At 39.8% G+C, this 119,118-nt stretch overlaps 7 protein-coding genes and 1 long non-coding RNA gene across 8 annotated transcripts; 3 read left to right on the forward strand and 5 right to left on the reverse strand.

Moving 5' to 3' along the window:
- The first annotated feature begins 2,220 nt into the window (after nucleotides 1–2,220).
- si:dkey-28b4.8 (sarcoplasmic/endoplasmic reticulum calcium ATPase 2) lies at nucleotides 2,221–24,083 on the forward strand. Its single transcript, XM_027000460.2, has 23 exons — nucleotides 2,221–3,135; nucleotides 4,081–4,200; nucleotides 4,397–4,414; nucleotides 4,771–4,853; nucleotides 5,233–5,337; nucleotides 5,483–5,621; nucleotides 6,846–7,012; nucleotides 7,675–7,830; nucleotides 8,126–8,267; nucleotides 8,952–9,118; nucleotides 9,467–9,555; nucleotides 9,767–9,869; nucleotides 10,402–10,533; nucleotides 10,713–10,838; nucleotides 11,053–11,274; nucleotides 11,751–11,862; nucleotides 11,999–12,240; nucleotides 12,558–12,778; nucleotides 13,149–13,351; nucleotides 13,550–13,635; nucleotides 13,837–13,970; nucleotides 22,892–23,009; nucleotides 23,708–24,083. The coding sequence occupies exons 2-23, from the start codon at nucleotides 4,083–4,085 to the stop codon at nucleotides 24,020–24,022; spliced, it is 3,198 nt and encodes a 1,065-aa protein (XP_026856261.1). The 5' UTR covers nucleotides 2,221–3,135; nucleotides 4,081–4,082; the 3' UTR covers nucleotides 24,023–24,083.
- A 14,220-nt stretch (nucleotides 24,084–38,303) lies between these two features.
- slc43a1b (solute carrier family 43 member 1b) lies at nucleotides 38,304–50,745 on the forward strand. The gene is made up of 15 exons (XM_027000482.2): nucleotides 38,304–38,513; nucleotides 41,694–41,850; nucleotides 42,122–42,308; nucleotides 42,827–42,882; nucleotides 43,153–43,229; nucleotides 44,919–45,011; nucleotides 45,371–45,504; nucleotides 45,960–46,111; nucleotides 46,280–46,426; nucleotides 47,374–47,409; nucleotides 47,583–47,715; nucleotides 47,843–47,963; nucleotides 48,151–48,224; nucleotides 48,895–49,018; nucleotides 49,144–50,745. The coding sequence occupies exons 2-15, from the start codon at nucleotides 41,697–41,699 to the stop codon at nucleotides 49,351–49,353; spliced, it is 1,698 nt and encodes a 565-aa protein (XP_026856283.2). The 5' UTR covers nucleotides 38,304–38,513; nucleotides 41,694–41,696; the 3' UTR covers nucleotides 49,354–50,745.
- A 16-nt stretch (nucleotides 50,746–50,761) lies between these two features.
- med19b (mediator complex subunit 19b) lies at nucleotides 50,762–54,023 on the reverse strand. Its single transcript, XM_027000497.2, has 6 exons — nucleotides 53,703–54,023; nucleotides 53,349–53,471; nucleotides 53,018–53,151; nucleotides 51,824–51,920; nucleotides 51,344–51,438; nucleotides 50,762–51,207 (listed from the first exon to the last, which is right to left on the reverse strand). The coding sequence occupies exons 1-6, from the start codon at nucleotides 53,923–53,925 to the stop codon at nucleotides 51,142–51,144; spliced, it is 738 nt and encodes a 245-aa protein (XP_026856298.2). The 5' UTR covers nucleotides 53,926–54,023; the 3' UTR covers nucleotides 50,762–51,141.
- A 363-nt stretch (nucleotides 54,024–54,386) lies between these two features.
- On the forward strand, nucleotides 54,387–59,009 carry tmx2b (thioredoxin-related transmembrane protein 2b). The gene is made up of 8 exons (XM_027000494.2): nucleotides 54,387–54,691; nucleotides 55,144–55,204; nucleotides 55,556–55,669; nucleotides 56,683–56,759; nucleotides 56,915–57,021; nucleotides 57,182–57,247; nucleotides 57,329–57,458; nucleotides 57,715–59,009. The coding sequence occupies exons 1-8, from the start codon at nucleotides 54,503–54,505 to the stop codon at nucleotides 57,892–57,894; spliced, it is 924 nt and encodes a 307-aa protein (XP_026856295.1). The 5' UTR covers nucleotides 54,387–54,502; the 3' UTR covers nucleotides 57,895–59,009.
- Nucleotides 59,010–62,477: 3,468 nt separating this feature from the next.
- On the reverse strand, nucleotides 62,478–73,099 carry zdhhc5a (zinc finger DHHC-type palmitoyltransferase 5a). The gene is made up of 10 exons (XM_035531556.1): nucleotides 72,721–73,099; nucleotides 70,215–70,336; nucleotides 69,825–69,982; nucleotides 69,356–69,528; nucleotides 69,019–69,121; nucleotides 68,474–68,565; nucleotides 67,586–67,712; nucleotides 66,058–66,175; nucleotides 65,785–65,897; nucleotides 62,478–63,487 (listed from the first exon to the last, which is right to left on the reverse strand). Exons 1-10 carry the CDS (start codon nucleotides 72,873–72,875, stop codon nucleotides 62,663–62,665), a joined length of 1,986 nt encoding a protein of 661 aa, XP_035387449.1. The 5' UTR covers nucleotides 72,876–73,099; the 3' UTR covers nucleotides 62,478–62,662.
- Nucleotides 73,100–74,431: 1,332 nt separating this feature from the next.
- LOC113571528 lies at nucleotides 74,432–79,115 on the reverse strand. Its single transcript, XR_003410007.2, has 2 exons — nucleotides 78,729–79,115; nucleotides 74,432–74,699 (listed from the first exon to the last, which is right to left on the reverse strand). It is a non-coding gene; the product is annotated as an uncharacterized LOC113571528 (long non-coding RNA).
- Nucleotides 79,116–100,077: 20,962 nt separating this feature from the next.
- On the reverse strand, nucleotides 100,078–104,547 carry rtn4rl2a (reticulon 4 receptor-like 2 a). The gene is made up of 3 exons (XM_027000484.2): nucleotides 104,416–104,547; nucleotides 103,601–103,827; nucleotides 100,078–103,279 (listed from the first exon to the last, which is right to left on the reverse strand). The coding sequence occupies exons 1-3, from the start codon at nucleotides 104,471–104,473 to the stop codon at nucleotides 102,188–102,190; spliced, it is 1,377 nt and encodes a 458-aa protein (XP_026856285.1). The 5' UTR covers nucleotides 104,474–104,547; the 3' UTR covers nucleotides 100,078–102,187.
- Nucleotides 104,548–116,241: 11,694 nt separating this feature from the next.
- crybb1l2 (crystallin, beta B1, like 2) lies at nucleotides 116,242–118,133 on the reverse strand. Its single transcript, XM_027000438.2, has 4 exons — nucleotides 118,056–118,133; nucleotides 117,559–117,648; nucleotides 116,899–117,047; nucleotides 116,242–116,413 (listed from the first exon to the last, which is right to left on the reverse strand). Exons 1-4 carry the CDS (start codon nucleotides 118,131–118,133, stop codon nucleotides 116,242–116,244), a joined length of 489 nt encoding a protein of 162 aa, XP_026856239.2.
- Between the last annotated feature and the right edge of the window lie 985 nt (nucleotides 118,134–119,118).

Below are 119,118 nucleotides of genomic sequence, written 5' to 3' on the forward strand. Positions count from 1 at the left end.
TGTTAAATGAAAATTAGACCTCAATATTCAATGAACATAATGTTAGCAGTCTCTCCATCTCCCAAAATGGCATGAATATGAGCTGCAGAATAATTGAGAAGTAAATGCCAAAAAAGAGACTCAAACCTATTTTATTTAGTTATTTGCCAGTGAGGACTCCTCTGCTCATGAGGCCATAGGCTGCAACCTATATAGCCTATATGCTTAATCTGGCCATACCTGTCTCATCCCAATTAACCATCCAATGTAGTGTTTTACCCATTATGAGCCAATGACAACATGAGAGATTTACAGTGTGTGTTTTTAGGTTTGCTACTTTCAGTTCTTACATCTAAAGCTCTTTCTGCTCATTTGAAGGCAGCATATTTTGGCTAAATTTACATTTACATTTACATTTATGGCATTTAGCAGACGCTCTTATCTAGAGCAACTTACAAAAGTGCTTTGTCATTTTCTCATAGAATACTTCCTAGTACAGTACAGCAGGTTAGAGTCCAACATAGCAGTGAACTAGAATACTATAGAAATACAAGGATCAATGCTGATACCTAAATACAAAATACATAAGGTCTATCTTAAACAATGATAAGTGCAATAAACAATGCTAGAGTTTGTGCTAGAGTTTGTTAAACAACATCAGTGTAATAAACAATACCCTACAATAAGTACTAATTTAGTCAGTCAATATGGGAGCAGGGTCAGTTGTCCTTTAATTATTTCACAAATAGATGGATCTTCAGTCTGCGTTTAAAGACTGCAAGGGACTCTGCTGTCTGGACAGCAAGTGGGAGTTCATTTCACCATCTTCCACCGCCAGGACAGAAAATAGTCTTGATGCTGGTCTTCTATGAGACCTGAAGCAAGGCATTTCAAGTCGAGCTGTAGTTGAGGTTCAAAGTACTTGAGGTACGGGTCGGGCTTTGACCATTGACTTCATGTATGAAGGGGCTGGTTCATTTTTGGCTTTGTAGGCAAGCACCAAGGTTTAAATCTGATGTATCCAGCTACTGGAAGCCAATGAAGGGAGCGCAGCAGTGGAGTAATGTGTGAACTTCGTAAGATTGAAGGTCAGTCGTGCTGCTGAATTCTGGACAAGTTGTAGAGGTTTGATGGTTCTTAGAGGAAGACAAGAGACTGCACAAACACCTAGGTAGCTTCCTGCGAGAGAAAGGGCCAAATCCTTCATATGTTACAAGGAGAAATCTGCAAGACCGGGTTAGATTTGAAACATGAGTTGAGAACGACAACTGGTTGTCCAAAGTTATGCCCAGGCTATGGGTAGCTTTGGATGGTGATACCAGGGAGTTCTCGAAGGAAACTGTGAGGTCATGGTAAGGGTTGGGAGTACCTGGGATGTACAGAAGCTCAGTTTTACTGGGGTCGAGCTTCAAGTGTTGGGCTGTCATCCATTATGCAATATCAATCAAGCATGCTGAGATACGTCTTGAGACCTGCGTGTCAGAGGGTGGAAAAGAAAGAAATAATTGAGTGTCATAGGCATAGCAGTGGTAGGAGAAACCATGAGAAGATATTACATCACCAAGAGAACGAGTATACAAAGAGAAGAGAGGGGAGCCTAATACTGAGCCCTGTGGAACACCAGTGGAGAGTCTGCACGGTTTGGATGTGGATCCTCTCCATGTCATCTGATAGGATCATCCCTCCAGATAGGACTGAAATCATCTCCAAGCAGAGTCAGTCACACCAAGCCTGGAGAGAACAGAAATAAGAATGTTGTGGTTCACTGTGTCAAAGGCTGCTGAAAGGTCTAGAGGAATCAAAACAGATGACAGTTTGGTAGCTTTAGCTTTAGCAGCATAAATCCATACATAAAATAATTTCATAGTAACTACTTTATAATCAGGTGAAAAACCTCTCAAGTTTCTTGTTCCACAGAGTCATTATGGAATTAAACCAATAGCGAGCCATTATTCTTCAGCCATCTTCATCTATACGTCATGTTATTTTGTTCTGTGGGGGTGCAGAATTAGTCTTTACCAATTGTTTAAAAAATAAATACTAGTTATTTTAAAGGAAGAAAGGGAGGACGTCTGCTTCACAGTAAGACTGAGGGTTATGGTATAAATATAGGCGTACATCTATACAAGATTCAAATCTTTAGAGGGTAAGATAGTAATTAGCAAAATATAAGGACAGATAATTATGGTTGCTTAATTGGGTCAGGCTTTCCTTGAGGCATATATTTTTACCCATGCCTACATACAGACGTTGCTGACGGTGACGATTTTTTTTTTAGACTTTATGGCTTTATGGCTCATATTTACGAAACCTCATATATCGACCCGTTTAATAGGGGTTTTCAGAGCGACTTCAGATACATATGGCAATGTCCCAGGGCGTTTTTAGACGACACCAGTGCACCTTGATAGAAAAGCGGATCGCACTCCATATTCGAAGAATTGTTAATTGTTAATGATAATAATGAAACGAACATCGTCTCTTAGTGGTCCGTGCAAGAATGAAGCTAAAGTCGCACGGTATGGATGCTACTTCAACGGAGAACGCCATGAGGCAACCTAGGGTTCCGCCCTCCTGCAGCAAAGAACTGATAGGCGGGATCGTCGTGAAATCAGGAAGACGATTGGTCCGTTCAACATGTCAATCTGTTTTTCAGCTCATTCATTGGCTTCAAAACACCGCCATCGGCTTCTGCGACAAAATCTGACGTTTGTAATGTCATTGTGTGGCCTGCTGTTAAATTTATTGGTGGTTACACAGCTAGATAGAAGATTAACGTGTCCAGCACCGGGTGTTTCGGTTTAAAACAACAACAACAACAGTGTTGTATTTACCCAGCTTTAACTGCTCTAGCGCGGGAAGAAATGTCAATGAATTTATTCGCCCGTGGATTTCCTATAATTTCCCGGACCATGTAGAATTATTTTGGAAATACAGTAGCTTACGTTAGCAAGAATAAAGATTTGCCTTGAGCGCCGTTGCATCACGATCCATCTGGCTGTTCTTCAGGCGTCCTTATTTTGAGGCAATTCTGTCATAAATACTTAGGTTTGGTATAAAGCTAGGCATTTTAGCGAGCTAGATTTATCGTTGGTTTATTTAAAGGTATTTAACGATACTCATCGATTTACACGGGGCGGGATAATAACTGAACTGGTGAGTACACTTTTGCTAGCAGTACGTTAGCACTCAGTATACAGTAAAGGGTGGCAAGGTAGCGATTCTAGCTAATATAACAATATATTATAGTAATATTATATTACTATAGCAATAACAATATTTAATACAACAAGCTAGCTAAAATAACCGCGCAAGAAGAAAATCAATAACCCAGCATCTATAGCATGACGGCGGCAGGCGCAGTCGTTTAGCTGCAAAGCATCGCTAATGGTCCTTGCTTGCCAAACTTGTCTTGGAGATAAACAAGTCACGTCGGTTATATATTAGGTCAGTAATTTTTACATGTATAATGTCATCTGACTATGATGCGATGTATAATTATCCAGCTAGCTGTCTTAGCTACTGTGTAGTATAGCATTTGCGTGTAATGCTGGGATTAAGTTAATTCTCTGCTTTTATGTTGCTAGCTAGCTAACTAATTACTTATTGTAAAGATCATCACGTCTGCTCATTTGTCGCTTTGTTTATGTAGCTAGTTATACATTTGATCAAAATGTAAAATGTTAGGAAGGGATTTTCAAACCATTTCCATATTTAGTTTAAAGAAACCTTAAATTTGCTTTGTTGGTTGGCTAGATAAGATAGCTAAGATATATAAATCTGAGCTGAAAGGTAACAGGTGCATATCAGATATCGATAACTGCACACTGTGAGAAGGCTGTATGACTAGAAGGGCATTTCAGTGTGTAACTAGGATAGGTAGGTTAGCTATATGATGACAATATAAAATGCGTATCATGACGGTATTATTACACAAGACAGTCTTTGTAAGATGTACAAATGGGATAGAGTAGTAGCTACAGTGCTGCACACTACAAATCACTACAGAGTGCAAAATATTAAATCTAGTTAGCTAGTTATATAGGTAAATACTCTAGAGAAACGCATGGTGTGTGTGCTGTGCGGTATTTTGTCACTCAGGGATGGACAATGCCCATACAAAGACGGTCGAGGAGGTGCTGGGTTATTTTGGGGTGAACGAGTCAACAGGTCTGAGCAGTGAGCACCTGAGGAAGAACAGGGAACGATGGGGACCCAATGGTACAGTGTGTCATATAAATAACGCCTTTATACTGCCATGGTTATAACCAGTAACAATAATAATATCACTCTCTTTCTAAGCATTCTCTGACTCTGAGTGTGGAATATTGCTAATAAGTATAGGAATCAATGTCAATAACAGATATCTGTTTTGATTTTTCTCTCTTATTGTGTTTTGTCATGATTTGTCATACAGAATTACCGGCAGAGGAAGGTAAGAAAAACAGCCTTTTGCTCCAAGTCTTTGTAATAATTAGCAATGCTTTCATCATTTGCTGTCTGCTATAAGCCAGCCTACCTGGCTTATCTTTGTTGTATGAGGGATGAAACTTGCATGTCTAATTAAGGCTATTATTAGTTCCCCTTGAGGGGGTATGTGGGGGTTTTCAGTTGCTGTGTGACCTGGGTGAGTTTTGAATTAATGTAATTTAGAAACACTGTGTCTCTTAGACGATGATTTTGTTAGTGGTTTCTTTGTATTCCTGTTGGCAAGAGAGGTGAATTTTGTTAATATTCTCATAATTGAAGCTGTCTCTTTCTAGCATTCTCTCTTTGTTTTTGTATTTACAGGAAAATCACTGTGGGAACTGGTGCTGGAGCAGTTTGAGGATCTCCTTGTGCGGATTTTGCTTCTTGCAGCATGTATTTCCTTTGTAAGCAGTATTAATGAGTCAGTAGTCCACTTAAAACACATCAAAAAAGCAGGGCTGCATAGCAAATCTCCATATTAAAATAACACCTACGGTCTTGAAATAACACCTACACCAAACACAATGCTGGACACAAATGAACCCTGTAGCTATGGGTTAATTCAACACCGTGGATTCTGCTGCGAAAAACACTGCGGTCCTCTTTAGTCATCACACACTGACTGATCTAATGCACATTACTGCGAAGCATCTTTCTTACCTCAACAGTCTTTGTGTTATCAACCCACTGAAACACAGTGGCCATAGTGTGGTTCAGCTACCTCTGCTTTTTAACAGTGCTCTGAAGACCTGTAGATGACTGTAGTCTGTGACTCTGTCGTAGACTCTGGCTTGGTTTGAGGAGGGCGAGGGCACCATCACCGCCTTCGTGGAGCCTTTTGTCATCCTTCTCATACTTATCGCCAATGCTATTGTGGGAGTATGGCAGGTGAGTGTATGAATGTTTTACGAGTATAAGTATACAGACAGTCTTATGGACATTTTGCTTATGGAACTAAAAGGGTGATTATATCTATAGTTGAAGTTTTAATTCGTGTTCACTGATTTGTGTGTGCACGCGCGTGCGTTTTCAGGAGCGTAATGCAGAAAATGCCATTGAGGCGCTAAAAGAATATGAACCGGAAATGGGGAAAGTGTACAGACAGGACAAGAAGAGTGTACAGAGAGTGCGAGCCAGAGATATTGTGCCTGGAGACATTGTGGAGGTGGCAGGTAAAAACAAACAAACTCCATTTCCAGTCGTCCTTGCCTTGTTTGTGGTTTATATTAGGCTCTGATTGGTGCCTGATAGTTTGTAGCTTAAAGAGAGGAGTCCCCCAATCTCATTGGAATGTAATGCAACGATTCAGTGCATGGATGCATTATGGAAAAAGGTTTATGAAGTCATGAAAAGCAGTCTAAAAACAAACAAATAATATAATAACAAGTGATAAGCCATCAGTAGTTAAAATGAACGATCTGATTTACTATCATTTGTTATAACAAGCTATAGTAAATGGATAATAGAAGGTGAACATATATACCCCTATAAACCCTATAAACCCCCTTCCTAAGAAAGTGGAGTGAAGGCAGGCCTCTCATAGTGGATGTCAAGCACAGCTGTAAAGTATTTTTGCTTTGACGTGAACAGGCCTTTTGTTTGCTTGTTAAGGCCTATCAAAACTGCCTGCTTAACAGCCACTATAATCACAACTGCTCATTTTAGAAAAGCCATAAATACACTGCTGGAGAGAAAAAAATTCTCAAGGAAGTGGTCGAGTACTCCCACAGTTCGGCTGGCTTGTTTCTCTGGAATGAATTTACATCTGGAGATGTATCATTTAAAATAATTTTATGGAAAATGATTTGTTCTAATATAAAACATTAGTTTTGTTGTCATATTAATTTCAGTTTGTAAAGAAAGGGTTAAGTCCCAGTCTTGTAATTCTCCAGGCATAATGTTTGAACTTCTATTTTAAGAATCCCAAAGGCTATGTATAAAAATACGGTTGACATCAATTTTTGTGTATGTGTGATACAGTGCCCTAATACCTTTTATTCCACAGCGATGTCTGGAATCAGTGCAGTATCATGGCAGAATGACCTCTGGTTCCTCTGGTTATGATTTTCTACAACAGTGTCTACATATGTCTACATATGTATTCTATTATCGTAAAATAGTAATTACATGCTTCCATTAACCTTGAAGGATAGACAAACCAGTTGCTAGAAATTGAAAAGCACCTGACTTCTTAGTATTTTCTAGCAATGCAGTAAAACCTAATAATACTTTGGGTGCTACAAACTTCATAGCATAGTTTTCAAAACAAGGGTGAGTTTAACGAGCAGACTCACTATGTCCCAAATCAACATTGCAGTTTTAATAATATTTCTAGGACACAGAAAAGAAAAGACAGGGCTCATTTTCTTATCTATTTGCTCCCTTTCTCTCCTCAGTTGGTGATAAGGTTCCAGCGGACATCAGGCTGACCTCCATTCGTTCCACTACTCTGAGAGTGGACCAGTCCATTTTGACAGGAGAGTCTGTCTCTGTGCTCAAACACACGGACCCTGTACCCGATCCACGTGCTGTCAACCAGGACAAGAAAAACATGCTCTTTTCTGTAAGTGTGTAGATGAGTGCCTGAGATCCTTTACATCTACTGAGGTACCCCTCTAAATACCAGTACTAGTATTTGAGTGTGTGTGTATTTCACATTTTATGATGTGACTGACATGTTTTGTTCGGGTACCAATGACAAGTCCAAACAGTATGTGCTTGTGTGTGTGTGTGTGTGTGTGTGTCCTGCCTATGTGTGTGTTGAATAAAACATCAGACACATTATTTGCTCTCTCATGGACTTAGGTCTTACGTCACGAGCACTTTGAGCTCTTATATGGAAAATGACCAGGGTGCATCAGCCTCAAAGACCACACACATGCACATGCACACACACACACACACACACACACACACACACACACACACACACACACACACACACACACACAAACAAACACACACACAAAGCCTCCATTACCTCACACCAGCTGTGCAAGGCTAATGGATCTATTGGATCATAAAAGGACACCAGTTTAGTGTCCCAAGGCCTGCTGGCTATTTTGACTTCTAATATTACTGAGTTAATGCAACAAACCATTCAGGATTAGTCATTTGTGACACTTTCAGTGCACTTAATAAACTATCTCTGTTCTAAACATTAATAAATACATTTCTTGAAACCTTTCAAAGTTGTTTGACCCTGTGGTGTGTGTGTGTTTGTAGGGCACGAACATCGCAGCAGGCAGAGCAATAGGTGTTGTAGTGGCCACTGGTGTGCAGACAGAAATCGGAAAAATCAGGGATGAGATGGCATCCACGGACCCAGAAAGAACTCCTTTACAGCAGAAACTGGACCAGTTTGGGGAGCAGCTCTCCAAGGTCGTGGGCTCCCTCTCTTCTCCTCTTTCATGCCATTGTTCCTTTTTTTGTATCCAGCTTTGTAGACAGAGCTGAGCCTTTAGTGTTTCTTTTTAGCCATAGCACCCACATTCTTTTTCTCATACATACATCTCTTTTCCCATACATCACTTTACTGCTCTAGGTCTGTCTCTTCACAGTTTCAGCCAAATGTGTTATTTTAACTTTTGCTGTTCTATATAGGATATAGGCATACCTATACTGATATATAGAAATGTCTTTGAATGCCTAATCGCCTGTCTGTGTCTTTATCTAGGTGATCACGGTGATCTGTGTGGCAGTATGGGGCATTAACATTGGCCACTTCAGTGATCCTGTGCATGGGGGCAGCTGGCTGAGGGGGGCGGTGTACTACTTCAAGATCGCCGTGGCTTTGGCTGTAGCCGCCATTCCAGAGGGTACCAAATTTCGACTGCTTTTCTGTGCAAAGAATCTGTGCTGTATGCTATAAATGAATGTCTTATAGTCCTGACACAAATATATATGTGTTTGTGTGTATGTGTGTGTATCCATCAATTTCCTACAGACAAAAACTAAAGACATGCTTGTCAAGAATGACATGAATGACCGTTCATATAAAAACTGTCGTGCTGTAGCCTGCAACCGCTATAGATGTGGTGCATGTAAATTTATTTTCATGGTCACTAAAATAACTGGCATGAAAGGATCAATTATCATCAACCGTTCCTCCTCATGCATTATTGTGGGAGTTTTCTACTGTATTACTTTGCAAGAGATATAATCAGCTGGAGAAACCAAGAGAAGGCTTGCTGATAGGTTTTTTTTTGAATGAATCTTATGATTTTACTAATATAAACTGGTTCCTCCTAATAACTCAGAAGCGCTTTGCTTACAAAGTTGTTGAAGGACCTCTGTCTGAAACATCCTGTTTCTCTGGAAACACTTCACTCTTGTGCACGTCACTAAAATTTTGATATGCGTATATCTGTATGCATAAGCATAAAGTATGCATATGCAGCCTCTTGTCTTTGTCTGATCTCTCTCTCTCTCTCTCTCTCTCTCTCTCTCTCTCTCTCTCTCTCTCTCTCTTTCCCTCCCTCCCTGTTTAATGCGCACTGCAGGTCTTCCTGCGGTCATTACCACCTGCCTGGCGCTGGGCACACGGCGGATGGCGAGGAAGAACGCCATCGTGCGCTCTCTGCCCTCCGTGGAGACACTGGGCTGCACCTCTGTCATCTGCTCCGACAAAACGGGCACGCTCACCACCAACCAGATGTCCGTGTGCAGGGTGAGACGGAGATGTCCAGCATCTCATCACACTGCAGCTTTCATCAAAGAGTTGTTTTTCTTTTACAATGTACTGGTTCTTAGTGGGGTTTTTTTCTGACAAGTATAAGCATGTGTCTATGCATGAAGAGCCCGTAAATAATCCTTTTCTAAAACAATAAGATAATAGACAGATATAATAACATAGTTACTAAAAATTCACATCTTTCAGCATAACTGATGAATCTTACTAACTTTGTGTGTGTGTGTGTGTGTGTGTGTGTGTGTGCGCGTGTGTGTGTGTGCGTATGCATATGTATGTGTATGTGTGTCTGGATTGTGCATGTGTGTTGGGCATGTGTGTGTTTAGATGTTTGTGGTGGATGTTGTTACGGGTGAGAGGTGTGCTCTGAATGAATTCACAGTGACTGGATCTACCTATGCACCCGAAGGGGAAGTGTGAGTGGTTTTAACATCTGCTTAACACACACACATACACATGCACACGCATTCATTGCAGTTAATCTGACATTGCCTTTGACCCTGTGTGATTGGACTCCTTGTGACATAACATTTCTAATCATGAACTCACACCTTTCCTTTTCTAACTTCCTCTTTAAATGCCACTTTCCCCTCTATGCATGCAATCTCACTCTCTCTCTTCTCTCAGATATAAGGAAGGAGTATTGGTGCGCTGTAGTCAGTATGAAGCCCTGGTGGAAATGGCCACCATCTGTGCCCTCTGCAATGATTCTTCTCTAGACTACAATGAGGTGTGTACATACATGCATACACATGCACACACATATACGCACACACGTAATCATGCATACACAGACACAAACATACACTGATGCAACATTTGCAGTTTTGCAGTCCAAGAGGGACCACAACAACTCCAGTGAGGACTGCCTTTGGGAACAGAGCCACTAACACAAGCATTTGGAACAGATAAACAGTACTGAGCCAAATGTTTCAACATTAGTGATGTAAAACAGCATTTTCTACATCAAACAGATCTCTTAGAGATTCATTATTATTCTAGAAAAATATTGGGTTCTTTGTTTCTTTGTTTCTTTTTTTAATAAAACAGCTCAAGATGGCATACTTTGGTTTGTTGTGTATGGCACAATTATATGTTTATAACTAAAAGGTTAAATTGATATCAAAAATGTATAAAAGGTTTACAATTTAGAGACATATTTTTCTATGTACAAATAAATGACCCTCTGCATAAATCCCCCCCCCAACCCCCTCTCTCCCTCTCTCACACTCACACACACACACACACACACACACACACAGAGTAAATGTGTGTATGAGAAGGTGGGCGAGGCAACAGAGACCGCTCTGTGCTGTTTAGTGGAGAAGATGAATGTGTTTGACACAGACTTGAGGAGTCTCACACCTGCAGAGAGAGCTACTGCCTGCTGTGTGGTAAGTGTGTAAGAGTGTGTGTGTGTGTGTGTGTGTGTGTGTATGTATTCAAGATGAGAATGTCCACTGATGGCTGTGTGTGTGAGTATCATTAAATGTTGTTTGTATTGCATGTCTAGATTATGTGAGATGGGACATGTTTTCAACCACCTCCTCTTCATCCTTCTTTTCTTTCTCAGGTGATAAAGCAGTTACTGCGGAAGGAGTTGACTCTGGAGTTCTCCCGAGATCGGAAGTCCATGTCGGTCTTCTGCTCTCCTAACAAGTTGACCCGCTCTACCTCTGGAGCCAAGATGTTCATTAAGGTCCATTGGCCCTCTCTCTCCACATCTGTCTAGAGGTTTCTACATTAGTGGTTATGCAAATTGGTTCGAAGTAACTTCAGTGGTTGTAATAGGATATTATAAACACTTTTCTGCAGCTTCATTTTAATGTTCGAGTACTGTTTAAGGTATGTGGTAAATCGACTTACCTTTTCACCTCTTCAATTTAACTCCTTTCTCTTCTGTTTTTCTTCAGGGGGCACCAGAGAGTGTGTTGGAGCGTTGCAACTGGATTCGGGTCGGGGGAGGTGCACGAGTGCCTTTGACCTCTGGCCTTAGGGAGCAGCTATTAGGCACAGTGAGAGAGTGGGGTTCAGGGCGCGACACCCTGCGCTGTCTTGCTATGGCAACCAGAGACTTCCCTCCTGACCCTCGAACACTGAACCTGGAGAACACCTCTGCCTTCTCAGAGTATGAGGTGAGCATATTCTGGCCTTCAGGTGATTTATCTTCTCAGAGTATGAGGTGAGCATATTCTGGCCTTCACGTGATTTATCTTCTCAGAGTATGAGGTGAGCATCTTCTGGCTTTTGTGATGAAAGCATTTGACCCTAGCACTGAGGCTGCTTGAGGAAAGGGAGTATAGAGTGCTTGTCAGTTGTGCAACCTCTGGATGATGACCTGATACCTCCCTTCTCTGTTTCAATGTGAAGGCCAGTGTCTGGTTGCTGAGGTGTTACTGGTGACTAGAGTAGTAGGGTCATGTGTAGCTTTTGTTCATCCGAAATAAAGGAGTGACGTGGAGAAGGAGACGTGCCAGAGCGTAATTTACAAAAGACAGTCCTGATCTCAGAATTTAGGCCTGATCAGCAGCTTTCATGTTGCATTTGATTTTTCATCCTTGCCTTAAAAAGGCCTAAGAGCAAGAGTTGTGCTCTCTTTCTCCCTGTGCAGTCGGACCTGACGTTCGTCGGGTGTGTGGGGATGTTGGACCCTCCCAGGAAAGAGGTACTGAATGCAGTGCGCATGTGCAGGCAGGCTGGGATACGTGTCATCATGATTACTGGTAGGTCCAAAAATGCACATCAAAGTCAATAATAACAACACAACAATGAAAACTATTTGTATTTGTACCATACCTGAAAGTACATTTAAAAGGTAATTAGATGTTTTTTATTTCTGTGTTTGTGCTTGGCACACAGGTGACAATAAAGGCACGGCGCTGTCGATCTGCCGCCGAGTTGGCATCATCACAGAGCAGGAGGAAGAGGAGGCCGAGGGCGCGCCCTTTGGTGGTGGTTTGACCGGACGCGAGTTTGACGAGTTGCCCCCCCACCTGCAGCGGCAAGCGTGCCGAACAGCCCGCTGTTTCGCCCGCGTCGAGCCCACCCACAAGAGTCGCATCGTAGAATATCTACAGAGCCTCAGTGATATCACGGCTATGGTGAGTGTGTGTGTGTGTGTGTGTGTGTGCGCGTGCATATGTGTGTTTGTTTATGTCTAGGTCAAATACAATAGATAATCTACCTTCTTTTGACAGTACTGTAATAGTAAATTTATAGGTGCAGTCCACTTAAAAGATTTGATTCACATAATAGCTCTCAGCAGGATCAGTGACATTTTAGTTATGCTCGTTGGCATCAGAGTTGCTGTACTGGTTTTGGAGTTGTATCTTCATGGACATTCATTCCATTGTGTGTCCACATTCCTTATCTGTTTCTCTAGCTTCTCCTGTTTCTCTTCTCTCCCTTTTTCTTGCAGACGGGTGATGGGGTGAACGATGCCCCTGCTCTTAAGAAGGCTGAGATTGGGATCGCCATGGGGTCAGGCACGGCAGTGGCTAAGTCGGCCTCAGAGATGATTCTGGCAGATGACAACTTCTCCACCATAGTGGCGGCAGTGGAGGAGGGTCGAGCCATCTACAACAACATGAAGCAGTTCATTCGCTATCTCATCTCCTCTAACATTGGAGAGGTGGTCTGGTGAGTAACACCGAGACAGGCAAAGAGAAATGAGAGAGAGAGAGAGAGAGAGAGAGAGAGAGAGAGAGAGAGAGAGAGAGAGAGAGAGAGAGAGAGAGAGAGAGAGAGAGAGAGAGAGAGAGAGAGAGAGAGAGAGAGAGAGAGAGAGAGAGAGAGAGAGACATATAAAGGTAATTCAAATACCTGGCCCTGTGCCACTGTGAAGTTAACTGCTTCTCTATCAGTCTCACCATAATTCTGTTTTAAACTGCAGTATTAAATTAAACATAGTACAAAATGTTTGTACTAGAGTTATTAATGAGGTTAATCCTGTATAATTTCCCCTAAATCCATGTTCTCCTCCCTTTCACCTCGCCTTGCCTTCTCACAGTATTTTTCTGACTGCCGCTCTGGGCATGCCTGAGGCTCTCATCCCTGTCCAGCTGCTGTGGGTGAACCTGGTGACAGATGGCTTCCCAGCCACTGCCCTGGGCTTCAACCCCCCTGACCTGGACATCATGTCCCGCCCCCCGCGCTCCCCCAGGGAGCCCCTCATCTCTGGCTGGCTCTTCTGCAGATACCTCATCATTGGCTGTGAGTGGATGCTGCTCATGCCAGTTTTTCCCTCTGTCTAGTGATCCTATTGATAATCCAATATAATGGGAGTTAACACGTTTCTTCCGTGTTGTTAATTTTGCAGAAACAAGCTATGTGGGATTGTTACGTTTTATAGTGAAAAAAACATCGCCTTTGCTGAGTCATGCTGTCTCTCTCTCTCTCGCTCTCTCTAAGGTTATGTGGGGGTTGCTACTGTGGGTGCTGCAGCGTGGTGGTTCATGGCAGCACATGATGGACCCAAACTCTCTTTCTATCAGCTGGTCAGTTAAGCACCTCACCCGTTGTGTAACAGTAGTTACCACATGAACATTAGATGTATATGTTTACTAAGAATGGAAATATGTTTTGTTTCTCTTCCATATAATGACACAGTTAAAAGTGGTTTATGCCAGAGATTGATTCTCATGTTTCTCTGTCTCTCTCTCTCTCTCTCTCTCTCTCTCTCTCTCTCTCTCTCTCAGTCTCATTATCTGCAGTGCAGTGAGGGACACGCTGACTTCGCAGGTGTTCAGTGTTCGGTATTTGAGTCACCCTACCCAATGACTATGGCGCTGTCAGTGCTGGTCACCATAGAGATGTGCAATGCTCTTAACAGGTGAGCGTGAAAATTCTAACATTCAAAATGATGTTGGTCTGTAAAGCCCCAGTCAGGAACTGCAAAACCATTGGTGTTGGCACTGCAGTGTAGACCTTATTGTATATTTTTGTAGTGTTGTTTGAAAGCTTGTGTGGCTACAGTATTCGAAACTAGCCTGCCAGATGTAAACAATAAATAATTTTTAAATTTAATTTAAACATAAAATCAATTCAGTTGATTCACTGCAACATACATTCATAGGTTTCCGCATTGGTGACAAAAACGATCTTTGTTGGTAAACACAATACAGTTATTGGCTCCACCCAATCAGAGCCTGTGCATCTTATTGGCTCTACCCAAGTGTGGTTTGGAATAGTCATATATGCGAACTGGCCAGTGTTTGAGTGCTTCGTTTTGTAGGTAGGTTGTGCTGTTGTCTTACACACAGCATGTCTAGAGAAAAAAAATCAACCAACCTGTTCTGGGAGAGTTGAGAACATTTTTAAATATTATTTGAAACATTGGAATTTTTATTAATTCTAGAATTAATATTGTTAATAATTAAAAAATGATAATTAGTCTCAGAATAAGGTGAAGTTAATGATTGACATCAACAAAAAAAGGAAACAAGAACAATACAAGAAAAGTCAAAATTTGCTTAATATCTAAAGGAAATATTTTCTTATAAGGGGTTTCAAACTATAGCTAATACATATCTTACCAGAAAGGTAAGCAGGAGGACAGGTACTATTCAGGTGATAAACTATTAAAACCTAGAATGATAAGAGGGGCAGTTATGAGTTCACATGCATTGATATTTGTACGATGCCCAGTCCTAGGGACAGTAGCAGTGGTACTGGATTTGTGTCTGCCTGAGTGTGAACTAATAGAGGCCCAGGTCTTTAAAAATGCTTTTGTGAACTTATTTTTACTTTTTATCACCTTTGTTCTCCTAAAATTTCCTTTAATGGGGCTATATTGTGTATTTTGACCAAAATTGTTTTTTATTACTGTATTTAGTAGGGATAGTTATACAAATTTGACCTTTGATTAAAATGGATTGTAATACCTCAATACAACTGACTTACTTATTTCCTTTTATTTTCTAACTAGTAAATTCAGTTGGTCAGTGGTGCAAAAGGATGTGCAAACAGAACACTAGTGGCGGTCCTACACCATTTGAACAGGGCGGCAGGTGGGCAGGCTTGGCCCAGTGGTGCCATTAAAGGGGCCTGTTAATTTATACCCTTTAACTTATTGTTCTCCAATTAATTTATATTAATCAATGCATTGCAATACAAGGTCAGTGTTCAATATCATTCATCATTATTTATTTATTTGTTTGTTTGTTTGTTTAATATTGACCTCCATGACTGTTAGAATAAAAGCCGACTGACACAAAGTATGTTTTTCTTTCAAAGTAATGAAATGTGCACATTGAGTTCGATGCATTTAAAAAAAATTTATTGAATTTCTTTTTTATATGTTTGGCGAAGATCTTGCCATGTTTTATTTTTTACATTTATCAACCAAACAAACAGATATTCAAAGAAAAATGTAAACACTCAGGTTTTTCATTAAGTGAGCTAGATTCTTCCCAGGTGCGAACAGATTCACTTGGATTCACTTGGATAAACCAAAAATGACTATAAACAGAGGTTCTGTGTTACAAAGGCAGGCTACTCACTGCTGCAGTGGTTATGAATATATTCACTGCTATGAGCCTCGATCTTCTTTGATACATTTTTATAGTCAGTGTGCTGCTTTTTCTAGCCTATCTGCTTTATATAGTACTGAATGCAGATGGCGGGAAGGTGGAGCTTGGCATTGTGAGCTAAAAAAAAAGCTCAAATGCATATCTAATCAAGGGGCCAGTTCACTGTGTGTAATGCATCTAGCCATCAGCCCGTTTTAGCCAAATCGATTTTTTCATATGACCTTTAGGTGGTGCTTTTGTTCTTAGAAATTCAAAATAATCTGCTTTAAGGCATTCCTTAACTGCACATCCAACGATGTGGATGGCAAAAATATGACTGATTATTCTGATGTCTTTATTAGTTAAAAGTCAGGGAGGGCTTAGCCCACTAATACCAGCCCCTGCATGACACTGAGTACAGAGAATGAGTACAATTACTAAACTGATCATTGTTTTACCTCAATACAATTACCCTTTTTAAAGTGGCTTTTTAAAGTGGCTTTCACATAATTTATCTATCAATGGCCATGATTGTTTAAACCATCTTCAACAGAGATATGACACTGTAAATGGTCTGTTTGTGTGTCTCTGTGTGTGGGTGTGTGTGTGTGTTGTTTGTTAACATATAATAAGTCCTTATTTGTTAATATGACTTAAAGGAAGCTCAGATCATATCAGATCATAGGAGCCTTTCATGGGGAAATCCGAGCCCCTCAAAGGGGTTCACAAACATCTTTCTTGTTTTCTGAACATACACATAAACGTAATGAAACTGGGGAACAGGTGTAGTTGATGAGAGGGGTTAGTTGCCTGAGAGGAGGTGAAGGAGCAAATGATTTAAACCTCAGCAGCAAAAAAAGATGAAAAGAAATCGACACTACTATTTACTGATAGTCTCAGACCTGGCAAGGATGAAGCTTCTCAATATCCCTCTCTTCAGCTATTTTTAAGGCATTGTCTTGATCAGATTCAAGGTTCATGGGCTTAAAATCTAACTAGCCGAATAGCAAAATTGAGAGCCACACTATAGTTTCTTTAAATAAAATCAGGTCGTATATCAAGAAGCATTGACAATAGCACTTCATCTGTTATGTAAAATAGTAAATACAGTCATGAGTTCAGTTTGTCTAAACATTGTTTGAAAGCGTTACTGGGCAATATGACTATGAAGTGCTGCTTCAAAGCACAATGATGGTACTAGTGAGGTTCCTACTGTAGCAGGTCAAAACGACAGGCTGCGATTACAGCATTATTGGCAGGTTGTTACTATTGCATCATTTCCAGGTTTTGATTGCTGCGTTATATCAGGGGGTCAAACACATGCACAGACGTGCCAAAGCTAAGCAACTCATGGAGGTGACATCATGCAGCAGGATTTGACTGCTCCTCACATCAGTGTATCATGCTTTATGGACTTTACAGGAAAAGGATCCACCAGTTAATTTTTTTTCTGAAGATTTTTATAAGCTTAATTTTATGAGATATGTTCTTGTACATCGCCTGATTTACCAGTCTGATTTACCATCCTTCTGTGAAGGATGAGTGATGGGAACTACTCTGTGAAAATGATTTTTCTCAGAAATCGGATTGTTACCTGATTTATATTTACTGGAGTTCTAGAAACATTTACTGAAGTTATAGAAACTTGAATCTCGTAGCATCTGGAAAAGCTCTTCACCAAGAATCTGTATCTTAAGTATTCTGCTCTGGCAACAGAATAGCCAGACATACACATCAAGCTCGATTAGTGAAGGATTCTGCTATATTCTGCTACATGTCAAGTCACTCATTCCAAACTTGACTAACAGACATAACATGTTTTGTTTTTTGTGCATATACTTTGCATTAGGACTGTTGTACTCAAAATGGCCAGTATAGCAAAATTGCAATATGGACAGGCTGGTACTAGAATGAGGGTAGAACTACTTCACAGTGTAAGCATCTGGTGGTTTTTTCTTTTATGTTAGTACCAAGGCAAGCTAAATTGTGTCCTAAAAGTTTTAGCATGCAACGTATTCTAATGTAATGTATTCTGAATATTTCCTCTCTGGCGTGGTACTAGACAAAGCTGCCTCGGTCACATCAGCTTTTTGCCATTGCCATTGAGCCACTTTCCATAGCTTTGTTTTAATCCTAGGACATCTGGTGTTGTTAAAGATGGTATTTAACAGAAAGTGTCACTATGTGGATGATCTTTTGCTCTTTATTTCAAACCTAAAGACTACCATTGGTTTTGTGTATTATATTAGACACTTTTGGATCGATTTTAGGGTACAAATTAAATTTGGACAAAAGGAGTTATTCCCTTTGAACCCAGCTCCCCACAATTGTCCTCTGCATACTCTACCATTTAGAATAGTCAATAAAACATTTACATATCTGGGTATCCAGGTTATAGACAGGATTGAAGGCCTGTTCATTGCCAATTTTGAGTGACTTCTGGATAAAACTTGAAACGTTGGTCTTTACGTCCCTTATCTTTAGCTGGATGCATTAACTCAATCAAAATGAATGTCCTTGTTAAATTCTTATACCCCTTCCAGTGCATACCAATCTTCCTAACTAAATTGTTCTTCTGCAAACTAGACAGGATTATGTCAGAATTCCTTTGGAGGAGAAAGCCTCCAAGACTTGGAAAATATATTTAGAAAGACCCAAAAGCTCAGGAGGGTTTACACTACCCAATTTTTGATTTTACTACTGGGCCTCCAATCCTTGTGTGATGCACTATTGGCTACAGTTTGACAAAGCAAAGCCAGACATATCTCGGTTAAAGATGGAGTCATTTTCCTGTAGACTGTTCTCTTTGTCAGCACTTATATATTCAGTACATCGTTCCACTGCACCGTATACTACTAATATAATAGTGAGCTCCACGCTCAATATTTGGGCACAGATTAAACACATTTTGCCTCAGAACCAGAAAGCCACCCCCCATTGAAATCTTCCTGAAACCGACCTTAAGCGTGAAAGGTATGATTTCAAACAAGTATGCCAGAATTTTCAGTGTACAACCACCCTCTTTCTACTATTAAAAGCCAATGGAAGAAGGACCTGGGTGAGGAGTTGGGAAATATTACACCATATTCACTCTTCCTCTTTCTGTGTCAGACATTGCTTGAAACAATTCAAAATGTTACATTGCATTCATTGGAATAAAGTTAAACTTTCAAAAATTCTTTCACATATAAGTCCCCTATATGATAGATTTCATCAAGCCCCATCTTCTCTAATCTATATGTTTTTATTTTGCTCTTCTCTTCATAAATATTGGCCTGACATATTCCAAGTTCCTTCCAAGATTCTGGAAGTGATCAGGTTTTGCCACCTTTTTTGCTAGAAGACTCATTCTACTCAAGTGGGAGTCAGTTGCCCCTCCATCTATTTCTCACTGGCTGAAAGATCTCTTAAATTTTGCCAAATTAGAAAAAAACCAAGCCACGTTACAAGTCAAATTCTTGACCAGGAACTACATTGAGCCTAGCAATGTTTTGGAGCAGGAGGACAGGCTGCATCATCTTCATGACTACAGGGAGAGTAGGGGATATGAAGGCTTGATCGGAAAGCTACGTTGTTCTCTGAAGGGCGTGTCCTGGGCATTCATGTTAATCTCTGCTGCCCTGTTGGTCTGGATCTACAGTCTGGATTCAGACATTTCCAGGTTTTGATTGCTGCATTATATCAGGGGGTCAAACACATGCACAGACGTGCCAAAGCTAAGCAACTCATGGAGGTGACATCATGCAGCAGGATTTGACTGCTCCTCACATCAGTGTATCATGCTTTATGGACTTTACAGGAAAGGATCCACCAGTTAATTTTTTTTCTGAAGATTTTATAAGCTTAATTTTATGAGATATGTTCTTGTACATCGCCTGATTTACCAGTCTGATTTACCATCCTTCTGTGAAGGATGAGTGATGGGAACTACTCTGTGAAAATGATTTTTCTCAGAAATCGGATTGTTACCTGATTTATATTTACTGGAGTTCTAGAAACATTTACTGAAGTTATAGAAACTTGAATCTCGTAGCATCTGGAAAAGCTCTTCACCAAGAATCTGTATCTTAAGTATTCTGCTCTGGCAACAGAATAGCCAGACATACACATCAAGCTCGATTAGTGAAGGATTCTGCTATATTCTGCTACATGTCAAGTCACTCATTCCAAACTTGACTAACAGACATAACATGTTTTGTTTTTTGTGCATATACTTTGCATTAGGACTGTTGTACTCAAAATGGCCAGTATAGCAAAATTGCAATATGGACAGGCTGGTACTAGAATGAGGGTAGAACTACTTCACAGTGTAAGCATCTGGTGGCTTTTTCTTTTATGTTAGTACCAAGGCAAGATAAATTGTGTCCTAAAACTTTAGCATGCAACGTATTCTAATGTAATGTATTCTGAATATTTCCTCTCTGGCGTGGTACTAGACAAAGCTGCCTCGGTCACATCAGCTTTTTGCCATTGCCATTGAGCCACTTTCCATAGCTTTGTTTTAATCCTAGGACATCTGGTGTTGTTAAAGATGGTATTTAACAGAAAGTGTCACTATGTGGATGATCTTTTGCTCTTTATTTCAAACCTAAAGACTACCATTGGTTTTGTGTATTATATTAGACACTTTTGGATCGATTTTAGGGTACAAATTAAATTTGGACAAAAGGAGTTATTCCCTTTGAACCCAGCTCCCCACAATTGTCCTCTGCATACTCTACCATTTAGAATAGTCAATAAAACATTTACATATCTGGGTATCCAGGTTATAGACAGGATTGAAGGCCTGTTCATTGCCAATTTTGAGTGACTTCTGGATAAAACTTGAAACGTTGGTCTTTACGTCCCTTATCTTTAGCTGGATGCATTAACTCAATCAAAATGAATGTCCTTGTTAAATTCTTATACCCCTTCCAGTGCATACCAATCTTCCTAACTAAATTGTTCTTCTGCAAACTAGACAGGATTATGTCAGAATTCCTTTGGAGGAGAAAGCCTCCAAGACTTGGAAAATATATTTAGAAAGACCCAAAAGCTCAGGAGGGTTTACACTACCCAATTTTTGATTTTACTACTGGGCCTCCAATCCTTGTGTGATGCACTATTGGCTACAGTTTGACAAAGCAAAGCCAGACATATCTCGGTTAAAGATAGAGTCATTTTCCTGTAGACTGTTCTCTTTATCAGTACTTATATATTCAGTACATCGTTCCACTGCACCGTATACTACTAATGTAATGGTGAGCTCCACGCTCAATATTTGGGCACAGATTAAACGCATTTTGCCTCAGAACCAGAAAGCCACCCCCCATTGAAGTCTTCCTGAAACTGACCTTAAGCGTCAAAGGTATGATTTCAAACAAGTATGCCAGAATTTTCAGTGTACAACCACCCTCTTTCTACTATTAAAAGCCAGTGGGAGAAGGACCTGGGTGAGGAGTTGGGAAATATTACACCATATTCACTCTTCCTCTTTCTGTGTCAGACATAGCTTGAAACAATTCAAAATGTTACATTGCATTCATTGGAATAAAGTTAAACTCTCAAAAATTCTTTCACATATAAGTCCCCTATATGATAGATTTCATCAAGCCCCAGCTTCTCTAATCTATATGTTTTTATTTTGCTCTTCTATTCATAAATATTGGTCTGACATAGTCCAAGTTCCTTCCAAGATTCTGGAAGTGATCAGGTTTTGCCACCTTTTTTGCTAGAAGACTCATTCTACTCAAGTGGGAGTCAGTTGCCCCTCCATCTATTTTTCACTGGCTGAAAGATCTCTTAAATTTTCTCAAATTAGAAAAACACCAAGCCACATTACGAGTTTTCACCCATAAATTCTTTAAGATATGGGATTCTTTTCTTGAATACCTAAAGTTCATCTGGTTCCCCTCTGCCACTAATGCATGTTACTTCTGACTTATCTGTTGCATTATATCAGTTGTCTGGATCATGACTATGTAGAAGATTTAAGATTTCAACAGGCCCTTCCCCACTGTTTCTTTTTCCCTGAATTTTTTTTCTTTTTTAACTTTTATGTCTTCCTCCCTTTACTAGGCATGTTTGTTCAGTGTGCTTTTTACTTTACTTGTTCTTACAGTGGCTACTTATGCGTAATTTATATGCAGTACATATGCACTTGCATCTTAGTTTGTACAAATGTTTCCCCGTTCTTTTTACATTTATGCTTGATATGTTAGCAAGTGCAGTGTGCACTACTGCCATTGTATTAAAGAATCTTCAAACCAATTTAAAAATATTTCAAATTAAGCAATCCATTTAGACATTAGTTCAATGGACAAAATAATCCCAGAATGAGGCAAGACTGATGATTAACATTAACGATAAAAAAGTAATAATTTGTTTAATATCCAGAGATAATTTGATTATCCAGATAGTGTATTCTTCTGTAGTCCTCTAGAACTGCTTCAGGTCCAAGTAAAAGATGTACAGTTACAAAAAAAAGTAAATAGTAAAATTGACATAATACAGAATGTGTAAGTACCAAGTCTATACAAAATCAGAGTAAGTAGAAAATGAAATGGCAGTACAGTGAAACTGAATGGTAACAAATGTATTGAAAGGTGCATTATTACAGGCTGAAAGAAAACATAGTGCAGTTCTATAAGTTCAGCAAACATTCAGAATTATGTTCAGATGGTTTATACTTGGGCAATAACTGACATCTATTTTCATTGTTACTAAACCTTAAGCCTAGTGTCACAAGTCTGTTCTGAGTTCAGCATATGTGTCCACAATATCAGCACAATGGTGCAAGTGCTAGGCTCCTAACTAACACCCAGGATGCACACAGACTTAGAGTAAAATTACTGTCCTGTTTTAAATAATCTATTAAATTTGCATCTCATTTACATTTCAAATGCAAACAAAAATATCCATGTCTTTAACCATGTCATGTGTTATTTAAAATATTTAATGCACTTAAACCAGGAAACTTAATACAGGAATATTGCTAATAAGGTTTGTGGTAACTTTATCTGTTATTTAAAATGATGTTTTGTTTTGTATATATTAAATGCTATAAAATAGCCATATAAAAATGTTGGATAATTTTGAGAATAACTTCACCCTATAGGTTATTAGAAAATATGACTTTGATTTTAAATGTCTGCATGTGTGTGTGTCTCTCTGTGTTGTGTGTGTGTGTGTGTGTGTGTGTGTGTGTGTGTGTGTGTGTGTGTGTGTGTGTGTGTGTGTGTGTGTGTTTGTGTGTGTGTTTCAGCCTGTCTGAGAACCAATCGTTGCTGAAGATGCCTCCTTGGGCAAATCCATGGCTAGTGGGAGCTATCTGTCTTTCCATGGCCCTGCATTTCCTTATCCTCTATGTTGACCCACTGCCTGTAAGTGTATGATGTGTGTTCTTCTGAACAGTATAATAATGTAAGTATAATAATAAGAGAAATGTATGTATTTAACAAACACAGATGCAAGACTTCTGAAAATCTACCACTGGGACATTAGTATGAACAACTAAATTATGATCAGTATGAATAACAACTGCATTTTGTATGAGTAAATGCAAAATGGTTTTTTATAAAATCCTGAAAAAAAGTGAACTTCAGGTGCATGCCAAAGGTAATGTGTCTGTGTGTGATATCACTATACGTTTTTTTGATGATTCATCTAACTTAGTGTGGCTGTACTGTAATCTGATGACCATATATTTATTAAATACTATGTCAATGTCAAATTACATAACCACAGATGAGTAAAAAAAAGACTACATCTTCAAATCTTGTGGTTACTTCTAAAGAACACCAGCACTTTGGTGAAACTGGAATTAAGATTGACTTGAAAATATAAAAAGTATGAAACAAAACTTATGTCTTAATGCTAAATGCACATCTTTTGTTATTAGTAAATGCACTAAAGGCAATGTAAGACTGTGCTGCACTAAAAACAGTTTTAATAAATTGTGAAAGTTGTTATGTACAAACAAAAGAGGTCTTTAGAATTTGTGTTGTAGTGGGTGATCAGGTTGAGGGGGTTAGTGAAACTCTTACATAGTGTAGCTGAATTTATCTCTTTTTATATACAGATGATTTTCCAGATCAGACCATTGTCGTGGCCACAATGGGTGACCGTCCTGAAGATGTCCCTGCCTGTGATCCTGATGGATGAAGCACTCAAATTCTTGGCCAGGAACTACATTGAGCCTAGCAATGTTTTGGAGCAGGAGGACAGACTGCATCATCTCCATGACTACAGGGAGAGTAGGGAATATGGAGGCTTGATCGGAAAGCTACGTCGATCTCTGAAGGGCGTGTCCTGGGCATTCGTGTTAATCTCTGCTCCCCTGTTGGTCTGGATCTACAGTCTGGACTCTGACATCACCAATATCTTCTGGGAGTAAAAAGAGGGAGGGTAAGTAAGAGTGAGGGAAAGCTTGAACAAGAGATAGAAGCAAGTGTGATTTCAACAGGAAGAGTGGAGAGTTACTGGAGTTAAGGAAAGAAAAGGCTAAGGTGCTAAAGTAAGGAGAAGTTGGTTGCAAAGGAAGGAAGGTAGGCAAATAAAAAATGCAAAAAAATACCTAAAAGAACTACACAAAGAAAATAGAAACAAGGGAAAAGGAAGGGCTCTTGGAAGAACTGAGCCTGGACAATCAGAATTCAACGAGTGATGAATATAGGCATTGAATGAGGACAGGAAGGCCATTGTCAGATTCATTCCAACCTCAGTTTTCTAGGATGTTTGCTTGTGTCCTTTACTTTTAGATCCATTTTCTTTTCAGAGCTGTCAGAAGTTCAAAAATATTCTTATGATGTGGTTTTGGACGTCTGCTGAGGGTCAACACATGAAATTTAATTGTTTTTTCATCACTTTAAATCAATAGGCTAACATAAAATGCATACAGTCCTGCATACAGTAAAACCCATGCACTAAGATCTAAAAAGACACTAGAATGATTGATCTGAAAATATTAAAGGTACGGTATGTGTACTTTTGTTTCTCTTTTTCATTTTTTAAATAGCCACATATATTTATTTTTGTTCACCTGCACTTTAAGGGATGTAACTTGTTCATAATTTCTTATAGAGATATAAATATGGTATGCAATATCTTTCATACCCAGAGGAAGCAGGAGAGTGGTAAAAATCTACTTATTGATCAGTGGATCAAGGGAAAATGTCACCTGATTCTGTTGTAGGCATTTATCATTTATATGATTTGAGCAAGATGCGCATTTATTTTAAAGGGACTTTCTAAAGCTGGATGTGATTTTTATTTTATCATCACCAGTCTTCAGTACATGCCTGGGTTACATCTCTAAAGATTTTTTTATTATTTGCAATGGACCATTTCAGCAGCTCAGAAAAATACCATTTGTAGTATTTAAATTGGTTCGTTTGGCAGTTCAACTCATTACTTATTTTTGAGACATTCTTCATAACCTGCCTTTCATGAAAAAATTCTTCATTCCTTTCATGGCGTTCCATACACACTATGACATAATACGACTCACACTACGCTAACAGAGACTTTACCCCTGCAGGAAAAGGCAAATTTCCCCAAATGCTCAGCATATAGTAATGTATATTCAAATGCAAAGGGCATTATCATTTTTGGTTGTCATAGGTAGCATTTATTGTGGTGTAACGGAAGTGTTAGGGTAATCCATATCAAAACTCCCTCAGACATGTTCCTGCTTGAGATTTCTTTGAGCCCCACCCATCAAATAAAAGAATCGCTGTGCATTCCTTTCACCTGCTCGGGTTTTATTTATCTGTTTATTTTTTAAAATGTCTGCAAAGCAGTTTACTGACAACTTGTACACATTTTCAGTCATTACCTTTGTTGATATTGCAGCACATTACTGTTAATGTTCTTTGTGTCCTTGTTGTTGTGTCATGGCAACTGTTCTACAGCTGTGTCTGTTCAGTAAAGGAGGTGCTGCCTCTTTCTTTGTAGGAAACTAAACAGGGTTAGTTCTGAAACAAGGTGTTGGAACAGATGTAAGGTGGTAGGAGAGAAGGAAAGGCAAAAGCTTTTCAGAAGATGAGTCATCCTTCTCCTTTGTTCCAGAAGTTTAATTTAAATTTATTTACTTTTAAATGGAAACCAGTGTGCAAAAAAAGTAAAAAAAAAAAGAAGTTTATTTAAGAAAGTGATCATTTTAAGAGTTTCACATTTTTTATTTTGAGATTTTTTTAGTTTTGAAAAAGAAGGGATTGACTTTTGTAGTACTGTGTTATTGATGTAACTGACAACATTGTCATTTAACAATTTGATTGATGGAAAAAAATTAAAACTGCTTCATGGAATGGAAATAACCAGTTACAGTTCATTTAAAATGACTGCTTTTAAAACTGGTAAAGAGGAATGCCTTCCCTTACTCTTCCTTAAATTGTCAGCATTGTTGTTGCAATAAACAAATCCACAAATTCTTACAATAAAAGGTGTCTCGTTTTACAGATGTATCATGGCATTAAAACAAATAGCTAATGAAGGCACTTTCAGTGATCTAAAGTTAGTTTAAAAAACAACAAATTTTGTCACTTAAAATATTTCTTAGGTACTTATGTGCTTAAAGCCCTAAATCCAAAGTCACTTAATGTGTTTTAATATGGGGAAAACACTGGAACTAGAGTGCAGGAAGCCTTTAAGGCATCTGAGGACAGATCATCTGAAGTGTATTTGAATATGATGTCACATCCTGGGACCAGGATTCCAGTAGGAATGTAACCCTATTCCATAGAGAAAGCTCTGGATTGGGACACATGGGCGTGGGAAGGACACATTCCACCGTCTTGGAGTTCATCTGCAAATACACGAAATCTGTTTTATGAAAAAAAAGTATTTTAAAACTTTTTTAAAAACTGAACCTTTTTAGTGCTTAAACTCCTTACCTGCATGTTATCCAACAAGCCTTTCGTTTCTATTTTAATGTGGTTAAATGTCTTCTGGATTTCTGTAGATAGGTTGAGGTCACATACCTGGAAGTTAGCTAGTCTTTGTTCAAGTTCACACTTTGATAGAGGGAGAAAGGAGAATGACGCCAAGTCAATGAGACTAGCTAACCACTAAAAACTAAATGCATAAGGACAGAAAAAAAATCAAGTTCAAAAGCTGGATGTGCTAGGTGTTGTTTAACTCGGACTGATCTAAGTCCAGAGTTGAATGCATTGTCTTTTCCAGAATCAGGGCTGTGGCACCCAGGAGTACTACTTGGCCAGAAGCTTGTTGGGCTGCTGGTAGAGCAAAAAAGATGTGCTACATTGGAAATATCCTAATACTAAACTAAGCAAAACTATTTTAAAACAATACCTTATGTCCTGAATGTATTTACATATGAAATTCTAAGTTTTTAAATGGATTGCTTTTTGCTGTGTATTGAGTGTGTATTTGCTGTGTATTGTGAGGTATTGTGAGTTGATCCTACCATTTCATTTGCGTTTAAACTGAGCTTGCTCTCTTCTGGATTTCTCTTTATGGACTACACATGTGGAAGAGATGATAGCATTAAATATAAATAACAATAATCTAAACTGACAAATGTTCTTTGATGAAAGGTATACTCACTGTCCCATCAACACCACTTCTTAAAGTCTTCAGTGAGTTGCGAATGCTCTCAATCTGTCTCCATATGTTTTGACATGACATGGTGGGCATAGATGAGACTGGCCATAGCAAGGGCAACAGCAGAAAACTAGAGATGGTAAAATGCACTGGAAAAAACAACAGCGTATTACATATCACTATGTTATACACAGAAATGTATTAAGATGAATGATAATTATCAAACACTGGTTTGATAATGCAAAATCATTAGACAGTATTACCTTGTGCACATATAATGATTATACACACACGCACACACACACACACACACACACACACACACACACACACACACACACACACATATATATATATATATATATATATATATATATATATATATATATATATATATATATATGTATATATATGTATATATACTCAAAATTGGAGTAAAGTACACAAGGTTTCCAGTTAAACAGGATGTTTCAAACAGAGGTCCTACATCAGCTGTACAAGCAAAGTGAATTTGTAGCAAATTATTAAGAAGCACTTTGCTTGCACAGGACCTCTGATGAAGGACCTCTGTCCGAAACATCCTGTTTAACTGGAAACCTTGTGTACTTCACCACACACACACACACACACACACACATACACTTACTTATGTCTTCTTTGTGGTGACTCAATGGATCTCAGAGGCTCTGTGGTGCCCCAGTGATGTGTTCTAGACACAGGTTCTTGTGTTGCTCCTGACTCCCCATCCTTCTGACTTTATATATATACATATGAGACCAGGACATCAGTCCACACAGATGCCTCAGAGGCTGAATTTCCAAGGAACTATTGCATAACCTTGCCCTGTTTCTGTGAGTTAATGAGCTTCTTTTCTGAAATACAGAACAGGCATGCACATTAGTAGTGGTGGTTTTGCGTTTCTGAGCTTGTAAATGACTCATTTAAATCCCTCTTCCTCCAGGTGTATGGATGAGAAAGGCAGGTTACAGGTGCCACTGTGCATGTCCTTACATGGAAGTAACAAATCAAAACTTCATAGGGCAAAAAGATTTTAAAGTGCTCACCCATGAAATAGATGTAAATGTGTCAGTGAAGCCATGTATAAGTGTATTATTCTTGGCTGAGGAACAATTAAAACAAATGGGTAAGATGAACTCAGAGTTCTGGTGGGAATAGACAAAGGACTTCTGCTTTGTAAGTAGGCACCAGTCGACTTTAATACAGTTCTCCTTCTTTACACCCATGGGCGAAAATTTGCTTTGAAATGTGCTGTGGACAAGAATGCAGACTTCAGGTGCCCTTCAAATTCCTGAAAAAAAGTCCTCAAGCACTGAAAATAAGCACAGAGATTCAAAGGAATTGGCTAATGAAAGGTTTTAAGGCTGTTTGTTAAGCCCACTGGCATTGAATAATACTCTATGTATCAGCACTATGGTTTAAAACATATTTTTAGTACAAATGTATTGCTTTAGATTTTTTTTAATTAAAAAATTATTCAAGAAATGTTGGTTATTCCACATTGGTGTGTCCTAAAATATAACATGAACATTTTCTGATTCTTTTGTTAGGATCACACGTTTCAATTTAATGCTTAAAACAGCACATTTCTTTAAATATTACTGAATAAATTAACCAAAAGATAGCTTGTAGAGGAAACATTATTTTCAGTTCCCCTTTAAAAAGTGGTGGAGACGATATCAGCCATTTCAGAAAGTGCTGGGGACACGATCCCAGAGTCCCTAGCTATGTTTACAACATTAGAGAAGAAAGAGTTTTATTTAATACAACTGCATTCATGATAAGGATGTCTGGTGGACTGTAAGGTATGCTGAATTATAGTTGTCCAACTGAGATAAAAGCATGAACTACTGTTCAGACCAAAAATGTAAAGATCAAAGTTGTTTAATCTTTAATAATAATTTCTGAGGTGAAAAGAGTTGCTTTTGACAAATCAACCTTGAGTTCTAAAGCAGAGCTCACCTCTAGGTTATGTCAAGAGTTTTAACGAAGATTTCTGTGTGGTCAAACTTCTTATAGGTAATCACTAGTCAGTTTACACAGGGCAAATACTGACTAGACAAATGATCTTTAATAACCGAGAGCTTATAATTATGTCTTCTTAGTGTCAATATACTGTATCAAGGAAACAACTGAATAATAAAAAAGAAGCATATATTTGGAGAATAGAATAGGGCCATAGAGGGACCATTATTAACTCAAACATCAATCAAAATAGCCCAACAGCTAACAACTTGATTAGAAGAAAAAGTATCAGATTAAAAACTAATCAACCAATGATTTAATTAGAAACAGAATTACCACTGAACTTTTTTCCAAACATAGGTTTTTACATTTGTTAGGTGCTCATTTCTTTTAGTGATACTTTTGGTATAAAAATCTAAAAGTGAGAGGTGAAATACGCCAGGTACGCTCTCCTGGAACAAAATACAATTAAATATAGAAAGAGGTTAATTTAACTGGATTATTGGATTATTAAAATGTATCTGAATAAACAGTAGATTCCTCACAACTACACAGTAACCGGTCAAAACAGGCCCAGATTAAGACCACACAAGGGTTTAGATGTAACCATTAGATGGTAATCTTTAATGACGTCATTAAAATGTATGGCATCCATGGACATGTATGATAAGTGTCTTTTCTCTTGTACCATAATACACCACAAGTGATTTTTGTTTATTTATTTATTTTAAATCAAACATGGTTTAGAAAAGGGACATTCTCCTTGCATTAGTAACAGGCAATGCAACAATTGGTGAACAAGACTGGTCAAACAACAGCATCTCAGTAAAGTCAGCTGCTCATCTAATTTTACTGAGATGCTGTTTAAAGCTGAATAGAAGTAGCACTGTCTATTTTTAAACAAATTACCATTTTATCAATCTGTATTTCTTTTAATCTCCAACTGTGTTGCAATGAGATGGCGGTTTACATCACTACACAATTTTGAAAAGCAATATTTCCAGTGAATATTGATAATAAGCAAGACCTCTAAATGTTACCTAGCTGGTTTGTATCAGCACATTGGTTTAAAATATATTTATAGGACAAATTTATTATTTTAAATTTATTTTGATTAAAAGTAATTCAACTAATGTTTTTTTATTCTTTTGATAGGATCATATGTTTCGATTTACTGACTAAAAGGCATATTGCTTTAATTATTTTGGAATAAATGAAGCAAACTCAACTTTTGTTCATAAGCCACCTATGATGCTTGAAGAAATTCTCACATATGCTGGGCACGTTTCTAAGGTGATGGACTAAATATTTTTAATGAAAACGCTTTGCTGAGGGAGCATTTAAAATTGGAATTAAAAAAATGTAACACTTTTAATATAATTTTCCTTCAAGATTGGAAAAGTGACTTATCAATACAACACGTTATCAATACAAGATGAGTTTATATTTGTGAGTAATAAGCAAGACCGCTAAGAGCTAGCTGGTTTGCTGATAAGATGCCATGCGGTCAAACAGGTTGTGATTTTTGTTTGTACTGGCAGCAGGTGGTGTTGTTTTGCCCAGTTCTGCACTTTTATATTTCTTGTATTATTTGAATCATTGTTAAGGTTCAATGTTCTTTTTAAAATAGATGATTGTGTGATGTACTCTCCAGCTGTGTCTATGAATCAGATATTGATTGTTTAGTTGTATTAATTGTATCTACTGTGCAATCGGGCATTTTATCACAGATTGCAAAGGGCTATGAAACTACTTTTGGGTTTCTCACTCTAACAGGATGTTTAACTCTGAGCCAAACATATTGTACTGCTGCGAATGCTGTATGCTTACCATGCTACAAGTTAATTTGATATTTTGTGGTTGCTGTACTCATTACAGATTATACCCTGCTGGCACTTGGAAGTGCATTTCATGCAAGGGCAAGTGAGTACTCCTGTGCATTTGAGTGCTGGTAGAGGTAAAGGTTTGGGAAGGATCCCCGCTGTATTACGATTTGACAGTCCTGTTCAGGAGGGTTGAACACATGTTGTGAGGGATAGATGGGATCCAGTAGGAACTCCTTTCCTCTGTGGGAAATGGAATCCTTCTCAGGCCCTTCATGTTACTGATGCACCTAGCTCTCAGGTTAATATTACATCAATTCTGAACCCTATTCTCGGTCTTCTGATATATTTAGTCAAATGGGTCTTTTAATTAATCATATCAGACAGGAACTGGCAGACAGCATTATTATTCACCTTAGCTCATTACAAACTGTAACCTGATCTAGCACCACTATTACACATGGCACGTCTACTGACATTCCTGCACTGTGTCTCAATCTATCACAAGTCCAGTTAGTATCCTGCAGGATCCATCTACCTTCAGAGAGGATTGCTCAGATTGGAACGGTGAGTGAAAGGACCTGATGAGGAATTACTTTAAGAAAGGGGATATTAAGGCAAAGCCACAAGCTGAAGAGATGCTCACACGTCTCAGAGGTATGGCAAGAGATGTTGTAAAGATTTGGGCACATAACATTGGTATTATTGTAGTTATAAGGCACTTTGTAGTGTAGAGGCACTTTGACTCCTTACCATGCTCACATCTCCCTATGACAAACTTTTATGCTACATTGCCTAAGCATGACAACTACTGGCTCTAATTCAGCTAGACTGCAGACATTGTTATTGACTGACTGAAAGGACAGGGTAAGACATTTGATTACCCAAGTGTGGAGGTGACGCATATATTCATTAGAAACTGTCCTTCTGAAGAACTTGCTGTGACTTTCAGATCAAAGACAGTTGAGTAATGGGCTACTGAAGATGTTGAGATGAGATTAAGTACTCCGAGTAATTATTGCTACCTTTACCGTCGAGTAAATACTACTCCCTGTAATGATTAATGAGTATGTGTTTGACCAGGCTGAGCAGTTTCGTTTTATTCTATAAACTACTGGCAACATTCCTTCCAAATTTCAGATAAAATATTATATTTTAGAGAATGTTTTTTTTTTTATATGAAGATGACTAATGGTCAAAATAACAAAACAATTACATTTCAGAACACAAATAATGCAAAGGAAACAAGCTCATATTTATTTATAAAGAACACAGTACTAATATTTCAACTTAGGATGAGTCAGGAAAATAATATTTGGTGGAATAACCCTGATTTTTAATCACAGCTTTCATGCGACTTGGCATGCTTTCCACCAGTCTTTCACATTGCTGTTGGGTAACTTTATGCCACTCCTGGCACAGAAATTCTGGGAGCTTGGCTTTGTTTGATGGCTTGTGACCATCCATCTTCCTCTGGATCACATTCCAGAGGTTTTCAGTGGGGTTCAGGTCTGGAAATTGGGCTGGTCACGACAGAGTCTTGATCACTTTGACTGACCTGGCTGTGTGACATGGAGCATTGTCCTGTCGAAAAAAACAATCATCAGAGTTGGGGAAACATTGTCAGAGCAGAAGGAAGCAAGTTTTCTTCCATCACAGTTTTGTAAGTGGCTTGATTTGTGTGTCCTTCACAAAGACAAATCTGCCCGATTCCAGCCTTGCTGAAACACCCCCAGATCACCACTAATCCTGCACCAAATTTCATAGTGGGTGCGAGACACTCTGGCTTGTAGGCCGCTCCAGGTCTTTGTCTAACCATTACATGACCAGGTGTTGGACAAAACTGAAAATAGCACTCATCAGAGAAGATGACCACACTCCAGTTCTCTACAGTCTAAAACTTATGGTCTTTTGCAAAATTCAGTCTGGCTCTTCTTTGCTTCTCATTGATGAATGGCTTTTTTCTAGCTTTGCATGACTTCAGCCCTGCCTCCAGAAGCCTGTTTTGTAGAAAGTCGTTTTTGACCTCTGTAGTCTGTAGCTATTGTTGTCCCATGTGTTTTCTGCTTGACCTTGTTCTTATAAACCACAGCTTTTGAAATTTTCAAGATAGAAGCAACCTGATGCTCACTGTATCCTCTGCCAGTAAGCTACAATTGAACCCTTCTTTTCCTCATTAAGAACCTTTCTTTTCAACTCTTTTGGCGTGGTCTGTAGCTGTATTTTGACTACACTTACCTTTTGGGTAGTCCTAGCACTGCTTTTCCCATCCAAGAGAATAGTGATGACAGCAGCAGTGGCAATACTGTTGCTCATTAGAACAGGATTTTGTTAATGTGAGTACCTTAATATTCTATTAAGTAGAATGAGGTGTGTCTGTGAAGGAATTCAACAAACACATGAATGGAATGGCTGCTGTACATGTGGAGATGCTGATTTAAGAAAAAATTGGAGTGGTTTCTTTCTTTCTTTATTTTTTTCCCAGTTCACCCTCCTCCAGGTGGTCTATTACCAGAGGCCTGAGAGCTTACCCTAACCCTGCATAGTATCTTAGCTATTCACAAGACTGCACTCTTCTGGACGGGGTTCTCGGCTGTTAGTCCTGGGATGTGCTGGAGCCATTCTCCCCTAGTGCTTTGATTACTACAGGAACTACTGTTGCTTTCACCTCCACATCTTTTCTTTTTATCCATCACAACTATATCCAGTTGGTTACCCATTACCATTTTGTTAATATGTATCTGGAAGTCCCATAGGATTTTAGCCCAGTCATTCTTCATCACACTCAGGGGTGATTCCACTTTGACCTTGGTACTTTCAACCCATACTCAGCACAGATGTTTCTGTATACTATGCCAGCCACTTGGTTATAGCGTTCCATGTATGCTTTGCCTGCTAGCATCTTGCATCCAGCTGTTATGTGCTGGATTGTCTCAGGGACATTTTTGCACAGCCTGCATGGGGTCCTGCCTAGTGTGATATATCCCAGCCTCTGCTGATCTTGTATTCAGAGCTTGTTCTTGTGATTCCATGATTAGTGCCTCCATGCTCTTTCAATCCATCTTTTTCACGCCATTGGTAGGATCTCTCCATATCAGCCACTTCCATTATTTGCCAGAGGTATATCAAATCAAATAAAAATGTATTTATATAACACTTTTTACAACAGATGTTGTCACAAAGCAGCTTTACAAATGTCCAAGTCCAAGCCCACTGGGAGCAAGCCAATGGCGACAGTGGCAAGGAAAACCTCCCTAGAGCATGAGGAAGAAACCCTGAGAGGAACCAAGACTCAAAGGGGGGGGGGGGGTATCCTCCTCTGGCCATGCAGGAGTTTATCCTCCCATGATAGTTCCAGCTCCTCCTCGTTTCTGCTGTCTAAGGTACTTACTAAGCATTTCATCACTTCAGGCCATCATCCTGGATCTTGGTTATTTCATCTTGGATAGTGGCTCTGACAATCAATAGTCCCTGGCCCCCCTCCTTCCACTTAGTGTACAGTCTGGATTTGGAATGAAAGCCTCCATGCATTGTGAGGACTTTCCTTTTCTTGGTGCCAGTGGCTTGAGTGCCATCTCTTCCTTTGACCAGCTTATTATGTCAGTGGAGTGCTAGAGCATAGTTGTTGATAGCCCTGATCTTTTTCTTCCCATTCAGCTGACTTTTCAAAACTCTCACTCTCTGTATGTACTTGGCTGTAGTTGCTTTCCTTGTGGCCTCTTCATGATTCCAATTTGCCTGTGGGATTCCAAAGTACTTGAAGCTGCCCTTAACATCTGTTACTTACTGTTACTTACTGGTGGTACTGCCCTCTCAGTTCTAGCTACATTCCCGCTGACTGTAAACATCTGATCACAATTATCTTGTCTGAATGACATTCCGATGTCGTTGCTGTATATCCTTGTGAGATGTATTAGTGAGTTGATGTCTCATTCACTTCTGGCTTACAGCTTGATGTCTTCTATGTAGAGGAGGTGGCCTTTTTTTTTTTTTTGTAGCTGGCATCTGTAGCCACTCTTGGTTGATTGATTTAACTGAGGGGGTTCAGGATTCAGAACAGCAACAGGGACAGGGCATCTCCTTGGTAAATCCCACACTTTATCGTAACTTATGCTATTGGTCTGAAGGATGGATGATTGAGGATACTGTTCTTTGTAACCAAGCATCTCAAAGATCACTGTTGCTGTGGTGTATATCAGCTGGTTGATCTCAGTGATACACTTACACTTATATCTTCCATTCTGTCCATTTTAACCATGATCTGACAGAGCTGCTGACTTGAGATTAAAAATATATGTACATATATGAAGTTATGTTTCTGAACGAACATTCCTTCAGTGTATTTTACAACCGAAACTTTTCAGTGTTAGTTTTCACTAATATCAGCGTGTTTCATGTGGACAGATGCTATATGCTAACTAGACAATGAGTTAATATTATATTTAGAAAAGTACTAATTCTATCAAAGTAACTGTAAGTGTAACAGAGGCAATACAAGTACCATAATGCCAACCTCTGGTTATGCATATAGAATTAAGATGAGAAATTAAGTTTGAGGTAATGGGGAGAGTCTTAACTATAGAATTAGTCATAAGGTAAGGCAGCAGCTGAGGTTTGTACCAGTGGAGTATGTTTCATTTCAATTTTGGGTGGGAGGGGTTGTCACCTACACCTCTGGTTTGTGAACTGTGATTCGCCTATGATGGACTCTGCTGCTCCCTGCTGACAGTAAGGTTTTCTTCCTGACTATAATAATGTTTTAAAGCTATCGAAACCACTTTCACTGTGTGATGTGTGATGTGTAAAAATGGAGGTAATGAAAATATTCATAATGACCTATTCGTGACAGCTGTTTCATAATAATGACTTTAGTAGTGCTTCTTACTATCAGACCTTTTAGAGTATATTGAGGCTTTAAGGTGAAAACAAGCACATGTTGGTGTAAATGAATAGTTCTTCAGTAGAGATATACAGATATAGGATCTTAATTGTTAATCTATTTACTTTTAAAAGAAGAATGATAATACATTCTAGTGGTACACACATAAAGAAGAGCCCATCTCACTTGTAATCCTGTGTCAAACTGTGGCTCAGTGGTTAGCTAAGTGCATAAAGCCTGGAATCATCAAAGGATGAGAGGATCAAAGACATGACAGAATGTATATTATTGCATGTTATAGGCTACGGTTATCAAACTTGAAAAGTCCTTTATCCTATGCCCTTCTGAGCTTATCTGTGTGATAGAACTACATTGCATTTTACTGGCATTCCTAAATTTCTCTATATGCTGACAATTTCTATTTCATTCAAGAATAAAAATGCAGACTTGAGAACACAGTTTTCAGGAATGCTTATGTAATCGCACCACCTTCTTTTACATGCTAATTTTTGAAATCCATATCCATTATATCCAAACCATATATTATTCATGTCACGGCGCGAGTACCACGGGACGTTGAGCAGGACGCACACACTCCCTTGACGAACTGAAGCATTTAATAACAAAACATAAAGGACACTCGTGGCACTCACACACAAATAACATAAACAGTGACAACGACAACATAAAATGATACAAACGTGAGGGTATATTAACAGTGGCTACACACTCACTGACACTAACATTACACTAACACGAACGATGAAACTCACACTGACTGGTGTTTAAATAAACAGACATACAATCAAAGATAACCCCGTGCAGGTGCGTGCCATCATGGAGGGCGTGGCAACAAACGTAAAGTCCACCTGCACGCGGCGGGCCATACCATGTGACTCGTGAGGGGCGGGAGCATTCCGTGACAATTCAAAATATGCAAATTGATATTCAATACCTGTACTAGCTGGAGCTTGGCACCATTATATTTCAGCAGAAGACTTCTCTCTTTTTTCCCTCTTTAAAAAAAATTTTTACTTCATCTTTCATGAGGTTGTTTTTCTGTACCTGGTGGGGAGATGATGTGCTTTACACAGAGGTCTGCATTGGATTACCCAGAGTTCTTTTCAGAAGCCTGCACAGGCCCTTGCTCTGTACACAGATCATCTTATAAGGATGCAGAATCTCTATGGTCCTTTATGTTTTAGGTTATTAATTAAATTCAATTTGAATTCAATTTTTAAACATCTTTTTCTGTAAACACTCTCTTTATTACGTCAGTACAATGTGCAGAGACACTGGCTGCTAGCTCCCTTTCTTCATAGACCTGCACTTCTGTGATGTAAAATCCATGGCCAACCTCTCCCAGCTTTACAGTTTCTTTTCCGTGACCAGTCCTTGTAAACAAAAACCATTCTAACAGCTCTCCTCTGGAACTAGTTGTATGCTTGCATTTTAACTGTCATGAGTAGTTATCATTTGTAAATCTATATAGCAATCACTGTGCTTATTGTTTAAGTGTATATATATATATATATATATATATATATATATATATATATATATATATATATTCCTATCACTGATATTCATATGCAATTATAGATAAAATTCATTGCACATATCTAAATAAATTTCATTGCACAATAATAAATAAAATAAAAAGAAATAAAATAAATAAATAAATAAAATAAATAAATAAAATTAATTGCACATATCTTTACTTTTATTTTTTTATTGCTATTTAATAGTTTTAATGCATGGCCACTGCACACAGATGTAATTACACAGGTTGGCCAGATAGGGGCACTCTATGGCTTATCAAAAGTTATGGCTCGGGTGCTTGAGTAGACGCGACACCAGTCAGATTCTGGGCTTAAATTATGATACCGATCTCTTTCTACGAAGCACAAGCAGCGCGAGTGGGCATAGGATGATTTTGGACAGACGACTGTAGACAGCGCGCGTTGAGTTTTTGTTTGTTTGTTTTTTTTTTGAATACCTTCGGTCTAAATGACTAAACACATGAAGGCAGAAGTTAAAAATAAAATCTCTATGGTCTATGGAGCACCAAATTTAAAAACTAAATGAATAAACAATACTATCTATTAGTGATAGGTATTATAATGTATGTATTGTATGTTTTTTATTATAAAAATGTCGGTATTTAGTCATTTAACAAGTAATCATGGCTTTGGTTTGATGGGCAAATGGCACATGAGCTGCGAATCTCTTGTCCCATAATCGTCTGTTTAGTAGGACTAGTCCTGTTTATTTTCAGCAATACCGTTTATTTGCCTTTGAATGTTTTTTGGGACGTCAGCGCGGTCTGAAGGGGCGTAGCCTCCCAGCAGTCAGACAAGCCCCCTGACCAGCAGAAATCGCCATAAATTGCGCTCAGTGTAAATCGGCAGGGAGGGGGGAGCCATTTATAGACCGTGCAAGCAGACAGACGAGGGGGAGAGTCTCCTACGTTTCACCGACTGTCACGTGTAGTTGTGCAGAGCGGTGAATCGTTTCAATTTTAAGAACAAACAGCAAATAACATATAGATCAGACCAGACGCCCTGACCGGAAAAATATATCATCTCGTAGGAATAATTCATATTTCACTGCTTTAAATAACTATCTTTAGGAGAGTGGTAAGTTGCTTTTCATATCTCTATGAAAAGTGTGTGTGTGTGTGTGTGTGTAAAAACTGAAGAGAAACTTCACGGGATTATGGACATGGCACTTGCAGAGGTTGTAGACTAAGTTATACTAAGTGCGCAAGTTGACCTCTAACCTCTGCATATAAGGTATGTTTCTTTATGAGTATATTAAGTAGTACACAACACCTTCATTTGAATTTTTGTAATTATTTAATACATTTGTCTGTAATTACTCAAACATACCGTTCATGTCTATACTGGTGCTTACACAATGCCTGGGCATTTGATTTATAATCAGACTAATGCTTTAGAAAAAATATAATGCGAAGAATATTTCAGAAATACTAAAATTAAAGTGGAGGTAGTCTCATAAAAAATAAAAGATGTCAGGGAAGAGGAAAAGTGTGCTTCATGAAGTTTAAGGAACTTCTCACTTACACACACACGCACGCATGTACGCACACACACAAACACACACACACACACACACACACACACACACACACACACACACACACACACACACATATATATATACAGAGAGAGAGAGAATGAATGAATGAAAATGATAATTGTGTGCATATGAGTTGAATGGCTTCAGAACCTTCTCAGGTTACATCATGCAGGAAACTGAAGTGTGCACACTATAGTGCCAGCGGGGTGCTGACTATGCATTTGCAGTTGGTTTGAAGGAAACAGCTGGTTGTGTGTGTGGCATATCTGGTGTTGAGTGTCATCACTTACTTTGGGAAGTGGCTTTTGACCTGTTGACCTGCTGTCCAATCTCAGTCACAGTGTCTTCAGCATTTATCGCTCGACATCTGATGCCATTTTGTGTTCTTTATTGCTGTTGACAATAGTACTTTTGTCGTCATTACATATTTCATGTAATTGATGTTTGATGACTTAACACATATTTAATATGAACAATTTTCAGTTTTATGGCTAATGTGTCTGTCAATCCACTAAATTACAGATAAACAGTAAGATGTAGATGAAATGTATTATAAACACATGTTCATGCTGTAGTTCTTTAATAGTATGCAAACTCAAAAGCAGTCAGATTGAAGATGGTTGAAGTAAGTTAAGGTAAAGAGGAATATACATGTATTTAGAATATGTCTATACATATATTTAGAAATCCCTCGGAGATCTTGCAGAAACTCTGAAGCAGATAACAGAGGAACAGTCTTTGAATTACTTTCATTCCAATTAATTAAAATGACCTGTAAAAAGCTTTAATCATGGTATCATGTTCTAAAAACACTCAAAGAGAAACTGATTTAATATGTCACTTCTAATCAGTGCTTCTTCTCGTGATTTTCTTCCCTCAATTATAGCTACTTCATTTAATTTCATTTTCATTTCATTTACAGTATTTAGCTGACACTTTTATCCAAAGCAACTTACAATTACAACTGAGCACACAACCATTCTCCCCATTTATTTCCATTTCTTTATCCTTGGGCATTTCGTCCCATATCAGGTGCTAGCCAAACTGTAACAATAAATGAATTAGTCTGTTCTCATCATCACAATAACCATGACTGTCGGCAATCAATGGTAATAACCATTTAGTGTAATAGCCATCCTCTTTGCTGATTTCCTAGATGAGTGTGGGATTATCAGATTATCAATTACTTGGACAGCATAACATCTGTGTGTGGGTGTGTGTCAGTGTGTGTGAGAAATACGTGAGAGAATAAATTAAGAGTGTTGAATAAAGGACTGACTCTAGGCAGTCCACTTTGGTTCGTGTGACTGTTTTATAGCCCATAGATCAGAAAGGGCTACAGATTTGCTTGGTTTAGGTCAACTCTTACCAGTGTAAATGTAAATGATTAATGTTATGAATATAGAATTGTAGAAACAATATGGTGTAGCTTTGGACATGTCTCTTAAAAATCTTGATTTGGAATGGCCATTTTACATACACGAGTATCCCATGAGGATTGTAAAATACATTTATAGGTAGGTTCCTTTCTCCCAGAATGTTCTTGGGCATTTCTAAGCTTATTGCATTATTGAATGTTGGAGTTTTATTTATAATGCATTACTGCATATGCATATGTTAAACTACATTTTACACTCTGCTTGTTAAACATCTCTGAATGTGTGGATTAGTCATTCACTTCAATACTGAAACACATCATTAGTTTATTTTGAACCAATGTACAGATACATTACTCATGAAATGCAGTAGAATATTCAGGTTTATAGTAAAATCTGCTTCATGTTATCATTGTTATCAATCATTATTTACATAACAGAGTGTAAGATGGCTAGAGTGTTACAGTGCAGCCAGTGGTTAGCGCTGCTCTTTACTTAGCCAGAGGTTTGTGTCGCTGCCCTTGCAGTGACACAGTGTTTCTGTACACTAAAGCCTGTTTCAGGTATCAGCAGTGCAGGGTGACATGTACTCTTCAGTTCTCTACAATCCACAACAATAACAATACTGCAACTTGGTTCAGCAGTTGGCTTGGAACAGCCATGTTATGTATATTTTTCATATTCTCAGTTACAGAGTGAAGGAGCCAATTAATGAATAATTTACTCTGTTTTATATCTGCCTGAGAGAGTCAGATTCATCTGCTTACAGTACACTTACTTCATCAGAACCATCTTATAAGGGCACATTTAGAGTATGTATCCCATCTGTTAGAATACACAGTTTTTAATTGATGGTCAGTCTTTGATCACAGAACCTCAGTTCAGTGGCTTCTTGAGCATGAGCCCACTCTCAACGCAGTGACACTGTCATGTGTAAAGGTTCAGGAAACACTTTGTTTTTCGGTTGTGCATTTCTGTTGTGCTTCTTTGCTTGTTTTGTTATTTCTCTTATTGTTTTGCTGTCCAGTAATCACCAAAGGAGGATGCCCCCCCCCCCCCCCTTTGAGTCTTGGTTCCTCTCGAGGTTTCTTCTTCATGCTCTTAGGGAGTTTTTCCTCACCACTGTTACCACTGGTGTGCTTACTGGGTGCTTGGACCTTGACATTTGTAAAGCTGCTTTGTGACAACGACTGTTGTAAAAAGTGCTATATGAATCATTTTTGATTTATTATTATTATTTTTTGATAAATGAGTATATAAGACAGCTGTACCTAATAAAGTGGTGACTGAGTACAAATAACTCTCTCTCTCTCTCTCTCTCTCTCTCATTCTGTCTCCCAGGCCATGGCGCCATCTCTGTCAGTGGCGTATAGGAGGCGCTGGTGGATGGCTGTGACAGCGGTAATAGAGAACCTGCTCTTCTCTGCTGTGTTGCTGGGCTGGGGGTCACTGTTAATCATGCTCAAGAATGAGGGCTTCTATTCTCACCTGTGCACAGGTACCCTGACATTCCTAGTGTATGGCTTAACCGGTGTGGCCAACTGGAACTTAAAATCATACTTTTAAATATGTTAACTCATATGTCCAGGTGGGCTAGGTGTTATAAAATCTGCAGTGTTGTACTGACTCTTATAATGATTGACTGAGTGCCATCTCCACAATGTATAGTTCAGTTCATTAGTTTCAATAAAGGCAGTGTTGGGGACTTTACACCTGACAGCCAGCAGATACTGAGAATATTTGGTTAGACCTGCCTCCCTCTTTGACAGAAAACACAACAGATGCTCATGTTAATGGAAGCTCAGAGGAGACCTTGGTGTGGCTCAGCTGTGTGGAGCAGGAGGAGATTCTAAATCTCGGCTTTACAATTGGCTCATTCATCATCAGTGCAGCCACTCTGCCATTAGGAATCTTGATGGACAAATATGGGCCACGTCCACTTCGGCTTCTAGGCAGGTACAAGATGTATTACATTCTCATTCTTCATAAGATTCATATTAAACTTATAGCTATAATAGAAAGCTATATAAACATATAGCTATCACATTTATCTTTCAGTGTCATTCTGTTTATGATTCACACAAAAGGTTACAGGCAGATTTCCTTGTTACTATCTCATTATCAGACATATATAGGTATTTGTTTCTGAATTTCATTTTCTAAGTTTGCAGTTGTACTTAACCTTTACCTCCAACAACATACATTTTCTAATCAGTAGTAGGCCTAGTATCACTTTCTTTCAAAGCTGTACATTCATTGCCAGATATAGATTAGATGTTTGAATGAGTCTCTCTGCTAAATATATATATATATATATATATATATATATATATATATATATATATATATATATATATATATATATATATAATCACCATATATATGGAATGGATTGGCACCATTTTAACCAGCCTTTATTGCTACACAAGTGTTAGACATGAATTGGGCCATTTGTACCACTCAATCTGTTCCAGTACCTGTTTTGCCTTCTCCATGGTCTTGATTGCTGTGGCAGCATATGATCCTTCAGGTCAGTGTACATGAATGTGTGTGTGTATGTGTGTGTGCGTGTGTATACTGTATACTGAATATGTCACAGAAGATAATGTCCTGCTTACATCCTCCAAAGTATATATAAACATTAATGGAAATGCTGCTTATTGCATTACATATGAGCAATGATCTAAGAAGCCAAGCTTATAGTCATTTATATACAGTATCTAGATGTATATTTTTCAATATAGTAAAAGGTAGATCTTGAAACATTATACAAAAGCCTGTTTACCTTTCTCTCCCTCAGTATTATCTGCCCTCATCTTCATTGCTGTCTCATTCAATGGCTTTGGAGGAATCTGTTTGACCTTTACTTCACTGACAGTAAGATAAACACACACACACACACACACACACACACACACATTCACATACACACACACACAATGCTAACAATCATAAGTGAAAGTCATATTGTTCTTATTCATATACACAACCTGTGAAAATGACATATACTTCAGTCTTTATTAATAGCAGAACATCAGTAGTATGAATTTGCTGTAGTTTGTTATTTTAAGATGTATCAGTCCAGCATGCCTGCAAGAATTGTGGTAATTTGTAAAGCCGTATTGGGTGAGTAAGGTGTTACCACTGAGACCTTTGGTGTGTGTGTATGTGTGTGTATGTGTGTGTGTGTGTGTCTATGAGTCTGGGTGTATTTTGGTAGAACACCTTGCTGAGGCACATGCTCTGCTTCCAGGCTTATAATTTTGGCATAATGCTTTTAGCCAATCAGAGAGCAGGGCTGATCTCACGCCCTCATCTCAGCCATGCCCACTGTTCCTGAGTCCACAAGGACACATGGTCCTCTCCCCCCATTTCCAAGTTTTCATTTGCTCTTCTTCCTGAGGCATATCTTTCCATTTCCAACATTCTGCATTTTTTACTTTCAGTCTTTTTTCTGTCCCTCCTCCTGGAATCCTGCATCTGGTTCTTCTTAGTTTATTGAAAACACTAACACGGAATAATGTTAACAGTTAAAAACAAACAGAGATATACACCTAAAATATAAGTAGGTTGACAAAACTTCTGAGATTATAAACCCCAGTCACCCCATATGCCCTTGTGCCCTAATTTATGATTCTGCACTCTCATATTCCTTTTTTGGCAGTCTCTATGCCAGACTATGCAGTTTAGAGAGTATGTGTGTGTATGTGTGTGTGTGTGTGTGTGTGTGTGTGTTGGACAACAGTAGTGAGGGAAACAGTGGTAGTATAAACACAGAGACATATAAGGGGAAAGAATTACAAGCTGAGTAGGTGACCTGAATGTGTACACATGCTTGTCCGTATTGAGATTTGTCTGGATGTCTCAGACATACGTGAAATTAAATATATAATAAATAAATAAACATGAAAGAATGAAAGAAAGAAGACTACAACACATTACAATACAAACATTCATGTACATGCACTGAAACAACAACAACAACAACAACAACAACAACAACAACAACAACAACAACAACAACAACTCCCAGGTTGCCCAAATTTGCTGCATTGCAGATGCATTTCTCTCTTTTACATCTTTTGATTTCCCTTTCTGGGAAGTAGATAAATTTTATGTAGATTCTGAAGTTGCACAGTGAAATTCTCAATCAGGAGTGTCATTAGGGGTTCTCTATTTTAAATAGTTATAAACTCAAGGGCAGGATTGACATCACTCATGTACGTAACAGTTACTATCACAAGGAATATCTTTTTCTGTGTATTACAGGGTATTTTTTCAATCTGATTATAGGGAGGGAGAGAAAGTAACAGAATTATTTTATGGGAAGAGGTGGGAAACATACCTTAGACACAGCTGTGGTCTCAAGAGTCACTACTGCAAGCTGGCTCCCCATTTCACCACTGGGAGGATTTGAGTGCCTTCTACTGGCCACTAACTCATAGTGCATGTCTAAATACAGAAATACATGCATAAAAATCATGGCAGCAGGGTATTTTTGGTGTTATTTTAGAGTCATTCTCTGCTTTCAGCTCAATAATGTATCCTATTTACTTGTCATCTCAGCTCGCCAACATGTTTGGGAATGCACGTTCTACCATTCTTTCGGTCATGATTGGCTCCTATGCTTCCTCTGCAGTTACATTCCCAGGAGTAAAGGTAGGACACAAAGCACTAACCTCACAACACTGGACCCATTAAAGCACAGGGCACAACAACAGACTCCTTTAAGCATTAACACTGCACAATATTAGAGCCCTTAAAGCATTAACCCTGTACATCAGAACCCTTAAATCCCCAAACCTGCACAACACCAGACCCTTTAAAATACCAAACCTGCACAACATCAGACCCCTTAAAGCCCTAACCCTGCACAACATCAGACCCCTTAAAGCGCTAACACTGCACATCATTAGACCCCTTAAGCACTAAGCTCTAGCCCAACATCAAAAAGACAGACTAACCTACACAGTAATTTTTAAATTACTTTTGGTAATACATTCTGTTTTCTTTTTTAGCTAATCTATGACATGGGTGTGTCCTTCCATGTGATCTTCTGGGTGTGGGCGGGCTTAGCTTGTCTGGTCTTCCTCAACTGCTTTGTTAATTGGCCAGTGGAGCCTTTCCCTGCCCCTGAAGACATCAACTACAAGTCAGTATTATATCCAACACAGTTATCTCAGTAATATTATCAACTACACATCAGTATTATATCCAACACAGTTATCTCAGTAATATCAACTACAACTACACGTCAGCATTATATCCAACACAATTATCACAGTAATATCAACTACACATCAGTATTATATCCAACACAGTTATCTCAGTAATATCAACTACAACTACACCTACATGTCAGCATTATATCCAACACAATTATCGCAGTAATATCAACTACACGTCAGTAATATATCCAACACAGTTATCTCAGTAATATCATCAACCACATGTCAGTATTACATCCAACAAAAAGAAAAAGAAAAAAAAATACTTTAAACAACATATTTCATAACAGGGCCATCTGAATCATATCAAATGTAAACTCTCCCAGTTTATACTCACTCACTCTCTCTCTCTCTCTCTCTCTCTTTCTCTCTCTGACAGTAAAAATGTAAAGCTGAAAGGTTTAGTAATGGATGACATTGTGACAGGAGACTGCAGCTACAGTGATATGACCACTGTAGAGCAGGGGATGACTAAAAAACAGCTTTCTGACAACTGCGTACAGAGTAGTGAAGCAGCTTTACCGAACCAGGGTGAGTGTCATACCCCCACACCTGCACACAAATGTGCAAAACCAGCAGAAGAACATATAGTCACTGCACAATATGCTGCCTTTTCCTGACAGAGAGACACTTCAGACTTGACCTGTGTGTGTGTGTGTGTGTGTGTGTGTGTGTGTGTGTGTGTGTGTGTTTACTCAGGTCCACCGCCGTTTAGCCGCTCTGTGTGTTCGGCCATCTTTTTGTGGAGTTTAATCATCATGGCGATGACCCAACTTCGCATTATCTTCTATATGGGAGCCATGAACAAGATGCTGGAATTCCTGGTTACCCATGGCGACCATGACCGTGAGTATTCTATTCAGTCTTGTTGTTTCATGTGGTTGATTTGTAAAAGAAATGTTGCATCAGACATGGATTAATCACAAGCAAATCTCAAACCTTAATCATACAATGCAGGTTACACTGCACAGATTAAGAATGTCAGGAGTAACTAAAGAGCTTGCAACTGTTGTATGAAATAACCAAATGATTAAATAGCTCTACTATTAAAGTCTCAGAGAACTCAGAGTGTAAAATTGTTTAGACAATTGTTTAAATGTTTGTATGATACCAATCTTTTGCATTATATTAAACATCCAGCAAATTTTGAATGACAAAAAAAGTGTCATATAGTAACTTTGCTCAAAAACCAGCTGAATATCTTAACTAAACCTGTCTGAGAACTGTCCAACTGTAGTCCTAATGTTCTAATGAGAAAACATCATCAAGACTCCCAACCTATTTTCCCATCGAACTTGAACTACACAAATGGTGGAAGATGTAACAAACCTGATTTTGCCTTCTAAGCCACTCGACAAAGCAAAACAATAGGCTGTAGCCCACCACACCTCCACCCCCACCCCCACCAACTACTTCTCTGTTGCCCTTGATGGACGTTCTATTGTGGGATGGGTTTCTGACACATGCACACCATCGGGGCAAGATTAGGACTAGAAAACCGGACTAGGCATTAATTATTTTTGTTTTTTTAAATTTTATTATCACTATTTATTTTTCTCTTAAAATTGTTACTATTGTGGTGACCATTGTTCTTCCTCATGCTCTAGGGAGTTTTTCCTCACCACTGTCACCCTGGGCTTGCTCAATGGGGGCTTGGACTTGGACATTTGTAAAGCCGCTTTGTGACAACATCTGTCGTAAAAAGTGCTTTATAAATAAATGTGATTAGATTTGAATAGGCTGTTACGTATGCATACATATACATATTTACCCTCTATCTCCGTCTGTTCCAGCACCAGCAGAGTTGATGAAAGAGGCAGATGAACAAGGTAAGAAGAATCTCAGGACTTGCTTCCATTCACCCAAGATGGAAGACAACATAGACAGTTTTGTTGTTCTGTACTCTTTAATTATGCATGAAAATGCGTAACATGTTTCTGAAGGACCTGCCAAAAATTGCTGTGTTCCTCCAAGGCTGATATTCATTTGTGTATTTCCACAGTGAGCTTCTATTCGTCCATCTTTGGTACTCTGCAGCTGCTGTGTCTGGTGACTTGCCCTCTTATTGGCTACATCATGGACTGGAGGATGAAAGAGTGTGAGGAGGAGACAGTTATTGTGGATGGAGAGAAAAGGTGATGAGAGAGCAAGAGTGCGAGGGAGAGAGAGGGGTGCACAAGGAAACCCTGCAGCCCAGTTGGACTTAATCTAACCTCTTTTAATGAAAATGTAATTTTATTACTCACAGTTATTTTACATTAGGGCCCCTGGCAGAGTCAGAAAGATCCAGAAACTCACCAATGCAATCAGAGCCTTTATCTTCACCAACTTACTGCTGGTCATTTTTGGCATCATATGCTTAATAGACAACCTGCCTATACAGGTGATACACCTACACAACTTCCTGTTGTCACTAGCCAGTATTTTGATGTAGAAGACTTGCATGTTTAACAAGTCTGACATTATGTGAAACAGCACATAAAGTTTTCATATGCCTTTAAATTTCTGCACTACTAAAAAAACGTGTCTCTCATCTCTCTCTCCTCTCTCCCCCTCCCTCCCTATCATAGGTGGTCTCCTTTATTCTTCATACTGCAGTAAGAGGTTTTATTCACTCTTGCTGTGGGGGACTCTATGCTGCTGTGTGAGTATTCTTCCAGTCATTATCTCATCGTGTACCTGCATTTCCTGGATGCCAAAATTTACCAGCTTCAGTAAGAACTCCCAATATGTTTCAAAAACCTATCTGACCTATTCCCTTTCCAATCCCTGGGATGGAAATTCCATCTCTTGCTCCTGGAATATCTGCACCATATGGTGCACTTTCTCAACCTAGTCCTCAAGACAATGCACATTTTTACAATAACCTAGCTCCCATTCAAGTATTCAGGCATTCAGATTTGGTTCCTGTATGTTGGGAGCTGAGATGGATCAAGGCCTGGATTGGTTTAGTGTTTTCATCTATCCTAGCATCACTGATTCAGTAATAAGCAAAGCTGAATCAGTTACATTCTGGTTAAAGGAGGGCCTGAATTAGGAACCACTATGACAGACAGGGGCAGTTTGAGCCCTGTGGGTTTTGGTGCTCCCCATTTTAATGTTTATTTTGCTTTGGCACACTTTATTCATGAAAGGCTTGATACTTAGTCACTTAACCGAATTAGGCATATTAGAAAAGGGAAGACACTTAAGACTTCATAGTTGTCCAGCACAGAAATTGTCCATCCCTCATTATTAAGTAACTTGGCCTATATATAAGTGAACAATGAATTCTAAAAGATAAGCAAGATGCCACTCTGTTTTTTGGTGGTCAGGTATCCCACAAACCACTTTGGCACTCTGACAGGCCTGCAGTCTTTAGTGAGTGCTGTTTTTGCACTTCTCCAACAACCACTCTTCATCTGCATGTTGGGACCACTCAAAGGAGACCCCTACTGGGTGAGACACACATATGCACAATTACATATATCTTTTTTAGGCAAACATGGTTACTTAATGGACTGACTGAGGTTATAACTGATTAATTGCATCAAAGCCTTCATGTCTTTCTCCTCAATTACCAGATCAACTTTGGCCTCCTTCTTTTCTCACTGGCTGGTTTCTTGTTGCCGGGATACCTGTTCTACCACCGCAGACAACTTCTTAAAGAGGAGAAACTGAAGGATAAAGCAGTGATGGACCAGTCAGCACAGGATATGGTTGTCCTTAACCAATTAGAAGATGGTCGTGTGAAACTCCAAAGCAATGGGTTTGCTCCAAATGATGTCAGTTAGCAGTAAAATGCAGTGGTATGGTAAAATGTGATTCATGATAAAGACAAAAGATTTTTTTTGTTCCTTTAAACCAAATCTAGACAAATGCAAATTCACACCCACATTCAACCAAACATTAAAAAAACAACTCCTTCAACACCTTAGCTAAGGCTTTTGTAACAACAACAACATCATCATCATCATCATCATCATCATCATCCCATCCCCCCAACCTTTCATAATTTGTCACAAACTCTTTCTCTAATATTTAGCACTCAGTCCTTTTCAGGGACCTAACAAAATTTGTTTTTCTTATGCAAGCATCTTGTAGAACTGGATTTAATCTTTTATTTCACAAAACCAATGAATTCCCTTTGTGCTAACAGACTGGTATCATTATAAACTACCTCCTCTAGTCGCATCCCTACAGACAATTAAACCATTTTGGCTCATTTGTAGTCTGTTGGAACAGAGTGTATGTGTTTATCATTTGTAACTCATTTCTAATAAATTGTCATTTAGTTATTAATATTTGTACAGAAAGAGTGTGTGTGTCTTAGTTTGTTTTATTGTGTGCAATACATCTGTAAGTCATGAATCATTTCAGTGTTTGACTGTAGCTGTGGTTTGGCTTTCTCTTTTGCCTCAGCATAGTAACACTGCGCTAGTACTACCTAGTGTGTCACTAAATCATCAGTATTACTGAATGACATCATACCCATGAAACCTTTAGTCAAGAACTGCTGTACTAATCTGTAAAGCGTAGATTTGCTGTAAAAGCACCATTTCACACCTCCTTTGTCTGCTGGTATTTCTGAGCACTTTTCATTTATGCTATTTAATAAATTAGGAAGTCAGAAATGGGCAGTAAACTTTGAAACATGTTTTTTCCTGTTAAAGTTCTAGAAACAAACAAAACCAGTCTGTATCGCAACACCATTTGGTAAATTCATTGGGCTTATTCATTCTTGTTATTTGAAGACTAACATACCTACTTTTATTTGTTGACCTAAAATGTCATGCTTTTCTGCACCAACACCCCAAAGTATAATTTGTTTGCATGTGACCAACACAGTGTTGACAGGCTGGACTTTGAATAACAATGGGGTTATAGATCAGGCATAGGCCTTTTAGGGAAATTTACTGTTTTCTTTGAAAAGGTCATCTATATCTATTGGTAAAGTTAATCATGTCAGAGTTGCTAATTACATGTCCTTATTTAATCATAAGTGCCTTTACAGATGGTGTAAACATCACTGGTGTTCAAATACAGTGTTCAGGTTATTTTCTGGTATTATGATTTATTTTTGAATCAATGTACTCATTGATGCCATAGTGCCTCTTGTTTGCACTGTAGTGGGCTTATTGCTGTAAAATATGTTTTAAAATGAATAAAAAAAAGTGAAAGTATGAGTCAAGACAAAGTACATTTATGAAGTATTTTTATAACTACAAAAAGATAATAAAGTGTATTTCTCACTGATTTAGTATACCATAAATAAAAATGCAGAGGCACTTGAATGGTTATAAACAGATGTAACACACAAATACACATACATATATTGCTGCCAATTGTCCTTAGTTGTCTCAGTCACAAACACATGCACACACAAGCAAGCAAAAAACACATGACAATACTGCTCATTTTTTCTTGCTTGCTTTTCTCTCTCTCGCGCACACACACACACACACACACACACACACACACACACACACACACACACACACACACACACACACACACACACACACAACCACTGTTAATCCAATTCTATTTACAAAGAATCCTCTCTCCTGGATGATCTGCTCCTATCTGAGGCTGCTACTGCTGGGCTGCGAGCCAGTCATTCCTGGATGATCAGGGCTATGGCGGCTCTGTGGGCACAGACAAGCAAAACATATTCCATGAATACTATTATAGAAATAGTAAAACCTTTAGAATATACGTGCATGTGTGTGTTTATATCAATATGTTCCTGCATATTTTGGATATTAAAACAAAGTTATAAACCTTCTTTTTTTTCTTATCCTTCTTCTTTTTCTTTCTATCAGGATCATCATCCTTCTTCTTCTTCTTCTTCTTGTGGTCGGAGTCTGAGGGTGTTTCTGTAAGAAAAAAAACAAACATCAAATGTCACAGGGTAAGACATTTTGAACCACTTGCACCAACGCTGACACTGTAATGCAATTTAGCATGGTATTAAGTGCATGTGTGAAAGAGCGTGCCTGCGCATTTATTACTTGGTGGTAAGAGGATGGGAGAGAGGGGGAGGGTGGCAGGGAGAGACAGAGAGAGAGACAGAGAGAGAGAGAGAGAGGCAGAGACAGAGAGAGAGGCAGAGAGAGAGAGAGAGAGGCAGAGGGAGAGAGAGAGGCAGAGAGAGAGAGAGAGAGAGAGGCAGAGGCAGAGAGAGGCAGAGGCAGAGGCAGAGGCAGAGAGAGAGAGAGGCAGAGAGAGAGAGAGAGAGAGAGAGGGAGAGATTATTGTTACCTGGTGGTAAGGGATCCTGAGGTCGATGGTGTCTGTGTTTATGTTTGCTCTTTTTCTTTGGAGGCTGAATGTGCATCAGTCTGTACTGCTCTGGAAGCTTGAAATGTTACAGGCAGAGAGAAATTTAAATATGTAAAATCATTCTTCAAATAAAAATACAAAATAAATAAAAAATAAAATGTAATTTCTGTGATTTCCAGTTGAGCTAATCTGATTTGCTTTTTGACTCACTGTATCTATGAATGACATTTAGAAGGTTTGCTATTGATCTTACCAAATGTATTTCACTCTTTATACGCTGAAACTGCTCTCCAGATCCTTTGCTAACTCCAACCCTTACAGGGTTGGCCTCTCTGGTGCACTCTCAAAAATGGTTTAGATACTATTTCAACTGTTCATAAACTCCATAATGAAATTAAATTCAGAGAAAACCTATACATGTTTTTATGTTACCAATACTGGATTACTGTAATCTATATTGGAACTACAAATGTTTACAATGCTGCCAGAATACTAATATATTACAATGAGGCTTTACATTATACCAGCTCTAGAAACCAGCATGTTTCTGGATTTATTCTTTTATATGACTGTAATACATATTCCACCTAAGTCTGTCAAATCAAGGTACTACGGTGTCATCATTAAAACCCCAAAAGCCAAAAAGCAAAGAGTCAGCGTTTAGTCACCATATCCCCAAGCACCTGAATTCTGTCACTGAAAATCTGCAAGCTAGTGAAAAAACATATCCATGTCATATTACTTTTAACTAGACATTCATGTTGTTAAATTTGTATTGTTCTGTTTTTTGCCTTATTGCCCCTTTATTTATCAGTTAATTTGCTCTTTGTATTCCAGTTTATTTTAACTGCTATTTCTGTAAAGCACTTAGCAAGTATTTAAAAAAAGACATACAAGTGTATTATTATTATTACTTTATTACTGTTGTTGTTGCTACTGCTGTCATCATCACTGAAAAATGGGGTACTAGAAAATAATTCAGCTTCTGAAGGAACACTGTCTAAATAATTAGTGTAACCCAGCATGCTTCAAATCATGCACTTCTAGACAGTATCAGGGAATGCAACCAAACAGAGCAATGGGAAATAAGTAGTCTAGCTAACACAAAGGTCTTAAATTCAGACTTTTTTTAAAAACCCCTGTTAAATTACACAAATACACAGACACACTTACAGGGCCTGTGTGTAGTCTGAACCCAGTGAGCAAGGTTCCAGTAAGAGGACTGAAAGAGTTGTTGCACACTGGTGGTTTCTCAATGAGGGAGCGCAAAGAACTTCCATCCTGCACACCTGGATTGTCTATCATACCTTGAACAAAGCAGAATAATTCCTCTTTTGATTTACAAGAAACAACCCAAGGTGCTCAATCAAAGTTTATCCTTTCAGTCAACAGAACAGAGAAAGGATGATTCCTCCTCCCCCGACCCCCCCCCCCCCCCGGGATTTCCAGGATTCAGGAACTTATTTCAGGTTAATCTTCATGTCCTTACATACAGAATACTTACCAGGAAGCTCTGGGAGAAAGTTGCTGAGTTTCTCCTTTACTTTCTTGCCACAGAACTTATTGAATGCGTGTTCCAGATTGTAATGTGTGATGAGATTAGTGTTTCCAGTCAGCTCGTTCTCCACTTAGGATAAAATAAGTAAGGACTGATTAACAAAAGGCTACTTAAATATCACTTCTTCATAGGACAAAATCTTACCATTTGGCTATAGTCTGCATAGTTTTACTGTCTCTATTTGGCTAGCTAAACGACTTTGACTGATCAAAAACAATGATATATGTTTATTATCGTGAATTATTATGGATAATATAATCTAACAACACAGAAGGAAACAATAAAAGAAAAGAGACTCACTTGGCAGCTCCCGCAGCAGGTAAAACGGTTCATTCATGGCAGTTGGTTTTCTGAGTTGAGGCCCGTCGTCCACAAAGTGGTGTGGAATCGACACCGACATGTGGATCGTATTTTGGGGTACCGGAGGTGGAAGGGGTTTCCCTGGTCCATACCCCATCCCGGAAGGTCCCGAAGGTCCCTGAGTTTCACTCTGGCTGTAGAGTGATGAGAATATTTCTGTCATGGCAAAGAACAGGGAATATGTGCTCAGCTTGTTATTCTAATAGTTTGTTGACGCTCTTCCTAATGAAGGTGACTTGGTATAGTCCGGTACTTGGTATAGTCCGTGTAGTTCAGCATTTACCGTAATATGCCTAATATCACTTAGATAAAGAAGTCACAATCTAAAACATTTGCCATATTGGCTTACGACACCGAAATATCGTAAATGGAGAGATAGTTATACAACAATAAAATACTGTTAAGCAAACTGTGATAGATAAATTGCATCTTATTAATTGAAGAATTGCCGCTGTGAACTGTCTATCGCGTTACGACGGTAAATGACAAGTATTCCGAAGAGACAACTTCCTGTGGCCCTCTCCTTTATGACACAAGCCTAGCCAATAGGCACCTTCGTTTCATACAGCCCACCAATCACCGTGTACATGGAGAGAGGGGGCGGGCACAAGTCCCGCTTCGTCCGCGGTGACCTCTGTCCCTTTAACTGCCGAGAGATTTTCCGCCGACTGAAAATTCGCTCGCAGAGAACCGCTTTCATCTGCGGTGCGTCGTTTTGCTTATAGCTGTTTTCTGAAAGCATGGCACTGTTAACTCCCCTCTTTGCTTTTTTATATCACTTACCGCAAGTTTATAAATGGCTGTTGAAGCCATACTACATAGCGTCCTTGTTTATGTCGGTCGCTTTTTTGCTGGTTCGCAAGACTCCGGGAATCTGTGAACATCTTTCGACCCAGCGCGAGGATGGCAATCCCTGCGATTTCGACTGGGTGGGTGTCGCGTTACTAGAAAAGAAAACCAACAACAGACTTTGAATATATATATATATATATATGATATGATGGTCATATAATTGCTTACGCCCTTTGCTTTATTATGAGGTTGAGTGTAATTTGTCGACTCGGTAACGTGAGCCAGCCAGCCATTTATTTGTTTAATGGGGAGTAGTGTGGATCTAAGCAGAAAAACAGAATGTCGGTTGAGATTTCAGGTGTCACTTGGCCATTCATTTGTTTGGTTGACTCTTCAACAAAAATACGGTGAGAGACGTTCAGGTACATGTGCTCTGAAGACCAGCACACGTAGCTAGGTTAGCTAGCTAGGTTGTCAAAGTGTCTCTTATAGCTAGATGGCTTCATAACTACAGCAAGCAACTTTGAAGTGCAATATGCCAGTTTAACTTGGATATGCCCTCTAGTTACATATTCTATTTCTTTTACAGAGAGAAGTGGAGATACTGATGTTTCTGAGTGCCATAGTCATGATGAAGAACAGAAGAGCGAGTAAGTGTCATGTCCTGGATTCCTTTATTTTCCGATCTGGCACCACTCTGTAGGTCAAAGTAGTTTATATATATCAACTTGTCAACAAATTGGATTAAAGTGCAAACAAATACAACTGCATATTAAACACAACATCTGCTGCAGTTAGGTAGCAGTCCTTATATCAGTTGGATACTACTTGAGCGGGTGGGCCCATTCGAAAAGTTTGTTTACTGTATGCAATCTGGTTCCTGTGGGGTGTAATTTCAGTTGCCCTTGGCTTGTTGGGCTGGTTATTGCGTTGGTTTCTCATTTGTTTCTTTTTTTCCACCCCCTTATCTCTTTGGGTAAACCTTTCTCTCATTTACACAGTAACGGTTGAACAGCACGTGGGGAACATCATTCTCTTCTCTAAAGTGGCCAATGTGATTCTGTTCTTCAGACTGGATATCCGCATGGGATTGCTCTACCTGACCTTGTGCATTGGTCAGTATGGACACACACAGAAAACAATTGTAAAAGTAATTGGACATTGCTGTTATTGGTTTGGCTCTGTCCACCACCACACTGATTTTGAGATGCTTGTGGGTTGTAAGCGGTCACTGATTACAAAATATTTGCAACCAAGAAATATGGCAGCTGGTCTTCTATTGATCTCCTGAAATACCATTGTTCTCCTGAAATGGGGTTGAGATTTTCCACTTATACCTCAAAGTCATTGTTTCATTTTAAACCTATGTTGCTAGAGTTCTATTTTGCTAGAGTTTTGCTAAACAGAAATTGTCACTGTCAAAATAGTTAGACTGCACATACATGGATAAACCCACTAGTGCCTGCCTGTTCCCACCACACTGTTTCTACATTATTTCTAGAAGTCAGGAATAAGCTTCAAAAGCCATGGATGGCTAATAAATTTCAAACAAGCACAGACAGCCTATTGCATATTTTATTGCTAATTTCTTATATTTTGGTTTGGTTATATTTTATATTTTGATTGGGGAACAAAAGGTATACTCACCACTTCATCACAAGACTTAGCATCAAACCTTGGATTACTGTGGATTACTAGATAACTGTGTTTTCACCATTTGAGATGTTTTTTTAGGAACAGCATCCCATTCATAACGTAATCTGTAGCAGGTCCCAAATTACAGATAATGTTAAATGACATGGTTAAAAATCTACATGAAGAGTAATACTGGTTCCCAAGATAATTTATAGTGATATTGCCTACTGAAGTTTACAAAGAAGTTACAATAATTTGTGACAAAAACTTTGTGTATCATTACATGATAAACCCTTTTTGACATGCTTCATAGCATACATCTCACACATTATTCATTCCCTTTAAAATGCTTACTAAAATACTACTTTCTAATTGAGACAATGAATAGCCATTGGAATAAAATTAAAATGTTTGTTTTAGTATATATTATATATATTAGTATAGTTAATAGTATATAGTTTCCCTTAATATACTATATTCTTTTGTCCTACAGTGTTCCTTATGACGTGCAAGCCTCCCCTCTACATGGGCCCAGAGTACATCAAGTATTTCAGTGATAAGACTATAGATGTGAGACTTTAAATTCCCAAACTTGCATATATAATAAGTAGACAGAATACGTTCCAGTCTATTGAGTTTAACAGAATGAGTTTAAAATCTATTCTAGAGAGTGCTTTTGGCCAATATGTATATGTGGAAATCATCTCTTACCCATTGGTCTTCAGGAGGAGCTGGAGAGAGATAGTCGTGTAACATGGATTGTGGAGTTCTTCGCTAACTGGTCTCCAGAGTGTCAGTCTTTTGCTTCTGTCTATGCTGATCTGTCACTGAAGTAAGAACCAATCACTTGTTTCAGAAACATGTATAGTGCACTAATTACATACCTTTTACTGAGAAGGCTATAGAGAGAGTGATTCTTTGTGCGGCTGAATATTCTAGTTTTCAGAAACTGGATAGTCATTGTATTATAAATACTTTTCTCTTATCACTAGATACAACTGTGCTGGACTGAAATTTGGGAAAGTGGACATTGGGCGCTACAGTGAAGTATCCAAGAAGTAAGCAATTAAAGATGATCTTGAGATTATACTGATTCCATTTTTTGCTAGGACTCTAAATTGGCCATCTTCTCTTCATAGGTATAAGGTTAGCACTTCTCCTCTCTCCAAGCAACTGCCCTCACTGGTGCTCTTTCAGGGGGGTAAGGAAGTCATGAGGCGCCCCCAAGTGGACAAGAAAGGAAGAGCAGTGTCTTGGAGCTTCACTGAGGTGAGATGCAAACACACAATTTTTAATTGCATGTCAGATGTATATAGTCTTAATGTCAGATAGTTTTCAACATGCTGATAGTGTTAATAATAATGTGGAGTTGACTTACATTCCTTTCTTAGTTTTGAGAAGTTATCTTTTTGTACCATGAATAAAGATGTTGTAGGAAAAAGTCTGTTGGCATTAGTGACATCTTGGATTCTGCATTGACGAACTTTTTTTGACACATGCAAACATAACGCCTATCAATTTTCAGGAGAACATCATCAGAGAGTTTAACTTAAATGAGTTGTATCAAAAGTCAAAGAAACTCAGTAAGAGCAGAGGAGAGAGGAGCGAAAAGCCCAGCGAATCACAGTTCCCCCCTGTGCCTGAGGAAGAGGAGCCTGAGGCTGACACCCAAGAGGCAGTGAAAGAGAGCAAGAAAGACAAATAGGAGAGCCAGGCTGGTGCGGAGCACTGGGACATAACTGTGGAACTTGATGGTTTTATGCAGAAAGTTGTGTGGGAATCAACTATGGTGGTCCTATTCCCCTAGTAACAACATAACATTACAAAAGTTAAATAAAACTGTATCTTGACAAATAAATTAGAAAGCATTGACTACTGCAGTATATAAAACCCTCCAGCCTTTCACAACCATTGTTCAAAGGTTAAATGAGATCAGATTGGGTAGACTCTAGCTGTGGACAGTGTTTATTTTAACCAAACAGCTCATGCTACCTCTCAACACGGTTAATGATAGGAATAATATTAATTTATAGATAGGTTATATTTTGTAGCAGTTTGCTAATAGAAGGGAGGGTCCTGCCTACTGTTCATTCATTTTTTTCCCCTATAAATCATTCCTACTTTCTTCTTTTGTTACTCCTTAATTTGGTAATATGTTTGTATTTCTTAACATTACCTTTTATGGTACTAGCACTATGTGAAGTGATGCTCTCAACATGGGCTTTATGTAACTACCATTTACAGTTTACATCATCTCTAAATTATGAGCAGAATAAAGCAGAATTTGAAATGCTTCTCAAATGCATGTTGGTGCAACAGGTATCGTTTTTTTTTTTTCTACAACTCACTCAGCCATTGTATTTCTGGGATCTTGACATTATCTTACATAATACTCTTATTAGTCTCTAAATGTGGTCTCTGCTGTAAAAAAAAAGAAAAAAAAAGTATTATTTGGCTTTGTACACATATCCCAAATTTACCAAATCTTGGGGTTGCATCTGAGTTTTTACATTTTTATTTTTTGCATTTGAATGCTGATACTACAAAGTTAAGTAAACCAGCAGTACTGTTAGCTGCTTTCCTATGGGCCTCTGTATTGCTGTGGAATCCTGCAGTGTTGTCAAGACACCATACTTGCATGGAGCCTTATTTCTCGTTAAGTTGCTCACAGACTTATACTGTGCATGTGCCCTAGACTTGACTCGTTTCATTCTAAACCACAACTACCATATGGTCTTTAAATTTAAAGTACATGTGACTGGGATTGTGTGCAGAGGTTTTGGATTACCATTCCAATAAAATGCAAAACTTGATATTTAACAGCTTTGTGTAACTATGGGGTACAATTTATGGCCAAGCTTTCCAAGTAGTGTGGCATTAAATGTTTTGAGTGAAGCTCATTACATCCTTAGGACTTTATTTTTGGACATCAGCAGGTTTGGAAAATGAGACTTGCACCACATTTAGGATGAATGCTAATGCTTAGCAGGACAGGAAATATTGCCTGCAATAGCTAAAGCAGGTTAATATATAGAATTTCTCAGATTTGGTATGTGGGGAAAAATAAATTGCAATAATCAAGGACATGTGCTCAAAGTTATAAGAACAGCAAGAAGAGCAGAGGGAGATGTTGGGGGACTCCAATGTTGAGTTTACCATTACTCTAATTATCATGAGCCTATACTACAACATATACGGCTGGAGAAGCCACTCCAAACACTTCAGAGATCTACATTACCAGCTGTTCTACCTTGGACGTACTGAAATTGCGGCCAAGAATTTGCACAGCTGTTATACTAAAACCATTTTTTGCCAAAAATACTTAAGAAAACTGTCACTTGAACTGATTATTGAACTTTTATCTTTTGAACCTTTACTACACGGGGTTTGCTCACATAAGAGTTAATGTGGATGTGTTCAAGCAGAAGCTTAGTGGGATATTAATGGCCTTATACAGAAGATGATCGGTTTTAAGAGTCCTCACCTGTTTTTTTTTTTTTTTTTTTAAATGAAGACACCATGCAGTTTTACAAATGAAGTCTGTGTTATAAAAAAACAGTTAATTTTATGGTTACTTTTACTGTATAACCTATATCATACAAGTGTCACCTTTCTTGGGTATAAAATAAATGACACCACCACTTGTGATATACTGTTAAATTTAACATTCTAAAAAAAAGAAAAAAAAAGAAAAAAAAAAGAACTGAATAAAAAAAAAAATTTGTGAAATGAAACCTTTTTAATATCTTATAAAACAAACAAAAGTACTACCAAAGGTAGTAAGAATTAATTTAGGAAAATAATAAAAATAACTAAAAATGTAATACAAAAGAAACATAGGAATTGACAAAATGGAAAAAAACCCAAACCCCTCATCCATAATTTTAAGGGTTTCACAGCTGATTGGAAATTAACAGAATCATGTTAAATTTTAGTGAAATGTTTCCAGTTTGCTTCCTTAATTCACACAACAAATCTTTTGGGCCACATACCACCAAAACAAGTGTGCACCTTAACAATGGGGGAAAATGATGAAAGTGACGTTGAAAATGGCGCCATACTAATTAAAGTATCAAGCAAGTCTAAAGCACAAATGATTTATAAAGAATTTATTACCAAGGCTCACTCAATCTCAGACACAGACACACCTACATTCACCCACACTGAGCTATACAGTACACTTTTGTCCATCTTACGTAGACTACCCTTTTCAGACCCCAAATATTTCCCGCTTTCTGAGAGGGCATACACTAACTCTTAGATGTCCCGTCCCCCCCAGACAAATATGCATTTAGTCCAGCGTTGATCTGAATATCGATCAAACGCAATGACAAGCCTAGGCATCACTGAAACACAGGACCTGCAAAATATCCACAATATCTTTTGAAAGTTAAAAAAAAGAGAAAAAAATTAAAAAGGTGCTTTTTATAATTCATAACTACAGCAATTACTCAGTACATTAATTTGGTTTCCACACCTCTCTGGCCAGCCAGTTTTTAATACTAGTCAACTATTCGACAAAGCTACTAGTGTGTGTTTTTCAACTGATAACCAAAAATGTCATCTTTGAGAGGCAGGCAACTCTTACGTACATCCCGTAAAATTGGTTAATCTGTCCCCCCATGTGATTATCTGCTACATCTCATCGAATGCATTATATAGATTTCACATGGGTGATTTTGAGGCTCGTTTTCCTGGAGACACAAGGTTGAGTTGCTGTAGAAATCAAGCAAAATTAGGCAAGCCCCCTCCGCCCAATCTGACTGGTTAAAAATCCGAAAGTATACATAAATCTCATTAGCCTTATAGAAAACAAAGGGTGCAGTTGAGTAATTCGTTTCTATGAATGATTCACTGATCTTCAAATCAAGTGCTTAACATACATGATATGTAGATCATAGGATCTCAATAAAGTCTGCAGTACTCATCTAAACCCAAATTTCTTGATCTTATCAACAGCCATTTATAAATTCATATAAAACAACCTTTAAAAATTAAATAAAATAAAAACGTTTCCTTGATTTCCAAGGCCATTGCGCTAAAATACTACCTCAAAAGGCTATTATCATTAAACAGTGAATTATGCCATTTCATTACCAAGATCCTCACTTGCTTCTCCAGTTCTGATTGGTCAACAGACAGATGCAGAATGGTCAAAAGCCAATCACAGTGGTCCGAAATGGCAACTGCTTTCCATGACGTCGCCAATTTAAATCCATCCTCTTGAAGAAAACTCCTGGGGGGGGAAACAAAACCTGAACCATTTTTAGCTATACAGAACATATTTTTTTTCCATTTACACACTAGTCAGATAGCAATCTTTTTTGAATTATTTTTTAAGGCAGTCTAATTTGCCACACCCATGAAGTGTCACACATCCTCATGAGTGCCAAGTCAAGAAGTCCAGCCTCATGATGTGAAAGGATTGTATGACAAGGCTACATGCCACAGTTGATTGACAGAACTCTTCTCCTCCTCCTCCTCTGTGTCTCATTTGACCTTTCAAACTGGCTGGTCAGATTTATTATACTTTCTTTATTGCAGAGATACAGCAGAGATTCGAGTCCTTCATTATATCCTGTGTGTGCGCACACACCACTTCCAAATAGCGAGGCTCTAGTCTGTCAGATGAAGCAGGTCCATAGTTTAATCATCAACACCAGATTAGTCGACGCAGAGGACCATCACTCAGACTGAAATCTCATATGTGGTCCCTCCAACGCCCGTCACCTTCTTCACCCCACCTCCAGTCTTGTGGGTGGGGCTTTGAGGAGAAGCAACACTAGCATAGGCATGTCCTGGGCGGGTTGAAATGCTGATTGGATTGGAGGGAGAAGAGGGGGTAGAAGGAGGAGACTGAGGAAGAAATGTCCTGGGCTGCCCATTTGTCCGGCTATAAGATCTCATCTGAATCTCGTCCCTGGATGAGAGAGAGAGAAAGAGAGAGAGAGAGAGAGGGAGGGAGTTCACAAAATGAAATTTTACTAGTGAACAAAATTGTGACAAAATTAAGATGTTCCATTCGACTCCATACAAAGATTACAGAATTACATCGTCCATGCTGGATTACATCCACAGGTAAACAAAATCTACACACTAAAATGTATGCAGATATAGTGGTTAACACTGCAAGTGCAAGGATTCACTGACCAAGCTTCAACTGTGGCCAGCAAGTCCACACAGAACCTGACAATGGCATACCGAACATTTAATGATGCAATATGAGCTTGAGAGGAAATACAGAGGTGGGAAAAACCAGAAAAGCCGAGAAAGAGATTCACTCACGGGAGTCTGGGAGGAGGAGGAGTAGGAGGAGGAAGAAGGAGGCAGCAGGCTGCGCAGAGCGTCGAAATGCTGAGGGGGTGTTACTCACTTGGTGCCTGTATGCCCCTCCCCGACCGAGGCGGAGGCTTTGCGGACCAGGCGATACTGCATCTCAGCAGCTGCGGCGCTGGAGTAGGACAGAGACTTCCCTAAGGGAGGGGGGTGGCCAGAGCGCGGTGGGTGAGTAGAGGGAGGCAGCGAAGCGTCGGTGGAGCGGGTGCGTACGGGTTATGAGGGCTGAGACACTCCCGGGTCAGAGAGAAGCGGGGGACGGGAGAAGCGTGTAGGCCGGTGGTGGTGGTGATGGTGATGGTGGTGATGGTGTGGGTGAGGCTGTGGATTGTGGAGTAACCGCTCACACTCTCGCTCATGGCGGCTAGGGGTGGGGAAGAGGCAGAGCTACGCAGGTAGGCACCACGATGCGGCGAAGCAAGCAGGGAGGAGCTAGAGGAAGAGATCTGGTGAAGCTCTGCCTCCCGTTGGTGGGCTATTTGCGCGGATAGGAAGGGAGAGCTGTATCCAAGTACTGGTGTGCGTGGTTGCCTAGGTGACAACTCTGGTGCTGCAGACTCAAAATCCGGGCTTTCGGAAGGTGTGAGCAGGCTGTCATATGACAAGCTGCCGTTACGAGGGGCTGGAGGTGGTGTCTGATTGGCTAGGCTCTTGTAGCTGGTGGATGTGGTGGCTTCAGAGGCAGGCACATTATGGGAGGAGCGAACACTGGAGGAATGGGAGGCACCTCCAGAGAGCACAGTGGGATCAGAGAAGGAGGGGTAAGAGCGCCCTCCAAGGGAATAACCAGGCATTCCAGAGCCCAGAGGTGCCCCTTGGCTTCCGGCGGATCGCTCTGCACCCCCACGCTCTCCTCCTCCACCCTCACGGCCATCTAGACTGGGCTCAGAGCGGTAGCCCTGCTGCTGACTGGACTGGAGGAGAGAGGAGGAGGACTCCTTCAGACTGTCCCCACGACTCATCTGGGGGAAGGTTGGGAGAAAGAGGGGGGGAGCGAGAGAGAGAGAGAGAGAGGAGAGAAGCAGAGAAGGCAATATCAACACCAGAAACATTTAAAAGTAGGGTATGAAATGTCAAGGACAAGAGAGGAGGGAAAAAAGCATCACCACTAGGAAAGTAGTCAAGGCATAAGCATTGGGTGTATTAAAAAAACCTGCTTTACTTACTACAAACATATCCTTAGCAGCATGGGCTTGATTTGTGCCCCTTCCCTTTTACATTTTTATTACAAGACAAGAGTTCATTTTTGGCATGTACATTTAAATGACTGTGATCTTAATATTAGTGTGAAGTATTTTCTCTGCACCCTTTGTGTATTTATGCTACCTGAACATGCTGTTGCTGGTTTTACTCCCACATGGGAGAGACTGGCTTATTCAGAGTTTATGGCACTGATAACTATAACCTTTATCGAGTGACTTTTCAGAAACTGACACATTATTTGGGTACGCTAAGAGAATGTTAGAATGGAAGAATTTATGGTGCATCCAGCCAGGATATGTGTCGTTACACAGCAGGTGTATGAAGCAGAAAATTCCATAGTAGTAACAGGCAGGTGCAGGCATAAGACAGCAGGAATGAGGAGGCAGCAATTTGGCACATATGAATCATTTGTCATTTTGCAATGCTGTTTATCTGTTGCTTTCTTTTAATGAATGTGTTTAGGAGACAAGCTCTGCTCAGAACCTCATCGCTGCCATTGCTTTTCAGTCTGTATGCAATTACTAAATGTAATTACTAAATTAATATAGTAGCTAAATTTTAGGCTCAAATCCCACCCCTGTCTAGTGATCACTGGAGTATCAGTACAGGAGCACTGAAGAGGATAGTGGCAATGCTGGAGAAGGTTCTAATAGAAATTATAAACATGAAAATTGTAGGGGAAGGAGTATTCTCTGTCTCCAACAACGTTATAAGCAGGGATGGACAAATCAGGCGACCTGTGCTGTGCATTTTTTTAAAGATAAATTTTACATGCCAGATCCTGGTAACAAGGTCAAGTTTACAACCTGGAAAAAACTAGTTATTTGAGATAAAAAGAGGACAGCCATGTAAGAAGCATGCCACAAAATGTCCTTCACATGATGAGAATTACAAGGCTACCACTACCAGTGCACCTACAACCATAACATACATTTCCTCAAAACCCTCTCCAAAAACTATAATGTGATGTGGTGCTATGTTTCTAATTTATCCTACCATAATCCAGCATGCTTGCGTGTATGCATGCACACACTTTCACACTCAGTCTTTCTCCTTCCCTCCCTGGTCAACGCATAGTACTGCTAAAATAAAGCCTGCCTCTCTCATAAGAGAAAAGAAGGTATAGCGTGTTTGTGTTAATGTGTGCACACATGCCTTGTGTGAGAGTGCTTAAAATGATAGATAATGAAAATTAAGGTGTTTCACTTAACACCATTAAAGATAAATAAAGTCTCTCTTCACAGTCTCTAATTAATATCACCCTCCATTTGAAGGGCAGGTTATGTATAAAAGCTATTTTTGCAATGACGCTGCTGATTAATGACTCGTTTTTCTCAGCCCATTACATTAATGGACAGTTGTGTTACAGGATACGAAACTCAGCACATCCCAATTACATTAAAAATGTATCCAAACACAAAATTCAAGGATGTTTGGGGGTAAATCTCCATCATGAAGGGCCAAAGCATAAATTAGACTGTAGTACATAAAACAAAGGCATGGAATTCCTAGTACAGGCTGAAGCTGAGTTTGCAAAGATTATCTTTGCCTGTGAGGATTTGGCGCTGCACTAAGAGAAAAGCTACTGACAAACAGAACAACAAACAAACACACACACACACACACACACACACACACACACACACACACACACACACACACACGGACAAACAAAAAGGATGAGTACAGTGTTAACTTACTGATACTGTTCAACTGAAAGCCACCGGGTCAATCAATTGAAAAGAAAGAAAAATTAATATAGAAATTAATGTTTAAAATGAATTAATAGATTAAAATTGAAAGAGAGAAAATTAAAAAAGAAGCATAAAGGAAATTCCAGACATGCAGTGAAAGATAAATGAGGTCACAACTAAATATTAAATCAGTGTTTGTGTGCAACACAAGAGCCACACTGCTGAAAACCAGTGCACACCACACACTCTCTCTCACACACACACACACACACACTTCTATGCAACTACATCTCTTATGATGTATATAATGACATCAGTTCTCAAACAAACGTGTAGTGTACACGCAGTGTCACGCGATTTACCTGGTTGGCATAGGCATGTGTCAGTGCAGTGTGGTTCTTCCCTGGGCTGCTGTATGTAGGCCGGTACTTGAACATGGTGGGAGTTGGTGGAGCTTTATTTAACAGGCTACTCTCTGAAGAAAGCACAGTTGGACATGTTAGTGACAGCTACATTAACATTACAAGTATTATGACACTGGGCACAGTTGCCATAAAACTAGCATCTTGTTTAACAGGAATCATAAGAGAGAAAAGATTAGAGACCCTGTGGTGTGTGTGTGTGTGTCTGTGTACCTTCAGAGTGTCCACTGGATGCTCTGGACAGACCGGGGTATCTGAGCTCCGGTTTAGGAGGAGGAGGTGGCTCAGCATCTGCAGACTGACTCTCCATCATCTCTAAACTACTCTTAGACTGAGGGGGAGAGAGAAAGCGAGAATCATTAAGCACAGGTTACCATCCAGTAAACCTAGAACATAACAGGAGACTGTGGCAGACTGGCAGAGGGAAAGATAAAGGGAGAGTACATTACACAAATCACAGAGTACAAAAGCACTAGATTCTCTTTTTAATGGTTTAAAATAGCTGACCTTAAGGACTTCAGTGATTGGGTGATGACAATATTACTGTTGCAGACTAGCAAGCAAAGAAACTCCTATTTGACTTTGATTTTGATTTAACTCTTTTAAATTTGGCCTTTTATTTTTTTTTAATAAGACATGGAAATTACAAGCGAAACCAGACCAGTGAACAAATTCCATTAAGTAGTAGTACCATTTCTTTTCTTTAAAAATGGTTGTAATATGAATTTGAAGATTCAGAGTATTGGCTAGGATGGCAATTACAACTCTAATTTTCAAAGTAAAAATATAGCAAGTTTAGCAGTTTTTCAAGGTGATATTGATCACTGCCCAAGGGAACATCCTTTTTCAAAACCTGACAATTTCGCTTTTCATGAAAAGAGGCAAAATTTGTTTTCTTCTCCTTTCTCCTTCAAACTGACATAAGGCCTATTTCTTTACATGTCAAACATGAATATTTGTTCACTGCTGAGATGAATATTCATAAATGCATTATGCACTATTTATATAAAATGTTATAAATGTGTAATGTATAAAAATCAAAGTGTCATCAAATGTTCTAAATGGCCCATGTCTTTTAGAATATTATTCTCTATCTGAACAATTTAATAGATAGATCGACAGATTGACAAATAAATAAAGAGACAAATGACTGACAAGTTTAATTCGCTGACCTTCACATGCAAAACATGATCATAGTATAGGACATGACTGCCTGTTATCTGCAGTTATCTAGCTAATGCAAACTTTGGCAATTTTAAGAACATCTTTTGGTGAGTTAGTGTTAAGGAATACACAAGAAACAAACTGGTTTCTTAGTAATGAGCCCTGGAAGAGTCCACATTAAAAGTTTGTGTTTCACCACACTATTCAGTCAGTACATGATTGAGCAGTAGTTTACAAAAGAGAAACTGTAAATAAATACTAAATTAATCAGATATTTCATTTATTCAAAATATAACTGGCAATTTAATTGTTTATTAAAATAATTGCTGCAGCCCTACAGAACTAAGCTGCGCTGTAATTGGTATATTAAAACTTTCATCCATAATTAAGTAATGAATTTATTAATCCAATTGTAACTCAAAGAAAACTTCACTATAAAGTTAGAAATATCTACTGCAAAAACATATAAAAACCAAACAAATCCAACTGATGACTGAGAATAGTAGCAACAGAGGGGAACAATGAATGCTGAAGGGGGAACCCATACAAAACAAAGTGATGTGTGAAGATGGCCTACCCGGTGTAGATCTCCTTGGATACCATTGTCGAGCACCTTGGCTGCTAGCTGTGCCTCAGAGAGCTGCGGCCGGAGGAATGGAGGCTGCACCGATACTGTCTGAGATTTCCTTTTTCTGCCCAGGTATCTGAGGAGGAGGAAGAGGATGAAGAGGACACTGGTTTTGAGTAACAGCAAAATGGATTTCATTATGGCAAGGCTGGAAAATACATAAATATATGATATTTCTGAGTTCAACTACAACAATATTTAGCTCAATATACTTGCTACAGTAAAATAAATCTGTATGATCAAAGCAGTTTGATATCTGCCAGACAGTGATATACTATGAACAAAAAATAAGCACTGGTTTTGTTTAAAATAATTTAAAATAAGATGCTAAGATATAGAAATCTTTGCACATGACCACTTTTTAATGCCAAGACTTCGGAGTGTTTAGGGTCAATCCTCAGATCATATAGCTGCAAGACAAGGTTTAGGAAATCTGGACTAACACCTTGTCACTCAGTGCAACTGGCCAAGAACAAACTATGTCAGGTTTGATTGCAATATTATCTGACAATAATCAATGGCTTATGACTCCATTGTCTAGATATACCGCTGGTTGTCAGACAGATTAATCTTAGGTCTAGAGCACTGGCAGAGGAAAAAAAAAAAAAAAAAAACTTTCACAGAAAAATCCAGTGCAGTTCCAGGCATATACTGTGCCCAGACCATGTAGGTGTAGAAAACAAAACGAAAGGTGATTTAGATCATTTTCAGAGACAAGATCTGTAGGACTATTTCCATTACTAGAATAATGGCAATTAAATGAGCTCAGAACAAAAAGGGAAAACATTAGTGAGCATGAAGGAGTGGTATGGAGGATATTAAGGCTGAGGGTCATGCCTGGGTGCCTGGGAACTGCAGAGAACCCGCGACACATTCTTCCAGCAGCCATTGGTGAAGGGGTTGACTCCTCCTCTGAACTTCCCTGTCACCTGCAGGAATAGGAACAGATATATATTTTTATAAATATGTTTTATAAATATACACAATTTGCTCACATATTCATATCCACAAAGGGGTTTAAGAATCCATTAAAAACTAAAAGCATGGCCTGTCAAAATAGCTCTGAAATGCAGTAAAGGATGGAAAGATCTGAAAATACCAAATATAAACATACTAAACACTGGAAGGGGAGGATGGCTGCTAGATAATGAGAGAATTGGATGATGGGAGGGAGATTCTGAAAGAGGCAGTGAAGATTAAGATTATAATCTGAAGGGGAGGGCAAGGAAGAGGTCATATAAGCAAGGATTCTAAAACTACCGTACCAACATTACAACCTTACCAACATAACTACTGATGGACCAACAGACCAAACAAAAAGGCTATAGCTAAAGACAGTATGTCATGTTTATGAACAAACATACACCCACACAACCACCCACCTGCTCATTAGTGGTCCTGCCTCTTGCAACCAGCACAATGTGGAAACCAGTAAGGCCTGCTACAGGGATGAAAAAAAGTCCAGCTACACACATAACAGCCATACTGAGAAAAAAAGGTCAAGGGAACAGTATCACATAGAAAGATAGATAAACATGGATAATGGATATGGATGGATGGATGGATGGATGGATGGATGGATAACACCAAAACATCTATATTCATTCCTTAATATCAGAATGTATATACAAACATTGATCCACATGTGCTGTAAAGTGCTAATGGTTCCAGCGTCTCTCGCCCACCCCCACCCACCCCCACCCACCCCCACAAGGATACGTGACAGCAGAGTGTACTTGGTCGAGATGCTGTGTGTGGTAGAGGATGTAGAGTAGGCCAAAGCCGAACACCCCCATGATGTGAGCAGTCAGAGAGAGCAGGAACAAAAAAAAGTAGCGGTAGTTCCTCCTACCTATACAGTTATTCACCCACGGACAGTGGTGATCAAAATCCTGCATGCACACACACACGCGCGCGCACACACGCGTGCGCACACAGAGAGAGAGGCACAAACTTTATAAACTTACAAGGCTTTGTGATGCATATACATCTGGACAAGTGTAAAAAGTGGGTTGCTTGCTTATACCCTTTCTCTCAAAGTCAGAATAATTAATTCCATGCTAGCAGAGATCAGTGGAATGACTGATAGTAGCAAGGACTGCCTGACTTACGAGCATGAGAATAAACTTCACTTTGTAAAGAAAGTGCATATGCCTGTGTCTGCAAGTGTTCAGAGGTGCATCCATACCTCCACACAGTTGTCACACACTGAACAGTGTGAGCAACGAGGTGGCCTGTAGAATCGACAGGTAGAGCACCATTTCATGCGCACCTGTATGCCACGAATCTCCACAGTTTTATAGAGTGGAGCACGGAAATCATCCTCCTTATCCTCATCTTCCTCAGCTACAACACAAAGACAATGTGAAACACCTTTTTGATGTGTTGGAAAGAGATATATCATAATAAATCAAACAGCCCTCTGATAAACAATGTTATATAGCTTAAGGTCTCTCTTGTGCTATATTGTACACAAATGCATGCTCCAAGAGCCAGACACTACTACAAAAGTCACTTCAAACTACCGTGCACACAAACAGATAAAACTGACGTGAACATAAAGACAATGTTTGTCTACCTCTAGGGAAGATGCCAGGGTCCATGAAGGTGGCCATACAAAAGTTGGCCAACACAAAAAGGAAGATGATGCCATTATATATTGGCACAGCAACGGAAAACTGCTCTGAAAGCCATGGACACCTGGGATACAAAAAGGAAAGCTGTTCAAGACATTAAGTAACAGACTTCATTCACTGCAGCAATGCTGAGCACTTGGCAGGGCTTATTCTGATGCATAGAAATCCTGAAATAGGTAAAGAAGGTGAAGGTATTTTGAGGAAATTTAGCTATGCAGTGCCTTCAGTGGTACCAAAAACAAACAGATGTTTACCTACAAGGGACAGGAGGAAAATACGCCCTCCCAAAATAAACACCACCACAATACCTGAAGACTCCATATACCAGACATGTTTGTTTTTGCTTAGGTTTGATAAAAAGTTGGAAAAGACTATGCACCAGCAGATGGGCCAAAATGGGGGTGGGGAGGATTTTTCTTTTTGAAAATTGTCTACAGTTCCAGCTGGAATGATTTGGGATTGTAATTTTTCTGCCCAGCAGTACAATTCTGTTCAACAGTGCTGATTTATATATGAACTGAATCATTCATCTCCAAGTATATTTTGAGTTTTCCTCATTCAATATAAAAAGGAACAAGAAAAAAAATCTAGCAATTCATAAAATAAAAAAGAATGATGGCCACCATTCGATCAGCACCACAGTTTTAATACACCGATGCACAGTGTTCTAAAAGTAATGATACCCTCATATTCTTAGAAAAGCGAGTATATTGATGCAAATTTACTGTAATAACAATGGTGTTGTCATAACACCCAGCCCTACTTTTGTGAACTGATAGGAAAAAATATTAATTGCAAAAACAAATGAAGAATGCAGTGTGAAGAAAGTGAAAACACAGGAGATTAGACATATGGGGTGAGAATGAAATAAGGGGAGAAAAAAAAGAAATGGAAAAAGTAAAATAAGATGATGGTGTAAATAAACAGTTGTCACATGTATATGCTATACATGGATCCTTTTGAAGGACCCCACTGACCACTGGGACAACAGATGCCAGGACATAATCATCACTAAAACAAATAAAAATAGGAATGCATCAGTTACCAGTACTAATGATAAAACAGAAACGCTTCTATTAGGCCCACAGACAGTTAGGACTTCACTCTCTACTTACATAATAAACCTTTATGGTCTCCAAATCACAACTTCATTAATAGTTAAAGATCTTGGTATAGTTACGGATCCCAGTCTCTCATTCGAAGCGCATGTCAATATTATTTCTAGGACAGCCTTTCTTCAGCTCAGAACATTGCAAAGATTAGCAACATACCATCTTCACATTAAGCTGAAAAGCACGTTCATGAATTTATCCCTTACAGATTGGACTACTGTAGTGTAAAGTATCTGGCTGTACCACTAAGTGTCTAAACAAGCTTAGCTAGTTCAAAATGCAGCAGCCAGAGTTCTTACTAGAAAGGCTGATCATATTACTATTATTCCTATCTTATTATTACTGCCAACTTACTATTACTCTTGGATACATTACATTGGCTCCCAGTAAAATTTTGTATTGATTATAAAATACTTCTAATGACCTACAAAGCACTCAACGGCCAGGCCTCACAGTACCATAGCAAACTGAGTGCATTAACACCAACCACGTTTGCTAAGATCAAAAGGGGCAGGCTCTTTACTAATACCAATAATAAGAAAATCTACTGCAAGGTGCAGAGCCTTTTCCTATAAAGCTCCCACAGTATGGGATAACCTTCCTGTCAATGTTTGAGACTCAGTCTCAACATTCAAGGCTAGGCTGCAAACCTATCTGTATAGTCAGGCATTTTATTAAATATTTCCCTTGGGCATTAAGAGATATGGTAAACTGGGAGGTTATGATGTCACTTCACCTCATTTTTTTCAATGAAGTTTGCTTACTGATAGAGGCGGAGTGCTGATGTCCCAGGGTGCCTTCATGCTTGTGTTTCCTTCTGGCTCTTTCCTTTCAGCTGCGCTGCCATAGCTAGATCTGCCGGAGTCCATCTTTGCACATTCTTGTTCCCCAATTTACACTTTTTTACTTGGACATGCCTAATAATCTATTCTCTTTCTGTCGAGGTATCTACTCCTGATGTCATGTTACTGAGCCTCAACCTGTCTCAGCTGCTCATGTTCCTTCCACTACCCCCTGGTGCACCCGTGCTGTGGGGCAACCAGAATGATTTCAATAGGTATTTGTGCTTTTAAATTATTTTCTGTGTATTTTATCACTACAGTAATAATGGAAACCTTAATCGTTTTGGTCACTGATATCAGTGGAAAATCACATGAATGCAAACCAAGTTAAACTGCTGTGCCCTTATCTAATAAACTAAGAAGCTGATAAACAAAAACAAATCCTATTGAGTAACTGATGAAAATAACTGAATGTACCTGGCCAGGAGGTTTTCTTTAGGACATGAACATAAAAATGGATGTTATTTGTATGCAGTGTGTGCCCATATACTCACGTGAAGCAGAAGAAGAGTGTAGTTGCTCCCACCAAGAAGGCTGTTGCTGCAGACACCGGAACATAGCGACTAGGTCGAAGAGGGCGGGATGGAACAGTGGGGTGTGGTGGGGAGGTGGGGCCAGACACGCCCCCACTCTTACTGCTGCTCGGCATTACCCAAGGAGCACCGGGAGGTTCCACCACAGAAAAACTGCCCTCGTGTGCAAGTGTGTGTAAGAAACAGAGGGAGACTAAGGAAGGAGTGGTAGTTCTTTTCTCCCTCGGTTTATGTTAAAAAAATGCCACAGCCTTGGCATAGTTTCAGCACAAAGGTTAAAAAGGTAAAAAGCAGAGAAAAGCAGAAGAGGGGAAAATAAAAACCAAACAAAAATGAAAAAGGGAGGGAAGAAAAAAAAAAAAAAAAAAAAAAAAAAAAAAAAGAAGAGCAGGGATCAAGCCATCTGCTCAAATCACCCTACACAGCCAAGAGCCAAATGCTGAGATACATGTATTAAATCTACTGACCCTCCTGTGCCACAAAAAAAAATAAAAAATCGTTTTTATGAGTGGCTTGAGATTATTCAGGAGGAACACACTTATTTGAAGAGCTTTGGGATAAACACAATTTTGGTACTTTTTAAAATAGCAAAGCTTTGAACCTAAAAAAATTAGAACTATGATTATAAAAATCAGAATAACAAAAATATGGCTCAAATCTTTTGGCAAAAGCAAAAATAAGAATAAAGTAACTTAGGAGAAAATACAAAAGTAAGCACTAGGAACAAATGTTTTTCCTGTTAAGGTTTTGCAATCAATAAGCACTGCTCTGCAACTGAAATTACATGACCACAAAAAACTACTTTTTTGTGGTGGCTTCTAAAAGTAATTTGGTTTTATGGTACAACTTAAGAGGTAGAGGGGAAAATGTTTAAGACTTAACTTTGTCCGTTTTGCTTCGTGTCTTTTGCAAAACCTCGCATACTGAAAAATGGTATCATGCACTTTTCTTTTCAGATGTGAGTGAATTTTAAAGCTTTATAATAATGGGTTCGAGGTTTGATTTTAACTATATCCTAATTCAAGGACTAAATCAGGTTTGAAAAGGAGGTACAACTGGGGGAAAAAGAAACAGTACAACAGTGAGATTTAGTGCCTGTCCTGCTTTTTTCTTTGTACAGCAATGTAGGAAGGGCAATGGGGTTGGCACACAAATTGCTGCCAGCTGTGGATCTTTCTGCGCACTCAAGAAATGTAAAAATGTTTTTTCTTCCTTTTTCTAAATTTCATTCAACATGTATGATATTGCACTTTTGTGCACATAAGATTATTAAGCTTTACTTTCCCAAATCAGAGCATTCTTGATCAAGAACAAAAGCAAAACGGGGAATAATCAAAAAAGCGAGGCAGACGTGTTGTGGGCAGAAACAGAAGCTTATATGGTTCCCCAAGCCTCTGTCTAACGGTGTTGGTAATATGATAAGCAGCTAAAAGAAAGAGAAACAAAAACTACAGGAATCCTTTGGGACAGCACAATGCCTCAAAATACTGACTCACACAGTGAGATCCCAAAATAGTGTTCTCTTGCTTGCACACCTCCTCCGGAAATTGTTGATTTAGGTCAGTGGAACGATTCTAAAATGAAGACCACAGAGATGCTGCAAATGTCAGATTGCGCAAATGAGTGCACTGGGACAACGGCAAGATCAAAAACAAAAACAAAAAGCTTCAGCTTTTGAGGACTTCCTAATGTGCTCGTGTGTTGTGGGCAGCTGTTGTTTCCTGATAGACACTGAACAATTACATAAGCAGCTTGGAGGGATATAGTCTCAAAAGAGCAAGTTGGTCCATGCCTCCAGTTACACGTGTGTGCACGCGTGCTTGTGAATAATCCACTGAAAGGAAAGTTAAATCCAACTGGTTAACGCGTTAGTCCTGTGCTCGTGATGTTCTGTTTTGAAGGGTGTGTCGCAGTGCATACCACTATGCCAACAGCTATATCTGAAAGAAAGAACAAAGAGAATGCAAGTCATAAATCATTCAAGGAGGAGCTGTACTGTAATTTTTTCACAGTAACAGGATTGTTGACACAAGATTAAAGAATATTCATCAATAAAAATGTATGTTCTGTTTAAAGTATTTCTCATAATCAGTTTAGGCCTAGAGCATAAACCCTTGGTAAATTGACAGTTCTAACAAAGGGGGGGGGGGGGTTCAGAGAGAGAGAGAGAGAGAGAGAGAGAGAGAGAGAGAGAGAGAGAGAGAGAGAGAGAGAGAGATTCACTCTAGAGAGGAGTGCAATCAAATAGTTTTATTCATTTAACATGCTTCAGTGGTCTGAGCTTTCTTACTGTTCTCTCACAGCCTACACTGTCACTAGCCCTCCTGCCTATCAGATCACCTGCAAGTGATACATACCAGAGACACACCTACAGCACTTTTTTTGTTGACATGACATCACCTCAAGCGCTATCAAGTGATCTGTACAGAAACAGACATTTTCTCACTGAGCCTGAAGGCTGGTAGGTTATGAGCAAATAATAAGAGCCGTATGTGGATTGAGTATGTTTCCAATGTGGACATATGCTGCTTAAGAACCTTTGCTTCTCCCATCTAGTGACTATCTCTCAAACAAAGCTTAAAAAAAAAAAAACTGCTTCAACCTGATTCTATAACTGACTTTGTAACTGAGATAAGGGGTGACAAATGCCTTCATCAATGAGGAAATTAATGAGCAAGTGAACATGTGTGAAAGACAGCACCAGTATCTGAGTCCTCAGGGAAGGAAGAGGCATTACATACAAGGCAAGACTGACATGACTTGTTGGTAAGGGTAGGGGAAAATGTACAGCAAGACAGTAACCCCGCCTCCAAAAAGGAGAAAAAAAAAAGAGATAAGATTCCAATAGAGTAAATAGCCAGCAGATAGAATTTCACTTCAGAATGGATTTCAATTCCACTAATACAGGGCAGTTGAAACACACAAAGCTATACCCCCCCCCATCTATCATTAGAAGCAAACTCATGTTCATTTTTTAACATTGCTTCACAATTAATCCAGCAACTTTACTAACTCAAGGGCATCCAAAATTAATTTGCCCACTGAAATTACATCATCCCTAACACTGTTAATGGGCACCTGGTGCATGACAATCAAGCAATAGCTAGCTACAAGCAGAACTGCTCTTCAGTTTATGCAATAAAATTACAGGCTTTTTGCAGTATGTTCCATTTCTGCAACTTCTCTGAAAAATCACAAGAGAACTTACATGCTGTGATGTCAAATGTATTTTACTAATCACAGATTATTTCAATTAATGACAACTATCATGCTCAACATAAATCTGTGTTAATGTTAAGACCACACAGTTCTTTATTTAGCCATGAAGAGACAGTGGGCAATTATTGACTTATAACAGTGATTACAGAAAAATGTTTTTCCCCCAATAATCAACATTTTTAATATTTCAAAATTGATCTTAAATAGAAACAAGTGCTTCTCATTCCACTCCCACTTCACAACTTAAAAGCAGTGCTAAGGCCTAAACCTCTGGGGTGTATTTGCACTACCTTACTTCATCACTGTAACTCAAATTTGAACACTTCATTGATGAAAGGTACCTTAATCCTTGTGCCTCATTAATTAAAGAAAAAATATGGGACATGGTGTGGTTATAGATTTTGGTTTGTATTGCTGCTTTGATGCATTACCTGCAAACTCTTCCAATGCCATTACAAAACAAAACAAACAAACAAAAACAAAAAATAAGGATGTCACTCAGTCTTCCACATATTCTTTATCTGTGCCAAAGGTCATTTTCAGACACCTTTCTGCTGACCTACACTTAATCCTTCATCATCATAATTTTGCTTGTGCCCATTTGCCTATGCTTCTGCCAGTTATATTATATACCTCATGCATCAAGATCTGAGCTGATTGTTTCACTTGCGTAAACAAACAAACAAAAAAGACTACAACATAGGACAGCAGTCCTGTAATCCTAAAAAGATGATAACACACACCCTAGTTATAGTAAATGCACACATCATCCTAGATTGATATAAGCCATTTGCTAATTTTTTGAACTAGAATGAGTAGCAGACCTTTTTCCTTCTACATTACACTCAATAAATTTCTTACAAAAAGACTATTTTTCTTTATTCTTTTGAAAACAAAGCACAAAGAAGCAAACCACATAGTAAATCCTTTCAAACTACAGAACAAAAAAGAACCACAAATAATTATGTTTAACTACACCTACTTCCTAAGAAGCATCTATCGTGTTCCTACCATTATTGTACAGTTTGTTAGGTACAACCAACTTGTCGAAGTATTTTATAGGTGCATAATTACACACTGTCGCCCATCTGTTACCATATACAATTTATAAGCCACCCTCTGTGCATTTATTGCTGGTCAGTTTCTGACCACATGTCTACTGCTAACCAGATATAATTTGACTGGCAGGCCAATTTCAATATATTATAATAAATATTGAATTGTGGCTGTTGAGCCTTGATGGGTGCATTAGGAACAGCTATGTTTCTGCAGTTTCACACATGTCACTGCTTTGGAGTGGTATAGCCATGCAAATATATCCAGCCAGGACCAGTCTTGTGGTCAGGAAATGGCCATCAATTAAGGGTTTTTCTCCACTATGTTTACTAGAAACCTGCATGGAAATAAGTGTCACACTTTCCCCAATATTCACTTCTTGCATGATTTCTCACTGTGATATACTCTTGTTACTATACCTCCAGCATGCAAGTCTGCCAAGGGAGAGCAAAAATGACAAAGATCCAGGGTGGATACAAGTGAAGGGATGCCTTGTGTAGTATCTCTGGTGATAAACTTGTGGGATAAGAGATGTGCCATATGTAACTGGTGGCTCGGCCAAAGGTACAGTTACATACAAGCAACGTAAAGCCTGACAGTCAGATTACGCTGTGACAGAGCAACACAACAAGCTGGGTGTAGCGGCTGTCATCAACACCACACGTTGCACCGATAGAGTCAGATTTGCTTATATCTACCGATTGAAAAGACGGATGCCTTTGAATATCGCAAAATCCTCTCATATCTCTAGCTATATATTAAACATAGTGCTTCTCAGAAATTTTACATGTCCATTACGTGTAAATGTGAAATGGAATTTCATCTCCAGGTGTATTTAGATAATTGAACTGAAAACTACGCCAGCGTTACTCAAACGCAGTGTTGATCGATTTTCTATAAAAATCAAATAAATCTGGAATAAACAATGATTTATTCTGACCAACGGCAAACTGCTTACACCGCCAATTCACAGTGTGTGTAGCGTATCTGTCAGCATGAAAAGGCTGCTTGCACACCGAGACCGTGAGTGTCTTTTTGGGTGTGTTTCACTGCAGCTAGCAGCTCGGTTACCACTCAGCTGGGCCCAGAGCGGACCCACGCTCTATCGCCTGCCGGCTTGAACGTGCATTCCGCGGATTATTGTTCAGGCAGAGACCGATGAGTAATGTGGCCCATTTGGGTGGGGAGCATAACTACCTACTCTGGTTTACGTTTGAGTAGCCACACCAACACGCTCGAAGAAAACTGCCAGCTGCATACAAATGGGTAATGTTAGATGGCAACACAATTACGCCTTATTTAATTAATCTTATATTCAATTAGGGGCGTTGATTAAACGAGGCGCAGTGGGTCTCTACCGGTGAGGAAAATATTACCTGCTGCCCAGTCCAAATAGACAGACCGAGAAGCTTTATAACAAGGCTTATTCAAATAGCTACAGACGTGAGAATGCCGGAAATCTTGCAAATAAAACATGCAGTAATAATTCACTGTCGATAATTCAGCATAAAAATAGCTAAAACATCCAGGTAGGGACCCTGGAAGCTAGTTATCAAGTAAACTCTCTCCAGGTTTTAAGGATTAGCCAGCTCTAGCTAGCTCACTGTCAAGATCAAAAGCTGCCCCGCTAGCTTTCGCTATTAATTCGATGATTTACAGACTCATTTTAATAACAAAATAAAGTGGTGACCTACCTGTCAGTTCTCGCACATCACCACACGTCGCTTTTTCAGAGGAACCGAAGTGCGTGGCCGCGGATAACCTTTTAAAATAGATTAGATAATGGCTTTGATCTCCGTTTTATTCTTTGGATGGCTGGTCTCTAAAATCGCTACCCAAAGGAGCTAACCACTAGCTAGCTAGTCATTTGGGTTAGCTAGCTCACGACTAAGGTTGGACTATTCCACTTCTGACTAAAAATATTTTTCCACGGATGTTTCCCGGCCGTTTTAGTTTTGTTTTATATCATTAGTCTCTTCCTTCGGATGAGTCCACACACAACATGTCATACGACTTAATAACGCTGCAGTTAGCATAAGGCTAGTTACACTAAAACTAGCTAGCTATACACAGCCTTTCAGTTCCACGAGCCCCCCCAGAACGGTAGAGTGCTTTGCCCCGCCTTCTGCAATCCTATTGGCAGGGAACGTCAATCAATCCGAGCAGAACGACCAATAAATGCCCGAGAATGCATTCAGCGAGGTTATGAACCTTGCCACCTCAGATATTGTTTTTGCTTTGGTTCGTAGATAAGTAGCATGTACCTGCCGTTCCAAGATATTTTGACAATGAACAAAGGAAAGCCAGGTGTTAAAATTAAATAAAATATACCCGCACAAGGAGATACATATCCTCGTGTTTAAACGTACAGCAATGAATAAAAGCCTGAAAGCCCAATTGCTTAATAAAGAATAAAACTAACACACTAACATAGTAAAACTCTTTGTATTATGAGCATGTGTACATCAAGGATTAGAGACAGCAAGGGTTTTAAAGATAAGACCACCAGCAACCACACCCTCACCCCCACCTCTACTATCCCAGTAAAGCTGATCAACATCTGTTACACCACCTCCTTCACATAACTAACACAAATCTACAGCACTGAGATGCAACAGACAAACCACAAGCATAATCAAACACAGATGTCGCCAAATTTGACAAGGCATGTCTCAAAGACTACATGAACACATGATGAAAGACTGAGAAATCAAGGGAGTAGTTTTTTGTTGTTTTTTTTTTTTTTAAAGTTACAGCTATGTTATATTGTTAACATTCCAAAAGAACATAAAAAAGATTAGGAATTCCAAGAACTAGGTTTGAAAATACATAATGGTAGCAGATGAGAGGAGTCACTTTACTGTTCTCTATTCTGGTCAAAAGAAGGCCAGTCATTATATTACAATGAGGAAATGTTCACAATCTACATCATATAAATACTTGTACAACATAGGGGCCTCTGAAGTCTTGCCCAATTGGTTACCTCTAGCCTCAGTTTTATTCTGTAGCTAGTATTGTCTGGATATGTTGTACCACCATTCTAAGGCCTAGTCTCTTTGAGAAAGTAAGCACAACGTTAGAAACTTCAGTTAGTTCCTTACAAATTAAGTAAGCATCAGAAGACCATGTTGCTTGAACTGATGAAACTACAAGGCACAATTTCAATGCACATAAGTGTAACTATAGCTATATGGTGCTCCACAAAAGTCATGATACCATACAATTTCAACAGTATGCTTTTATCTAATAATCACCTTTTTTGCATTATTTTTGTACTTTGTTTGACTTCAACCAGCAACCAGGACAATTTAGTTTTCTCATTTATAAAGAAAGGTCCTCAAATTAAGTGCTACAATTATGTTTCACTAGATGCCAAGTACTGCATAAAGTTACCAATACTACAATACTAGATTTTCTGCTGCATCTATGAATATTTGAATACATGAATAGTCACTTTATTACAGACTCCTGTCCTTTCACAATTGGAGCTTCACTGTATGGAAAGTAGACATGTGACCATGGTGTTTGGCATAAAACCAGGTGAACCAGATTTCTGTGGATTGGTTTCAGTTTGAATCCACATCAGCATGGAAGAATCAAGCAGTCTGAGTGAGGTATGGTCATAGGTACAAGACTAACTAGAGTCAGTATTTCAAAAACTGCCAATGTTTTGGGGTTTTCTTTTGCAATGGTGTTGAGAGTATGCAGAGAATAGCGTGATCAAGACAAAACATCCAAAGAAAGGGGATTCTGGGTACATAAACAATTCAACGACAAGGGACAAGGGTCAGAGGAAGATGTCAAGAATCATTCTGATGAACAGGTGGCACACAGTCAAGCAAATTGCAGCTGAATACAACACTGGTGCTCCAACTAACGTGTCCAGACACACAACTCATCATTCCTTAGGGCTGTAACAACAGATGACCAATTCAAATACCATTGCAGTCTAAGGGAATCACAAAGACAAGACTGCAGTGGGCAAAAGATCACAAAAATTGGATCACTGAGCAATGGAAAAATATTGCTTGGTCAGATGAATTCAGACTTCTGTTGCACCAATCTGATGGGAAGGTCAGAAGTTGGGGAAAGTAGCTTGAATCGATGAGCCCTTCCTGTCAGTTGTCAATAGTTCAGGCTGGTGAAGGTGGAGTAATGTGTGGGTGATACCTGTGAATGGATGTTTGGACAGTAGGGCTTGTACCTAAGCATTGTGGCTGACCAAGTTCATCCCTTCATGGCAGCTCTTTGCCATATGACAGAAGGAGTCTTTCAGCAGGACAATACACCATGCCACAAGGGTCGTACAGTCATGGATTGGTTCCAGGAACATGACAGCGCGTTTTCTATGCTTCCCTGGCCTTCACAGTCCACAGATCTTTATCCTGTAGAGCGTCTCTGGGACGAGGTTCAGAGCGTGTCAGTACCTCCATCTAATTTGCCACAACTGTGAGAAGTTATTCTGTCTGCATGAGCCATGATCCCTGCTGAATGATTTCAACACTTAATGTATGCCACAACAAATTGCTGCGGTTCTGAAGACCAAAGAAGGCCCAACGCACTACTGGATGAGTGTCTCTAACATGGCCATTCAGTGTACTGTATGTGTAATGAAGAATAATGAATAATAATTTTAACTTTTTTGTATTTGTTTATTTTAGTGATTTAATTAATAAGACCATAGAATGTGACTACACAGCAAACCAGCAAAAACATCCTGTGCACAGCTTTTCTGTGTCTCTTGTTGTCTGCCGCACAATTTTTAAGACATCTATGGCTTATTTGCAGTATGTCAGATTTTCCTGAAAGGAACAATTATATCATTTTACCTTTATTTTAGAAATAGAGAATTAAGAACCACATCCCCTTTTTGCTTGATAATCCTCCTTGGTTTATAGATTTGTCGCTTTTCCCTCTGTTACAGAGCCTGACTGGGCTGTCCTAATCAGATGAGACCTTCGGTCTTGAGTACAAGTCCTGCTTTCTACATCTGTGGCCACTGTTGATGCCTGCTGTATTCCCTTAGCGCATTTATGTTCCTTACCTTGAGCATAGATAGAAGTGCCAGTGCTAATGACATTTTGGATGCTGGTATGTTTGTCCATCAAATAATTCTGGTTGGCCAAATCAGGAAGTAATCCCCGAGTTATAGTATTAAAAGGGTAGTTTTGTTTTGCAGAAGTCTGATTCAATATTTACCTCAGCAGACATCAGCAAGTTGAGGTCCCTCTCTCCAATTAAGATCCATAGTGGTGGTGTTCTGTAAAGCATGTCTTATTTGGTTTTCTGTTGTGTGTACATAAATTATGGTGTTTGGCATCTTTGATTCTCACATATTTTCAGAACGAATACCCATCACCCTTTAATATAACTGCATTTCAGCCTTTGCCTCCCACTGAAAAACAGGATGGGATATATTCTCCTATCACCAGAAAAATCAACATTTGTTATGCCGCACAGTTGGTGCTGCAGGAGGCCTGGGGTGGGGTGGCCCACTGAAGAACTGATACACCAGGCAGCTCTGAAAGCAGTCAGTGACATTTAAAGATGAGAGTAAGGAATATCACATTCAGTTGTCTTGGAGTGATGATACATATAGGAATGTTCCCGCACAGACCAAAAGGAGGCAGCAGTAGTTCAGAATATCAGAGCCTTCAGTCCTTAGACAGCTGCCCTCAGAAGCCTTCTCCAGTTCTCGTTTTAGAGAGCCACTCTGAGATGTTTTAGCACACTTGTTTAGCACACTTGTTTGATATTTAGCTCATAATTTGGTTTAGTATAGGGAAACACTAAACGGTGTAGTTTTGGAGTCAATACTGAAACCTGGAGATCCTTGTCCTATAGACCAGTGCTCTACATTGATGGATCCCAGTACTGGACCTAAGTTCTCTTACACTGCACAGTTTTGTGTACTGTTAATCACCTGATTCAACTAATCAGTTAAGGAACTTCCCCTTCCAGTGTTAAAACAGGCATCTATTGGTGAGCTGGATCTAATGTGTTTGATTAGGGGTAGAATTAAACTTTGCATGAGGGTAGATATGCTAAATAAAAAGCTTATATAAATTTATATATTTGTACAGGTAAATTAACATAAAATACCATTATTATACTTATTGTTATTGTCAGGTAATAAATTCAAGATGGCAACATGAGAGATTATTAATTAAATGAAAACAGATGTTTGAGGAGGATAAGCCATTGGATGGTTAACAACGAAACTGCAGTTTTACACTGCTACCACTTGAGGGCATCAAAAAATGTGAGACGGTATGGATGTAATCCTAAACTGCCAAAAAAAGGGTTGTTGCTCAGTACTATCTATTTTGTTAGAAACACAATGGGATGACTCATACAGTATAATCCCTTTTCATGCGTTTTGTGTGCCTTATTCTCTTAACTTCAACACTGTCCACTGAAGGGAGGAATGAAAATATTAACAAAGATAATTACTTTACTAATAATGTTATTAATAATGCATACAATTGGTGAGCCAAGGCTTAGAATACATATGTGGTGAAAGTAAACAGTTCTTCAAATTTTATAACAAAATCTTATTTATTAACCCCAACATACTCCCAAAGAAAGATAGAGACGTTATAAATTGTGAACAAAGGGTTTAAAGAGCAGCTATCCTGGAAAGAGGATAAATGAAATGAGCTGGCAGATGACTCATCGTCCAGGCGGCCATCTTGACAGTGATGAATGGAGATCAGTGGGCATTCTGGGACTGTGTTTTGTATCTGTGCCATTCTATTTCTGACTACAGAGACCCCTCCACACCCACAAACAATGAGACACAAAAATAAACAAAGAGTAAATAAAAGGATTAGGGCAGACAAGAGGAGCAAGACTGGGGAGAAAAGGTAAATGAAAGTGGGTGGAAAATACTGAGTGGAAAGAAATAGGGAAGAGGCACCGAAGAGTGCACCAGGCAAGGCAAAGAAAGAGAAGAAGTGTCACCAAGAGTGTTGAAGAGTCCGGGAGAAAAAGAGCAAGCCTAAAAAACCCCATACTGGAATAAAGCAAGACTGATACTGATAACCAAGTGGTTCCTACTCGACTTTAAGAAAAAAAAATCAAACACACACACACACACACACACACACACACACACACACACACACACACACACACACACACACACCCCAGTTGATTATTATACGCTATAAATAAGGATACAGGTTATAAAAAATCTTGCGGGGAAGTAGTGGGATGGACACTTTATGCATATGCATCGTAGTGTAATTGATGTTTTATGAATGAGGATGACTCTATAATGAGAACGAAGGCATTGGCAGGGAAGCAGTGAGAGGAAAGAGCTGACGTTTTACCCATAGTTCTCAGCCCCTGCTGTCTGGCGAAGGGTTATTAATAGTCAGTCCCAGATTGTTGAAGGATGGGACCACGTCCCTGCAATGACGCTGAAAATCACAAATGAATGCAACAAATTAACAGGCCCATTTCTCCCCCGACTTTATCATAAGACAGCCATCAATACTGTCCCAAACTCCACACACACACACACACACACACACACACACACACACACACACACACACACACACACACACACACACACACACACACACACACACACACACACACACACACAAACACACAGACGTATGTACTCACTCGCAGGCACACTTACTTGCACAGCCATACATACACAGGCATGCACATCCCCTGCAGATAATATAGACAACTAATAAAAATGCACAAATGCAAAAGTGGTAATCTGTTATTCTGAGTACATTCATACTTACACAGAACCACAGGCAGGTCTAACACAGGCAGAATTTAACCAACTTAAAGTCTTCCACTAATGTGGATGTTTTAAGCAGAATAAAAACTATATAAATTAAAAGTTATATGTACAGATTTTAGATAGGATTTGTGCTACCAGCAAGACAATGTACACAGTAACATTTAAAAAGACATATTTTATAAATTGTGAAGAGCACAAATAATTGTTTGCCTAAATTTAGCCTATGCCCGTGACAAGGACACAAATAAAGAAAACAAATAAATAAATAAATGCATTTTTTTTCCCTTGGAGATATAGTGTCCTAAGGTTTTAAACACAGAAAAGCTGCCTTCGCATGGAGGAAGGCAGCCTGAAAGCTGAAGCTCTCGAACAGGAATAAGGATGACATAGATATGGCATAATTTCATAAAAATCCCACTGAAAAAAATGTAGAAAAATCTCAAAATGAAAAGAGAACTGCAACCTATTACTCTGACAAAACTGTCATTTATGATCTGCATTTATGGACCACACTTTTGTGCCTATAAACAGGATTTCAAACAGGATCATTTAAAAAACAAATAAATGTAAACACTAAACAGAGTCCTGAAAATAACCACGGAACGCAATTAAAACTGTGCATAATTATATTTAGACCATTGTTGTTCATGATAGTGCTGACAGTACAGTATTTTAAAATGACTTTTAATTGTAATATAAAAAATGTAGAAAATATATTCTTTGTAATGAACAGTTAAAAATAAATAATAATAATAATATATAAATAATATAAAATAATAATATAAATCATAGCCTCATAATTTTTTTTTTCACTGTAGCAAAGGCAGTGACAACATTCAGCTCTTCCACTGTCCTTTGGGGGTGAAGGTCTCAGTCTCACTGCCCTGTCCTTTAGGAGTGAAGGTCTCAGTCTCACTGCCCTGTCCTTTAGAGGTGAAGGTCTCAGTCTCACTGGCCTGTCCTTTAGGGGTGAAGGTCTCAGTCTCACTGCCCTGTCCTTTGGGGTGAAGGTCTCAGTTTCACTGCCCTGTCCTTTGGGGTTGAAGGTCTCAGTCTCACTGCCCTGTCCTTTGGGGGTGAAGGTCTCAGTCTCACTGCCCTGTCCTTTGGGGGTGAAGGTCTCAGTTTCACTTCCTTTTCCTTCGAAGGTAGATGGTCTGTTTCACTGCCACTTCTTTGCAAGGGTGACAGTCTCTGGTACACCCATCTCTGGGAATTTCCTTGACAACAAAGACTCCACTCACAGTCATTTATTGATTGTTTCCAACAGTAAGTTTACACTTTCAACTTTCTGTAGATGTGTGGTCCATCTATTTCTTTGCACAATTTATGTTAGATATCATCCAATTTTTCTACAACAAAAACCCAAAACAACACTGGTTTCCGATTGAAATACTGCTGCTAGCTGGATATTATTGAATAGCACATCACCTTTAACGCAACAGTCACACTAATGTATAAAAACGCTCCAGCAACCGGGCTGTGAATAATATACATGCATCAGCACAGCACCCACCACCATTACTACTATGGTATTGCCATTAATGTGCAGAGAATGGCCCACTGCTAAAAAAATAATCACTCAACAACTGTGCATGGAAATCTGCAAAAGGACAAAACATAAGACAGAATATACAAGGATACAATATGTAATAATTGTAACAAATAGGACTCAGACAACTTGTGAGGATCCATATGCAGGTTCACTAAATGGGTAACCAAAGGGGCAAAGGCATGCATGAGGTCCAAACACCACAGTAGGGTGACAACAAACACCACAGTAGGTTCGCAAGAAACACCACAGCTGGGACAGCCCAAAAAACACTGCAGGGTTAGCCCAAAAAACACTGCAGGGTCACAACAAACACCACAGTAGGGTCACAACTGGGACAGTCCACAACTGGGACAGTCCAAAACCTCAGCAGGGTCAGCCCAAACACCACAGCTGGGACAGTCCAAAAAACACTGCAGGGTCAGCCCAAAAAACACTGCAGGGTCAGCCCAAAAGCCTCAGTAGGGTCAGCCCAAACACCACAGCTGGGACAGTCAAAAAAACACTGCAGGGACAGCCAAAAAAACACTGCAGGGACAGTACAAAACCTTCAGCAGGGTGAGTTTAAAAACTACAGCAGGCTCAGTCCAAAAACCATAACAGGGTCAGTCCAAAAGTCCAGCAGCACAAACAGATATAAATCCAAAACAAAATAAAATAAACAAAAAAACCCAGCTAGACTCAAAAACCAGGAAAAGGCTTTTTAAGCAGATGGACTAGTAGAGCTTCGCAAAGACTGAACGTAACTGAACGTATCATGGTTGATTAGAGTCAACAGTTAACAGTAAGCGTAATTAGTAACTACAGCAACAGTCAATATTACAGGGACAAGGACCTCTGGTGGCCAGAAAAAGCAGGGCGCTCCTGACAAAAGTATTTTGTTACCCCGCAATACTCAATTCATAGGAACCTTCAATATATGCAGCTCAACCAGAAAAAAATGTTAGGCATTTGAATGCTGTACTCTCTAACAACATGGTACATCTGTCTATCCTAATTTTTAGGTAATTTATTCATGCATTAATTCATTTATTCTGAAATGCCACTTTAGAAGAATGCCACTGATTTTAAGCTTTCATTTGTATTTTAAATCTTTAACATGAAAAAAACTGATACCTTGACAGAACTGCTAAAACTTTCATTTTTAATGTCTAAAAGGAAAAAATAAAACTTGACAAAACTTTAGGTAGTAATAATATGATCTTCACAAATAGAACATCTAAAAGCACTTTGTGCTGCCATAGGCATACGTTTCATCATGCGGCATGATTAAGCAGAAAAAGCTTGCATAAAATCACCATTAACAACATGAAACTGTCATTATTATGAAACTCAAATACTATGCAGTTGTCATGGTTTGAGTATTAACAAGGTGATTTTTTCGCATGTAATTTTAAACTTGCAATCAGCCAGTGAGTAAGCAGTAATGCAGTTTGGATACATGTATAAAAATGAACACAGGTGAGCTTTTTAGTGCATTTGGTGAAAGGGAAACACTAAAATGGAAATACACAGAGAAAGGGTCCAGGCAAGAGAAGATGAACATGGAAGAAAAAGAGGAGCAAAATGGAGCACTACAAGTGAGATACAGTCATGAATGTTTTTGTTTATGGTGTGAGAGAATCAGGACAAAGGATACAACCAAATGGGATCCATTTCTTGGGTGTTTGACACCAGAAGGTTCAGGGAAGACAATATGGAATTCACAATGCTCAATCTCTTTCTTTTGTTTGCTCGTACATATTTCAAGGAACAGAAATAGATATTTGAACATTTGGTTAAAGCCAGATATATTCAACAATTCTATAATTATTTGAAAACAAACTCAAATAATTAAGGACAACAACATATTCCAAAGAAAGAATGAATTTACTTTGTTCTACAGTTCAACAAAATGCAGGATTAAAGCATATGAGTAGTAACATGATGTGTTTAGTTCATTGTGGTCTACCTAACTAATTTCATGGGATTATAGGGTATAAGTCTATTTTTGGAAGATTAGAACAGAAATGCATAAATTTGCAAAGTAAATCTTGATTATAGTTATCAACTGCTTAGATGAAACAGTAGTCCCATTATCTGCCCTCTAAGTGTAATTCCTGTAACAGTAAATGCATTTCTCCCAACATTGTATCAATTGTGTAAAAGAATCTTAAACACTACAGGTATTAGCTATAGACATCAAAGCATGCAAGGTCAGTGAATCACTACAACAACGTCACCAAACAAACAGAATTCTTTGATCATTGTGCAAATACTGATGAAATAAATGCTAAATATATGTATCAGAACAGGACTGACTTCATAGTGTTGCTGATCAAAAAATTTGGAAATAATATTTTTATTATAGTATTCATATTAATATAAATAATGATGAAAACAAAATGTTGATGTACACATACACAGAGAAGAGCGAGATTTGTTATGGGCAAATCTAGAATTGTAATCCTCAGAACAGTTGAGGGTCATAGAAACAATACGAAGAGTATGGGAATGATACATGATTTAAAAAAATGGAAACAAAACACAGTATGACAAAAGAGGAAGCAGGCTATTTGGGTTATTTGAGACCTCACTCCGCCTACTCAAGTCTTGCACTGCAGGCCACTCCTGCCTGCAGTGTTGGTCAAGACGGGCAGGCTCATGGTGCTTACCTGGGATCTTGTTGTAGTCATAACATATAGGATCCTGTTTTTTTTTTCCGGGAACAACGAGATACCCGTGTAGCCAGTGCCAGGGGATTTGCTTTAACAAGACACAGGTGCAACTAATGAGGGTTGGGGAAAGCAAGACTAAGGAACAAAACCACATCAAGGAATGAGACAGAGAACTATGACAATGAAGACACTAGGGAGTGGCCAATCATAACAGTTGCAAAATCTTTTGAAAAAATTAATGTACATTGTTACAGTGAAAATGCAGGCATGTCATTCTTAGTGTTAATTAAGGTACATCTCATCTCTCCTTAATGTGTGTCAACAACACTTCAGACCTCGTGGCCTGATTTCCATGACAGAGAAGGAAAAAGCTTCTTGTATGTAACAGCAACCCTTGGCAGTCCTCAGCAGTGATGTCAAAATGCCAGATCCCCTAGCAGACTACATGACCCAGCAACCCATTCTTCTCCCTGCCAACAACTCCACCAATGAGAGACACTTAATCAGATCAGCATCACCAGAATATTGAACTCACCTGTACATCATTAGTATCGGTGTATATAAGACTGTTGAGAACTACCACTCACTGCAAAGTATTGCCATAAGTTTTCTGATAAGTTTTTCCATATGTTTTTACCGATTACGGGAATCTAAACCAGATCTCCAAAAACTATGCTTACCCCTTAACACTCATCCCTGTCGCCCTGGAACAGCTATGAGAGGCAAAATTCTTCACGAAATTAGACCTTTGTAGCACTTATAACCTTATAAGGATCAAGAAGGGAGATGAGTGGAAGACTGCCTTCATCACCACCAAGGCACACTATGAATACAAGGCGATGCCATTCGGTCTCAACGTCGCACCATCTGTGTTCCAGGCTTTCATTTATGGTGTTCTTCGAGCAGTCAAAGGGAGGTATGTTATCGCATATATAGACGATATCCTTATTTACTCATCCGATCTTCAGACACACATTCAACATGTTAGATCTGTACTGAAAATTCTCCTGGATAATGGACTGTAGGAGAGGGGAGAAATGTGAATTTCATACCACCACTACCACATTTCTGGGGTATGTAGTAAGTCATGGGGGAGTGACTATGGATGACAAGAAAATAGAAGCTATCTTGCATTGGCCAGTACTGACTACCATCAAAAGGCTCCAAAGTTTCCGAGGTTTCACAAATATTTATGGACATTTCATCAGAAATTTCATTAGTATAATGGCTCCTCTCACAGCTTTTCTCAAAGGATTTTCTAAATACCTTAGTTGGACTCAACAGCTGAGAGTGCATTCAACAGATTAAAGGAGGATTTCACGATGGCTCTCATCCTGAGACACTTGGACCCTACAATCCCATTTATAGTAGAAGCTGACACTTCCAACATTGGTATTAGAGCCATCCTTTCTCAATGACATAACGGGGAGAAACTACATCCTGTGGTGTATTTTCAAGGAAATGATCACCCACAGAACAAAATTATGGCATTGGAGAGCACAAACTGTTGGCCATCAAGTTGGCCTTGGAGGAATGGAGACATTGGCTAGAGGGGGCTAATCATCCTTTTTAGTAATCACAGACCATAGGAATCTAGAGTATATGTGTACAGCAAGACAACTGAGCCCCCACCAAGCCCATTGGTCCTTGTACTTTTCCAGATTTAACTTCTAAATTATGTATCGTCCAGGAAATCGCAATATTAAAGCAGATGCACTTTCCCGTTTTCATCAAGAGGAGAGTGAGGAAAGAACAGAGGAGGAGCAAACCATATTACCTACCTGGGTTCACCTGACGTCCATCAGATGGGAGATAGATAAAGAAATAGAACAGGTCACATGAGGAATGATCACCCCAGTAGAATATCCAAGTGACAAATGCTACATACCTGAATCTTGTCGAGACCATTTGCTAGCATGGGCCCATTACTGTCCTGGGCCCATTACTGTCCTCATGCCTCGTCCATTCTGGACTCTTTAAGGGAGAGTACTGTCATAACTCCAGCTCCCCTAACAGACTACAACATCCAGCAACCCATTCTTCTCCCTGACAACAACTCCACCAATCAGAGACACTAATCAGAGCAGCCTCACCATAGTATTGAACTCACCTATACATCATTAGTATCAGTGTATATAAGACTGTTGAGAACCACCACTCACTGCAAAGTATTACCGTAAGTTTTCTGAAAGCATACAGAGCATTACCCAGGTGCTTCTGCAGTCTCTTGTGATCTCAAAGCTAGACTACTGCAACTTGCTACTTGCTGGTCTTCCTCTAAGAGCCATCAAACCTCTACAACTTGTCCAAAATGCAGCAGCATGACTTGTCTTCAATCTTCTGAAGTTCACACATTACTCCACTGTTACGCTCCCTTCATTGGCTTCCAGTAGCTGCACACATCAGATTTAAAACCTTGATGCTTGCCTACAAAGCCAAAAATGGGCCAGCCCCTTCATACATTAGGTCAATGGTCAAAGCCCAATCCGTACCTGGAGTACTTAGAATCTCAAGTACGTCTCCGCTTGAAATACCTTGCTTCAGGTCTCATGGACGACAAGCATTGAGATTATTTTCTGTCCTGGCTCCAAGATGGTGGAATGAACTCCCACTTGCTGTCCAGACAGCAGAGTCCCTTGCAGTCTTCAAATGCAGACTGAAGACCCATCTATTTGCAGAATATTTAAAGGACAACTGACACTGCTCCCATATTGACTGACTAAATTAATACTTATTGTAGAGTATTATTGTAGGGTGTTTATGTTGTTTATGTAGTTTAAGAAACTCTAGCACTTATTGTTTATAGCACTTATCATTGTTTAAGATAGACCTTATGTATTTTGTACTTCTAGGTATCAGCATTCATCCCTGTATTCTACAGTATTCTAGTTCATCAGTATGTTTGATTCTAACCTACTGTACTAGGATGTATTCTATAAGTAAATGACAAAGCACTTTTGTAAGTTGCTCCGGATAAGAACGTCTGCTAAATGCCATAAATGTATTTTTTGATTGGATTATTGTGTACTGTACCTTGACTTTGTTTTTCTGATATTGTATCTTTGCCTGCCCGAACTGTTGATTCTTTATGATTTGGATTCTCCCATTACATTCTCGTTTGATCATACTTCTTGATTCTTCTACTCTTGGATTAAGAATAGACACCTACTATTTCATTTCCGCAAGTGTCTGAACTTGACCACCACCCAACAAGCGATATCCCCAAAAACAGCTTTCATAGCTTCAACTCTCTGATTATGGGGCTGGTGATCACATACCTTTCACCCCCAAGCTGAGAAGAATTCCTCAACAGTGCTGAGTGATGAACACGGTGGTAGCAGCTCTACTTCCCTCACAATATCAGAGTGGTGAAACCTGACATTGTACCAAATTACCACATGATTTGGCAGGTCATGTCTCACCACTCCCCTTTCATTCTCAGGTATGAGAGCAAAAAAACATGTAATGAGCTTTACAGTACAGTCTGTGATTATATATCATGCTATGATGAAATTTACATGAATTGTAATATATGTGGTATACACACACCTGTTTCCATTCCTAAACATTTGTATGATTCCACAGAAGACGGACTGAGCTAAGGCTGCCCCCTTTGACCCGCCCCAGCCGTACTTAGGCCATAGTCTGTGACAGTGGCTCAGTTGTCAGGGAAAATGTTCTGCCTTCTTTGCCTTCTCCTGCCTCTTCCTCCTCCTGTGAGCTTCTCGCCTCCTTCACACCATGCATTCGAACACCTACCTCTTGTGTGACCATGTACTTGCCTAGGTCTGTAACCAGTTTCCTGTTCCATTCACAGCAACATTGGTCACTATAGCCATCGTTTATTTATGTGTGCTTGTGGTTCTACTCTACAACAATTTACGTCTGTGGGATGAAAATGGAAACTTTTGCTGGAAACATATTGTGGAAGCCAGTCACAGGACTCAAACGGAACATATTGGCCCTTTTCTTTGGTACACACGCTGATTGTTGTATGTAATATTTTGAATGCCAGGATTTATGCATTGAATCACTGTGAGAATGTAAGCATGAAATGTGCATGACTGGTGACTGGTCACCATAAGCAGGATATGGTGGAACTGTGCATGGAACTATGCCAGCTTTGAGCAAGTTTAAAGTGCCTAATCAGCTGTGTGGACTCTCATAGTCATGACTTCCATGACTTCCATGACTTCCATGTTTCAGGCTTATCACATTGCCACCCCAGAGGTTTATGACAGGTTATGCGGGTTGTGAAGACTTCTTAGATCAATGTGAATTGTACGAATATAACATATGAGTCAGTTATACTGGAGCACAGAGTGGCATTTGTCATCAGTCAGTTCATTGGGAAATCTAAGGCTTGGGGTACCATGCAGTGACACAAACTCTCCGCTGAAGTGCTCTCCGTCCCTGTGTAGATTATACAGACTTAAATGCCCTCTTGTAGCCCTTTTCCACCAATGAGGAGCTGGAACCGGTCTGGTTCATGCACCTAATTTTGAACCATTCAGCACATTTCCACCAAAATAAACAGGTTCTGGAACTCGAAAAGATCATTCCAAGCTGGAACCAAAGAATAGCAGGTTCTTCAGCATGAACCGTGATGACAAGGGCATGTCAAATTGGAGCTGGACAGTGTAATTTGCCAGCACATTATGTTGTATTCAATGGTGTGTTAACAGACCAGCAAATGAGATGATTGGGGCACTGAATTCAGTTGCAGCAATGCTGGAAACTGACCATCTCTGTCCACATGGGCCAATAATGACTGTAGGTTGGTTACATTAAACACAACCAACATGTAGTGTTATTATATTTCTATGACTATTTAAGATAGTTATATTTGTTTTATTAATGTTGTTTATTTTCTGTTATTGTTATCTTTCTAATATCACCAATAGTAGATCCATACTTGATTTTTGGGTAAAAAAACATCTGTAACTGCACAAATGCTCGCAGGTAATCTGTACTTCACCAAACTTGATCTTCATCTATAATCTGATATGTAACAGGAATGGGGATGAATGGATGACTGCTTTCAGCATGGCCTCTGGTCAATACGAGTACCTGGTTTTCCATATGGCCTATCAACTGCACCCTCTGTCTTTCAGGTTTTCATTAATGAGGTGCTATGGGAGTATTTGGGTAGATCTGTTATTGCTTACATTGATGATAGTTTGGTCTATTCACCCTCTCTGGACCAACATGTCTGCGATGTATGCCAGGTCCTTGACACTCTCCTGTGCATCAATAATTTATATTCCAAGCTAGAAAAGTTTAAATTCCATCTGTGCCAGGTTAAGTTCCTAATCTATGTCATCAGTGAAGCATGTGAGCAGATGCAGGTCAGTAAGGTCAAAGTAGTGATGCAATGGCTCAGTGACATAGTTGCCCATGCATGCTGAACTTTTCTGGGGTTTGCCTGAGTTTTATCACCAACCTCCTCCAGGGACAACAGAACCTCCTGGTTGGGTGTCTTGTAGACTTTGCTGCAATCAAGTCCATCTTCACTACTGCCCCCATCCTCCAACACCCAGATCCAAACTGTTTACAGTAGAGGTAGATGTCACCAGTGTTGAAGCAGGAGAAATGAAATGAAGTTTGTGGCCTCAATGAAGAGTTGAGAAACTAGCTCAAGGGTGCTCAGCTTCCATCTGTGGTTATCATGGACCACAAGAATTTGCATTACCTCCTCGTCACCAAGAGACTCAATGACAGACAGGTCCAGTGGTCAATTTCCTTGTCCAGCTTTAACATTTCTCTCATTTACAGCTTCCAAAAACAAAAAGGTGGATACCCTCTAGCATCAGTTCTGCCTGGAGGACAGATCCACATGCCAGGACCCCATCCTACCATCCTCCTGCTTCCTGGGATCCACCAAGTGGAATTTTGGTCACCTCTCTGTCCCACTGGCATACTGTGGTGCCACCTCTCTGGGGATTGGTCCTCCCTCATTAACCAGGCACACACACACACACACACACAGCGGGAAAAGCCACCCCGGTTCAACATTTTGGGGGACAGCAGCAGTGTGATACATCCTAAGCACTGAATGTATCCTGTGCATGCTACAGAATGATGGTACAGCTGAGGTTTTTCACACTAAAAGTAATCAAGTGATTTCATCCCATCTATGTTTTTCATCCTAAACAGCTGTGGTCAACCCTAGCATGTATAGACCCAACTATATCACCCCTTAGTTTACACCCAGAGCAAAGGGGAGCTCTGCCTTTACACAACACAGAAAAATAGAAAATACAATGTTTATTAATTTTCTAATAAATTATTATTAATTAAAATAGGTCACCATAGCCTTGGATGGATAATAAAAGAATACATAAAATGGCATAAGTTTATTGAATACCCTTGATAAACCCACATCAAATCACTGAGCTTCTGATAAGCAAAGGGTGTTCACTAGTCACTAAAATCTCAATTATATCCACTCAGTAATATCAATTACTTCTGCAACTTGGCCCATCTTCAATGGGGTACAGAAAAGGAAAGATACAAAAGATCTGTCTAGCCACTGCTTCACACAATTAAATTTCCAGAAGGTCATAAAGAACCCATTGACCAGAAGGAAATTGGAACCTATCTATAGGCTTAAAATATGAGAGCAACCACTAAATCGGCACACTGAATCCTTGTACTGTTTGTGGGTGAGAGAACAGCAATAAACCATAAATCATTTCACACTCATATGTAGCCCAGATGCCACAGGGAATATTGGATCCCCATTCAGGCATAGTTACAGTAGGCAAAATTGAAAGATTGCTAGTTTGGTGACCACAATACACTAACAGGACCTGAGGTGCCCCAGTCAGTGCCTGCCCCTAATGTTTGCACCTCAGCACTTCTTACAGCTGATTATTTAACCTAAGGAGATAAGGTGCCTTGAATCCACAGACACATCCACTGCTCTGGACACCTAGAGCACCAAACTAGAGCATTTAGCCAAAGAACCACCAAGAAATTCAATCCACAAGGACCCCATGGGTGTCTGAATATATCTGAATGTATACCTTACCAGGATCCAAAGTGCCTGCCCACACTTAAATGCCACAGGCTACAAAGCATTCATGTGAACGTTGTGACGTAAAATAATTTCACTGCCAGTCATACCATGTATGACTATGTACGTGACAAATAAACTTTGAACTTTAACAGACTTGACTCTTCATACTGAACGAGCTGTCGGTCAGGTAAAAGTCAGCAGCCATCACTTTATACTTGTCTTTATAAAAGACGCATTTAAGATTTGCCAGTACTGACACACTTTGAACCAAGCAATGAAAATATGCTAAACACACCAGAGCAAGGCAAATGGTTTCAACACTGAACCCCCACCTTAATGTCTTTATTAGAAAATAGCAATAGAAAATTTCAGATTTTGTAACATTGTTGATTCTTGAATGCACTTACAGTTTTTATCAATCAATACAGGATTTATTAATAAACAGATATATATAGGCCCCCCTGTTGCAGTTGTTACCTATATATTTGCATTTCTGATAAAAGTGTTTTTTCAGTTGACTGCACTACTCTAACCTAATGGTGATGTCAGTGAATTCAATGACGTTGTGTGTGTTTTGAAAGCAAAGATTCATGAGGGTTGATTTTAATGTTCCTTTCAACAGAATTGGTTGCTTTGATTATGGAAGATATGAAATATTCATGGCACATGAATGTGTTAATGCTGTAATTTACCAGCATTGGTATGGAATCACAGACATGTGGATGTACTTACAAAGAGGATGTACCTACATGTGGCTGTACTTGCAGACATACTTTCTCAGTATTAAACTGAGAAATCATAAACACGCGTGCATGCAATGCCCTCTCCCCACAGACATAGTGCCTGTGATTTCCTTATACACCAGCCTACTGGGAGTGGGCTAATTAACTTTCTAATTGGTTAGATGACTTCTCATTCCCAGATGTCACAAGGCATTAAGTAGGCACACACCCTTACATGAGATGCTAAAGAGGAATTTTATATATATATTTGTGTGTGTGCTCTGTGTCTCAGAGGAGCAGCCTAGATTGCATGCCTGTGTGTGTTAGGTACACGAGTGAAACAAACACGTGAACCTGCCACTGGTCCAATGACGAGTGATGACGCATACCATTTAAAACCGTCTGCCTCTCTGCAGGACACATGGGATGCACACAGAATGTGTTATCTTCAAGTGTGTGTGTGTGTGTGTGTGTGTGTGTGTGCGCACGGGCACAAGAATTGGCACTTCATAAGCTCTCAAATGTTTGCAACAATTAAGCATTCCAAGAATGTGACTCAAAGTTCTCACTTCTCTCACTTCTGTTCTCACTCCTCCTCTCCATCTCTCCCTCGCTCCTCTTCTATCCATCTCTCCGACACTGTCTAATGGTTCTTTCTTTCCTTTGCTCTCTTTCCCAAACCCTCTTCATGTCCATTTCGATTTCCACAGTGCAATACCCTTTGACATGTTTTAGTGAATGGATTCTGATTTAGACTGCGAGAGATACCGCAGGTGCGTGCAGCATGGTGAACTAGGAACACACATAACTGTTTTTTTTTCTTTTTTCAGAAAGTACACCCACTCAAATCTGACTTCTCTCTCTCTCTCTCTCTCTCTCTCTCTATCCCTGTCTCTCCATCTCTCCTTCTCCTTCTTCTCTTGGCTCCCTATATCATGCAGGCAAATGCAAGACACACACATGCCTCTGCATGCACCGGTGCACACGCACACACAAACACATATAATGATCAAAAGCAGTGGTGCTCAAAACCAGATCAAAACTGACTCATGGCTTAACAAAGCGCTGTGGTCTTTTTAAAAATAAGCCCAGAAGATGAGGAGAAAGAGGAAGAAAGAGACAGAGAGAGAGAGAGAGAGAGAGAGAGAGAGAGAGAGAGAGAGACTCACAGACAAACACAGAGAGAAAAACAGAATGAGACAGACACGTACAGAGACAAAGATACAGAGAGAAACCTTTGCTTTGTTGTACAAAAATCAATGCCTGCAGAATAAAGCACAAAAAAAGACAAAGGACTAATGAAATAGAGGCTGACAAATCATCGATATCTTGATCTATAGATACAGAAAGATGGGAGAGAATTAGAAGGTAGATAAAGTGTGGGAGCAAACTGCAGAGATGGAGAAAGAGTGAAATCGTAAGAGTGACGTAAAGCTAACAAGGAGTGCAAGAGAGGGAGGCTGTAAGAATGAAAGAATGTGTGAGAGAAAAAGAATCTTGTTGGGGGTTAGAGAGAGAATTTGATCTAAATGATAGACAAGGGTATTAAAATATGACAGAATTATGCTAATTTCCAAAAAGTACTGAGATAAATCAAATAAATGTTTGTGTTTCACTATCACTAAATTGTATTATTTGTGTGTATTTGCAAAGAAAAAATTCAATGTTTGCCTTTATTGACATAACAGCAAGTATAGCTTTGTGTGTGTGTGTGTGTGTGTGTGTGTGTGTGTGTGTGAAATCTAACTGTAATGACATTTGGATATCTGATGAGCTCTTCCTATCGTATTGTGTAGCAACGACGCAGATCCTGTAGACTGTGTTAAGAGTGGGGGCAAAGTTCTATGCCTTCCGAACAACTCACTCTTATGAATTCCAACTTCCAGGCTCCCAAAAAGATCATCCTAACCCTCCCATCTCATCCCCTTTCTCACTTTACCCCCCCCCCCCCCCCCCCCCATTTCATTCAGCATTCAGTGACTCACCCGTGATTTCCATTAATATTCCTCAATCATCAGCTTGTTGTGATGATGACACGGTCCCTGCTCCTCCTTCCCCATCCAGCCCATTGTGTCTCACTGTTGACTGGCATGGCTATCAGCCAATAGGCTCACAGATGGTGAGTGGGTAGATGAGGGGGCACAGTTTGCGCACTTAAGCAGCAAGCAGTTGATGTCATACATTTTAAACCCTGAAGCTAGAAGTAAGCATGCACAGCATGAGAAGATTAAATGCTAAATTAATTAATTGGCTGAGTGTTTTAAACCGTGCTATGATCGCTTTTAACACCTTGTATATATCAGACTTGAATTAAAAAGAAGGTGTCAAAGTGATGTCACTGTAGGTTCTGCTGTCCAATTATTCCTGAAGTAGCTTGAAGTATAAGTATTGACGCAGGATGGATGCACGCAGCTTGTCAAATGTCTAGAAGCCATCAAATTATGGAGCTTTTTGCAGTTATTTAAGGGATATATTTGCTTCCTGCGGGGACTAGTGACGTACTGGTAAGACAGCCCAGCTTAGCACATAGTGGGTGACTGAAGCTGTGGCCTTATCATTTAGCTGCTCTTTCAGTGAATGCCATCTGGTATAGCTCAAACAGATAGACAGATAGACAGATAGACAGACAGATAGACAGATAGACAGACAAGCTGACTTCTTGAAGATTTCTTGAAGAGAGAGATGGAGAGCCTTTGACTATTGGCTTGCATCCAGAGAATGAAAAGAGACTCCCAATAAATGTTGTTCAAAACCACAGATATCCATTTATTTTTCTTTTTGCTGAAATAACAGCATGTTTCATAACTCATCCGTTCACACAGTTACATTCATTGTTAAATCAGACACATACATTCTTGGATCAAAAGGTGTAACTAAGCTTTGGTCGTCTGTGAGTGACCTCACAAATATGGTCACTTGAGAGCACCACTGTGCAGTTTGACCTTACCATAATGGCTGCCATTTTTCCATAAACCTTTAACATACATATTAAGACTAACTTTATCATGGCAACATTCAAACCTCCTCTCATTAGCTTCCAAAGTATAGATCTAAGAGAATATTGCTCAAATTAACCATCAAAGCCCAATAATTACATGAAGACCTTTCCAGCTGTATTTTATAGCCTGACACCCTTGAAATCAGACTTAAAACTGTTCCATTATCCTCAGATGCCTCATTTACTTTCTTATTCAGCTCTTATTTTTCATTTCCCACATGAGATGCTGCAGGAAATGGACTTTTCTCCATCTGAGTGCAGCTCTTTGTTTTCTCTTGACCATTTCTCTTTTTTATCTCCCATTTCTCTCTTTTATCTCCCATTTCTCTTTCCGCCACCCACACCCACCCGTCCGCACAAGCCTTCTTCTCTGTCTCACTCTGTCCTTGCCCTCTCCACTTTCACTGTTAAATTTTACCAAAGGGAATAGCAAGCTCCTCCATTACTGCTGCTTCCTCTCTTTCTCACACTACTGCACTTGTGTAGTTGCTTCTGATTCTTCATGCAGAAACCAAAAGAGTGGACAGCTGGACAAAGAGAGAAGAAGGATCAGGTGCAAATCTGTAGCAGAGAACATGGCTGTAAAGGAAAATAAAATGGGACAGAAGTTAAGGGAAGTGCAGAATCACTGCATCACCATGTCCACCCCTACTCCTATGAGAGCTTACGAAGATGGGTGGCTGGATGGCTGGATGGATGGATGGATGGATGGATGTATTATAGAGAGCAAAAAAAAAAGTCTACATTGTCTCTTTAGCACTTATCAGTCTGTATTAATACATGAGTATTAGTCAAAACAATGCCCATTTATCAGACCATGTGTCATAATGTCGTGTTTCCGATTTATAATTCATTAGTCAGCTGTCATACTACTAACATCAGTCCAATTACTCAGTCACCCAGTCAGTCCATGGGTATTGTGGTCCATTTTCAACAAATCCGGCAGTACTAAACAATGCACAGGTGGTTTATCATATAGTCAGTCTAAGTTAGGCAAAGTATTCTCATTCACTTTCGCTCATTTTCGCTCATCATCCATCCGATTTTGGGAGGGCAGACGTGTTGATATCAGGCTCCTAGGTAATGTTAATATATGTTTCTGGTTTGAAGTGAGTTGAGTTTTGAAGCTTTAAGAGTTGAGAGTGCTTGAAAGGAGAGTCTCACAGTGAGCAAATTGATACATACATGTGTTTATATTTGAAAAAGAAAGAAAAGCATATTATGTAATTCTGTTACAAAATGGTGATAGGAGTGAAACATATCCATGACAAAGTTACCATAAAAGACAAAAAGCAAATTCATTCACTTGCTCTCTCTTGCTGGTAGACTGATCTTGCCATTCGTGGACAACACAGATGACATAATTTACAGGAACATTCTGAGCCAATCAGCACACAGGTGATTAAACACAAAGACTTTTCTACAGCTCTCCTTTTGACAACATCATGGTATATATACAAGAGGGACTGTTGATGTCATTGCTGGAAGATGAAAAAATGAGAAAGCTAAATATACTTTCCTTATTTTCTCTGACCCGGGCGTGCTGTCTCGATCTGGTTTTTTCTTTCCCACTCTATTTCAGACGCCTGCTTCTTTGTCCACTGTCTATTCATGCTTCTGTGGACCTTCAGTGTTACCTTGTCATATGCCACAGCTTCTCTCCTTGCTTTCACATTCCCTCTCTCTGCTTCACTTGCCCTGAATCATGATATCATTGGATATCCATTATATAAAGGATGAGGTTGGACAGCCATTGATCCAGATAATAATCTGAAGAACTGCTAATACCAGTGAGATTAGTGTTAGGAGTCATGTCTATTTAACAAAATTACTATGACCAGTGCAAGTAGCAGTACTGAAACTGGAACAATTTGAATAACAGTACTAGCTGCAATAATAAAGACAGTTCTAGTCATGGGACTATCACAAGCGGAAGTTACAATAGCTAAAGTAGCACTAATACCAGCCAAAAAAGGCAGAAGTATACAAATGTTGTACAAATATCTAGGAAGGAACCATATATCCTCAGTCCATATGGACTGTGATATATGTGTATATATATATATATATTTATATATATATTTATATATATTACTTAGTAAACATGTCCACAAGGAAGGAGGACAGTGTACCTGTTGACTAAACAAGCCCTCTGGTACTTGCTATCATTCCCTTCCATTGTGAATAATGGCCTGCACTGCAGTACCTGCCCTGTATTCCCTGCTTCCCCTACTGTATCCTAAATCAGTGTAGTGCCCTCTAGGTGCCTTCAGGTACTAGAGGCTCAAACTGGACAGAACAGAGATACAGGTAAGCTGGAAGTTAAACAGGAATCAGGTATGGGAGAGTTAGGTTGAGTAAGCTGGGTTTTCTCTTCTCCAGAGAGTGGAAGAAGAAAAGGGGGATGGAGATCCCTTGCAAAACACAAAAATTCAGCCAAACAGGAGATGAACACAAACAGTCAAGACGGTCATGGCAAGCAGTAAGAGAGTGGAGGGAGAAGAGGAAGCGGAAGAGGAGAAGGGTGGCAGGCCTTCGAAGTCAGGCGGGCACTCCAGCTCAAAACAGCGGAGTGAGGTGATGCCGGCATCCTCGTTGCCATAGTTGGCCCAGTACTCTTCTGGGTCCAGCTTGGGGAGCAATGCCTCTTCCTCACCCAGCTCATACTTCATGGATGTAGATGTAACAGAGGGTTTGCCAGAGAATGGGTGAGCCTTCACAGTCTCGGAGCTCTTCTCAAAGACGCCCTTGGTGGAGCTGACAGGCTTGTGCTTGGAGAACCACCAGCGGGTCTTGGTGCTGAAGGTGGTGGTGGTGGTTCCAGCCAGGGAGCCGGGATCGGGCAGCGGGCACAAGGCGAAGTCCATCTCACGCAGGAAGCGCAGGTCAAGGCCGCGGCGGGCGGCAGGGGAGGCACAAAGAAGCTCTGAGCTGGACACCCGGTTGGACCTGAAAAACTCCCAGAGAGGCCGTGCCTCACAGCCACATGCCCAGGGGTTGTTGTTGAGCCTCAGGAACTGGATGGATTCCACATCGCGCATGGCTTGGCCAGGTAGCTCAGCCAGCGAGTTGTTGAACAGGAAGAGCATGGTGAGGCGGCCCAGGTCGCGGAAGGCGCGACGGTTGACCTGCCGGATACGGTTGTCGTGCAACAACAGGCGGTCCAGGTTGACCAGGCCACGGAACACATTCTCGGACAGCGTGCGGATGCGATTGCCATGCAGGAAGAGCTGGCTGAGGTTGATGAGGTCAGCGAACAGGTCGTCCTGGAGGAAGTGGAGCTGGTTCTCCTGCAGATAGAGGTACTGCAGGCTGTAGAGCTTGTGGAAGATGTCATGGGGCAGGGCGGCCAGGCGGCAGCGGTGCATGTGCAGGCTTTGCAGCTTCTCCAGGCCACGGAATGCTCCACCCTCCAGGCGACGTAGGTGGGGGTTGTCACCCAGGTCCAGCTCCTCCAGATCACGCAGCTCGCTGAAGGCCCCGGCCTCGATCCAGGTGATGTTGTTTGAGAAGAGCCACAGGACCTGGGGAGCAGGAGAGACAGGGTGTGCAGGAAGATGATAGGATGCGGGGGTGTGGAAGGAAGAGGAGTAGGTCATGACAAGGGGGAACAAGTGAGAAGGTAAGAATGAGAACATACCAGACATACATGAACACCTCTTAAACACATTACATCAGTAAAGTGCAAATATGCATACACATTCTGTTGTTTTGCTCACCTTCTCTCACATTCTCACATACGTACACGGGCATGCAAACACACACACACACACACACACACACACACACACACACACACACACACACACACACACACACACACACACCACAACACTCTTTCCCACCTGAGTTCCAAAGCCAAAAGAGCCCACTCTCAGTTCAGCGATGCGATTATTCTGCAGAAAGACGCGCTGCGAGTCGTAGGGAACGCCGGTGGGCACGGAAGTGAAGTTCTGCGCCTGGCAGCTCACAGTCATGGGGTTCGGGTAACACACGCACAGGTGGGGACATCCCTGCACAGGGGCGGGTTTCACCACGACCAACCAGACAACCAGCCAGAGCGAGAGGCCACCTTGATGGAACAAGCGGAGCGCGTGAAATTACAACGAGTTCAAACTGGAAACTGGCTGTGAGGAGCTGTCCATACGTTTTAGTGCTGAGATGTTATCGAAACTGTTAATTGTATTCAAACACTTGTGATGATTCTGTGAAACGGACATAACTGAGGTTAAGAAGCAGATATCAGGCAGGTCTCCATCCAACATTCAATGAAACTATCGATCGTGAATTTTAACTTCGCGATAGTGAGTCCAACTATAGGAAACCACAGTTTCTTAGTCTGACGGTAGTTTACACTACCTCTGACTTCCTTACTAAGCTAGACAAAGAATGATATGTTTTACTTGTCTTCAAACTTCCAAAGTTATTATACATCTAAGAAGTGTTAGAATATCTTCAGTATAGACACAAAAAGATTTCTGTTGCTTCATTACATCGTTCGGTTATTAGAGCGTAAAATCAGATGTACTTGAATAAAATGTATATTTGATAACGTAGAGAAAAACACTTTTCATTGTAAAGTCCGTGAAAGACTAACGTCAGTGCAAAATAAGCACACACAGATTCACACAGAAATAAGCAAACAACATAAGATACTCACTCCTAAAGTTGTGCGCAATGGAGCTTCGCAGGCTCCGCGTAAAAGTAGACGTTTCCATTCTGAACCAAAGCCGAAAGCGAGTTAGCCTTAGGAGGCGAACGATTCCTTGCTATCTCCGCTGATGCTCTGGTCCCCGAGTCGGAGCGACTGAGAGAGTGCCGAAAGCTCGGTTCGAACACAATTTATACCCAAGCCGGCGGGCGCCTACGGTAGTGGGCACCACGGAATCTCTCCTACGTCATTAGCCGGGTCAGGCTCTAGCGAGGGTGGCAAACGGAAGAGGAGGGGTACACAGGTACGGGGGGGGGGGGGGCAAATGAGTGTTCATCGAGAACGCGCACATCAATAAGGCGAGAGGGAAGTTGGTCTGCTTAGAGATTGGTTAGAGATTTACGTTACGAGGATGGAGACGCACGCACGGGAAGGACGGGGGGAAGCGGGCACGGTGCCGGTTAATGCCTGAAACGGGAGGAGGAGATGAGCGCAGCACGAGGCAAGCGAAGTGTGCACACGGCCACACTGTTGGCGTCGGCTGCGAAGCCCATTTGGGACAAGTTTCCTGCGCCTTCCTAGTGAGAGGTTTGAATGAAACGCACTGCTTAGTGGCAGACTCCTACTTTGCAGAGGAGAGACTATGCCATGGAGACAAAGTTATCTATTCAAATGAAGTTTGAACGCTGAAAATCATTAGAAGTATGTTTTTTGTTTTTTTTTAATGCACAAGATTCAATTCAGACTAATAGACACATTAAGGAACTTGTTAGAGATGAATAAATACATTACATTATGGTTATATGGTAGTTTATAACTTTTTAGCCCATTACTGAACTGTATGGTGAACCAGATATTACTTAGACAAGACTGTGTATGCAGGTAGGAAAATGGTTTCCATGGTCAACCATTGTGAAAGTTCTTTAATATAAAATGACATAGGAATTTCACAGACAGACGAACAGACAAAGTGGCAGGCAGACAGACGGACAGATGGGTGGAGAGTATGCAGAGCCCGAGGATGTCCATGTTGTTATTCAACACCGCCTCCGTACGCTTTCATGTTCTGGACAGCGCATCTCTCTCCCTCTCCACCTCCACACCAACACTGTATGAGTGGACAAACAGGCTTTCCCCGCTCCACCTACACCAACCAACCAGCTGGGAGTAATTTCGTGTATATCTTTGTGTGTATGCGTGAGTTCGTGCGCATGTGTGTGCGCTGTCTTTGCTTGTTTGTGCATGTGTGATTGTTGCATGCATCATCGCCAGGCCAGAGGCATGCCATGACTGACACCGTTTATGCCAGAACTGTGTTGAGGAGGAAGTGAAAAAGCACTAAAAGATATTAAGTGAGGTTACAGAGGACTGTAATGTCGGTGAGGGAACAGTTCAAAAAAGCAAGTGGAGATGGAGAGGGATAAAAAAAAAGAATATGAACTTCTAGATATTATCCCCAATTAGCTTGGGTAAAGACTCTCAGAGATTTTTTTTACAGTCCTATGTGTCTATGCCATTGCTTTTCCTAAAACAAATAATGGGGGATCTCAGTTCTGGGAATATTTCCCTCCTGAAATTTCTAGAAGCAACATCCTATGCTTGGAACTACATTTTTTTGTATTGTTTGCAAGCGTTAAACTTGAAATTTCTACCTTTTGGATACATAATGGAGACTAAAAGTATCTGTAATGTTTTTCCTAGAGACTCAATAGCAATGTAACAATAACTGCGAGGAAACAAAAGTGACATTACAAATAAATATACTAATAATATACAATACTACAATATTATACTAGAATACAGTGGTGTGAAAAAGTGTTTGCCCCTTTTCTGATATCTTATTTTTTGCATGTTTGTCACACTTAAATGTTTCAGATCAAACAAATTGAAATATTAGATAAAGATAACAAATAAAGATAAAGATAACCTTAAATGAAGGTTTTTATTATTAAGGGGAAAAAAAATCCAAACCTGCATGGCCCTGTGTGAAAAAGTGATTGCCCCCCATTAAAACAAATTAACTGTGGTTTATCACATCTTTGGAAAGCTGAGTTCAATTTCTCTAGCCACACCCAGGGCTGATTATTGCCACACCTGATCTCAGTCAAGAAATCACTTAAATAGGACCTGCCTGACAAAGTGAAGTAGACCAAAAGATCCTCAAAAGCTAGATGGCATGCTGCGATCCAAAGAAATGCAGGAACAAATGAAATACATTTGAAATCTATCAGTCTGGAAAAGGTTATAAAGCCATTTCTAAAGCTTTGGGACTCCAGCAAACCTCAGTGAGAGCAATTATCCATAAATGGCGAAAAATGGAACAGTGTTGAACCCTCCTAGGAGTGGCCAGCTGACCAAAATTACCCCAAGAGCGCAGCGACGACTCATCACAAAAGACCCCACAACAACATCCAAAGAACTGCAGTCCTCATTTGCCTCAGTTAAGGTCAGTTTTCATAACTCCACCATAAGAAAGAGACTGGGCAAAAATGGCCTGCATAGCAGAGTTCCGAGACGAAAACCACTGCTGAGAAAAAAGAACATAAAGGCCTGTCTTAGTTTCGCCAGAAAACATCTTGATGATCCCCAAGACTTTTGAGAAAATACTCTGTGGACTGACAAGACAAAATTTTAACTTTTTGGAAGGTGTATGTCCCATTACATCTGGCATAAAAGTAACACAGCATTTCAGAAAAGGAACATCATACCAACAGTAAAATATGGTGGTGGTGGTAGTGTGATGGTCTGGGGCTGTTTTGCTGGTTCAGAACCTGGAAGACTTGCTGTGGTAAATGGAATCATGAATTCTGCTGTCTACTAAAAAATCTTGAAGGAGAATGTCTGGCTCAAGTTGAAGCGCACTTGGGTTCTGCTTCAGGACGATGATCCAAAACACACCAGCAAGTCCACCTCTGAATGGCTTAAACAGAATGAAGACTTGAGAGGCCCAGTCAAAGTCCTGACCTGAATCTGACTGAGATGCTGTGGCATGACATTAAGAAGATAAAAATCCTCCAACGTGGCAGAATTACAACAATTCTGTAAAGATGAGTGGGCCAAAATTCCTCCACAGTGCTGTAAAAGACTCATTGCCAGTTATCACAAACACTTGATTGCAATTGTTGGTGCTTGTTATGATTAGACCAGGAACAGGCAGAGGTAGAATGCAATTGCAGGAGGCAGTTTATTAAATGAGGAAACACGAACACGAAGGGTAAAACAAACAGAGGCAAAAGGGGTAACACTAAGGGTAAAATAACACGCTACCGGGGTAAACAGAAAGTAATGACAACAACTGTAAATGAGCATAAGGCAGCACTGACAGAAGGACATAACTTGCCACAATAACCAACAACCAGAAGATAAAACCACAGGGCTTAAATAAGCAAGACAATCAGACACTAAACAGACACAGGTGAACATGGGAACAGCGGAAACTAAAACAAGGAGTGGAATAGAGGAACAGACGGGGGGGGAAGCAAACGAAACTAAGGCATGGAACCAGGGAGTGCAGGAAGACCGGGAAACCGTGACATCAGGGATGTGAGGAGGGTGGCCATTCGTGACACTGCTAAGGGTGGCCCAACCAGTTATTAGGTTTAGGGGGCAATCACTTTTTCACACAGGGCCATGTAGGTTTGGATTTTTTTTCTCCTTAATAAACTTTCATTTAAAAACTGCATTTTGTTTACTTATGTTATCTTTGTCTAATATTTCAATTTGTTTGATTATCTGAAACATTCAAGTGTGACAAACATGCAAAAAAATAAGATATCAGGAAGGGGGCAAACACTTTTTCACACCACTGAATGTTATTTTATTCCTATATTAATATTAATATATAGTAATATAAGAATACAATAAAAATGAATACAAAATAAATTATATAAATATAATAGAAATATTGATATAAATAAATACAAATTGAAAATTATTTTGGACTTTACAGTTTAAAGGTATAGTAGAGAAACTCTTACTTGAAGCATATGCGTTATTGCAAATCACAATGTTTTTAACAGCCACTACTTTATGAGTTTCGTAAATAACATGTCAGGATATGTGAAACAAGTGTTTGAATACTTTTAAATATTGTTTGTATATATATATATATATATATATATACATATATATATATATATAGTGTAATATTTATTCGAAGCGTTTATTTCTGACTCTTTCAAGAGCTCTGCACTGAAAATCCAGCAGTGAGTGGCAGAATTTAATCCAAAAACTGTAACGAAGTCATGTGACTCTGTGGTTTGGGATAAGGAGTAGGTGGCAACACTGCACGAATACTTTAACACCTCTCTGAAAGCATATTGCCAGAGTTGGGCAGGGGGTCATTTCATGTATTGTGTAGCCCTGGCACTGGCTAGATCATTTGCATATTTCCCACCTACTTTGGGGGTGTTATTTGCTGCGTTTGCCACTCATGTGGTTCCCTGTCTACACCATGCTGTGCATCTGGCTTGTCTGGGATTTCAGTTCTCTATCGGCTTCTGCTGGGGATGCAGTATTGCAGTAGGTGTATGAACTCTGCTCATTAATAAACAGCATAAAATGAACAGTGAACCTCTGCGTCATACTTTGCACATAGAGCATAACAATATGAAGAAACACACATTTCCCAGACAACCTCATGCCAACATACAGAGGTACACTGAGGTACAGCTCATTGATTCTTTGTTGGAAGATCTTTTGAATAGATTCACTTACTGGCTTTATTTTCTCAAGTGAAAGAGAACAGCCAGGTTCTTCTGCCTTTTGGCATGCTGAGGTAGACCAGACAGACTGAAGGGATTTACTGTGTTTGGGTTTGAACCAATAAGAACTGTTTTGCCTTCTTCTCATACTGTTCTTCATGAAAAGTTGTTCATCACCATGCTGGATTCTAACAGGGTTATACTCTTTTAGACCTAACAGAGTTATGCTCTTTTAAAGATACCGTGGACCGGTGAGGGAAACAAAGCACCGATGACTAAGAACTGACCCTGTTTGTCACTGTGCAGACAGTGTCCATCTCCATGACAACGGGTAGCCCACCCCTCTGTTCTGCTTCCTGATTTGGGGACAATGGTCCCAGTGATACACAATCTTAATCGAAATCTAATACTCTCCCACTGTGTCTTCATGGATTCTCTTGGTCTCTGCGCACTCGCTCTACTTCCTCTCTCTCTCTCTGCATCTCTCTGTCTGTGCAATCCTACCTAAGGCTCTCGCTGTCTCTTCCTCTGATTTCTGTCTCCAGAGGTATGACAGTGAACCACTAATGATACCTCCTCCATTCCGTTCTCTAATTTTTCCTTTGCCATTTCTTAATATGTTTTTTTTTCCTGCATCAATTATTCAGTGTTTTTTTTGCCTTTTAATGTACTCCATTAATATTTATGTGTATTCATAAAGAGAATCTGTAAAATCCAGTAAACTATTATCACATGCCTTGTTGTCGATGATTCTCATAAGTGTTTATAAATATTTGCAAGTCATAACTGTATTTATCTGTCCACTGTGTCTACACTAATAATTAGGATACCGTTCGGTAAGTTCAAGGTTTATTCATATCTACTTCCCTCGTGACCTGCAGTCAGTTGTGCTGCTTCGTGGGCTGTGCTAATGGCCACTGGACTGCCAATAACATTTACTGCTTTGGGGTGTGAGTTTTTCACTGGAAAAGACAAACTGTATTATGTCTTTTTGACTCCCCAAACCACACTTTTCTATGTGCTGTAACTTCTCAGGAATTGTGTTACAGATACAGATCCAATGGTCAATGTCAGCAGGTTCAGATCAGCATTCTTAAAATATGCCACAAAAAGAAAAAAAAGATTTACTGTCATCTTATTCACAAAGGTCTCTCAGAACTCTGGAGACTGAACTTCGTCTGGTCTTTAGCTTTCGCTCAAATGTGAGAAATACGATCCATCCTAAGGATTAGGAGTTTCAGGGGGTGTCCAGATCTGAAGGATCAGCACTGGTCTAAATTGCTTTAGTATATTGGTCTAAATTCTTCTTCTATTCTTATCAAGAGCAACCAACAGTAATGGGAGGTATACACATTTTAATTAGTATGTATGCTTCCTGGGAATATCTCTTATACTTTATCAAGGCACAAAACCTCTAAACTCCACTGTTTACAACAGGATTAATAAGTATTCCTGCATTCAGGCTTGTTCAAAAGGGTAAAGTGACGTGAAGGATTTTAATTGGCAGGTAACTCAATCTGAAACTGTATTACGGCAAATGGATGAAAGCAAATCTCATAAAACCTCTCTTAGACCCAGGTGATATAGATAGTGTAGAATAAAAGTTTAGTGCAACTACTGGTTCAACTCAAACTGCACATATTGCATTTAGTGTTCAACTCAGTAGTCAGCAGGACTAGTGGAGTCAGCTCAGACCTGTGCATTTGTAGCAGCGTAACGTAAGCGGCATCACAGCAACGCACAGGGAGCATTATTAGAAAGAGACACTCAGTCACGCCTCTGACAGCAGCCGAGCGACAGGCTTTCAGACTCCTCTTGTGTGCCTTGACAGAAGCCATTGAACGTCTTTTCTTTGTTCTTCCTCTTTTTCTCTCCTGCCTACTCCCTCTCACTCGCTTTCTCACTCTCGCACTCATACGCCCTTCTGAAACACAAGTCATGCTCTCTGTCTTTATCGGTCCCTGCCGTCACTTCCGATTGGCCATACACAGCATGAATAGGGGCCATCATTCACTTTTTCTCTGCAGGCAGAGATATTTAAGTCAAACACGCCACGCTTTTACGCATTTCAGCAGAGGAGTGTGGAACTACATGCTCACTTGTGTGCACTGAGCACTGAGGTTCTTTTCCAATTCACACCATTGTATGCAATAAAAGAGCAATAAGACACTATTGATGTCTGCTGGAATTCAAAAGTATTTGGAGATTTTATTTAATTTTTTTGCAGAAGTTTATTTATCTGACAACTACAGTGACCTTAAAAAACTCCCTCTGCCACTATACCAATTCAAAACTCTCATATTCATTAACATTAATAAAATTATGCCAATTTTGTTTCCACACCAGTGATTATTCTGCTTGCCTGTGCTTTGAGTGTTTTAAGTTTACCTGCTGTGCACATCTGAGTGGAGTGCCCAGTGAACTCCCAGCTTAATAAAGCCTAAGCCACTGGGGACTGTGCATGTGGATTGATACGGCCACTGCCCAGTAAAAGCATCTGTGGCAGGGGAAAGCTCTGCAGGTGTTGGACTAGTAATAAGAAGGTGTCAAGCCCCACCCTCACCAAGTTACCACGGTCAGGCCCCTGTGCGAGGCACTTAACGGTCAGTTGCTCGAAATGTACTTGGTCTCAATTGTAAGTTTCTTTGGAAAAAAGTGTCGGCTAAATGCCGTAAATGTAAAATGACTAGGGTTAAACGAACACATGCAATATTGGTAGTTACATTTGTGTTGAATGAATAAATGTGGGTGTTAATTCAACACTGGTTATACGATTGTGGTAGTTGATACATAAGTAGAGGACAAGTGCATTAGATTTGGGATGGAATTAATCCCAGAAGAAACTCACTGTAAATCCTAGAGATGGTTGTTGTGAAAATCCAGTAGATTAGCAGTTTTGGAAATTCTCAGACCAGCCCATCTAGCAGCAACAACCAGGCCATGTTCAAGTCACTTAAATCACCTTTGTTCCTCATTCTGATGCTTGTTTTGAACTTCAGCAGGTCGTCTTGACATACGATGGACTGATTAGATATTTGCTTTAATGAGCAGTTGAACAGGTGGCCTAAAAAACAACATAACAAAGTAGTGTTAAGTACCTAAACAAATTCAGAGCCTACCATCTACATATTGCAGCAGAAATTGAGACTCATCAGACCAAGCAACATTTTTCCAATCTTCTATTGTCCAATTTTGGAGACCTTATATGAATTGTAGCCTCTGTTGCCTGTTCTTAGGTGACAGGTGTGGTCTTCTGCTGCTGTAACCCCTCTGCTTCAAGGTTCGATGTGTTGTGCGTTCAGAGATGCTCTTCTGCATACCTTAGCTGTAATGAGTAGTTATTTGAGTTACTGTTGCCTTTTTTCACCTCAAATCATTTGGGCCATTCTCCTCTGACCTCTGGCATCAACAAGCTCACAGGATATTTTCTCTTTCTCTGAACATTCTCTGTAAACCCTAATGATGGTTGTGTGTGAAAATCCCAGTAGATCAGAAGTTTCTGAAATACTCAGACCAGCTTGACTACCATCACCTTTCTTCCCCATTCTGATGCTTGGTTTGAACTTTAGCAGGTTGTCTTGACCGTGTTTGCATGCCTAAATGCATTGAGTTGATGCCATGTGATTATATATATATATATATATATATATATATATATATATATATATATATATATATATATATATATATATATATGTGTGTGTGTGTGTGTGTGTGTGTGTGTGTGTGTGTGTGTTGTAACATGTCTATCTTTATTTCAATATGGAATTAACTGTTAACATGTAATTGAGTTAACGTCAATTACACTTTTCTTTTCACTGCATGGCACTTTCTCAAAGCATTAACAAAAGCTAATTAAGATATTTTGAACTAGGGTTGTCAAGGTATTTCACAGCATCGAACGCTATTTAATCTTCATTTTGTCACAGAAATGTAACTATTAATCCATAATTTATGTAATATCTCTATAATAGACTGACCCTTCTTTTACACTTCTTGCATAACAGTAACCTTTACATTTGTTCTGTCATTTTGCTCATTTATCTGCACCGTGATCCGTCCACCCATCCTCCACTATGTGGTGATTAAACTTTTATAACTTTCAGTTTCTGACGTCAACAACTGCCTCTCCCAGAGGAAGCCTTATATTCAGCCTCCCTCCCTCCCTTCCTCTCTCTCTCCCTCTCTCCCTTTCTTTATCTCCCTCTCTGTTTTGCACGAACACTTTCAGACAACTACTCCATTATCACCTAATTTTTCCCTTTTTTAATTTAAACGTTTTCCTGTGCCCCAGTCCATCTCACTAGCTTCTTTCACCATTCTGTCCTCCTCTGTCTTAATAAGACTCCTCTCACTTCCTTTCAACATTCCTTTGCCTTCCTTGTGATCATGGTGTGTATTTACGCTTAAGGCTAAGTGCATATCTACAGAAATCACCACACTCTCCATCTCTCGTCACACTCTGGAAATTCATCAGTCTCGTTCCTCATTGATTTTTTTAATCCTGCCCTCTATATCATTAATTCCACCATGAACTTACTCCTCTGTGAGATTTCTTGTGTATCGGCACTCTTAATTGTTTCGGGAACATGTGCTCCACACTTAAATTCCATGGAATGCCCCTGCTGTGTAGTGTCCATGCCTCTTTCTGCAGTAAAGCTCAGAGCTCATTTGGTTGAGCAAAGTTGAACCCCTGAGACAATACATGAAAACTCAATCTCTGATCTATCAAGTGAATCAAGGGAATCCAGTGATGATTCTCCCATCATGAGTTGTTGCAGAATTTCTTATTTGTCTGTAGAATCGACTCTTACAACCTATGTGTTGGGTCTGGTTCTACACACATAAATACACATATTTACTCACACGCTTTCTCTCTGTCTCTCCTTCTCATTCTCTATAATACACACACACACACACACACACACACACACAGACACACACACACACACACACACACACAAACACAAATACAAACACAAACACACACACACACACACACACACACACACACACACACACACACACACACACACACACAGCTCCCTGCTTTTTATTTTTAACCCAGTCCAGTCACTCAGACATAGCTCACAAATGACGCAGATGCAAACGCAACACTGACACCAACAGCCACTGAGAGATAGAGGAAATAATAGGGGGAGGAGAGAGAGATGCAAGGGGTGAGAGAGAAAGATGCAAGGGGTGTGAGAGAGAGAGAGAGAGAGAGAGAGAGAGAGGGAGAGAGAGGGAGAGAGAGAGAGAGGGGGCAGAGGGAGAGAGAGAGAGGGTGAGAGAGAGGGGGAGAGAGAGAGGGAGAGAGAGAGGGGGGGGGAGAGGGAGAGAGAGAGAAGGTGAGAGAGAGAGAGAGAGAGGGAGGGAGAGAGGGAGAGAGAGAGGGAAAGAGAGAGGGTGAGAGAGAGAGGGAGGGAGAGAGGGAGAGAGAGAGGGAAAGAGAGAGGGTGAGAGAGAGAGAGAGAGAGGTGGGGATAGAGGAAGACAGAGTGCAAGAGAAGACAGCGAGAGAGAGAGAGAGAGAGAGAGAGAGAGAGAGAGAGAGAGAGAGAGAGATATGAGAAATAGCACTCAAGAGAAAAACAACTTGGAGAGTGAATAAGTTATGACAGAAAGATGAGGGAAGAAATGGACATAGAAAGGAGAGGAGAGGTGTAAAGAGCTGTGAAATATAAAAAAAACCTGGATTCGGTGCTTTCTGACAGTTGAATATGTATTTCAAACACAAAACTGTCACCTGCAGCCTTGTTCTTGATAACCGGCAGCCAACATGCAACAACAGCTCATTCATTCTCTGTTTGTCAGTGTGACTGTCTCTCTCTCTCTCTCTCTCTCTCTCTCTCTCTCTCTCTCTCTCTCTCTCAATCTATCTATCTATTGATCTATAGCTACATCTATATTTTCCTCTGTGCTATTTTAACAGCCACTGATTTGTTTAGGGAAGAGATAAATAACTTTCATCATACACTGCGAAAATTCTATCTGTGGGGCTCCAGAAAAAGATCTGCATCTCCCCCGGTTAACTCGCGATGTGACCATGACGCAAGCAGGAGATCATAGCGCAAACTGTGTGTGTAAGAGCGAGAGAGTCATAGGCAGGCAAAAGATGAGCTTTAAGAGGTTTCAAATTTGAGTTTCTATTAAAAAACAGTGTTTTACTATAGATGGATAGACAACACATACTATGACTGTGCTTCTGATAGGAAATTCTGATAATTTTCATAGAAAATGGAAGCAGAGTAAGAGAAACAATAACAAGACCGACATCGAACCAGCCAGCAGATGCTGGCATGCTTAAGCCCAGTACCTTGACCATCTCAGCTCTTCACACCCCCTAGTGATGGCAGGGCAGTACTGCAGCATTCTTGTACTCAGCTACCTCGTATTCAGTTCATCATGAGATAACTTTCCCTGCACGCTCCACTCCTCCATTCCTTCAAAATCAGCCTCATTCCCTTCCCGTTATGGCTCAGAGTCCAAGAATGGAGTGAACATGAGAAAGGAGAGAAACAAATCCATCACACCACATTCAGCCTGCAGTCCCACGCCTGGCTACTATATTTCTCTGAGTGCACTGCAAGAAGCATGTGTCTGAGGAATAGTAGCTTTTTATATGTCTAAGGCAATGAGAATCTGCCTGTTTGTCTGTCTGTCTATCTATCATCCCCAGAAGTGGTAGAAAATGACCATGCTAAGATTCTGTGGGACTTCCAGATACAGACAGACAAGATAGTAATTGCTAACCAACCGGACGTAGTGGTGGACAAACAGCAGAAGAGGGCTGGAGTGAGAGATGTGGAGAGATGTGGAAGGGAGAATAGAAAAAAACAGAAAAAAAAAGGTAAAAGAGTGCCAGTACATATCAACCAACACTTCCGTCTACATCTGATATCCACAAGTTCTACTGTCAGGTTCTCTCCTCCCACTGAAGTAGGTAAATAATCGGCTCACTATATCTTTCCACCCTGCCAGCATCCATCTCTCCCTCTCTGCGTGCCTCTCTTCTGTCCGAGGCGCTCACACTCGGGGAGCTGTCCTCCTTGGCCCCCGTCCCCTCCTACCTCAGCCCCTCCCCCTTCTCCTTCAGCTCCTCCCCCTCTCTTTCCCATCCACCCGTGTCCTACTTGGAGGCTGTGGTGTAGCAGCTGTGTGGACGCCACTGCATGTCACAGATGTGCCTCACGTTCTGCATCTGGGGCAAGTGGGCACCGTACTCGTTAAAGTGTCGGTAGTCGTCCTGCTCCAGCAGGTAGCGGCTGCCGTGGTAACCTGGGCAGTGGGAGCCCACCCAGCTGAGAGAGTAGGGCAGATGAGAAGACGGGAGACAAGTGGAGAGGTGAGAGGAGCAGAGGGACAAATACAGCGAGGGGACTGGAGGATGTGAGGAGGTGGGCAGGTGGGTGGAAGCAGAACAGGAAAGGGAATGAATAGAAATTGTGAAGTGATTGATAGTCCAGATGCAGGTAAGACTGGGCCTTTCTGTTAAACTGTACCTTACAGTAGCTTTTCAGGGAATAATCTTTTAAACCTTACTGGACATTTGAGGGTATTGCAACTTTGGGGATGGGTTACTTTTGAAGTCTTCTTAGAGGTATGTGTAGTGAGTTTTGTAGGTTGGAGGATTTATAACATAGAGCTCACTCTCAACATTTAGAGACAAGTTTTCCAGTTCCTAAAATCTTAATTTTAAATGTATTTCTTGGAAATACACATACTCCTGCACGCACAAACACAAACACACAGACACACATACGTAAGCATGCACTGAAATACTTACGTGCCACAGCTGACCACAATGCTGCCAACTCGGTCAGTGAAGGCGTAGGCGTACAGACTGGGCACATCGTCATCGATGATCTCTGTCTTACGGCCCTTGACATCACCAGCCTCGTATAGACAGACCTTGTGCTTTTCTGAGTCCTGAGGCTGACACATCAGATCACAGCATGAGCTTTGGCATAATTTGCACTTAATTTTAAAATTGCCTGTGTTTTGTTAAAGCTGTTATCCTGTTTTTATGATTTCACTATCCATGCGAATACTGCCCTTTCACTGCTGTGAATGGCGGTGATCATTTTAGACACTTATGTTTTAGAACAGGTGTGCAAAGACAATGTAAGTTAGTGAAAGAACAAGAGGAGAAATCACAGACAAAAAATCAGAACAGGAAAATTATGTTCATATTCATACTGCATAAATCCTGGCTGAAAGAAGATTGTGCTACTTATGACACCTTCAGTATCCAATTCTGTTAATGACTGAGATCATAAAAGGATCACACACAAGCATGAGTGAGAAGGAAGTTAAGAGGCTTAGGGCTGGATCAGGAGGTGGGAGCAGGAAATTATACCATGCAGACAGGCCTGAAGGAGGAAACAAGAGATTATACCATATGGACAGGCTTGACGGTGGATGTAGAAGGCCATATGATGCAGACAGGCCTGAAGGAGAGGAGCACTTCATTCCTATGGCAGTTGCTCCAGCATTCGCTCTTCTCCAGGATGTACAACCTGCCACAGATGTTCAGCTGCTCAAGTTGAACAGAGAAAGATCAAGAGAGGAGAGATTAAGAACATAGTATTGGGCAGAAGGTGTAAGAAGAGGTTTAAGGGTGAACTCTGCTCTCTCTCTCTCAGAGCAGAGAAAGAACACTGGGAAAAATCTGGAATACTTTCAGGAATATTGATAAGGGTGATATAGGAAGAAAACATAAAAATATCAAAGTCATTTTAATGTTATGCAATCATGCATTTTTCTTTAGTGGGTGCACCCACACATATCTATGGCAACTAGAAACTGCTCTCAAGAATACACTTGAACACTTGTCTGCATGTTTTATACATGTGCGCTGTTTTTGGTAGACTCATCCTCTTAGCACAGTAATTCTGTCTGTGTATGTGTGTGTGCGCATGTGCGTGTTATCTTGTAGGGGACCACAATAAACTCAGTGGTCTTAGCGGCTTTGCCATCAAGTTGTGAGGCAGGTTGGGGCTTCTCTTCACCAGAAGACATGATGTCTATGATCTGAAAGGAAGGTCAAGAACAGAAGAACAAAAGCAAATGTATTCTTAAAATTAAGCAGTTTATTCTAATAATTAACTAATGGATGACTTGCTACAGTATATTTTTGATGACTAGGTGTTACATTGAAGGGAAAAACAGAGTGCTACAGGAATCATTCCATTAGCTTTCTGGTCTCTCAAAAATAGTTTTGGGAATGGATCATCAAAGCTGAGGTTTGGGAGGCTAGCATTAGCTTTGGGTACAAGAGCTACTTCTCCAACGGCAATTTACTAATTTGAGGTGGTTAACTCCCACCAGTTAACTCCTGGCTCAGGCTCCGATATGCTACCATATTGCAGTAATGCACTGTAAGTAGCATCTTTCTGAAGAGCTGTTTGTAGGCAGCGCTTTTCTGAAAATCAGTATGAAAATCAGGATCATTTTTGACCTTAAAACTAGCTGAAGCTTTTGGGGTCCCAAAAGAACACATGATAATGCGTTACCCAGCCTCACACTAAGAATTAAAGAACACGGAATTATGTCTTATAGAAAAATATCTGAAGTTAATATAAAGTTATGCTCTTGTGCTCTATCTATCCCCAGAGGACAATATCCTCCTTTCCCCTACCTTTTATTGCTTTGGATGCTGGTGTATTGCCGGTCTCACCCACTGGCATCATTTGTCTTTTTCTGATCCCTCTCACTCCACCTCTCTTTGAGTGAGGTGTCATCCACATGTTCCCTTTTGTGTTTTTGTCATTTCTCTTCTAAAGCTACACGCTAACAGCATGTTACAGGTCTGCTTAGCACATCACATCTACTTCCTAAAACTGCTTCACTGGTTACCTAAATTAAACATACCTTGCTTTGTCATCATCAACGTGTAACTTTACCTTGTATTTACCATGTTACAAAAGCTTGCTAAGGATGCATACTTTACCAAAAAAAGTACTTTAATAATATCTCATTCCAGTTACATAAATTACATTAGAAT

This window comes from Electrophorus electricus, chromosome 11, assembly GCF_013358815.1.
Source record: "Electrophorus electricus isolate fEleEle1 chromosome 11, fEleEle1.pri, whole genome shotgun sequence".
NCBI classification, from domain to species: domain Eukaryota; kingdom Metazoa; phylum Chordata; class Actinopteri; order Gymnotiformes; family Gymnotidae; genus Electrophorus; species Electrophorus electricus.

Bases quoted from the DNA above. Each gene is read 5' to 3' on its own strand.
- si:dkey-28b4.8 (XM_027000460.2), top strand. From the start codon at position 4,083: ATGGACAATGCCCATACAAAGACGGTCGAGGAGGTGCTGGGTTATTTT. The intron at 10,534-10,712 runs GTAAGTGTGTAA...TTTCTTTCTCAG, and splicing joins GAGCTACTGCCTGCTGTGTG to GTGATAAAGCAGTTACTGCG. The intron at 11,863-11,998 runs GTAGGTCCAAAA...CTTGGCACACAG, and splicing joins ACGTGTCATCATGATTACTG to GTGACAATAAAGGCACGGCG.
- slc43a1b (XM_027000482.2), top strand. From the start codon at position 41,697: ATGGCGCCATCTCTGTCAGTGGCGTATAGGAGGCGCTGGTGGATGGCT. The intron at 41,851-42,121 runs GTACCCTGACAT...CCTCTTTGACAG, and splicing joins CTATTCTCACCTGTGCACAG to AAAACACAACAGATGCTCAT. The intron at 43,230-44,918 runs GTAAGATAAACA...TTGTCATCTCAG, and splicing joins TGACCTTTACTTCACTGACA to CTCGCCAACATGTTTGGGAA.
- med19b (XM_027000497.2), bottom strand. From the start codon at position 53,925: ATGACAGAAATATTCTCATCACTCTACAGCCAGAGTGAAACTCAGGGA. The intron at 53,472-53,702 runs GTGAGTCTCTTT...TTTTATCCTAAG, and splicing joins CCTGCTGCGGGAGCTGCCAA to TGGAGAACGAGCTGACTGGA. The intron at 51,208-51,343 runs GTTTATAACTTT...CTGTGCCCACAG, and splicing joins AGGATAAGAAAAAAAAGAAG to AGCCGCCATAGCCCTGATCA.
- tmx2b (XM_027000494.2), top strand. From the start codon at position 54,503: ATGGCACTGTTAACTCCCCTCTTTGCTTTTTTATATCACTTACCGCAA. The intron at 54,692-55,143 runs GTGGGTGTCGCG...TTTCTTTTACAG, and splicing joins ATCCCTGCGATTTCGACTGG to AGAGAAGTGGAGATACTGAT. The intron at 55,670-56,682 runs GTCAGTATGGAC...TTTGTCCTACAG, and splicing joins CTACCTGACCTTGTGCATTG to TGTTCCTTATGACGTGCAAG.
- zdhhc5a (XM_035531556.1), bottom strand. From the start codon at position 72,875: ATGCCGAGCAGCAGTAAGAGTGGGGGCGTGTCTGGCCCCACCTCCCCA. The intron at 69,122-69,355 runs GTATCCTTGTGG...TTTTTTTCTCAG, and splicing joins CAAGTACACTCTGCTGTCAC to TATGGCTGTTATGTGTGTAG. The intron at 67,713-68,473 runs GCATGACCCTCA...CCTCCTCCTCAG, and splicing joins TGCAGTTCCCAGGCACCCAG to ATACCTGGGCAGAAAAAGGA.
- rtn4rl2a (XM_027000484.2), bottom strand. From the start codon at position 104,473: ATGGAAACGTCTACTTTTACGCGGAGCCTGCGAAGCTCCATTGCGCAC. The intron at 103,828-104,415 runs GTGAGTATCTTA...TGTTCCATCAAG, and splicing joins CATTGCGCACAACTTTAGGA to GTGGCCTCTCGCTCTGGCTG. The intron at 103,280-103,600 runs GTGGGAAAGAGT...CCTGCTCCCCAG, and splicing joins CTTTTGGCTTTGGAACTCAG to GTCCTGTGGCTCTTCTCAAA.
- crybb1l2 (XM_027000438.2), bottom strand. From the start codon at position 118,133: ATGTCTTCTGGTGAAGAGAAGCCCCAACCTGCCTCACAACTTGATGGC. The intron at 117,649-118,055 runs GTCCCCTACAAG...CAACTTGAGCAG, and splicing joins AGACCACTGAGTTTATTGTG to CTGAACATCTGTGGCAGGTT. The intron at 117,048-117,558 runs GTCTGCATCATA...CTGATGTGTCAG, and splicing joins TGCTCCTCTCCTTCAGGCCT to CCTCAGGACTCAGAAAAGCA.